General features: G+C 46.4%; 26 protein-coding genes across 26 annotated transcripts in view; 11 read left to right on the forward strand and 15 right to left on the reverse strand.

Moving 5' to 3' along the window:
• Window positions 1–9,740: 9,740 nt before the first annotated feature.
• MYCTH_2052762 (uncharacterized protein) lies at window positions 9,741–9,932 on the forward strand (the record flags this gene model as incomplete). The annotated part of the gene is made up of 1 exon (XM_003660752.1): window positions 9,741–9,932. A coding segment is annotated over one exon (192 nt), but the record flags the coding sequence as incomplete, so codon positions are not given.
• Window positions 9,933–14,219: 4,287 nt separating this feature from the next.
• On the forward strand, window positions 14,220–14,429 carry MYCTH_2053143 (uncharacterized protein; the record flags this gene model as incomplete). The annotated part of the gene is made up of 1 exon (XM_003660753.1): window positions 14,220–14,429. A coding segment is annotated over one exon (210 nt), but the record flags the coding sequence as incomplete, so codon positions are not given.
• Window positions 14,430–35,037: 20,608 nt separating this feature from the next.
• MYCTH_97470 (uncharacterized protein) lies at window positions 35,038–37,603 on the reverse strand (the record flags this gene model as incomplete). The annotated part of the gene is made up of 2 exons (XM_003660754.1): window positions 35,038–37,395; window positions 37,490–37,603. The coding sequence occupies 2 exons, from the start codon at window positions 37,601–37,603 to the stop codon at window positions 35,038–35,040; spliced, it is 2,472 nt and encodes an 823-aa protein (XP_003660802.1).
• A 757-nt stretch (window positions 37,604–38,360) lies between these two features.
• Window positions 38,361–40,176, forward strand: MYCTH_2299520 (uncharacterized protein). The gene is made up of 2 exons (XM_003660755.1): window positions 38,361–39,286; window positions 39,498–40,176. Exons 1-2 carry the CDS (start codon window positions 38,508–38,510, stop codon window positions 39,835–39,837), a joined length of 1,119 nt encoding a protein of 372 aa, XP_003660803.1. The 5' UTR covers window positions 38,361–38,507; the 3' UTR covers window positions 39,838–40,176.
• Window positions 40,177–40,935: 759 nt separating this feature from the next.
• On the reverse strand, window positions 40,936–41,498 carry MYCTH_2124505 (uncharacterized protein; the record flags this gene model as incomplete). The annotated part of the gene is made up of 2 exons (XM_003660756.1): window positions 40,936–41,044; window positions 41,107–41,498. 2 exons carry the CDS (start codon window positions 41,496–41,498, stop codon window positions 40,936–40,938), a joined length of 501 nt encoding a protein of 166 aa, XP_003660804.1.
• A 1,125-nt stretch (window positions 41,499–42,623) lies between these two features.
• Window positions 42,624–45,429, reverse strand: MYCTH_2299521 (uncharacterized protein). The gene is made up of 6 exons (XM_003660757.1): window positions 44,772–45,429; window positions 44,520–44,710; window positions 44,301–44,461; window positions 44,137–44,248; window positions 43,102–44,084; window positions 42,624–43,045 (listed from the first exon to the last, which is right to left on the reverse strand). The coding sequence occupies exons 1-6, from the start codon at window positions 45,200–45,202 to the stop codon at window positions 42,965–42,967; spliced, it is 1,959 nt and encodes a 652-aa protein (XP_003660805.1). The 5' UTR covers window positions 45,203–45,429; the 3' UTR covers window positions 42,624–42,964.
• A 724-nt stretch (window positions 45,430–46,153) lies between these two features.
• Window positions 46,154–47,340, forward strand: MYCTH_112889 (uncharacterized protein; the record flags this gene model as incomplete). The annotated part of the gene is made up of 2 exons (XM_003660758.1): window positions 46,154–46,815; window positions 46,919–47,340. The coding sequence occupies 2 exons, from the start codon at window positions 46,154–46,156 to the stop codon at window positions 47,103–47,105; spliced, it is 849 nt and encodes a 282-aa protein (XP_003660806.1). The 3' UTR covers window positions 47,106–47,340.
• Window positions 47,341–47,478: 138 nt separating this feature from the next.
• MYCTH_73461 (uncharacterized protein) lies at window positions 47,479–51,445 on the reverse strand. The gene is made up of 3 exons (XM_003660759.1): window positions 51,256–51,445; window positions 47,937–50,925; window positions 47,479–47,875 (listed from the first exon to the last, which is right to left on the reverse strand). The coding sequence occupies exons 1-3, from the start codon at window positions 51,426–51,428 to the stop codon at window positions 47,852–47,854; spliced, it is 3,186 nt and encodes a 1,061-aa protein (XP_003660807.1). The 5' UTR covers window positions 51,429–51,445; the 3' UTR covers window positions 47,479–47,851.
• A 2,598-nt stretch (window positions 51,446–54,043) lies between these two features.
• MYCTH_2314296 (uncharacterized protein) lies at window positions 54,044–54,833 on the reverse strand. The gene is made up of 2 exons (XM_003660760.1): window positions 54,701–54,833; window positions 54,044–54,589 (listed from the first exon to the last, which is right to left on the reverse strand). Exons 1-2 carry the CDS (start codon window positions 54,794–54,796, stop codon window positions 54,365–54,367), a joined length of 321 nt encoding a protein of 106 aa, XP_003660808.1. The 5' UTR covers window positions 54,797–54,833; the 3' UTR covers window positions 54,044–54,364.
• Window positions 54,834–55,185: 352 nt separating this feature from the next.
• On the reverse strand, window positions 55,186–56,485 carry MYCTH_2299528 (uncharacterized protein). Its single transcript, XM_003660761.1, has one exon. The coding sequence runs from the start codon at window positions 55,549–55,551 to the stop codon at window positions 55,285–55,287; it is 267 nt and encodes an 88-aa protein (XP_003660809.1). The 5' UTR covers window positions 55,552–56,485; the 3' UTR covers window positions 55,186–55,284.
• A 1,012-nt stretch (window positions 56,486–57,497) lies between these two features.
• MYCTH_2299531 (uncharacterized protein) lies at window positions 57,498–60,074 on the reverse strand. The gene is made up of 6 exons (XM_003660762.1): window positions 59,836–60,074; window positions 59,762–59,781; window positions 59,598–59,698; window positions 59,305–59,529; window positions 58,642–59,247; window positions 57,498–58,586 (listed from the first exon to the last, which is right to left on the reverse strand). Exons 1-6 carry the CDS (start codon window positions 59,906–59,908, stop codon window positions 57,749–57,751), a joined length of 1,863 nt encoding a protein of 620 aa, XP_003660810.1. The 5' UTR covers window positions 59,909–60,074; the 3' UTR covers window positions 57,498–57,748.
• Window positions 60,075–61,184: 1,110 nt separating this feature from the next.
• Window positions 61,185–65,049, forward strand: MYCTH_2299532 (uncharacterized protein). Its single transcript, XM_003660763.1, has 4 exons — window positions 61,185–61,623; window positions 61,691–62,219; window positions 62,289–63,024; window positions 63,087–65,049. Exons 1-4 carry the CDS (start codon window positions 61,447–61,449, stop codon window positions 64,735–64,737), a joined length of 3,093 nt encoding a protein of 1,030 aa, XP_003660811.1. The 5' UTR covers window positions 61,185–61,446; the 3' UTR covers window positions 64,738–65,049.
• Window positions 65,050–65,265: 216 nt separating this feature from the next.
• MYCTH_2049292 (uncharacterized protein) lies at window positions 65,266–68,096 on the reverse strand (the record flags this gene model as incomplete). Its single annotated transcript, XM_003660764.1, has 3 exons — window positions 65,266–65,648; window positions 65,814–67,738; window positions 67,924–68,096. The coding sequence occupies 3 exons, from the start codon at window positions 68,094–68,096 to the stop codon at window positions 65,266–65,268; spliced, it is 2,481 nt and encodes an 826-aa protein (XP_003660812.1).
• Window positions 68,097–69,024: 928 nt separating this feature from the next.
• Window positions 69,025–71,221, forward strand: MYCTH_2299535 (uncharacterized protein). The gene is made up of 8 exons (XM_003660765.1): window positions 69,025–69,143; window positions 69,347–69,421; window positions 69,499–69,726; window positions 69,810–69,837; window positions 69,894–70,132; window positions 70,261–70,571; window positions 70,659–70,870; window positions 70,989–71,221. The coding sequence occupies exons 2-8, from the start codon at window positions 69,364–69,366 to the stop codon at window positions 71,188–71,190; spliced, it is 1,278 nt and encodes a 425-aa protein (XP_003660813.1). The 5' UTR covers window positions 69,025–69,143; window positions 69,347–69,363; the 3' UTR covers window positions 71,191–71,221.
• A 544-nt stretch (window positions 71,222–71,765) lies between these two features.
• Window positions 71,766–73,644, reverse strand: MYCTH_89426 (uncharacterized protein; the record flags this gene model as incomplete). Its single annotated transcript, XM_003660766.1, has 5 exons — window positions 71,766–71,992; window positions 72,153–72,399; window positions 72,554–72,876; window positions 72,996–73,339; window positions 73,415–73,644. 5 exons carry the CDS (start codon window positions 73,642–73,644, stop codon window positions 71,766–71,768), a joined length of 1,371 nt encoding a protein of 456 aa, XP_003660814.1.
• Window positions 73,645–106,157: 32,513 nt separating this feature from the next.
• MYCTH_2299541 (uncharacterized protein) lies at window positions 106,158–106,910 on the forward strand. The gene has a single exon (XM_003660767.1). It carries the CDS (start codon window positions 106,240–106,242, stop codon window positions 106,900–106,902), a length of 663 nt encoding a protein of 220 aa, XP_003660815.1. The 5' UTR covers window positions 106,158–106,239; the 3' UTR covers window positions 106,903–106,910.
• A 1,622-nt stretch (window positions 106,911–108,532) lies between these two features.
• On the reverse strand, window positions 108,533–112,446 carry MYCTH_2299543 (uncharacterized protein). The gene is made up of 2 exons (XM_003660768.1): window positions 112,376–112,446; window positions 108,533–112,206 (listed from the first exon to the last, which is right to left on the reverse strand). The coding sequence occupies exon 2, from the start codon at window positions 112,177–112,179 to the stop codon at window positions 108,646–108,648; it is 3,534 nt and encodes a 1,177-aa protein (XP_003660816.1). The 5' UTR covers window positions 112,180–112,206; window positions 112,376–112,446; the 3' UTR covers window positions 108,533–108,645.
• Window positions 112,447–114,912: 2,466 nt separating this feature from the next.
• Window positions 114,913–116,515, forward strand: MYCTH_38472 (phosphomevalonate kinase-like protein; the record flags this gene model as incomplete). Its single annotated transcript, XM_003660769.1, has 2 exons — window positions 114,913–115,187; window positions 115,294–116,515. The coding sequence occupies 2 exons, from the start codon at window positions 114,913–114,915 to the stop codon at window positions 116,513–116,515; spliced, it is 1,497 nt and encodes a 498-aa protein (XP_003660817.1).
• Window positions 116,516–117,156: 641 nt separating this feature from the next.
• On the reverse strand, window positions 117,157–118,458 carry MYCTH_2299548 (uncharacterized protein). Its single transcript, XM_003660770.1, has 2 exons — window positions 117,667–118,458; window positions 117,157–117,579 (listed from the first exon to the last, which is right to left on the reverse strand). The coding sequence occupies exons 1-2, from the start codon at window positions 117,870–117,872 to the stop codon at window positions 117,210–117,212; spliced, it is 576 nt and encodes a 191-aa protein (XP_003660818.1). The 5' UTR covers window positions 117,873–118,458; the 3' UTR covers window positions 117,157–117,209.
• A 66-nt stretch (window positions 118,459–118,524) lies between these two features.
• Window positions 118,525–120,320, reverse strand: MYCTH_2299551 (uncharacterized protein). Its single transcript, XM_003660771.1, has 3 exons — window positions 119,774–120,320; window positions 118,828–119,712; window positions 118,525–118,775 (listed from the first exon to the last, which is right to left on the reverse strand). The coding sequence occupies exons 1-3, from the start codon at window positions 120,176–120,178 to the stop codon at window positions 118,662–118,664; spliced, it is 1,404 nt and encodes a 467-aa protein (XP_003660819.1). The 5' UTR covers window positions 120,179–120,320; the 3' UTR covers window positions 118,525–118,661.
• Window positions 120,321–120,677: 357 nt separating this feature from the next.
• Window positions 120,678–122,122, forward strand: MYCTH_2299552 (uncharacterized protein). The gene is made up of 2 exons (XM_003660772.1): window positions 120,678–121,426; window positions 121,478–122,122. Exons 1-2 carry the CDS (start codon window positions 120,759–120,761, stop codon window positions 121,809–121,811), a joined length of 1,002 nt encoding a protein of 333 aa, XP_003660820.1. The 5' UTR covers window positions 120,678–120,758; the 3' UTR covers window positions 121,812–122,122.
• Window positions 122,123–122,701: 579 nt separating this feature from the next.
• Window positions 122,702–124,755, reverse strand: MYCTH_2299553 (uncharacterized protein). The gene is made up of 2 exons (XM_003660773.1): window positions 124,444–124,755; window positions 122,702–124,384 (listed from the first exon to the last, which is right to left on the reverse strand). Exons 1-2 carry the CDS (start codon window positions 124,509–124,511, stop codon window positions 122,878–122,880), a joined length of 1,575 nt encoding a protein of 524 aa, XP_003660821.1. The 5' UTR covers window positions 124,512–124,755; the 3' UTR covers window positions 122,702–122,877.
• Window positions 124,756–124,888: 133 nt separating this feature from the next.
• On the reverse strand, window positions 124,889–126,462 carry MYCTH_2299554 (uncharacterized protein). The gene is made up of 2 exons (XM_003660774.1): window positions 126,301–126,462; window positions 124,889–126,239 (listed from the first exon to the last, which is right to left on the reverse strand). Exons 1-2 carry the CDS (start codon window positions 126,388–126,390, stop codon window positions 125,454–125,456), a joined length of 876 nt encoding a protein of 291 aa, XP_003660822.1. The 5' UTR covers window positions 126,391–126,462; the 3' UTR covers window positions 124,889–125,453.
• An 865-nt stretch (window positions 126,463–127,327) lies between these two features.
• MYCTH_2299555 (uncharacterized protein) lies at window positions 127,328–128,848 on the forward strand. Its single transcript, XM_003660775.1, has 2 exons — window positions 127,328–127,580; window positions 127,642–128,848. Exons 1-2 carry the CDS (start codon window positions 127,564–127,566, stop codon window positions 128,606–128,608), a joined length of 984 nt encoding a protein of 327 aa, XP_003660823.1. The 5' UTR covers window positions 127,328–127,563; the 3' UTR covers window positions 128,609–128,848.
• A 1-nt stretch (window position 128,849) lies between these two features.
• MYCTH_2299559 (uncharacterized protein) lies at window positions 128,850–132,051 on the reverse strand. The gene is made up of 3 exons (XM_003660776.1): window positions 131,441–132,051; window positions 129,958–131,347; window positions 128,850–129,675 (listed from the first exon to the last, which is right to left on the reverse strand). The coding sequence occupies exons 2-3, from the start codon at window positions 130,902–130,904 to the stop codon at window positions 129,219–129,221; spliced, it is 1,404 nt and encodes a 467-aa protein (XP_003660824.1). The 5' UTR covers window positions 130,905–131,347; window positions 131,441–132,051; the 3' UTR covers window positions 128,850–129,218.
• A 1,114-nt stretch (window positions 132,052–133,165) lies between these two features.
• Window positions 133,166–134,595, forward strand: part of MYCTH_2299561 (uncharacterized protein) — a 2,145-nt gene continuing 715 nt past the window's right edge. Inside the window, exons 1-3 of the mRNA XM_003660777.1 lie at window positions 133,166–133,559; window positions 133,640–133,895; window positions 134,015–134,595. The exon at window positions 134,015–134,595 is cut by the window's right edge and continues 715 nt beyond it. Of these exons, the coding sequence (XP_003660825.1) occupies window positions 133,333–133,559; window positions 133,640–133,895; window positions 134,015–134,595 (1,064 nt within the window). The 5' untranslated portion in view covers window positions 133,166–133,332. The remainder of the gene's footprint in view (window positions 133,560–133,639; window positions 133,896–134,014) is intronic.

Consider the following 134,595-nt stretch of genomic DNA (forward strand, 5'->3'; position numbering starts at 1 on the left):
ATGGGCGTTAATGGTTTCCGGGCCCCTCGAAGGGCCCTAACCCGTTTCCCAGGTCAGTGCTAACCTCTTCGGTTGTTCGGCTGATAGCGGCTTCATCGATCGTGCTCATTTCCGTAAGCCATTGGGTGCTTGCGGCTTCCCACCATTAGGTCCGTTCTACTTTCCGTCGTACGTGCTATAGCTTCATCTAAAGCTCTCGAATTCGTAATTTCTTTTCGTCTACGTGATAGAGGCAATCGTTGCTCCAGCACGAGTCCTATATATCCTATCCGGTTCCATAGTACCTAGGCTAGGCTCGTCTTGGAACTACCGTAACACTTTCTAAATTGCAGGCTTCGATCTTCTAGAGTAATTCGGCTACTCTATTTCCTACATCGTAGACCGATTCCATAGGGTACAAGCCTCTGTTCCTGTTTTCCTATCGGGTCGGCCAATGATTGTTTTCGTATTTGTCGCGGAAGTGATATCGGCATTCGTGTACTATACACTAGAACCAGGGCACTTACGCATATGCCTCGTATCGAGGGTATAGTCGCGTAGCGTCGCCTAGGAGGTATTAGAATTCTTTCCCGAATCCCTCCCATTGTATGTAGGCCGTAGGTACTCCAGTACTAATATAGGAGTGTTTCTTCTAGTAGCTTTCCCACGTACGTTCGTCTTTTCCGCGGTTCGCGCGCATAAACTGGTATTCCGGGTTCCATACGTCATAGCTAAGTTACTAATCGTCAAGGTACTCGATATAGCTATCAGGTCTATTATATATTACAGGCTATTCTCCTTTGATAGCTTCTACGATTTGTCGGAGTTCCCTCATTTCATCCCTCATTCTATCGCTCTGGTAGGCGAGTCGAATCAAGCGTCCATCCTATTCGCGTAGTTCCGTATTAAGTTAGAAAACTTTGTTACAGTACTATTCGATTCGTTCCTAGAGGAATAGAACATTAGGTCTAGGTCTTTCGATTCCTTAGGTGTCGGTTGTCTACAATCTATCCCGCCTCTACGTAACTATAAAACCCTACTACCTCAAGGCTAGGAGAATCGAAACTAGCGGTATATATTCTCCTACCATGTCCCATTCTACAAGACCTGTCTCTAGGTCTATAGTGACCAGTTCGGAGTACGGTGCTTGTTCGTCTTCACCGTTGCCGTCGTATCCGAGACTGTCCGTGTCACTGCCCTTGTCTTCGTAGCTCGTAGCCGCTACTTCGATGACATCCTTGGTGGTTTTGTCGATAGTTGTAATTTCCTTTCTAGGGGTTGGTTTCCATTCTTTCTTCGGGCTCTGGCATTCTCGCTTATAGTACCCTTTCTTTCTACAGTTATAGTAGGTAACATTAGACTTGTCTTTGGTCGTCTTCTTCTAGTCCTGCTTCTACGTTACGTCTATATCTATGGCTCCGGGGTATATCCCGTACAAAGTACTGACGTACGCCCGCTTTTTCTTGTCGTTAGCCTTAACTATGGTTCCGTTTATTCGACCTTGTTTCTACTGCTCTTGTATATAGAGTCGATCATCGATTCTAATGGCCTATACGATATATTCGTCTAGGGTTTCAGGCCGATTATACTTATATAGCTTGTCCTTAACCTTTTCCTTTAGGCCATTGTAAAACAATTGTATTAACGCCTCATTATTAAGCTAAGACTTGAGCATGTCCTATCTAAACTATACGGCATAGGAGGCTACTAACTTAGTCTGTCGGAGATTAGCAAGTCTTTCTTACGTATAAATCTTCTCGTCTTTGTCGCTAAAGACTTTCCGAAGCTCTTCTTCGAAACGGTCGTAAGATCGGAAGACTGCCTACGTAAACGCGTCTCGTTCGTCTTCGTCTTCCTTAATAAGATAGTCGTTCCATGTAGGCTTAAACTATCTAAGTACCTTGCCCTCTAGTCTTATAGCTACGTAGAGGACTTTGGCTTTATTATCCGGAAACTTGTTATCATTAAGCCAGAAGTAGGATCAGAGGTTTGTTAGGAATCCTACAAGATCCTCCTTGGTTCCTCCGTATTTGCCAGGTAGTTCGATCTTAATACGGCTTGCCTTGGCGGTCTCGAGTGCCTCGATTTTGGCATAGGCCTCGTTAACTAACTTCTGTAAGTACTTTTCACGATTCTCGAGTTCCTTGATTCGAGCTTAAGCAGCCTTGTCTCTCTGGTCTAACTCCTAGATCCGCTGCTAGAGTTGACCAAGCTAAGCGAGCAGCTATTCGGCCGTGACGTTGGTAGCCATGTCGATGTCGAGGTCGAAGTCTCCTCCGTTCTGAACCATGACAGAACAAAGGGAGTAGTAACAACGTGTGACGAACCTAACTCAGACTTCTTCTAAAAGGGTCCAGACGGAGGTGGGTGAACGTGACAAGTAGGCAGGTCGTCTAAGGGATTTGGTAAAGCCAAAGGGTTTATAACAACACTAGAGTTGTCTCTTATAGTAATCGGCAATGCTTAGTATGAGTACTGTGATTGTGATTGTTACCACTGGTGAACTCCTAGAGTCTACTATAACGAGTGACTATTTACATGTATATATACTCCTAGGATCACTAGCAGTCGTGGTGATCATTTATACTGGCTTACCTGGCTCATATTGTGAGCTAGTGATCCTCTGTTAGGATCGTTTCTTGCCAAGCGTGATCCCGTCCTGATTGGTCTATCATTCCTTCGGCTTGATTGGCCCGTTTATGCCAGTGGCTCAGGCGGCATCTGTATGTATATTTCCGTGACATACTAGGCAAGTCAAATCAAGTGTCTATCCTGTTCGCGTAGTTCCGTATTAAGCCGAAAAACTTCATTATAGTACTATTCGATTTGTTCCTAGAGAAATAGAACATTAGGTCCGGGTCTTTCGATTCTTTAGGTGTCGGTTGTCTATAATCTATCCTGCCTCTATATAACCGTAAAGCCCTACTGCCTTAAGGCTAGGAGAATCGAAACTAGTAGTATATATTTTCCTACTATATCCTATTTGGCAAGACCTGTCTCTAGGTCTATAGTGACTAGTTCGGAGTTTAGTACTTATTCGTCTTTACTATTATTATCATGTCTAGGACTATCTATATCATTGTCCTTATCTTTATAGCTTATAGCTGTTACTTCGATGATGTCTTTAGTAGTTTCGTCGATAGCTATAATTTCCTTTCTAGGGACTATCTTTTACTCTTTCTTTAGGCTTTGACATTCTTACTTATAGTACCCTTTCTTTCTATAGTTATAGTAGGTAACATTAGACTTGTCTTTGGTTGTCTTCTTCTAGTCTTGCTTCTACGCTATATCTATATCTATAGCTCTAGGATATGTCCTATACGAGGTACTAACATACGCTCGCTTTTTCTTGTTATTAGCCTTAACCGTGGTTCCGTTTATTCGACCTCGTTTCTGCTACTCTTGTATATAGAGTCGATTATTGATCCTAATAGCCTACACGATATATTTATCTAGAGTCTTAGGCCGATCGTACTTATATAGCTCGTCTTTGACCTTTTCCTTTAAGCCGTTATAGAATAGTTATATTAATGCCTTATCGTTAAGCTAAGACTTAAGTATATCCTATTTAAACTATATAGTATAGGAAGCTACTAACTTGGTCTATCAGAGATTAGCAAGTCTTTCTTATATATAAATCTTCTTGTCTTTATCACTAAAAACCTTTCGAAGCTCTTCTTCGAAATAGTTATAAGATCGGAAGACTACCTATATAAACGCGTCTCGGTTGTCTTCGTCTTCCTTAGTGAGGTAGTCGTTCTATATAGGCTTAAACCATCTAAGTACCTTGCCCTTTAGTCTCGTAGCTATATAGAGGACTTTAGCTTTATTATCTAGAAACTTGTCGTCATTAAGCCGGAAGTAGGATTAGAGATTTGTTAATAATCTTACAAGATCCTCCTTAGTTCCTCTATATTTGCTAGGTAGTTTGATCTTAATACGCTTCGCTTTGGCGGTCTTAAGCGTCTCGATTTTGGCGTAGGCCTTGTTAACTAACTTCTACAAGTACTTTTCGCGGTTCTCGAGTTCTTTAATTCGAGCTTAAGCAGCCTTGTCTCTCTAGTCCAACTCCTAGATCTGCTACTAGAGTTAACCAAGCTAAGTAAGTAGCTATTTGGCCGTAACATTAGTAGCCATGTTGATATCGAGGTCGAAGTTACCTCCATTCTAAACCATAATAGAACAAAGGGAGTAGTAATAACGTGTAACGAACCTAACTTAGACTTCTTCTAAAAGGGTTTAGACAAAGGTAGATTGAGTAGGACAAGTAGGCAGGTCGTCTAAGGGATTTGGTAAAGCTAAAGGGTTTATAACAACACTTAGAGTTATCTCTTATAGTAATTAGCAATACTTAGTATAAGTACTGTGATTATGATTATTACTACTAGTAAACTCCTAGAGTCTACTATAACGAGTGACTATTTACATGTATATATACTTCTGTCGATCGCTTATAGTCCCCTTCTATCCTGTCCTTAGATTGCCCTTAGTAGCTAGCTATCCTCTGCTATCTTTCCCTTTTGGCAATTGTTTGCCTATAGTAGCCCGCGCTCCCTAGCGATCCTATGTTAGCCTTGCTTCGTGCCCTTTCTTGATTGGTAGCTCATTTAGCCTGCTGCACCCTACCGGGTCGCGGTATATAGTTAGCTCGTGACAATATAGGAAAACTACTAGAAAACACTCCTACCTTAGTATTAGAGTACCTATAGTCTATATATAGTAAGAAGGATTTAGAAAGAATTCTAATACCTTCTAGGCAATACTATATAACTATACCTACAATATAAGATATATATATAAGTGCCCTAGTTCTAATATATATTATATAAATGCCAATACCACTTTTGTAATAAATTCGAAAACAACTACTAGCTAACCCGACAAGGAAATAAGGATAGAAGTCTTCGCCCTATAGAATAGGTCTATAATATAGAAAATAGAGCAGCCGAATTGCTTTAGAAGATTAAGGCCCGCGATCTAGAAGGCATCATAGTAGTACTAAAACGAGCCTAGCCTAGGCACCACGGAATAGGACGAGACATATAGGACTTGTACTAGAGTAACAACTACCTCTACTATATAGACGAAAAGAAATCGCAGATCTAGGAGCTTCAGATAAAGCTATAGCACGTACGATAGAAAGCAAAACAGACCTAATAGTAGAAAGCTACTAGCACTTAATGGCTTATAGAAATAAGCATAATTAACGAAGCTATTATCAGCCGAATAACCGAAGAGGTTAGCACTAACCTAGGAAACGGGTTAAGGCCCTCTAAGGGGCCTGAAAACTATTAATGCCTATATAGCAGTAAGTAGTAGCGTAATATAGGAGGAACTAGTATAAAAGACCACTATATCGAGACCTCCTAGCAGAAACATAGGAAATTACCGTAATCTTTAGGCAACGGTAGTAAGACAAGCGATTATAGATAACAGTACAATAGAAACAGCACGAAATGCTTGTATTAGTAGATAGTAGAGCAGAGATAAACCTGATTTTGCTAACACTTATAAATTAGCTACAGATACCCGAGAGAATGAAGCAGAAGTATAGTATAGTTAAAGGGCTATTTCCGATATAATAGATATATAGGGAAACCGAACTAATTAACATCACTATAGTAAGGAAAACTATAATAGTCGTATTTAGCATTATAGATATAAATAATAATAAAGATATAATATTAGGATTACTATAGTATAAAGATTATAACCCGGACATTAGCTAAAAGAATAGTAGCTACCTATAACCCCAAACGGAGTCGTATTTAACTAGTAAGATAGGGAGTATATAAAGATTACGAGCAGATAATACTTAAGGGAAGGCATATTCTATAGATCTACTACAAGAGACAGACAATGGCAGGCAGACTACTACAGACTCTAGAAGAAGCGGTATAACGATACCGACGTTATAATAAGAGGAATAAGCTAAACTACCGATAGCTATTCTCTCCGTTAACGAATATAGAGCACTATAACTAGAGTAATAGGTTAAGATAGGAGAAATCGCTAGCATTGCTATAGATAGAACCAAGTTTATATATTATTAGAAAGCCAAGAGACAAGACAAGACTAGGGAAGTATGTTACAGAAAAGCATATAGACGGCCTAGCAGGCTATAGCCAAGACGTAGGACATTCCGACAGCCAATAACTTGACGGATCAATTAGAAGATTATTACTACTAAGACTAAGTTCTTCACTAGTAATAATAACATATCACCGTCGACAACGCGGAATTACAAAGCAAAAGGAGAAATAGTACTAGTAATGACTATTAAAGAAACATAGATAATTATATATATATAGCTAGCTAGTTACTCGTTATAGTAGACTCTAGGAGTTCACTAGTAATAGCAACCTATAATTACAATACTTATACCAAGCATTACTAACTACTATAAGAGATAACTCTAGTATTATTATAAACCCTTTAGCTTTATTAAATCCCTTAGACGACCTATATACTTGTCCTGCTTAATTTACCTTTGTCTGAACCCTTTCAGAAGAAGTCTAAGCTAGGTTCGTTATACATTGCTATCACTCCCTTTGTTCTATTATAGTTCAGGACGAAGGTGATTTCAACCTCGACATCGATATAGCTACTAACGTCACGGCCAAATAGCTGCTCGCCTAGCTTAGTTAACTCTAGTAGCGGATCTAGGAGTTAGACTAGAGAGATAAGGTTACTTAAGCTCGGATCAAGGAACTCGAGAACGGTAAAAAGCATTTATAGAAGCTAGTTAATAAGGCCTACGCTAAAATCAAAGCACTCGAAGGCGCCAAAGCGAGCTATATTAAGATCGAACTACCTAGCAAATATAGAGGAACTAAGGAGGATCTTGTAGGATTCCTGACAAACCTCTGATCTTACTTCTAGCTTAATAACGACAAGTTTCTAGACGATAAAGCTAAAGTCCTCTATATAGCTATAAGACTAGAGGGTAAGGTACTTAAATGGTTCGAGCCTATATAGAATGACTATCTTATTAAGGAAGACAAAGACGACCGAGATACGTTTATATAGGTAGTCTTTTGATCTTATAACTATTTTAAAGAAGAGCTTTAGAAGGTTTTTAGCGATAAAGATAAGAAGATTTATATATAAGAAAGACTTGCTAGTCTTCGATAGACTAAGTTAATAGCCTCCTATATTATATAGTTTAGATAGGATATGCTTAAGTCTTAGCTTAACGATAAGGTATTAATATAACTATTTTATAATGGCTTAAAGAAGAAGGTTAAAGATAAGCTATATAAGTATAACTAGCCCAAGACCCTAGATAAATATATTATATAGGCTATTAGAATCGATAATTGACTCTATATATAAGAATAGTAAAAATGAGGTTAAATAAATAGAACTATAGTTAAGGCTAATAATAAGAAAAAACGAGTATATATTAGCACCTTATATAGAATATATCCTAGAGCTATAGATATAAATATAATATAGAAGCAAGACTAAAAGAAAATAACTAAAGACAAATCTAATATTACCTACTATAACTACAAAAAGAAAGAGCATTATAAGTAAAAATATCGAAGCCTAAAAAAAGAGTAGAAAATAATCCCTAGAAAGGAAATTATAGCTATCAACGAAAACACTAAGAATATTATCGAAGTAGTAGCTATAAGCTATAAAGATAAGGACAGCGATATAGATAGTCTTAGACACGATAGTAACGGTAAAGACAAACAAGCACCGTACTCCAAACTAGTCACGGTAGACCCAGAGACAGGTCTTGCCAAATAAGACATAGTAAGAGAGTATACACTACCAATTTCGATTCTCCTAGCCCTAAGGCAATAGGGTTTCACAGTTATATAGAGGCGGGATAGATCGTAGACGACCGATACCTAAGGAATCGAAAGACCCGGACCTAATGTTCTATTCCTCTAGGAACAAATCGAATGGTATCGTAACGAAGTTTTCTAGCTTAATACGGAACTACGTAAATGGGATAGACGCTTAATTTGACTTGCCTAGTAGAGCGATAAGATAAGGGATAAGATAAGGGAACTCTAATGTATCGTAGAAACTATTAAAGGGGAATAGCCTGTGATGTACGATAGGCCTGATAGCTATGCTAAGCATTTTGATGATTAGTAACTTAGCTATGATATATAGAACCCCGAGTACTAGTTTATATATATAAACCGTAGAAAAGATAAACATATATAGGAAAACTACTAGAAGAAATACTCCTACCTTAGCATTAGAGTACCTATAGTCTATGTATAGTAGGAAGGATTTAGAAAAGAATTCTAATACCTTCTAGGCAATGCTATACGACTATACTTGTAACACAAGGTATATATACAAGTGCTCTAGTTCTAGTGTATATTATACGAATGCTAATACTACTTTTATAACAAATTCGAAAATAATCACTGGCTAACCTAATAAGGAAATGAGAATAGAAGCCTTTACTCTATAGAATAGGTCTATAATATAGGAAATAGAGCAGCCGAATTGCTCTAGAAGATCGAAGCCCGTGATCTAGAAGGCATCACGGTAGTACTAAAACGAGCCTAGCCTAGGTACTATAGAATAAGATAAGACATATAGGACTCGTGCCGGAGTAACGACTACCTCTACCACGCGGATAAAAAGAAATCGCGGATCTAGGAGCTTCAGATAAAGCTATAGTACATACGACAAAAAGTAGAATAGACCTAATAGTAGGAAGCTATAAACACTTAATAGCTTATAGAAATGAGTACGATCGACAAAGCTACTATTAGCTAAACAACCGAAGAGGTTAATACTAACCTAGGAAACGGGTTAGGGCCCTTTAAGGGGTCTAAAAACCATTAATGCCTATATAGTAGCAAGTGATAGCGTAATATAGGAGGAACTAGCGTAAGAAACCATTATATCGAGACCTCCCGGCAGAAATATAGGAAATCGCTATAATCTTTAGACGACAGCGCTAAGACAAGCGACTATGGATAATAGCACAATAGAGATAGCACGAAATGCTCGTACTAGTAGATAGTAGAGTAGAGATAAACCTGATTTTACTAACGCTTATAAATTAGCTATAGATACCCTAGAGAATGAAGCAGAGGTATAGTATAGTTAAAGGGCCATTTCTAATGTAATAGGTATATAGGGAGACTAAACCGATCGACATTACTATAGCAGGGAGGACTATAGTAATTATATTTAACATTATAGATATAGGTAACGACAAAGATATAATATTAGGGTTACTATAGTATAAAGATCATGACCTAGACATTAGCTAGAAGAATAGTAGCTACCTATAACCCTAAACGGAGTTATATTTGACTAGTAAGATAAGGAGTATATAAAGATCGTAAGCAGATAATGCTTAAGGGAAGGCATATCCTATAGATCTACTATAAGAGACGGATAGTAGCAGGCAGATTATTATAGACTCTAGAAGAAGTAGTATAACGATACCGACATTACGATAGGAGGAACGAGCTAAACCGCTAATAGCTATTCTCTCTGTTAATAAATATAGAGCATTATAACTAGAGTAGTAGGTTAAGACAGGAGAAATCGCTAGCATCGCCATAGACGGAACCAAGTTTGTATATTATTAGAAAGCCGAGAGACGAGACAAGACTAGGGAAGTACCGAAGGAATATAAAGAATACCTAGCATTCAAACTAAAGTATCTAGAAGGACTACTAAAGTATAGCCTATAGGATTATAAGATTAAACTCAAGGAAGGAATATAACTAAAGTTCTTCAAGATTTATTATACGAGCTAGACATAGAACGAAGAACTTAAGCGATATTTAGAGGAGAACCTTCGAAGAGGATATATCTGCCTATTAATATTATTAGTAGGCTACCTAATCCTATTTATACCTAAGAAAGATAGAAAGCTACGGTTATATGTTAACTATTGGCAACTTAACGAACAGACTATAAAAAACCGATACCTGTTACCGCTAATCTCACGGCTCTAAGATCAGTTAACAGGAGCCTAATATTTTACATATTTTAACTTGCTATCGGCCTATAACCATATATAGATCAAAGAAGGCGACGAGTAGAAAACGGCCTTTAGGATACCCTATAGCTACTATAAGTACCTCGTTATACTATTTGGACTAACAAACGCATTAGTAATGTTCTAAGCCCTAATTAATCAAGCTATCCGACCCTTTCTTGACAAATTTACGGTATATTATCTCGATAATATACTTATCTTCTCTAAAACAATAAACAAACACTAGAAGTACGTAAAAGCAGTACTAGACACGTTATATACGTATAAGCTATTAGTTAACAAGGAAAAGAGCGAATTCCACGTTAGGAAAACGGTATTTTTAAGATACGAAATATCCCTAGGACAAATCCAGATAGAACCCTCAAAGGTTAAAGCTATCAAGGATTAGCCACGACTAGCGTCAGTTACAGAAGTACAAAGTTTCATCAGGTTTACGAACTTCTACCAGATGTTTATTAGGAACTTTAGAGCGATCGTACGACCTTTATACGAACTTACTAGGAAGAACGCTAAATTCTAATGGGAAGAGTAACACGAGCAAGCATTTATGTAGATCTACGACGCTATTACTAAAGATCTAGTACTGGTACTACTAGACCCTAAGAAGCTATTTAAGGTAGAAACAGACGCTTTAGACTATGCTATCGGAGGATAATTAGGATAACAAGATGAACAAGGGAAGCTATATCCTATAGCCTTTTTTTTAAAGAAGCTTAATAGACTATATCTTAATTATCTAATCTATAATAAAGAACTACTTACGATTATCGAAGCTTTTAAGGAATAGCGACTATACCTTAGTAGTACGATTAAACTAGTATAAGTATATATAGATTATAAGAATTTATAGTACTTTACAATGACAAAGGAGCTTAATAGACGACAAATACGATAGGCAGAATTCCTTATAGAATTTAATTTTAAGATCCGCTATAAAAAGGGCAAAGAGAACGTACGAGCAGACACCTTAAGCCGACAAACAGATTATACGGAAGGGTAAATAGAAATAACGCTACCATTATTCAAGGAACGAATAGACGGAACGCTATATTACGAAACGCAAATACCTATAGAAGATAATCTACTCGACTCGTTCCTAGAATATTACGCAATCTTTTAAGAAGAAAGGATTAACGAGGCATAGTATTAAGTAATACCTAGACCGGTAATACCTAATGGAGTAGAAGAAAAAGATGGGAAACTCTAGTACCAAGGCAAAGCATATATCTATGACGGGGATCAATAGCTACGAACGATTCGAGAACTCTACAAATCGAAACTCGGAGGATATAAAGGAGTTACGAAGACTGTTATATAAGTCAAAAAACATTACGACTTTCTATAGCTAACGATACGAGTTAAGGAAGTCGTACGGAGCTACGACATCTGCAATCGAAGCAAAACGGCACGATACAAGCCATATAGGCTACTTTAGCCACTGCTAATAGCTAATAAACTATAGAGTTTAGTTATAATAGACTTTATTACAAAACTGCTAGAATCTAAGGACACGGCTACAGGGGTAATCTACGATAGTATTCTTACTATAGTAGATTGCCTGACTAAATGGGTATACTTCTTTCCCTATAAGAAGTCCTAGATAGCTAAACAGCTAGCAGACGTGATCTATCGGCAAGTCGTATCAATATACGCTTGGCCATAGGAATAGATTACCGATAGAGACACTAAGTTCGTATCGAAGTTCTAGCAAGCGTTAATACAACGATTAGGCGTTAATAGTAAACTATTAACGGCATATTACCTACAGACTGACGGACAAATAGAGCAACTAAACTAAGTTGTCAAGCAATACCTCTGTTCTTACGTCAACTACTAGTAAGATAACTAGGTCATGCTGTTACTAATAGTATAACTCGCTTATAATATAATGCCAATAGAAATAACCAAAGTCATACTGTTCTTCGCGAACTATAGATATAAAGTAGACCTTAGGCAAGGACCAGAGGTTATAGTGCCGAGAGCAATAGTTAAAGTAGAACAAATGTACGCACTATACAAGAAGCTTAAAAACGAACTTGAGTTTATTAGAACTAGAATAAAGAACTACTACGATAAATATAGGCTCGAGGGACCTCGCCTAGAGAGGGGAGACAAAGTCTACCTAATTGTATAAAACTTATAAACCAAACGACCAAGTATAAAGCTAGACTTTAAGAAGGTCAGACCCTTTATTATTAAGGAACGAATTTCGATATCTAACTACTAACTATTATTACTATTATCTATATAATTATAGATAGATGTTTTTTATATTTTACTTCTCGAACTAGCACTAAAGAATGCTAAAATCGCTACAAATATCGAAGCAGAAGATAAAGAGGAAGAATAGGACATCAAAGAAATTCTAGATTTATATATTATTAATGGTAAACCATAGTATCTAGTTAAATAGCTTGATTTTAGACTAGAGGATAACTTATAGGAACTAGTTAAGAATTTAAACTGCCCTAAGAAACTAGAACAGTTCTACCGGCAGAACCCGGATTAACTAAAGGAAAACCTAGGATAGAACCAAAGACGGCGCCCTAGTTAATAGTATCGACGGTATCATTAATCTATAATAAGGGTATAGTAGGTACCTCTTATTGCTCTTATCGCTTAACCTCCTCTAACTTGTCTAAGGTCGATAGACTACACGCTACTATATCGGCACCTTTCTCTACTAAAAACTCTTTATACTAACGAAGACATTAGAGCTACGTAAGCTTTTTAGATAACTTGTGCTAGGCTTTTTCTAGATAGCGTTAGGATTTATCTAGCTTAAGTTCGGTACAACGTTTAGCATCCTTAATATAACGCTACTCCTAGAGAATATAATCTACTAGAACGAATATTAGGAATCACATTTAAAAAAAAAAAGGAAACGTGCTTATAGAAAGAAAGCAGTATGCTAGAGCTATTATAAGAACGACCTCGACAAACGTAGGCTTCGTAACACTTTATACACGCGATTATTTCACAGACAAGGCCTTACGACGCGCACCAAGAGCAAGGCATAACGACAAAACCATTCTTAGCAATGTTCTAAGCAAGGGAAGCACGGTAACGTGTAGAATATGACTTCCGTTTCTCTATCGGTATTTTGTCAATATAGCGACTATAACGCAGAAACAGAAAGAATATAGTACTTACAAGCGAAGGGTTATTAGTACTATTTGAAACGGCCTAAGAGGGCTTTCAGGTCGAAAGCCTTAAAGGAGGGGCATCGTGTTATGGATAAGCATATAGACGGCCCGGCAGGCTATAGCCAGGACGTAGGACATTCTAATAGCTAATCACTTGACGGATCAATTAGAAGATTATTACTACCAAGACTAAGGTCTTTACTAGTGATAATAACATATTACTATTAATAATATAGAATCACGGAGCGAAAGGAGAAATAGTACTAGTAATAACTATTAAAGAAGGACAGATAATTATATATATATAGCTAGCTAGTCACTCGTTATAGTAGACTCTAGGAGTTCACTAGTAATAGTAAGCTATAATCATAGTACTTATACCAAGCATCGCTAACTACTATAAGAGACAACTCTAGTGTTGTTGTAAACCCTTTGGCTTTACCGAATCCTTTAGACGACCTGTACGCTTGTCCTGCTTGATTTACCTTCGTCTGAACCCTTTTAGAAGAAGTCTGAGCTAGGTTTGTCACAAAGTACTAGAGGAATATGAAGGACACCTAGCATTCGAACTGAAGTATCTAGAAGGATTACTAGAATATAGTTTATAGGATTATAAGATCAAGCTTAAGGAAAGAGTATAACTAAAGTTCTTTAAGATTTACTATACGAGCTAGATATAGAATAAAGAACTTAAGCGATATTTAGAAGAGAATCTTCGAAGAGGATATATCTACCTATCGATATTACTAGTAGGCTACCTAATCCTATTTATACCTAAGAAAGATAGAAAGCTATAGTTATATGTCGACTATCGGTAACTTAACGAACAGACTGTGAAAAACCAATACCTATTACCGCTAATCTTACGGCTCCAAGATCAGTTAATAGGAGCCTAATATTTCACGTGTCTTAACTTACCATCGGCCTATAACTATATATAGATCAAAGAAGGTAACGAGTAGAAAACGGCCTTTAGAATACCCTATAGCCACTATAAGTACCTTGTTATACTATTTAGACTTACAAACGCGTTAGTAATGTTCTAAGCCCTAATCGATCAAGCTATCCGCCCCTTTCTCGACAAATTTGCGGTATATTATCTCGACAATATACTTATCTTCTCTAAAATGATAGACGAATACCAGAAGTATATAAGAGCAGTACTAGACGTGTTACATGTATATAAGCTATTAGTTAACAAGGAAAAGAGCGAATTCCACATTAGGAAGACGGTATTTTTAGGATATAAGATATCCCTAGGACAAATTCGGATAGAACCTTTAAAGGTTAAAGCTATTAAGAATTAGCTATAACTAATATTAGTTATAGAAGTACAAAGTTTCATTAGGTTTATAAACTTCTACTAGATGTTTATTAGGAACTTTTGTCACAGAAATATACATGTAGATGCCGCCTAAGCCACTGGCACAAATGGGCCAATCAAGTTAAAAGAACGAAAGGACCAATTATAGCATAGGAAGCATAGTAATCACTACGCTTACCAGTAATTAGGGTAATCACTACTATACAATCACTCACAATTACCATAATTAGGAATGATCATTAGGATTATATATATATATAAATAGTCACTTATTATAGTAGACTCTAGGAGTTTACCAATAGTAATAATTACAATCACAGTACTTATACCAAGCATTGCTAATTACTATAAGAGACAACTCTAGTGTTATTATAAACCCTTTAGCTTTACCGAATCCCTTAGACGACCTGCCCACTTGTCCCGCTCAATCTACCTTTATCTAAACCCTTTTAAAAGAAGTCTAAGTTAGGTTCGCTATACGTTGTTACCATTCCCTTTGTTCTATCATGGTTTAGAACGGAGGTAACTTCGACCTTGATATTAATATAGCTACTAACGTTACGGCCAAACAGCTGCTTACTTAGCTTAGTTAACTCTAGCAGCAGATCTAGGAGTTAGACTAGAGAGATAAGGCTGCTTAAGCTCGAATCAAGGAACTCGAGAACCGCGAAAAGTATTTGTAGAAGTTAGTTAACGAGGCCTACGCCAAAATCAAGGCGCTTGAGACTACTAAAGCGAGCTATATCAAGATCGAACTACCTAGCAAATATAGAGGAACTAAGGAGGATCTTATAGGATTCCTAACAAACCTCCGATCTTACTTCCGGCTTAACGATAACAAGTTTCCGGACAATAAAGCTAAAGTCCTCTATATAGCTATAAGACTAGAGGGTAAGGTACTTAGATAGTTCGAGCCTATGTAGAACGACTATCTTACTAAGGAAGATAAAGATGACTAAGACGCGTTTATATAGGTAGTCTTCTAATCTTATAATTGCTTCGAAGAAGAGCTTTAAAAGGTTTTTAACGATAAAGACGAGAAGATTTATACGTAAGAAAGACTTGCCAATCTCTAATAGACCAAGTTAGTAACCTCCTATGCTATATAGTTTAGATAGGACATGCTTAAGTCTTAGCTTAACGACAAGGCGTTAATATAACTATTCTATAATAGCTTAAAGGAAAAGGTTAAGGACAAGCTATATAAGTATAATTAGCCTAAGACTCTAGATAAATATATTATATAGGCTATTAGGATCGATAATTAACTCTATATACGAGAGTAATAGAAACAAGGTCAAATGAATAGAGCTATAGTTAAGGCTAACGACAAGAAAAAGCGAGCATATGTCAATACCTTATATAGGATATACCCTAGAGCTATAGATATAGATATAGTGTAAAAGCAGGACCGGAAGAAAATAACCAAAGATAAGTCTAATGTTACCTACTATAACTATAGAAAGAAAGGGCACTATAAGCGAGAATATCGAAGCCTAAAGAAAGAGTAGAAGATAGTCCCTAGAAAGGAAATTACGGCTATCAACGAAACTACTAAGGACGTTATCGAAGTAACGGCTACAAGCTATAAAGACAGGGGCAATAATACAGACAGTCTCGGACATAATAACAATGATAAAGACAAACAAGCACCGTACTCTAAACTAGTCACTATAAACCTAGAGACAGGTCTTGCCAAATAGGACATAGCAGGAGAATATACACCGCTAGTTTCGATTCTCCTAGCCTTAAAGTAGTAGGGTTTTACAGTTATATAGAGGTAGGATAGATCGTAGACAACTAATACCTAAGGAATCGAAAGACCTAGACCTAATGTTCTATTCCTCTAGGAACGAATCGAATAGTACTATAATGAAGTTTTTCGGCTTAATACGGAACTATACGAACGGGATAGACACTTGATTTGACTTGCCTAGTAGAGCGATAGAATAAGGGACGAAATAAGGGAACTCTAATGTATTATAGAAACCATTAAAGGAAAACAGCCTATAATATATGATAGGCCTAATAGCTACGCCGAGTATCTTGACGGCTAATAATTTAGTAACGATATATAGAACCTAGAATACTAGTTTATACGTATAAACTATAGAAAAGACGAGTATATATAGGAAAGCTACTAGAAGAAACACTCCTATATTAGCACTAGAGTACCTATAGTCTATATATAATGGGAAGGATTTGGGAAAGAATTCTAATACCTCCTAGGTAACGCTATACGACTATACCCTTAATACAAGGTATATACGCAAGTGCCCTAGTTCCAATATATAGCATACAAATACCGATACTACTTCTATGACAAATTCGAAAACAATCACTAGCCGACCCGACAAGGAAATGAGGACGGAAGCTTACACCCTATAGAATAGGTTTACAATGTAGGAAACAAAGCAGCCGAATTGCTCTAGAAGATCGAAGCCTATAATCTAGAAAGCATTACGATAGTTCCAAGACAAGCCTGGCCTAAGCACTATAGAACAGGACAAGACATATAGGACTCGTACTAGAGCAACGATTGCCTCTATTATACGGACGAAAAGAAATTACGAATTCGGGAGCTTTAGATAAAGCTATAGTACGTACAATAGAAAGTAGAACGGACCTAATGGTAGGAAGCTATAAGCACTTAATGGCTTACAGAAATGAGCACGATTGACGAAGCCGCTATTAGCCAAACAACTAAAGAGGTTAGCACTAACCTAGGAAACGGGTCAGGGCCCTTTAAGGGGCCCGGAAACTATTAACGCCTATGTAGCGGCAAGTAGTAGCGTAGTATAGGAGGAACTAGTGTAAGAGACTACTATATCAAGACCTCCTGGCAGAAATATAGGGAATCGCTGTAATCTTTAGACGACAGTAGCAAGACAAGCGATTATAGATAATAGTATAGTAGAAATAGTACGAAATACTCGTACTAGTAGATAGTAGAGCAGAAATAAACCTAATCTCGCTAACACTTGTAAATTAGCTACAAATACCCTAGAGAATAAAGTAAAAGCATAATATAGTCAAAGGGCCATTTCTAACGCAATAGGTATATAGGGAGACCGAACCGATTGATATTACTATAGCAAGGAAGACTATAGTAGTCATATTTAGTATTATAGATATAGGTAACGACAAAGATATAATATTAGGGTTACTATAGTATAAAGACTATAACCTAGACATTAGCTAGAAGAATAGTAGCTACCTATAACCCTAGATAGAGTTATATTTGACTAGCAAGATAGGGAGTACACAAGGATCGCAAACAGATAATGCTCAAGGAAAGGCATGTCCTACAGATCCACCGTAAGAGACAGACAGTGGCAGGCAGACCACTACAGACTCTAGAAGAGGCAGTATAACGACATCGATATCGCGATAGGAGGAACGAGCTAAACCGCCGATAGCTATTCTCTCCATTAACGAATGTAGAGCACTATAATTAGAGTAATAGGTTAAGATAGGAGAAATCGCTAGCATTGCTATAGACGGAACTAAGTTCGTATACTACTAGAAAACCGAGAGACGAGATAAGACTAGGGAAGTACCGAAGGAATACGAAGGATACCTAATATTCGAACCGAAATATCTAGAAGGACTACTAGAATACGGCCTATAGGATTACGAGATCAAGCTTAAGAAAGGAGCACGACTAAAGTTCTTTAAGATTTACTATATAAGCTAGATATAGAACAAAGAACTTAAGCGATATTTAGAGGAAAACCTTTGAAGAGGATATATCTACCTGTCGACATCGCTAGTAGGCTACCTAATCCTGTTTATACCTAAGAAAGATAGAAAGCTATAGTTATATATCGACTATTAGTAACTTAACAAATAGACTATAAAAAACTAATACCCGTTACTACTAATCTTATAGCTCTAAGATTAGTTAGCAGGAGCCTAATATTTTATACATCTTAACTTGCTATTAGCCTATAACTATATATAGATCAAAGAAGGCAATAAGTGGAAAACGGCCTTTAGGACACCTTATAGCCACTACAAGTACCTCGTCATGCCATTCGGACTTACAAACACGCTAGCAACGTTCTAAGCCCTAATTAATCAAGCTATCCGACCCTTTCTCGACAAATTTACAGTATATTATCTTGATGACATACTTATCTTCTCTAAGATAATAGACAAACACTAGAAGTATATAAAAGTAGTACTAGACGCGTTACACGCGTATAAGCTATTAGTTAACAAGGAAAAGAGCAAATTCTATATTAGGAAGATAGTCTTTTTAGGATACAAAATATCCCTAGGACAAATTTAGATAGAACCTTTAAAGATTAAAGCTATCAAGAATTAGCTATAACTAACGTTAGTCACGGAAGTACAAAGCTTTATCAGATTTACAAACTTCTACTAGATGTTTATTAGGAACTTTAGAGCAATCGTACAACCTTTATACGAACTTACTAAGAAGAATACTAAATTCTAATAGGAAGAGCAATACGAGTAAGCATTTACGTAAATCCGCGACGCCATTACTAAAGATCTAGTACTAGTACTACCAGACCCTAAGAAACCATTCGAGATGGAAACAGACGCTTTAGACTATGCCATCGGAGGACAATTAGGACAACGAGACGGACAAGGAAAGCTATATCCTATAGCCTTCTTTTTAAAGAGGCTCGATTGACTACGTCTTAATTATCTGATCTATAATAAAGAACTACTTACGATTATCGAAGCTTTTAAGGAATAGCGACTATACCTTAGCGGTATAATTAAACTAGTATAAGTATATATAGATTATAAGAATTTACAATACTTTATAATGACAAAGGAGCTTAATAGATAACAAATACAATAGGTAGAATTCCTTATAGAATTTAACTTTAAGATCTACTATAAGAAGGGTAAAGAGAACGTATAAGCAGACATCTTAAGCTAACAAACGGATCATATAGAAGGACAAACGGAAATAATATCACCGTTATTTAAGGAACAAACAGACGGAACGCTATATTACGAAACATAGATACCCGTAGAAGATAATCTACTTAACTCGTTCCTAGAATGCTATACAATCTTTTAAGAAGAAAGGATTAACGAGGCACAGTATCAAGCAATACCTAGACCACTAGTACCTGATAGAGTGGAAGAAAGAGATAGGAAACTCTAGTACCGAGGCAAAGCGTATATCTATAATAAAGATTAATAGCTACGGATGATTCGAGAACTCTATAAGTTAAAACTCAGAGGATATAAAGGAGTTACAAAGACTGTTACACAAGTCAAGAAACATTACGACTTTCTATAGTTAACGGTACAAGTTAAAGAAGTTATATAGAACTACGATATCTGTAATCGAAGTAAAACGGCACGATATAAGCCGTATAGGTTACTTTAGCCACTACTAATAGCTAACAAACTATAGAGCTCGGTTATAATAGACTTTATTACAAAGCTGCTAGAATCTAAGGATATAGCTATAAGAGTGACCTACGATAGTATTCTTACTATAGTAGATCGCCTAACTAAGTAGGCATACTTCTTTCCCTATAAGGAGTCTTAGATAGCGGAATAGTTAGTAGATATAATCTATTAGCAAGTTACATTAGTATATGCTTAGCCGCAAGAATAGATTACTAATAGAGACACGAAGTTCACGTCGAAGTTCTAGCAAGCGTTAATATAACAATTAGGCGTTAATAGCAAGCTATTAACAGCATATTACCCGTAGACTGACAGACAAACGGAGCGACTAAACCAAGTTATCAAGCAGTATCTCCATTCTTATGTTAACTACTAGCAAGACGACTAGATTATATTATTACTAACAATATAACTTGCTTATAATATAACGTTAATAGAAATGACCAAAGTCATACCGTTCTTTACAAACTACAGATATAAAGTAGACCTTAGGCAAGGACCAGAGGTTATAGTGCCAAGAGCAGTAGTCAAAGCAGAACAAATGTACGTACTATATGAGAAACTTAAAAAGGAACTCAAGTTTATCAGAACTAGAATAAAAAACTACTATGACAAATACAGGCTCGAGGGACCTTGCCTAGAGAGGGGAAACAAAGTCTACCTAATTATACGAAACCTATAGACCAAACGACTAAGTATAAAGCTAGACTTTAAGAAGGTTAGACCCTTTATTATTAAAGAACGAATTTCGACATCTAACTACTAACTATCGTTACTATCATCTATATGCCTACAGACGGATGTTTTTTATATTTCACTTCTCGAACTAGTACCAAAGAACGCCAAGGTTGCTATATATATCGAAGCAAAAGATAAAGAGGAAGAATAGGACGTCAAAGAAATTCTAGATTTATATATCATTAATAGGGAACTATAGTACCTAGTTAAATAGTTTAATTTCGGACTAGAAGACAACTTATAGGAACCTGTTAAGAATTTAAACTACCCTAAGAAACTAGAATAGTTCTATTAGTAAAACCTAGATCGGTGTGACAAACCTAACTTAGACTTCTTCTAAAAGGGTCTAGATAGAGGTAGATTAAGCGTGACGAGCAGGCAGGTCGTTTAAGGGATTCGGTAAAGCCAAAGGGTTCATAACAACACTAGAGTTATCTCTCATAGTAATTAGCAATACTTGGTATAAGTACTATGATTATAATTATTACCACTAGTAAACTCCTGGAGTCCACTATAACAAGTAACTAGCTAGCTATATATATACAATAGTCTGTCCCTCTTTAATAGTTATCACTAGTACCACTTCTCCTTTCACTTCGTGATTCTACGTTGTCGACAGTGACATGCTATTATCACCAGTGAAGACCTTAGTCTTGGCGGTGATAATCTTCTGATTGGTCTGTCGAGTGATTAGCTGTCGGAATATCCCGTGTCCTAGCTACAGCCTGCCGGGCCGCCTATATACTTATCTGTAACACGATGCCCCTCCTTTAAGGCTTTCGACCCGAAAGCCCTCTTAGGCCGTTTCAAATAACGCTAATAACCCTTTGCTTATAAGTATTACATTCTCCCTATTTCTACATCGTGGTTGCCATATTGACAAAATGCCGATAGAGAAACGGAAGTTACATTCTGTACGTTACTGTGCTTCCCTTGCTTAGAACATCGCTGAGAACGGTTTTGTTATTATGCCTTGCTCTTAGTGTACGTCGTAAGGCCTTGTCTGTAAAATGATCACGTATATAAAGCGTTATAAGGCCTATGTTCGTCGAGGTCGTTCTTACGATGGCTCTAGCATCTTGCTTTCTTCCTATAAGCTTGTCTCCTTTTTTTTTTTTTTTTTTTTTTACTATGATTCCTAATGTTCGTTCTAGTAGATCGTATTCTTTAAGAGCAATATCATATTAAAGATGCTAAACATTATACCGAACTTAAACTAGATAAATCCTAACGCTATCTAGAAGAGGCCTAGCGTAAGTTATCTAAAAAGCTTATACGGCTCTAGCATCTTCGTTAGCAGAAGGAGTTTTTAGTAAAGAAAGGTGCTGATATAGTAGCGTGTAGTCTGTCGACCTTAGACAAGTTAAAGGAGGTTAAGTAATAAGAGACGCCTACTATACCCTTGTCGCAGATTAATGATGCTATCAATGCTATTAACTAGGGCGCTATCTTTAGTTCTGTCCTAGGTTTCCCTTTAGTCGATCCGGGTTTTACCGGTAGAACTATTCTAGTTTCTTAGGGCAGTTCAAATTCTTAACTAGTTCCTATAAGTTATCTTCTAATCCGAAATCAAGCCATTTAACCAGATACTACAGTTCTCCGTTAATAATATATAAATCTAGAATTTCTTCGACGTCCTATTCTTCCTCTTCGTCCTCTACTTCAATATACATAGTAACCTTAACACTCTTTGGTACTAGTTCGAGAAGTAAAATATAAAAAACATCCGTCTATAGTCGTATAGATGATAGTAACGATAGTCGGTAGTTAGATGTCGAGATTCGTTCTTTGATAATAAAGGGTCTGACCTTCTTAAAGTCTAGCTTCGTGCTTAGTCATTTGATTTATAGGTTTCGTACAATTAGGTAGACTTTGTCTCCCCTCTCTAGGCAAGGTCCCTTAAGCCTATGTTTATCGTAGTAGTTCTTTATTCTAGTTTTGACAAACTCGAGTTCCTTTTTAAGCTTCTTATATAATATATACATCTGTTCTACTTTAACTACTGCTCTTAGCACTATAACCTCTAGTCCTTACCTAAAGTCTGCTTTATATCTGTAGTTTGTAAAGAACGGTATAACTTTAGTTATTTCTATCAGCATCGTATTATAGGCAAGTTATACTATTAGTAATAGCATGACCTAGTCGTCTTGCTAGTAATTAATATAAGAGCAGAGGTATTGCTTAATAACTTAGTTTAGTCGCTCTATTTGTCCGTCGGTCTATAGGTAATATGCCATTGATAGCTTGCTGTTAATGCCTAATTGTTGTATTAACGCTTGCTAGAACTTCGACGCGAACTTGGTGTCTCTATCAGTGATCCATTCTTACGGCCAAGCATACATTGATGTAACTTGCCGATAGATCACGTCTACCAACTATTCTGCTATCTAGGACTCCTTATAGGGAAAGAAGTATACCTACTTAGTCAGGCGATCTACTATAATAAGAATACTATCGTAGGTCACTCTTATAGCTATATCCTTAGATTCTGGCAGCTTCGTAATAAAGTCTATTATAACCAAGCTCTATAGTTTGTCAGCTATTAGCAGTAGCTAAAGTAGCCCGTACGGCTTATATCGTGCCATTTTGCTTCGATTATAGATGTCGTAGCTCTATACGACTTCCTTAACTCGTGCCGTTAACTATAGAAAGTCGTAGTGTTTCTTAACTTATATGACAGTCTTCGTAACTCCTTTATATCCTCCGAGTTTTGACTTATAGAGTTCTCAAATCATTCGTAGCTATTAATCCTAATTATAGATATATACTTTACCTTAGTACCAAAGTTTCCTATCTCTTTCTTCTACTCTGTTAAGTACTAGTAGTCCGGGTACTGCTTAATACTATGCCTTGTTAATCCTTTCTTCTCGAAAGATTACGTAGCATTCTAGGAACGAGTCAAGTAGATCGTCTTCTATAGGTATCTATATTTCGTAATGTAGCATTCTGTCTGTTCGTTCCTTAAACAATGGTAATGTTATTCCTATTTGTCCTTCCATATAATCCGTTCGTCAGCTTAAGATATCCGCTTATACGTTCTCTTTGCCCTTCTTATAGCGAATCTTAAAGTTAAATTCTACAAGGAATTCTACCTATCGTATTTATCATCTATTAAGCTCCTTCGTTATTATAAAGTATCGTAGGTTCTTATAATCTATATATATTTGTACTAGTTTAATTATATTACTAAGGTATAATTACCATTCCTTGAAAGCTTCGACAATTGCAAGTAGTTCCTTGTTATAGATCGGATAATTAAGACGTAGTCTATCGAGTTTCTTTGAAAAGAAGGCTATAGGATATAGCTTCCCTTGTCTGTCTCGTTATCCTAATTGTCCTCCGATGGTATAGTCTGAAGCGTCCGTTTCTACCTCGAATAGCTTCTTAGGGTCTGGTAGTACTAGTACCGGATCTTTAGTAATGGCATTCTAGATCTATATAAATGCTTACTCGTATTACTCTTCCCATTAGAATTTAGTATTCTTCTTAGTAAGCTCGTATAAAGGTCGTATAATCGCTCTAAAGTTCCTAATAAATATCTAGTAGAAGTTTGTAAATCCGATAAAGCTTTATACTTCCATAACTAACGTTAGTCATGGCTAATTCTTGATAGCTTTAATCTTTAAAGGTTCCATCTGGATTTGTCCTAGGGATATTTCGTATCCTAAAAATACCGTTTTCCTAACGTGGAATTCGCTCTTTCCCTTGTTAACTAATAGCTTATATACGTATAGCGCGTCTAGTACTACTTTTATGTACTTCTAGTATTTGTCTATTGTCTTAGAGAAGATAAGTATATCGTTAAGATAATATACTGTAAATTTATTAAGAAAGGGTCAGATAGCTTGATTAATCAGGGCTTAGAACGTTACTAACGCGTTTGTAAGTCCGAATGGCATAACAAGGTACTTATAGTAGCTATAAGGTATCCTAAAGGCCGTTTTCTACTTGTTACCTTCTTTAATCCGTATATAGTTATAGGCCGATAGTAAGTCAAGACGCGTAAAATATTAGGCTCCTACTAACTAATCTCGGAGCCGTAAGATTAGCAGTAACAGGTATTGGTTTTTTATAGTCTGTTCGTTAAGTTGCTAATAGTCGACGTATAACTATAGCTTTCTATCTTTCTTAGGCATAAACAGGATTAGGTAGCCTACTAGCGATATCAACAGGCAGATATATCCTCTTCGAAGGTTCTCCTCTAAATATCGCTTAAGTTCTTTGTTCTATATCTAGCTTATATAATAAATCTTGAAGAACTTTAATCGTGCTCTTTCCTTAAGCTTAATCTCGTAATCCCATAGGCCGTGTTCTAGTAGTCCTTCTAGATATTTCGGTTCGAATACTAGGTATCCTTTATATTCCTTCGGTACTTCCCTAGTCTTGTCTTGTTTCTCGGTTTTCTAATAGTATACGAACTTAGTTCTATCTATAATAATACTAGCGATTTCTCCTATCTCAACCTACTACTCCTATTATAGTACTCTGTATTCGTCAATAGAGAGAATAGCTATCGGCGATTTAGCTTGTTCCTCCTGTCGCGATATCGATGTCGTTATACCACCTCTTCTAGAGTCCGTAATGGTCTGCTTGCCACTATCTATCTCTTGTAATAGATCTATAGGACATGCCTTTCCTTAAGCATCGTCTATTTGCGATCCTTACGTACTCCCTATCTTACTAGTCAAATATAACTCCGTTTAGGGTTATAGGTAGCTACTATTCTTCTAGCTAATATCTAGGTTATAGTCTTTATACTATAGTAACCCTAATATTATATCTTTATCGTTACCTATATCTACGATGCTAAATATAACTACCATAGTCTTCCCTACTATAGTAATATCAATTAGTTCGGTCTCCCTATATACCTATTACATCAGAAATGGCCCTTTGACTATACCATGCTTCTGCTTTATTCTCTAAGGTATCTATAGCTAATTTACAAGCGTCGGCGAAATCAGGTTCATCTCTGCTCCACTATCTACTAGTACAAGCATTTCGTGCTATTTCTACTATGCTATTATCTATAATCGCTTGTCTTGCCGCCGTCGTCCAAAGATTACGGCGATTTCCTATGTTTCTGCTAGGAGGTCTCGATATAGTGGTCTCTTGTACCAGTCCCTCCTATACTATGCTACCACTCGCTGCTATACAGGCATTAATAGTTTCTAGGCCCCTCGAAGGGCCCTAACCCGTTTCCTAGGTTAGTGCTAACCTCTTTAGTTATTTGGCTAATAGCGGCTTTATTAATCGTACTCATTTCCGTAAGCTATTAAGTGCTTGTGGCTTCCTACTATTAGGTCTATTCCGCTTTCTGTCGTACGTGCTATAGCTTCGTCTAAAGCTCCCAAATTCGTAATTTCTTTTCTTCTACATGATAGAGGCAATCGTTACTCTAGCACGAGTTCTATATATCTCGTCTAGTTCCGTAGTGCCTAGGCTAGGCTCATCTTAAAACTATCGTAATGCTTTCTAGATCATAGGCTTCGATCTTTTAGAGCAATTCGGCTGCTCTATTTCCTACATCATAGACCTATTCTATAAGGCGTAAGCTTCTGTCCTTATTTCCTTATCGGGTTAGCTAATAATTGTTTTCGAATTTATCGTAGAAGTAGTATCGGCATTTGTATATTATACACTAGAACTAGGGCACTTGCGTATATGCCTCGTATCAAGGGTATAGTTACGTAGCGTTGCCTAGGAGGTATTAGAATTCTTTCCTAAATCCTTCCCATTATATATAGATTATAGGTACTCTAGTGCTAATATAAGAGTGTTTCTTCTAGTAGCTTTCCTATATATGCTCGTCTTTTCCGTGGTTCGCGTATATAAACTAGTATTCTAGATTCTATATATTGTTACTAAGTTACTAATCGTCAAGGTACTCGATATAGCTATCAGGCCTATTATATATTACAGGCTATTTTCCTTTAATAGTTTCTACGATATATTGGAGTTCCCTTATCTTATCCCTTATCTTATCGCTCTACTAGATAAGTCAAATCAAGCATCTATCCTATTCGTATAGTTCCGTATTAAGCCAAAAAACTTCGTTATAGTACCATTCGATTCATTCCTAGAAAAATAGAACATTAGGTCTAGGTCTTTTAATTCCTTAGGTATCAGTTATCTACGATCTATCCTACCTCTATATAACTATAAAGCCCTATTACCTCAAGGCTAGGAGAATTAAAACTAGCGGTGTATATTCTCCTGCTATATCCTATTCGGCAAGACCTATCTCTAGGTCTATAATGACTAGTTCGGAGTACGGTGCTTATTCGTCTTTACTATTGTAGTTATATCCGAGACTGTCTATATCACTACCCTTGTCTTCGTAGCTCGTAGCCGCTACTTCGATAACGTCCTTAGTAGTTTTGTCGATAGCCGTAATTTCCTTTCTAGAGGCTAGTTTCTATTCTTTCTTTAGGCTCTAGCATTCTTACTTGTAGTGCCCTTTCTTTCTATAGTTATAGTAGGTAACATTAGACTTGTCTTTAGTCGTCTTCTTCTAGTCTTACTTCTATACTATATCTATATCTATAGCTCTAGGGTACGTCCTATACAAGGTATTAACATATACTCGCTTTTTCTTATTATTAGCCTTAACTATAGTTCCGTTTATTTGACCTTATTTCTATTACTCTTATATATAAAGTCGATCATTAATCCTAATAGCCTATATAATATATTCGTCTAAAGTCTTAGGCTAATCATACTTATATAGCTTATCCTTAACCTTTTCCTTTAAGCTATTATAGAACAATTATATTAACGCCTTATCATTAAGCTAAGACTTAAGCATGTCCTATCTAAACTATATAGTATAAGAGGCTACTAACTTAGTCTATTAGAGATTAGTAAGTCTTTCTTATATATAAATCTTCTTATCTTTATCGCTAAAAACTTTCTAAAGCTCTTCTTCAAAATAGTTATAAGATTAGAAGACTACCTATATAAATATGTCTTAGTTATCTTTATCTTCCTTAGTAAGATAGTCATTCTATATAGGCTTAAACTATCTAAGTACCTTACCCTCTAGTCTTATAGCTATATAGAGGACTTTAGCTTTATCGTCCGGAAACTTATCATCATTAAGCTAGAAGTAAAATCAGAGGTTTGTCAAGAATCCTATAAGATCCTCCTTAGTTCCTCTATATTTGCCAGGTAGTTCGATCTTAATACGCTTCACTTTGGCACCCTCAAGTGCCTCGATTTTGGCATAGGCCTCGTTAACCAACTTCTACAAGTACTTTTCGCGGTTCTCGAGTTCCTTGATTCGAGCTTAAGTAGCCTTGTCTCTCTAATCTAACTCCTAGATCCGCTGCTAGAGTTAACCAAGCTAAGTAAGCAGCTATTCGGCTGTAACGTCGGTAGCCATGTCGATGTCGAGGTCAAAGTCACCTCCGTTCTAAACCATAACAGAACAAAGGGAGTGGTAACAACGTATAACAAACCTAACTCAGACTTCTTCTAAAAGGGTCTAGACGGAGGTAAATTAAGCGTGACGAGCAGGCGGGTCGTCTAAGGGATTTGGTAAAGCCAAAGGGTTTATAACAACACTAGAGTTATCTCTTATAGTAATTAGCAATGCTTGGTATAAGTATTATAATTGTAATTATTACCACTAGTGAACTCCTAGAGTCTACTATAACGAGTAACTAGCTAGCTATATATATATAATGGTCTGTCTCTCTTTAATAGTTATTACTAGTACTACTTCTCCTTTTACTTTGTGATTCTACGTTGTCGACGGTGACATGCTATTATCACTAGTGAAGACCTTAGTCTTAGTGGTGATAATCTTCTAATTGGTCTGTCGAGTGATTGGCTATTGGAATGTCCCGTGTCCTAGCTACAGCCTGCCGGGCCGCCCATATGCTTATTCGTGACAATCGGCTAAAGGCAAATCTAAGACAGAACCGAAAATAGCGCCCTAGTTAATAACGTTAACACTACCGTTAAGCTATATAATAGCCCCCGATTCCTATTGTTCTACCGCCTCTAATTCGTCTAGATTCGACAAACCCTATGTAACTATATCTACCCCCTTCTCCACCAGGAACTCTCATTATTCACGGACCTAAGTTAGACGGGCTAACGCCTCAGAAGCTTTACATTAATATTCTTATAGCAAAGCTTCAGCCTCTTTCTCTTTAGCCTTCAAACGACATTGCTCGCGTATAATACGATCTACTACGTTATAATTAGAGATATACTCTCGTAAGGAAACGGGAACTTACAAGAAGAAACTAAAACGCTAGAACTATTGTAAGCATAACCCTAACATATATAAGCCTTGTAGCGACGAGATTTTTCAATCATTTTATACACTTAGTTATACTCTACATAATAAGAATATACTATCATTATAAATCCGTGATTAGAAATAAACTAAGCTAAACGCTTATAACGAATAGATGCTAGAGATCTACACGTGTCAGACGGCATAACTAATAGTATAAAGGGCAATAAGAGGCTAAGGAGAAAAACACGTACAAGGAACACAAGGGATATTAGCGCTATTTAAGACGGCCTAAAGAGGGCTTTTAGGTCAAAAGCCTCAGAGGGAAGGCATCGTGTTATAGAAATATATATATAGATGCCGCCTAAGCCACTAGCACGAATAGGCTAATCAAGTCAAAGGAACGAAAGGACTAATTACAGCATAGGAAGCATAGTAATTACTACGCTTACCAGTGATCAGGGTAATTACTACTATACGATCACTCACAATCACCGTAATTAGGAATGATTACTAGGATTATATATATATATAGATAGTCACTCGTTATAGTAGACTCTGGGAGTTTACTAGTGGTAACAATCACAATCATAGTACTTATACCAAGCATTGCTAATTACTGTAAGAGATAACTCTAGTGTTGTTATGAACCCTTTGGCTTTACCGAATCCCTTAGACGACCTGCCTGCTTGTCCCGCTCAATCCACCTTCGTCTAAACCCTTTTAGAAGAAGTCTAAGTTGGGTTCGTCACAACTTTGGAGCAATTATATAACCTTTATATAAACTTACTAAGAAGAACGTTAAATTCTAATAGGAAGAGTAATATAAGCAAGTATTTATATAGATCTATAACGCTATTACTAAAGATCTAGTACTAGTGCTACTAGACCCTAAGAAGCCATTTAAGGTAGAAACGGACGCTTTAGACTATACCATTAGGGGATAGTTAGGATAACGAAACGAATAAGGGAAGCTATATCCTATAGCCTTCTTTTTAAAAAAGCTCGATAGACTACGTCTTAATTATCCAATCTATAATAAGGAACTACTTATAATTGTCGAAGCTTTTAAGGAATAGCGACTATACCTTAGTAGCACAATTAAACTAGTATAAGTATATATAGATTATAAGAATTTACAATACTTTATAACAACAAAGGAGCTTAATAAACGACAAATATAATAGGTAGAATTCCTTACGGAATTTAATTTTGAGATCTGCTATAAGAAGGGCAAAGAGAACGTATAAGCAGACGTCTTAAGCCAACAAATAGATTATACAGAAAGACAAACAGAAACAATACTACCATTATTTAAGGAACAAATAGACGGAACGCTATACTACGAAACGTAAACACCTATAGAAGATAATTTACTTAACTCGTTCCTGAAATATTACGTAATCTTTAAGAAAGGATCAACGAGATATAGTATCAAGTAGTACCTAAACTAGTAGTACCTAACGGAGTAAAAGAAAAAGATAGGAAACTCTAGTACCGAGGTAAAGCGTATATCTATAATAAAGATTAATAGCTATAAATGATTTAAGACCTCTATAAGTCGAAACTCGGAGGATATAAAGGAGTTACAAAGACCGTTATACAAGTCAAGAAACACTATAACTTTCTATAGTTAACGATACAAGTTAAGAAAGTCATATAGAACTACGATATCTATAATCGAAGCAAAACGGCACGATATAAGCTATATAGGCTACTCTAGCTACTACTAATAGCTAACAAACTATAGAGTTTAATTATAATAGACTTTATTACGAAACTGCTAGAATCTAAGGATACGGCTATAAGGGTAATCTATGATAATATTCTCACTATAGTAGACCACTTAACTAAATAGGTATACTTCTTTTCTTACAAGGAGTTCTAGATAGTAGAACAATTAGCAGATATAATCTATTAGCAAGTCATATTAGTACACGCTTAGCTATAGGAATAGATTACCAATAGAGATACTAAGTTTATATCAAAGTCCTAGCAAGCGTTAATATAACAATTAGGCGTTGATAGCAAGCTATTAATGGTATATTACCTATAGACTAACAGATAAATAGAGCGACTAAACCAAGTTATTAAGCAGTACCTCTGTTCTTACATTAACTATTAGCAAGATAACTAGGTTATACTATTGCTAACAATATAACTCGCTTATAATATAACGCTAACAGAAACGACTAAAGTTATACCATTCTTCGCAAACTACGGATATAAAGTAGACCTTAGGCAAGGACTAGAAGTTATAGTATTAAGAGCAGTAGTTAACGTAAAATAAATATATATACTATATAAGAAGCTTAAAGAGGAACTCGAGTTTGTTAAAACTAGAATAAAGAACTACTACGATAAATATAGGCTCAAGGGACCTTGCCTAGAGAGGGGAGACAAAGTCTATCTAATTATACAAAACCTACGAACCAAACGACCAAGTACGAAGCTAGACTTTAAGAAGGTTAGACCCTTTATTATCAAAGAACGAATCTCGATATCTAACTACCAACTATCGTTACTATCATCTATATAACTATAGACAGACGTTTTTTATATTTCACTTCTCGAACTAGCGCTAAAGAACGCTAAGGTTACTATATATATTAAAGTAAAGGATAAAGAGGAAGAATAAGACGTTAAAGAAATCCTAGATTTATATATTATTAATAGAGAACTATAGTACTTAGTTAAATAGCTTAATTTTAGACTAGAAGATAACTTATAAGAACTAGTTAAGAACCTAAGTTACCTTAAGAAACTAGAGTAGTTCTACTAGTAGAATCCTAACCGGCTATAAAAACCGGTTCTAAAGCCTATTCCCTAATAGAAAAAGAGGGAAACCTACTAAAATTAGGACTAGGATCTAAACCAATCGACTCCTAATCGAGTATATCAAAAGCACCTAATACCTAAGCTTAACCCGCGAGGGTCTACGTCTCTGACATCGGCAGAGGAGTATCTAGTTCTTCCTCTTCCTCTAGATAAGCTATACCATGATGAAAAACTTTAGTACTATAATCGCGTAGGGATTGCTATAAACGATATAATCGACTTAAATAGCTTAGCGTCTAAGTAAGAAGCGCCTTAGTCTTAGTAATCTCTTTCGAAACCTTTTTCTACTCTAACAAATTCAAAAGGACTAAGATAATTAGTAACCTAGGATTATAAAGGAAAATAATAAGGAACCTATAGGTATCTATAACATTTAGGCTACTATACTTCTTACCTATATAAATATAGTTTTAACATTTATTTAAACCTTCTATTATTATATAATGCTTTTATAGTTTTATATTCTAATAATACTTATAAGGTATAGTAACCTTGTAACCCTCTTACTTAATCTTAATTATAATAGTATATTATTCGCGCTTAAGATCGCGACAATTCCTAGGGATACGATTAGCTATAACAAAAAGAAGCTAATAAAAAAAAGACGTTACCTATAAGGAAAAAAAGGGGTATTAGTAGTATTTAAAACAAGTTATAAGAAGCTTTTAAGTCAAAAGCCCTAAAGAGGGGGCATTATATTATAAGCTAACTATATACCGCGACCTAATAGGGCGTAACAGACTAAACAAGCTACTAATCAAGAAGGGCATAGAGCGAGGCTAACACGGGATCGCTAAGGAGCACAGGCTACCACAGGCAAACAATTGCTAAAAGGGAAGGATAGTAGAGGATAGCTAGCTACCAAAGGCAATCCTAGGGCAGGCTAGAAGGGGACTATAAGCGACCGACAGAAGTATATATATATGTAAATAATCACTCGTTTTAGTGGACTCTAGGAGTTTACCAGTGATAGTAACCTACAATCACAGTACTTATAACAAGTATCGCTAACTACTGTAAGAGATAACTCTAGTGTTGTTATAAACCCTTTGGCTTTACCGAATCCCTTAGACAACCTGTACACTTGTCCCGCTTAGTTCACCTCCATCTGAACCCTTTTAGAAGAGGTCTGAGTTAGGTTCGTCCCAAAGGGGCTAAGGAGAAAAACACGTATAAGGAATATAAGGGATATTAGTGCTATTTAAGATGACCTAAAGAGGGCTTTTAGGTCGAAAGCCTCGAAAGGAGGGCATCATATTATAGAAATATATATATAGATGCTACCTAAGCTACTAGTATAAATAGGCTAATCAAATCAAAGGAACAAAAGGACCAATTATAACATAAGAAGCATAGTAATCACTATACTTACTAGTAATTAAGGTAATTACTACTATACGATCACTTACAATCACTATAATTAGGAATAATCACTAGGATTATATATATATATAGATAGTCACTTGTTACAGTAGACTCTAAGAGTTTACTAGTAATAGCAACCCTTATAATCATAGTACTTATACCAAGTATTGCTGATTACTGTAAGAGACAACTCTAGTGTTGTTATGAACCCTTTAGCTTCACCGAATCCCTTTGACGACCTGCCTACTTGTCCCGCTTAATCTACCTTTGTCTGAACCCTTTCAGAAGAAGTCTGAGTTAGGTTCGTTACAAGTAGTTCGCTACGATTAAACAGATCCACTAGGCGCAGATTAAAGCCGGCCGTATAGAGGGCTCTATAGCTGAAGAGAGCGGGTCAGAAAGTACGGAATCAGAGGCTTCCTATATTGTGGTAGGTTGAACAGACTATTATATAGAAGGTTGAAGAAGATGGGTGGGTGTGTAAGCCAAGAAATGCCAAGTGTACGAAAGGTGGGGTGTTCCGAATCCAGGGGGTCCGACTTATTATTAGTGGCGGGCCGTTTGTTGGGATCGGCTGAGGACTTGAAAAAGGAAGCGATTGTAGTGGACTGCGGTGGCAGATAGGGCGCAATGCCATTAATGTTCCATGAAAATATCCGTATTGTCTGCCGGGATCTCATGGAGATCGGCAAGGCGGATTTGGCTTCATCGGTCCGTTCCAGTTTCTGAACCTGAATGTCTGGAGGTTTTGATCCCTCGACTCTCCTGCGCTTCACAAGAGGTGGGCTAATGTCTCGATCCGCCATAGCACCTGATTTGATCTGACGCTTCTGCTAACATCGTTCAGCAGAGAATGGTTGCTGCAGTGACTCACTGAGTTCGCTCTGAAACTCATATCCCCTCAGGCGGTCATGTTGTGCAAAAGGAAGGAATGAGCGCAACAGATAGTTATTACCGTTCTCGGTGACGTCAGAGCCCCAAAATCGGGCCACCTCGCTCACCTCGCAGCTGGGGGTGCTGGGTTCGCTCCCTAATTAGAGGCACCAGGCTCGCATAAAGAATAGATGTAAAAAAAAGTAAACCTAGTCATTGCAAGGCACAAGAAGCCATAAGATGAGCTAAATAGTCCAGGTAGGGATTACCAAGTAGGTAACGGCAAATACGGGTGATGGTGATACCCCTGCAATGTCTTCACCGGTTGCTCCGGCTTTGTAGAGGGACAACGTGCAGAAGCTGTGGCAGATAGAGCCCCGTGACATCCAAAGCACTCTCCGGCTTTTTCCCTGGAGGTAAATATAATTAGCGAATGACTTTCGTGGCGAGAGAACATCGAATAGCGGCGTCTGAGCAGGAAAGAGTGACTCACTTGCTGGGCTCGAAGTACCTTCTGCCTAGAGTTTAATTACAGAAAAAAAAAAGGCCATCAGTTCAATCAGCTTGAAGTTGATCGATCAGTGACAATGAGGACCTTGACTCTGTTACGTGTCAATACGTAGCAAAATTTGCAAGAGTGAATGAACGGATTACCGTCTAATAAGAGCAGCAAGTTGGCGGACACCATCAGCCAGTCAACCGGCAAACGCCTGACTATGTATATTACTTGAACTCCGTGGCAGCGACCGAATCCCCATTTGTGACCTCAGTAGTCTCGCATGATCTAACTTGACCAGCTATCTCAAATGATTGGTAAAACTTTGGACCTACGTTCAGGGCAATCAACCAACAGCAAATGCCCCTATTCCCCTTTGTTACCAGGGTACTTAATTAAACGTCCTCGCGCAGTACCACCTCCCTAGACACCATCCTATTTCCCAAGCAATCGTTATCTCGAAGCAAGTTACAAAATACCGCCCATATTATCTGGAAGCCTTCATTGCTCCGGATACTCATTCTCCACTGAGCCCTATACACTTCTCTGTCCTGGACATAATTACATGTATGTATGTACAAAATTACAGTACATGTGGTCGAGCGACCTTTTTTTTTTGTTGTTGTTGTTTTAAAACACCTGTGCCACCCTCTCTCCCGTCGGGAACGCAACCTCGTACTGCAGCACCAGCTTGACGCTCTTGCCGGCGTTGAGCGACACGTCCCACTGGACCTCGCCGGCCTTCTTCAGGCTGGCCGTGGCCTTGCCCCAGTCCTGCTCCTCCTTGCCCTCCCGCCCGGGCACGCCGGTCGGCACCGGACCGGTCTTGCCGCCGCTCGCGGCGAGGCCCGCCGGCCGGAGCACCTCGACCCGGATCTTGTCGTCCTCCGAGACGGGCACCTGATCGAGCACGGTGACGTCGACGGGGCGACCCGCCGCGGCGCGCGTGTTGACGAGCGTCACGCTGCGCGTGTACACGTTGTTCTCGCCCTTGGAGAAAACGCCCGTCGTGCTGCGCGTCACGTCGGGCTTGGGGTACGCCACCCGGATGGCCGGGTCCACTCCCAGGGCCACAGTGAAGCTGTCCCCCGCGCTGCACCGCGGCAGCGTCGACCGCCCCAGGAACGTGCCGTCGAGCGTGAGGCCCATCGGGCCCCGGAGGAGAGTCAACTTGCTCGTGTTGCGCAGCCGTGCCCGTAGGTATGCCGCCGGTCTGTACTTGGCCACGACGGTACGCGAGAAGCTAACGTTGGCGAAAGAAACGCGGGCTATCCGCTGCTTGGACGGAGTGGGCGACGGCTTGAGGGTTTTGGCTTGCGGCAGCTCGTACGTGGCCGTCAGGCCGGTCTCTTCAAAGGAGGGGTCCTGGAAAGAGAGCTCGGGGGCTGGCTCTAGCATCGTCCCGGCGTCGTCGTTGTCGGCGCCGTCGGTGTCCTCGCTGTAGCCCTCGGGCTGGGTCGCTGCGGAGGTGGCGGCGCGGTCGGGGGACCGGCGGGCGGCGAATAGCACGGGGGCGCGGGAGACTGTCGCTGCCCCTGGAGCCGGAGCTGCTGGAGGAGCTGCTGGAGGAGCCTGTAGCCCAAAGAGGCTGCCACCCGGGAAATTGTTGGCGTTGGCCCCCACCTGGCCAAAGGCAGAAACGGTGTTGTTGGCTCCGGTATTGCTCGAATTGAAAGCAGACGCGCCGGGACCATCAGCCGACATACCGAAACGAACTGCGCGAGCCTTGTAGGCGTCGTAAGAAGGGTCCGGCGGGGGTGGCGGGGGCGGCGCGGACACGGATGAGCTGGCCCGGACTTCCTTCCTCAACTTTGACAGCGGGCCCTGGCCCACCCCAAACAGATCTGTTCGGGGTCTCTGAGAAACTGCGGCGTTCTGCCGAGAAGTCCAAATCTCTTTTTGGTTCCGCTCCTCCCGGCTGTACACAATGTCGAAGCCATCCGAGAGACCGATGCCCCTACCGACGAGCTTGAGGCGCCACGGAACGAGCGACGGCACGTCGTCCTGTAGTCCCGAGAAGTTGGCCTGCGAGGTGCTCAGGATCACCTTGCTGTTGGTCCACGTCTCAGATGTCATGTTGGTCAGACGGGCGTCGAAGCTGAGTGTGGCCGTGTTGGTCGTCGTCGAGAGCGCCAGGTCGTAGCTCGGGGACCAGAAGGCGGACGACGTGACGTAGGAAAGGGTCAGGTCGCACGTCACGGTGGCCTGGCCCTCCTTTGGACTCTTGTCCGAAGCAAGCTCAACGTCGGCGGCACTGGCTATGGAATTTCGGCGAGATGAGCTGGGCGTGAAGTTGGTACCGGCATCAAGGCTAATGCGGACCGTGTAACAGACGCGGGGCCAAAACTTCCGGCGCTCTCTGCGGATTCGGTCTTTTTCCCTCTCTCGTTCCTCGTCACGGCGTTTCTGCTGCGCCTTCCGCTTCTCTCTTGCCCTCTTGGCCTTGGCTTTCTCCTCCGCGGCCTTCTTCTCCTCCCTGGCCTGAAGTTTTTCGAGGCGTGCCTTCTCGCGCATCAGTTTTGAGACGCTCTTTGTCAGGTCGCGGTCAAGAACAGCGCCCTCCATGTGGTCCCGGAAGACCTTTTGGCGCTCCTTGCGGTAGGTCTCCACTCTGGCCTCAATGTCGATGTCGGCTTTTCGGTTCAGAGAATTGCAGTACGAGTCGAGAATTCGCAGGCGGCTCTCGGCACTGGCGATGATCTCCTTGGCACGCTTTTGCTCGTCCTGCAAGGCCACCAGCTTATCCTTCACTTCCTCAAGCGCCGCATTGACCTTGTCTTCGCTGTCGTCTTCCTCCTCCTCCTCCTCGGACTCATTCTTGTCGGGCTCAGAGTCGGAATCGGGATAAATCTCCTCGAAGATGTCTCGGTTGGGCAGCAGCTCAACCGTAATGTCAGTAATGGTAGCTAACCCAGTTCCCTCAACCTTGATTGAATTCTCATCGGCTGTTGGAGTTACTCCGACGACAGTGATTTCGTTGGCACCGGGCTGCGGATTGTTAGCAAGACTTTCGGGGGGCGAATAATTAATTGCAAGGCGGGAAGAGAAGGTGGGGGGCGCGGGGCATATAGGTAATATGTACCTTCAGAACCACGTCCTTAATCTCGCGGACGACCTGGGCTTGAGTTGGGAATAGGGTGACAGAACGAGTGAGAAGGTTCCGGACATGGAATTCCTGCTTATGAGGCCCGTCCATTGTCGCTGCAATTGTGATGCTGCTGGATGTAGTTGATGAAGAGGCGGTACGATGAGGACTCCGAGGGAGGGATGGGCATGGAGGGGATACCGAGCCAGAGAAGCTCAAGGGAACGAAGTCTGCGTTCTTAAATATCCTGATACCCGCCGGGATGGGGGTTAAGATTGAATGAGTTACCTCATGGAGGCCGTGTCAGGGTAGGTACATCAAAGCTGTTGCTCTACACAGTAGTTGATTGGAAGGCTACAAAAAAGCTGGTCACTACCGGCAAACTTGAGGTAGAAGCGACTCAAAATGCTGACAAAAGAGACAAGCGACATCTCTAAATTAACGGTACCCCACCCTGGGGTATCCTAGGTAGGCAACCAGAGCGGGGCGGGGACTTTTGCTCAGTTGTGCAAACACTAGTCCACGGAGAGGGTGTTCCCGTCTGCCTACGGAGTACACAAATGAACTTTGGAAAGGGATCCTGCGCCAGACGAAGAGGAAATATTGGCCCTGGAGTTTGTCGGAGCCTAGGCAAGTCTCCAATGTGATGCGGATTCCTTTTTCGTCGTCCGCCTAGCACCTTTTAATCGTCAACACGCTTTATGCCTATCATATTCTGGACTCCGTTTTTACAATGAGTTGCCTGATGGGTCTCAACTGCCTTGCGGCGCAGCCAACCGAGCCGACCGAGAAAAAGCGGGGATGCATGTTAGCTTGGCTCCCGCAGCGACCCGTCCCCCAGGCTGCCCTACAGATCCGCTCCTGCCATATGCCTTCCCGCAGACCCTCTTCGGCGGCAACCTCATCAAGGGCCTCAGAGTTCAAGCTTATCAGTAATATAGCTTTTTTGTATTGTTTGATACCAGGAAACACACGATTTTGGCCTTGACCTTTTTTTTTCCTCTCCACCACTGCCATGGACATCCAGCAGCCTCACTCGCAGCCGCCTCTTGGCCGCTACGAGCCTAATCACGCATCGGAACACTCACACAACGGCGACCATACCCTCAACTCCTCGACTCTCCCATATCGGCCCCGTCCCGATGCTCCAGAGACCACTTATCCCAATCAACAGCCATACCCCGGCAGTGAGCCCTCCAAACCCACCTCATACATGGGGCCGCCACCACATCCCTCTGCCCCTGCTCAAGGCCCCCTGAACACGTCCTCGTCGACGTCATACAACTTGAACGACACTACCAGTTCTGCTCAGCACTTAGCCCATGTATCCCCGCAACCCATTCCAGGCCCCGGTCTGGATTCCAAGTCTGAACCCCCCAGTGTCCCAGGCCCCCACGCTGCTGCGTCAACCACCTCCTACCCGCCTCCCAACCACTACGGCCACGCAACCGCAACCCCCCCGGCAGCGCCAGCAGACGCTGTTCCCAATGCGATCAACGGCGGCACCAACGCCGCCACCGACATCCGCGCCGGCCGCGCGTCCGCCGAGTCCGCCCTGCGCGAGCTGCTCGCCGCCCGGCGGCAGCGGATCATGGTTCACCGCGTCGACGGCGCGGGCGCCAACGGCCACGTCGCCGGCGGGAAGTCGGATCTCGCGGCCGAGGTGGAGTGGAAGGTGCGGTCGCAGACGGGGCTGGTGCTGCTTGGGTTGAGGGGCTTGCAGGAGCGGGTCGGGACGGTCCTGGCCAGGGCGGAAGGGGAGCGGTGGAGGAGGTGGGGGGTTGGAGGAGTTATGTGAGTAGCCTTTCCTTTACCCTTGTTCCCTTTCTTTCCCTCATTTTTAGAACCAAGGGTTCGTCTCGAGGAGAGGGGGTGATGAAGTGGGAGTTGATGGGCCGGATGGGGAAGTGCCCTGTACACCGTGCAGAAAAAGAAGATTCTGTAGGGAGGGATTCCGTATGGTGTCGGCCTGGCTGACTGATTCTAACCTCCCTTGTTTCTTCAGAGCCTCTGTCATCCCCCTCGTTAAACGCCTGTTCCGTCGCCGCCGGGGTGAAGACGACGACTCGTCCAACACGACCGAGTACGCTTTCAAAAAGAGCAGGAACCTTGTATCGCGCATCCTGGCGACCACGAATCGACCGGGGCTGGGAACCGTAGCCTTCTTTGTTTTCGCCGTACTGTATATCTTTCAAAACGAGGTCACGCTGCGCGTGGCGCGGACCGTATCGAAGCGGTTGAAGCGGCTCGCGGCCAAGGTTGAAGATGGCCGCGAGGAGCTTACTGAGCACGACGTCAAGGTGTTGCAGGGGTGGAGATGGCGAGTGCTGGCTTGGAGTGAGTGACAGCACTTGCGTTCAACACCATTCAATGATACGACGTAATGAGTGACAAGAGCGGGATGGCCTGGCGTTAAGGATGGATGGAGTGTTACCATGTGTGATTGGCATTTTGGATGATGCAGTTTGATGAAGATCGATGAGTGACGACAGATGTGACTTATTACACTGAAGCCATGGTTCTAGTTCGAAACAATTCTTAGGCTGCCTTAGGGAGGTAGGCCGCACTTCTCTGGGATGAATGCCACTTCTAGTTCCTAATTATTGTTAGCCATATTTGTTTTCATATACATAGGAAACACATGAATTACCGTAGACTACTCTTTAGAATGTCAAACATCTCCGATCATTATGTGAACTGATCAGAAATAATAATACGTCTGTACTTGTCGCCTTTACATCTATCTGGCATGACTCCTATGAAAGTGTTCCCTTCATAGTACCACTCGACTCAGAACTGGGGAGGTCGAGAGAAGCGAAGGCGAGTGCCCAGCACGTCGCCAATGACGGAAGCCAACCAAGGACTTGCTTTCAAGTTTCGAACAATCTCGAGAAGCAGCAAGGGAGTTGGGACAAAATTTTGCTACTTGGCCTCGCTCCTTCCGTTCCCAATTCCTCAGGCCTTGCTTGGCCCCGAGGGCAAGGATGAGATGATTAAAGCCATATAAATCTGGCATTGACTGACACAGAAGTTGGATGAGAGCAATTTTCCCATACAGGACTAACTATAGGACCGGCATTGTCATCTATACGGATGTACATCATGCCCTGCATGGGCGGCTCCAACTCACCGCTCGAAATGAACAGTGTCCTCCTCTGCCATCCTCTTCATGAATCGTGGCCCCCCACTGCGGTGGTTCTTCGCATGCCGTCTTCTTGTATGGTACGAGGTGACAGGCAGCTGCGATGGCAGCGCTGCAGCTTCCAGCCACAGGCATATAAGGGCTCGGGCGCCGAGCGCCAGATGCGAGCAGAAAGACGATCATGGCGACGCCAAACAATGACTGAGACCAGACCGGCCGGCGACCATCCGCAAGTTGTGTAGTCCAGGACGGTCACTCCTCCGTCTCTGTCCGCCCCTGCGCCCGCACCGCTGTCCGCGACTCAGTCCCGGTACACTTCGACAAAGATGACGAAGATGCTCTGCGAGATGAGCCAGTGGAGCACACCTGATATGGCGAGCAGCGGGAGCGAATAATTACCGAAATGGAAGCTGAATAATATGGACTGCTAGTCTAGGTGCTCTCAAAGGGGCTGCACGGAAGTCCAACTCACAAGAGGTGGAGAGGGAGCGATGACATCGATAGCAGGATCCAGAGCAGCGCGTTCCCTGACGAGATAGTGCGGAAAACGTTGCACACGCTCTGCACACCCACTTCGACCCATCTCGACTCGCGATGGGCCTCGTCGATGTGCTCTCGCGTTGGGGCAGAGAATATCTGCATGTAATAGTTGCTGCCGGCGAGCAGGATGGTGCCGAAGAAGTTGATGAGCACATGGATGCCCGTATTCATGCTCTTTGCTCTCGAACACGACGTCACGCCCGAGAGCATCCCGACGCCATTCTGGATGTTGCTCCCCGGCCGGGTCACGGCCCAGACGGTGAAGATCAGATTGGCAAGGAAGGACGCCAGGGAGCCGATGCAGAACAAGAGGGCCGATGCCATCGCGCTCGCCTGGCAATCATGGTACTGCGGCTACATGCCCCGTCTGTCTCAGAAACACCTTGTCGACAACCTAAAGTGACCATCACCTCGTGATGATCTTACTGGGATCGTATAGAGGACTACAGATCGTGTCACGGTTCGGATTCTTTTGCGATCTCATCATTAGAAGGGTAGCGTAGGAGAAAGGGCTCAATATTGGGGAACTTCGTTATAGGTTTGGAGGACCTGTGCCGCTTATGTGCATCATACTCCCTGATCCGCACCATTCCAGTAATATCTCAGCTACGTCTAAGTCCGCGCTGATCGCACGGTCGGTCGTGTTGAGCTGCCTAAATACAATTTGTACAGCCACTTTACAGTAGAGAAGCTGATTCTCGCCGATCGTTTCCGGAAGCATCCGCATCTGAGTTGCGACGCCAAAGCTAATTACTTCGTGCACGCCAAATGTAGGTCACGTTCCAGTACTGGTCTATGTCAACCCCTTTCAATAATTAGGCCTTTTTTGATCCTTGACACCTCGGGATAAGGCATGATTGAAGCGAAGCCTGAATGACTGAGTCTCTGAAATGTGAATACATTGAAGAGCAAAGGAAGGAGCTTCGCTTCTATATAAACGGCTAATCCTCCAGATTTATCTGTGCACCCATTGGATGCCACACTCTTGGCCTCCCGCGGTGCTTTTTCCCTCTCTATCACAATCGAGGGTGCCTCCTGTGGGCCTCGATGAGAGGTGCGCGAAGCGTATACCACAGTCAGGGTATTTTATATTAGTCAGTCAGCTTAATTATCCCACAACTTTGAACAGAATGCTATTCATCATTACCAGTCCGCGTCCATCCAACGAGAGCAACCCGCATCATCTATTTCAAAGAGGTTGCTATCATTTGCCCCAGAAATTGAACATCCTTTCCTTGCCGGCTTCTTCGTGTCTTCGTCAACCCATATTAAGGAAGGAGTTCGGGTAGATCGGCGGAATGTTAGCATCGAATTATCCTGAGAACAAAACAAAAGTCTGTGTTCCTTTGCCTGATGGTGGACACTGAGGCAAAAGCATCAGCCACGTCACCATGGTTGAGATGTGCTAGTGCCGAACTACGACCTGCGAGCTGGTATCTGGATCCAAGAGATCGTGAGCCGCTACCAAAGTGAGACGTTGAGAAAATGTACCGTTCAGTTATTTCACCCACGCAAGCAATCTTTGTGGGACGGCTAAGCGACCAAACATCCGTTTGCCTACCTTGTGTTTCATGAAAACTAACTGCTTGCCCAATTCTGTTTAATAATTAAAAAAGACAGGGCTGGCCTCTTCGTACGTTTCAGTACCGGTAGGACATTAAGCCACACAACGGCCAAACCGTCTACGCTGTGCTCCCCATAAGACACTGAAACGACCGGAATGTCACGGACAACTAGAGGTCTATGATTGATACGCGCTTTCTAGCTAGCAAACGCAGGTCTACGGAGTTTCAGCTCTTCTCCTTGTCCTCCTTGAGTGAGACTATGCGGTTGAGCACAATCTTGTCGTCTGTGCTATCGGAATCCATGGCCTGCCGACAAGTTAACGCGAGCTCGGACTTTATCACCAGAGTGTCATAGAACTTACGAAGTACGCCACGCGCATGCCCTGGAACCGCACCGATTCCGGGCCGCCCTTGCCACGCTTGTCCTCCCCAGCAGCCTCCGGCCAGGGTGCCCGCGCCTTGACTTCATCAAAGCCAGATTCGATCACGGCGTTGGGGTACACGATCTCGCTCTCGGGGTTGAGATCGCTGAGGAAGCCGCCCTCGGCAGCGGATGGGTTATCCGACTTGAACAGCCGGTTGTAGACGCGCACCTCGCACTTGCGAGATCCCGAACCCTCACCGGCGGGAACCCACTGGATGAAGGTCTTGGGCTTCTTGACCTCGCGGTCAAAGACGGCACGAATCTCGGTCACCTTTCCGGTCGCCTCGTCTTTGGTGAAGCTGGTCGCCTTGATAGGGAAAGGCGCCTGCAGCAGGCCCACCGTCTTGCCCGGCGCGAGACGGAAGTAGTCCTTGCTGTCAACCTCGCGGAAGTCGGATCGGTCGATATAAACCGTCTTGGTGAACTTGACCTTGTGGTCACCCATGGCGGGATTCTTTGGCGAGAATGGCAACGTGACCTCGGTGCCATCGAACTCGTCGGCGTCTTCGATCACAACAGGTACCGGGTCGAGGACCAGCATCAGCCTCGGCACCGTCCGTTCGAGGTAGCGCCGGATGGTCTGCTCGAATCGCGACATTTGGATGATGCTGTTGGTCGTGGTAACGCCGAGCTCGTTGACGAACTCCAGAATGGCACCCGGGGGAACGCCCCTCCGGCGGACTGCAATAAGGGTGGAGAGGCGGGGGTCATCCCAGCCCCGTACAATCTTCTTGTCCACGAGCTCCTTCAGTTTGCGCTTGGACATGATCGCGCCCTGGATGCTGAGACGGCCATACTCTCTTTGCATGGGCTGGAACTCTACGAGCTGCTTGTTCAGCCATTCATACGAGGTTCTGCTTAGGAAGAATTCGACCGTGCAGAGCGAGTGGGTAATGCCCTCGAAGCTATCGCACAAGCAGTCTATCAGGGTTAGCAGTGCCGGGTGCCCAATGGGGAGCGTAAGGATGCTTACGCGTGAAGTCGTAGGTGGGATAGATCTTCCACTTCGTGCCGGTTCTGTGATGGGGCTTGTCTAACACACGATAAGCGGCAAGGTCCCACATCTGGGGGTTTCCGTCTGTGATCTGTACATTTATGTCAGTCGGGAACATGCAGGTAAAACAGCGGTTCACGTACGTCCTGCTTCATCCGCAAGAAAGCCTCCTTCGGCTTGTACTTGCCGTCGCGCATGTCGCGGAACTTTTGGAGGTTCTCTTCCGGCGACTGCTCGGCGTGCTTGCACCGATAGCGCGGGCTCGTCCCCTTTTCGCCACCGCGCTGAAGCTTGATCTCCTCATCTACGGCTGACCGTCAGTACCGAAGAGAACAAACTCTTCCCTGACACTGCAAACATACCCCCGCAATGGCAGACGTAGGCCTTGCCCATGTTGATGAGCTTCTCGGCGAGCTCGTAAAGCCTGTCAAAGTTGTCGCTCGAGTATGTGATCTTGTATGGTTCGAAGCCGAGCCAGCGGACCATCTCCTCGATCGCCGTGAAGTAGACTTCTTCCTCGGCCTCGGGATTGGTGTCGTCGAACCTCAAATAGCTGTGTTTGTGCCATCGAGGTCAGACCCAGCCTTCCTGCACCGTCTAGAACGGTTACATACCACTTGCCACCGTGATATCTTGCAAAGCCGAAGTTGACGGCAATGGCCTTGGCGTGGCCGATATGGAGAAACCCATTGGGTTCGGGAGGAAACCGCGTAAACACCTCTTTTTCGGGACGCTCGTTGTATACGTCGGCCAAGAAACCTTGCTTGAACATGGCATCGGGGTCGATAGGGCCATCCTCTGTCTTCTCCTTTGTCTTCTTCGGTGCGGCTCCGTCCTGGGCAACCTTGGCGGCGGCAGTAGTGTCCTTCGCGTCCTTGTTCTTCTCCTTCAGGGCTTTCTTTGCGCGCTTCGCCAGGCGCTTCTTCAGCTCTCCTTTGGAGACCCACTCGCCCGTCTCCTCGTCGAGCTGAAGCTTTGCACCGTTTTCAGTTGGCGCATCGCCGAGTTGCAGCTTGGCGGCAGCATCTGCAACGCCGTCCGCCATGGTTGGTCCTTGATCGGTTGCCCGATTTGGTTGCTGTCGTCGACGTTTGTGTTGCAGGAATGAGGTCGCAACGGGAGGAGGAGTTAAATGATCTCGATGCTGGTTAGACACCCGAACCTAGCAGACTCAAGCTCCAGTCGTCGCAAGATTCAGCAGCCTTGGGAGTTTGTTGCCAGAAACGTTCTGGTGAGTCAACCTCGGAGCTGTCCCTGTTGGTCTGGCAAAATTACCTGTCTGGAGGGGCACAAGGAGGGGCACAAAGACTCGGAGTTGACCCACGCGACAAGGGGACCTAGTGAGATAAGGATAAGATAAGATAGTGCCTTAGCTGGGCCGGTGTAGTGTAATTACCAGGCAAGCCCGGTGGGTCTAGCCCCATTGCTTCGTGTTGCAAAGCCAGGTCCAGACCCTCTCCGATCCGCTTTCGGGTTTGACAGAATGCACCGACCCACGATCTTTGCATGTGCTGCATTGATCATTGTGGCTCATGTCAGGAAAATGCCATCGGATGCCGATGCATGGGGCGACGATCGTGAAAAGCCGCAGTTGAGAGCTGCTGGGACATGATCGCACTGCGCAACCCTCCCCCCGCCTTTTCCTGTTCAAGGGTCACCAGCGTCCGGGTCCGTCCCTTCCCCCCCCCAAAAAGCGCTGCTGAACCGCAACCGTATCCTACCCTGCGGTCGTATTTCTCTGCATTTCCGCACCTCTCTCGCTTCTCGCCCACACAGCAAAGCTGCCAAAAGAGTCGGTTTCTTTATTTCCCAATTCCACCGTCAATCGGCTAACCCGCAGTAGGTACTCGTCTATACCCCCACCCATTCACCAGTCGCGATAGATTGATTGCCGAGGGACAAACCCTCTCGGGTCCGCGCTTAGCTCCCACAATCGCAACCAAACCAAGGTTGCTTTGTCCCTTCGTTTCCGATGTTCCTCCGCTCGCGCCCCAGAATGGGCCAGCTCCTGACAGCTTCCGATATCCCGTCCCTCTCCCTCCTCTACAAGCTCCGCAAGCTCTCGGCGCCCTCTCCCGGCGCCTCCCCGCTCCCCACGACGACCCGGCCGGGCCCGGGCGCCGACGTCCCCCCGCCGTCTAAGTCCCTCAACGACCGCGTGGGCCTGATCCGCGGGGACATCACGACGCTCAAGCTGGACGCGATCGTCAACGCGGCCAACCGCTCGCTCCTGGGCGGCGGCGGCGTCGACGGCGCCATCCACCGCGCCGCGGGACCGGAGCTCTACGACGAGTGCCGCGCCCTCGGCGGCTGCCCGACCGGCTCGGCCAAGATCACCAACGGCTACGGGCTCCCCGCGCGCAAGATCATCCACGCGGTCGGTCCCGTGTACGACCCGCTCGACCACGACAAGTCGGAGCGCCTGCTGACGGGGTGCTACACCCGCAGCCTGGAGCTGGCGGTCGAGCACGGCTGCCGGACCGTGGCCTTCAGCGCCATCAGCACCGGCGTGTATGGGTATCCGAGCCAGGACGCGGCGCCCGCGGCGTTGGGCGCCATCCGGAAGTTTCTGACGGGGCCGGATGGGGATAAGATCGACAAGGTGGTGATTGTGACGTTTGAGATGAAGGATGTGGAGGCTTACAACGAGTTTATCCCGTGCGTTCCTTGTCCCTTTTGCTTATTCTAATCCTCCGACAATCCCGCCGAGAAAAACCAAAAGGGGGGGTTGATCTTGCTGACCGACACGGGACGTGTGCAGGCTTTTCTTCCCGCCCGTAGCCGAAGATGAGACCACAACCGACAATGAGGAGGACGAAGCGAGAGAAACCGAAGCCAAACTTACCGCCGAGGCCGAGGCCGTCGCCAGCGAGCTTCCCAGCGCTCCGACCTCTGACCCTTCCGACACCGGACCTGCCGGCAAGAAGCAGAGACAAGGAGAGGACTGAACGATGGACAACATGAAAAGGGAAATAAAAAAATAAACAGTAGTGATTCGACTGGCGTTTGGGAGAAGACAGGCTGGGAAAGGGTTTGGGATAAGGGAAACGGACAATGATATCCTCCCCGCGATGTCTCTAGTGGACGAATAATATTGGTTCGATTCTGTTCTGAGGCGCGTGATATACATCTGTAGCATGGATCAAGCTTCCTTGCAATGCGAGCAGCCGGCGCAGTAACCATACTTTGAAGCTGCGACCAAGGCCCCTTGGATGCACCATCTTTGGCGTTCTCGGCACTAGCTAAAATAAAACCTAACCTTCACACAACACACTGAATGGGAGCTTGAGCATCACTACGTCAGCAGTACCGAAAAAAGTTAGAGGAGAGCAAATTTCACACTGCGACTGAATTACGGTTGACTGCTGGATGAGCCATGTGATCTATATTGTCCTCTATCCATGAGAGAACTCCCGCGCATCCGTGGTATCTTCCTCCTGCCCGGCCAATGGACAATCCAGTTCGAACCACCCCAGGGTCTCCAGTCCTGGGTGGGCGGGCCTCCCATTGCCAGTCATAGATACATAGCAGACGGCCAGAGGCATTACGATCATCCTGACGCGACATAAAAGACATACGTAAGAGACATGATTTCATTAAGCCCAGACCATGCAAACCCAACCCAGAAAGAAAGCAACTTTTGTATACCCGATCAGCACGCTAAACCCAGGAGAAAGACTAGAGAGCGAGACGCTCAGTCATCCTCGTCGCTGAAGACCTGGGGAAATAGTTAGCGAGTGCCATCCGACGGCGGTGAGAAAAACAAATGGTTGACGTACCTCCTCGCCGCGCTTACGGCGGGCCATACGCTCCTTCTTCTTCTTCCGCAGCTCAGAGCTGGTGAGCTTTGCCTTCTTCTTGGTGCCCTCAATCTTGTTGCCCATGGCGTCGAATTTTTCCTCCTCCTCGCCGTCATCAGTCTTCAGGCGGGGGCCGCTGCCCTGACCCTGAACCCAATTGTGGCCAGAAGGCGTCATCTTGCCGTCCATGACGGCCCACACTTCCTCAGTCAGGTCCTTGGTGAACTCAGAGCTGTGAGTGATGATGATAACACCACCCTCGAACTTCTTGAGCGCCTTGGAGAGAGCACCAAGAGAGTCGCGGTCGAGGTAGTTGGTGGGTTCATCGAGGACGATGAGGTGAGGGCGCTGCCACGAGCAAGCAGCCAGCACAACCTTGACACGCTGGCCACCAGAGAGACCACGCATGCGCGAGTGAGAGACCAGCTCGGCATCGAGGCCGAAGTTGGCGCAGTGAGCCTCAATCTCCTTGCGGACCAGGGGACGGAACTGGCCAGACGCCAGGGCCTCCTTCATATCAACCTCGGCAACCAGCTTCTGGTGAGAAGCGATCAGCTCGTTACGAGGCAGCCAAGCATTGTCCGCGGTCATCATAGGCACCCAGCGCTCGTTCTTCTGGCCGACGTTCTCGCCAAGGGCGAACGAGCACTCGTACTCGTAGCTGTTCTTGAACTTCCTGCGAGCGTGAATGCCAATGACGCGGCGCTGGGTACCGTCGATCTTGAAGACCTTGTTCATGGCCTGCTCGTCGGCCTCGGTGATAATCTTGTTGGCGCGATCCATAGTCTCGCGATCCTCGCCAGTCTGGAAACGCCACTGGATGTACTCAGACGGCGTCTTGTCCAGGTGGTTATCAATGTGGGCGAAAGCGTGCTGCTTGATGTAGGCGATACGGATGTTCTCGTGCTGGTAGATCTCACCGCTAGTGGGGATGAGCTCACCAGTGAGCACGTTGATGAGGGTCGACTTGCCGGCACCGTTGGGGCCAATGACGGCAATGCGCGAGCCGAGCGAGCACTGGAACGTGATGTCCTGGAGCTGGGGCTTGTCGGTACCGGGATACTGGAAGCTCATCTTGGTGGCACGGAGGATGGCCTTGGCCTTGGTCTTCACGCCTTCGAGGTAACCAGGCTCCGGGAAGGTGAACTCGAGATCGGAGGCGCCGAGCTCATAGTAGGACTTGGCCGACGGCACACGACGGACGAACTCCTTGAGGTTGCCCTTGTAGCGTTTGAGCTTGAAGCGCTCATAGTGGATGATGTGCTGGCAGACGTTGTCGAGGAAGCCGCTGTCGTGGGAGACGATGATGGAAGTGCAGGGGGAGTTGATGAGGTAGTCCTCGAGCCACTTGACGTTCTTCACGTCGAGATGGTTGGTGGGCTCGTCCAGGAGCAGAATATCGGGAGACTGGAAGACGGCACGGCACAGGGCCAGCTTCATCTTCCAACCACCAGAGAGGGAGGTAATCTGGCCCTTGATCATCTGGTCAGTGAAGCCGAACTCGCCGAGGCGCTTGATGACGTCCTCCTCCGAGGTCTCGACACCGGCCTCCTTCAGCTTCTTCAGGGTCCAGTCAATGGTGGTCATCTCAGTGTCGGCAGCGTCCAGGTCGTGCTCGACGAAGACAGTCTTGACCTCGCTCTGCTTGGGGAAGCCCTCAACCTGCTCGTTGTTGATGGCACGCATCAGGGTGGACTTGCCCGAACCATTGGGACCGCACAGACCGTAGCGCTGGCCACGCTTGAGGCGGAGGTTGGTTTGGTTGAGCAGGATCTTGGCGCCGTAGGCGAGAGAGAAGGTGCAGTTGCACAGATCCTCGCCCTCTTCCTCGTCGTCCTCAACCTCATCCGCGTCAGCAGCGCCAGGGAGGGCCCGCTTGCGGAGGGCACCGACGACACCGTCCGCCTCGGCCTCGCCGACGATGACAGTGAGGTAGGGTTTGACATTCTCTGCCCAAGTGGCGGCCTCCGAGACCTTCTCATCAACCAGCTGGCCGGCGATGGCAGAGGCGTACTCGAGAACCGGGGTGAACTTCTCGAAGGCAGCGGCGTGCTTGCTGCCAAGAACCTCCTTGAGGTGGCCCATGATAGTGGCGATATCGCCGTAGTTGCGGACCTCAGGGATCTTGCCATCGACGACATTGCCGACACGAATCAAGGTGTCGAGAGCCTGCTTGGTCTTCTCACGAGCCTCGGGGTCGGCAAGGTTCTCGTAGTTCTTCTGCAGGCCGGGCATCATCTTGGGCAAGAAGGGAGCGACGATGTTGGGGTCGTCGACGAGCTTGCACATGTTGTCGACAATGACGGCCGACTTACGCTTGATGGCGGTGTCACGCTCGGCGAGACCACGGTCAAGCAAAGGAACCATGAGGGCAAGAGTGGGCTCGTGAACCTCGGTGACGAAAGTGGTGGCACCGAGCAAGTGGACGGTCTCGGGCACGTTCTCGGGCTTGGCGATACACTTGATGAGCTCGGGAATGAAGCGCTCGATATCGCGGTTGACAATCAGCTGGCAGACCTTCTCCATGGTCTTGTAGGCGCGATCCTTGACCTCCTTCTTGGTGTCCCACATGGCCTCGGAGACAACAGGAATGAGCTCAGGAACAAGGTACGAGGTCTGGGTGGGGGCAGTCCGGACAATGGTGTCGATGAAATCGAGCACCGTCATCTTTTCGGGCCACTTCTGGGCGTTCCTCAAAGAGTTGACGAGGGTGGGAATGGTGGCCTTGACGGCGTTGGGATTCACGGCCTCGGCGATGGCCAAAGCAGCCGCAATGGCGGCGTTCTTGACCGCAGTGATCTTGTCACCAGCGCCAGCCAGGACGCTGGGGAGCAGGGCGACGAGGTAGGGCTCGACATTGGCGGAGACCTCGGAGTGCTGAGCGACGGCCTGGATGGCGAGGAGCGCCTTCTCACGGGCGCCGGCATCCTTCTTGTTGGCCAATTGCTTCTTGAGAGCCTCCACGGTCCTAAATTGGTATCACATGTTAGCTCCGATATTCCCCGTATTTTTTTGGTGCGACGCATAAAAATGGCCTAAAAATTTTTGCGGAGGGGGGAAAAACGGGGTATGGTCTGCAGACAAATGCCGTCGCTTGATTTGACGAGAAAGCGGCTCAGCCCAACCGCTAGAGAACGGTCATGGACGGCGCCTGCGAGACCGTGTGGAGGGTACTGACGGATAGGCCACACACAGAGAATGCGCCGGTTCGACTTTGATCAAAACAGCGCCTACAGATTGAAAGACCAGATGCAGAGGGGTAGAGCGGGGCTCGTTGATAAAGCAAGCGTTATCTTACCTGGTGGGGGTATCGAGGTCCTGGATGCGGCCGTTGATGAAAGAGGCGATGGCACTGGCGGATTCCTTGATAGCATCGGCCTCGTTCGAGATGGTGAGCTTCTGCATAAGCTCGTCGAGAACCTTAACGCTCTGGGCGTTTTCGGCGGCGACCTGAGAAGTGGCGGCAGGCATTATGAAGGTGTTGTTTGGTTTTTTTGGGTTTATCGAAATGTCGACGATTGGTTGAAAAAAAGGAAAGACCGAAAGTCTATCTGAGCGTCGCGAATCCGAGAAGGAATCTAATCCCGCCGTCTATCGTGCGCGCGTCTATCGGGTATCCTGATATTGCGAGCTGTCCCTCTGCGACAGCTGAGCCCGTAGAATTTCGATGGAGGGTCGAAAATTCTACTCTATCTTGGCTCTCTCAAGAAAGAGATCAAGAAGCAAAATGACTGAGTGGAGAGACAACAGTCAGAAAGGAAAGAAGATGGAGGGAGACCTGAGGGAACAGGAGAAAGAAGGACTTTTGGAGGGAGAGAGTGGCAGATATTTAAAGCAAAGGAGTTGCCCTGGTGCTGCACAGCCCAAAAAAAAAAAAGGTTGCTAGGTTCAATGGGCCCCACTCGGGCCAAAATGGAGGGGCAGGCGCCGCCCGAAAACTTTTTTCGCCTTTGCCCTCAAAATTTCGCATTGCGCCGTCTCACCGCCCTCCGGCAGCGCCGAATCGGGCAAGGCCAGTCTCTGATAAAAGCGCGATAAGCAGGGATCCTTGAGCCCCGCTGAGCCGGCGCCGCCGCACGCAGACCAATCAGGGCAAGCGCAATGCTCAGGCACGGGGGATGGCGACCCTGTCTGTTTTCGATGAAACTTGTTTGCCTGGATCGCTAGCATGCTGGCGTCTCCGGTCCACTTTCCATGGGAGAGCGGCTTGTGCGAGCAGTTTAGGTCGAAAATGGCCCCGTACTCCGTGCGGTCTTCCGTGCAGAGATCTGTGTTCTCCCTGGCGTTGCTTCCCGTGGCAAATGCTTCTCCAAACGTTCGCCGACTCTGGCATTCTAGCGATGGTGGCCGAGTTCCGAGGATACACTAGTCTGCGCTACTGTCCTTTTGACGTTGGGGGTCTAAAATATCGGGGAGTACGAGCGGCACTGCCCAGATGGTGATATCAGTGAGATCAAGCCCTTGCCACTTCGGGCTTTGCGGTCGACGAGAAGTGCATTTGCAAATATGTTGTATCATACGAGCATCTTTTGCTGTTACGGTGTCCCAGGTTGTTCCGTTCTGATACATGAATCATTTCTTATGCCTGATAAGCTCGGTGGGAAGGCATGCCGAAAGGTCAGGCGCGGCTGCGTGAGGTGAGACAAGAGCACCCTCAGCCCGCATATTGTTGGGAGCATCAGCTCCGCGACTCACTAACCGCCTGAGCCGCAGGCGAGGTGGTGCTTCGCCACCATGGACCGTAGACCGTAAACCAACGAGACGGACTACTACGTACGAAAGCAAAGAGCTATTTTACGGAGTAGTTACCGCTGTATTTCGTGTTTGGCAGTTAAGATAATTGAATCAATAACCGCGGCATCAGTCGCATGGTGTCCCCTTGTCGTCGTCGACACATGCTCGGTTTTCGGAATTGTTAGTGGCAGATTGAAATCTTGCCTCTGGACTTGACGGGACTTAATGTGTCTTACGTATGTACAGTACATACATACATACAGTACATGCACTAATTATCCGTTCCTAGGTATGTATGGGATATCAGGCAAACACATCGGTACTTTACAAACAGGACATGTGGACGGTGAGACGCTGGGCGGCGCATTGCTGAGCGTCCCTTCTCGCACGTGGTGCTCCCGTGTGCGAACACATGTATTCCGGTTGGTCTCTTCTATGGTTACAGTCGCACACCAACTTGGTCTGCAAGGCGGGGAGGAGACGGTACCCACCACATTGTACACCGGTCCTCTCGGTTTGTCCTGCACAGAGAGAAGCGCATTCTCACCGCAAGTCTGCAATTCGCAGTCCTCAACAGCTCAGACTAGGTTTGTACGAGTACTCGCGACTTCAACCCCTTGTTGACCCCGGCACAGTCTCCCGTCAGAATCCGGGGTGAAATCCTTGCTGTCCGATACGGTTTTTTGGCGGGGTAATCGTACTCCGTACGGATACACATTAGTTAGTTATGTACCAAGTCGTTATCGCCTTCGAGGTCCCACGATGGAATCCAGGACGGCTCCACCCCACGTTTTGCCAAGATCGAGAACAAAAGATGGCGGCGGCTGGTGGATCTCTCATCTCGCCACGCATGCACTGGACCCTGATCTCAGCCAAGAACGGGCTGGAGGTAACCCTTGACATTACCACCCGCGCGAATCTCGCCGTAACCGAAACACGGTGGACTAACTAACTAATTTCGTGTCCGGAAATCGAGTTACCTCGACAAAGCCATTATCGGGATTGAGAGTGATAAAAGAGCAATACTAAGCGGCAGGACTACATTTCGATGTCCTGCATTCTCTTGCTTTCCAGCGCAATTATTGTCTTGTCGATCTCCGCTAGGTTACGGTTCGGCATTGTGCCGCCATTTAAGAAGAATTGTGCGTGCTGGATACCCAAGTGATCCGGTTCATTCCGCCGGTAGCCGTAAAGATAGAGAGCCATGCATGTCTGAGTCTTAAGGGGGCAGCAACTTCTTCACCCAGTGAGGCCCTGCTCTTTGCCCTTTCTCGGCATCCGATCCTTGGGTTTTCTAAACCTGATTGCTCATTTTGAGTATCTAGGTCCGAGTCATAATACGGAAAAGTGTTATTCAGCTTGCTCCCGTGTGTTTGGTTAAGAGCACCATGAGCTGAAGAAGGCAGGTTACGGACAGGGTGCGTGCCCCTCTGCTAACATTTCTCTGGATATAGAGATATAGCGGTTCGCACATCCAAAACGCGCTCACGGAAACAACCCACCAGATTAGATAGGTAGGTAGTTTTAGACAGCAAGCATACCAAAAGCTTTTCGCACAGACACAAGCCACACCACATCGGGCCGGAGCACCGTCTTTCCGGGTTTCCACCCTGCCCTCCGCCACCCTTTTCACCTTCCGCGTCAACCGCATAGGAGCTACCTTGTACCAGCAACTATTCGTCCCTTCTCTTGGTTCCCGCGGCCCGGCTCGCCGCGCCCTCGTGCTTCATGCCCTCGCAGCCCGTCAGGCGGCCCGCGACCTCCTCGGCGCGCCCGTACCCGCTCTTGGCCGGGTCGCGGTGCTCGGCGGCCGCCTGCATCGACGCCCGCGCGTGCGCCTTGTCCTGCTCGCCCGAGGCCGACCAGGCGGAGGACCCCGTCACGGCACCGACGGCGCTCTGTTGCGTGTGGCTCCCCCATAATGCAGAAGGGAAACGTGTCAGCGGTGATGAAGGCTTGTGGTGATGTAGCAGGGAAGAAAAAGAGGAGGGAAGGGGAAAAGGTCTTGCCTCGGCGACGCCCTTGATGTACTCAGCGTGGCCTTCCCAGAGGCCGGGCTGCTGCTGGTTCTGGCCAGAGTTGCTGTTGTTGGATGGTGCGGACATGGTTGGCGGTTCTGATTGTGGTTTCCTTTCACTTTTTTTATTCGATGGATCGATCAAACTTTGATACTCGTTAATGGTCCAGGAGAATGAAGGGGAACGTGAATATCCTAGGTAACTCTGACGTTGGCCAAGTGACGTCACGGAAGAGGTTAGCGATTCAGGCAATCTTGTTCCCCAGTCTTCCTGGATGAGCAACCGCAGAGTCTCTTGGCATTATTCAGGCAAATACAGAGCCAAAATCGGCATCTGCCACCGAACAAGATCATCAATAGCCTAAGGCAAGAAACGGGAAACAGTAGCCATGCCTTTTCATTGACTTTGGTTGCTCCGCTCATCCACGAAGCTGCCCCATCACACACACGCACAAGTCAAAAGGGAAGATAATGGAAAAAAAAAAAAAAGAGGAAGAAGAGGCTATTACTAATTAGATGCTTAGGCTACCGGGAGCCAACTGAGACAGCTATGGCGCTTGGATCTCATGGTATCAGTCATGAACGGATGGGAATCAGGCCCCAAATCAAACCGATCCGCAATGCTTCACTACCGTTGCTCGTCGTGCGCATGGCAACCCCAAACCCCCTCAGCGCCGTCTCATCCTTCCTGAGAAGCGACCAAAAGCTCTCCTCCGGACGGCCGGCCAGGTAGGAAGTAGGGACGTGCTCGGGCCCCGGCGGCTCCGTTCGACCGTAGACGTCAAAGTAGGACGGGAGAATGGTCGACACGGCAGCAACGTTGTTGCGCATGAGAGAGAACATGGCGGACATGGGCTGGCCGGGCAGCAGGAGTAGTGATGTCGGGGTGTGGGCAAGGGATGGGGCTGGGCAGACTGGTGAAAGAGGGTGGTGTAGCAGGATGTGTGCGGAGGTCAACATCGAAGCGACACGGACTCGCCCTTGTTAGCTTGGGTCGAGAATGGTTATGGTTTTGTAGGGAATGAGAGGGGAGGGAAGGGGGGGCAGCCAACCAAGGAGTCCCTCATCGGCATTGATACGCCCCGCCAGCTCAGCGTATGGGATGCTTTCCCCTGGTCCGGTCGGAATGATGTTGAAAGCACCCCAATGAATGAAGAGACGGACGGCCGAGATGACAGACATGCTGGCAAACCAGCCCATGATTACGTCTGAGGGCGGGCGGAGGGCGGTGGCTAACTCTAGCGCGGCAGTGGCTGCCTTGATACGAGAGGTATCGTCAGTCGCAGATTTGTAGATGTTGCGGGTGATATGAACAGTAAGATCAAGGAGATGGTCCTGGTCATAGGTGGGAGGTGGAGAAGGGCGAGAATTTCCCATCCTGGAGTCGTTGCCTTTGCTGGACCCCTCGGATATGCCAGCTGCTGAGCCGTCCGATATCACGTTGCTTGGAGCGTGCCTGTGATCGACCATCTTCTCGTTGCCTTGATGGCACGCATCTCGATTGCCTGTCATTCTCTGTGTAGTTTCAGCCGTCTGAGGATCGATACTACGGAGCTCCGCGAGCCTCGTTCCCGACTCTTGCCTTCGTACTTCACTCGCCACCTGTGCTTCATTGACCGGGGGTGGATTCCCTTTCAACTGGACTGTGTCTTTCCTCAAAGCCTCTCCCTGCCCACTACTCATTACACTGTTATTTCGTTCGTCATCTCCCGAGCACTGTGAGATCCATTGGAATTTATGGGTTGGGGTCATGCCCGGCTTATCGGTCATGTCGTTGGTTTGGTAAATGTCGATGATTCCTTGGGCAGCCCTGGGTGTTTCTTTGACGCTCACAGTGGTAGTAATTAGAGGAGGTTACGCTGTTGCTATGATCCACGAAACCAGTTGTACCATGATTGCCAGAGGAACGCGCAGCCATTGACGGGCCAGTAATTAACTGCCATGTCAAGGGTGGGCAGAAATTGAAAAGGGAGGGCCGTGGGAGTAGGGATATGAGAAAATGAAGGGGCTACGTTCCTGAGACTGACGGGAGCTTTCCGGTCTTGTTCAACGAGCGAGCAGCCGCTATTCACCTGCAGAAGGAGTCGTATGACTCGACACTTCCCGGAACCGAGGTCATATATCAACAACATTCCCACCCGTTCGTTCCTCTACCCGAACCTGTCATGTTCTGTGCTGGCAAACGAGAATTCCAGGGTAACTTGGCAGTACCCACATCCCACTGTGGCTCCAGACAGTGGTGTTCGGCATAACCTGGCCTCGGTCCCCGTCTCCGGGACCGAAGCGGTTGGTCGGGAACGTGACGGCTGAATATTCCTCGAGAAGCAAACCCATCATCCAGACATCCTCCATACGCAGCATAGCGCCTCAAATTCTGCTTGTCATTTTGACCCCAGTTGCCGTTTCCACCGCAACCATACAGCGACCTTGTATGCGTCGCAAGCCAACTGCGGTCCTGGCGCTGCTGCTCATAAGGGCAAACGACGCCCTTCATGCTCGTTAAAATGATATTTCTCGACTGTCTCCTTCTAGACGACATCCGGAGAAGCTGGCAAGATCCGGTTGGTTGGGGTGGTCGACAATGTGCTTTGAAGAACCATACCGCTTATTCCGTTGAATCCGAACCGGGTTTGTTGGACATCCGAGGTGAAGTCCTGGCGAGAGGTGCCGTAAATGGCAACTCCGGATCTCAGCCAACTCAGTGAAACGCCGCTTGAAGGAGTGCGTGAACATTTGAAGGACCATCATAAGTTTTCAAGCAACTTGTTCGCTGCTAACCCGAATACCCGAACCCCTTCGAGGAATCAGGGTAGTAAGCCAACACTAACTTCGCGTAGCGAGTGGAGGAGTTCCCGCCTCTGCCAATCTTGCACACGAGTAGCTGTGTCTGTCCGGGACACGGGGACATGGGGTGAAGCTGTATTGCGTAATTGTTCAAATCAAAATCGATGGCCATGCATGCTACGTCATTTTGTACCGTCGAGGTGTCTAGGGCGAAGGCTGAGACGGCGATGTTCAACTGGGCAAAGGATTGCTCCAATCAAGCATGCGGCATCTGTTGCCATTGACCAGTGGTAGTCGCATCTCTGACAGCTCTTCTTGTCGTGAAATCCTTCCACACCTCACCAGATATGATTTCAAAGCTGTCCATCAGGGACAATGCTTGTTCCCATCTGTTGCCGAACAGCCTCAGGGTGAGCTTGATTCTCTCCAAACATCGCAAGCTGCGATCCAAGGTGTCACCGGTACCCCTATCAAGCCTCACCGGCCGCAGAGGAGGCGACACTTTGCCAGGGGCCGGAGGGGGAACCGGAATGGAAGACCCCGACAGAAGCAGATCGCCAATTTCCCGTAGCACGGCAACGAATTGCGAGCCCATGAAGAAAACCCTGAGGGCGTCGTGATACGTATAAAAAGCCGCCTTATCAGCCAGGTTGGCGATGTCGTACATCTTATCAACGTACGCGATGACGTGGTCGAAGATCAACAGCTTTCCATAAGCCGAGACCTGAGCACCCCTGGCGGTGGAAGCGATACAGTAGACGTAGCTGTAACGAAGCTCCAGATCAAGCATCTCACGGATCGGGGCCGACATATCGACTGGTAGCCTCTCGGACCACTCCCACATCTCGAAGCATTTTTGCCAAATGAACGAAGTGGCGTCTGGAAGGGATTCTGTCGGGTTGCCTTGGTATAGCGTCTGATACCAAGCTGATTGCAACTGGCGGAGCTTGAACAGTGGGATAGACGGGTCTGCTGGCGGTTTCGACATTGAGAGGCCCGAGAGCGTGCCGCTTGCCAGAGTCGACGAGGGCAGTGCCACGGAGACGGCATCGTCATAAAAGGAGAAGCCACGGGCGTGGACCATGCTGATCGCTCTAACATGGATGTTAGTTCAGGTGCCGGAACACAAGGATAACACGGAAAACCAACCTGTCCAGGGCGTAGACGCAATAAAAGATCCTCCGGCGCTCGTCCAAAGCGGCAGGGCTAATCTGTTGGGTATGCGGCGGATCCTGGTGCAAACCTTGGTCGACGACGGCACGGCAGGTAAAACCTATCGGATGCCAGCTGTCAAAGTGGGCAGGGTCAAGCATCGAATACTGTGTGAGGAGTAACAGAGACTGGACCTGGGTCCCGTAACCTGGCCGAAGGGCTCTGTCGGCGTGCGGCAATGCGCGCCCCACGAACTCGACCCCATTCAGGTAATGCTCATCCTCACGGCTCCGGCTTTGTGCAGCGGAGCTGATGGCAAGAACCATCCAGAACAACCAATATTCCGAACTCCTGATCTGTCGCGGGTGTTCCTGATAGAGATCGCTGACCAACGCATGAAGCATTGTTGCAGGAAATGCTGGGTATAGGGGTAGAATGCTGGTTTCGTAGAACTGAACAAGGGCCCTCGCGGTCGATTCCGCAGGGAGGCTCGTTGACTTGGGCTCCGGAACGGGCTCGTTTGTTGCAGCCGCAAGCACTAGACGTGCGAAGGTCATGTTCGATTCCGACGGCTCGAAATCGCGGGTGGTGGTATTAACGGCTCTGCAACAGGCATTAGATTTAGATACAGGACACAGTGTCTGCAAATGCTTCACCCACAAGTAGCCAAAGTCTGACACCAGGGCGTTGATGTCGGCATTTTCCTGGGTCCGGGCAGCCTTTCGGTGGATGGCAGCCCGGATAAAGGCAAGTGAATCTTTCCGGTTGGGGTCAGCAGCTGGAGGCTCATCAGGGCCATGCAGGGCTATCGAGGCGTTCGTGGAGCAAGCATAACTGAGCCTCCTTTCTAGCTTTTCTATCCTGAGCTCCAGTGCAGCGACGTAGCTGGACGGCGAGGCAGCAGTTAGCCAGCTGCCACTCCTGGTGAGATGCCGCGAGAGGAACCTGCCTACCTTCTCTCTTTTCCTCGAGCAAACTGGTCATTGGCAGCAGTACACTCCTTCTCACGGCCTGCCTTCTCGCAAGCAGTACATGCCGGTAGCTTGTTGTCACACTATCAGGCGGCGGGTTAGTCAGGGGTTCAAGCCGGCCAAAACAGAGTGGGTCAGCCGGTCACCTTGACTTTGGCAGAACGGCCTTGGGAAATTATTAGTTGGGCCCCGAGAAGCAGACTTGGGAGGGCCTACTTACACCTTGAACATGCAGATACTGGTCGAGACACCTTGAGGAGGGGAGTGTCTGCTAAGCTGGACCGGAACGTCATGGCGAAGGATGGCCCCGCTATTGCGCGGGGGTTGTTCTCCCGTCGCTCCCGCGACCTGGTCGAGATTTAAATAGACTTAGCTCAAACCTCCGCTTGAGGTGTTCGTTCCAATGCTTATCAGTCCTTGGTATAGTGAGTCTGAGCTGAGGTTGTGCTGCTGATGATACTGCTCAACAAGTGCCCAATGTCCGGTGAACGCCACAGACCCCGTCAGACATTCTCTATCCAACCTAAGACAGCTGCGATCAAGGCTAAGGCTGTAAAGAAGGTGCACTGCACCGTGAGGGGAGGACCTGAGCCGGGCGCAGTGGGTGGGGAACTCCAGGGTATAGTATGACTTGCTTTGAGGATACCTGTAGAGCTTCGCAAGCTCAACAGAGACGGTTGAGCTCCCGGGCAAGTCGCTTTCCGCAAAGTCGCTGTCCAAATCGAGAAGGGCGTGTACTACTGGCAAGGGAAAGGTGCTGCAAGCTAAGAAAGCGGTCACGCGTTCTGTGCTCCTTTTTTGAACTTCATTAAGATCGGCTATGGTGAGATAGGTACGGCGGAAAGTGCGATGCTTCTGGAAGGCTATCGGCAGTGGCTTCCGTGACCAAAGTCAAGGGAAGATCCGTCCGTGCGTCGTGTGACCTGATTCGCTGGAATGGTGTAGTGGGTGCATGTTTGGGAGATCAACCTCATGATTCCGGCCTTATAGATCAGGAACTAGGGGCGCTATAGGCGACTAAACTACTTGGCCTCGTCGCTTATCTTGGAACACCATCTGATCTCTCTTGAGGCTGTTATTTATTTTAGTGTACGCAGTAGACTAGACCCTGCACACACTCCTGAAATGTCTTCGGTGGGGCGAGGTTGGATCGAAGCCCCCGCTGCTGCAGCTCTGCTGGCCGGAAGTGGGGTTATTTATTGACTTGGGACGGAGCCCTGCACCCCACCGCTGCGATCCATGACCCCGCATCGATTGGGGAAACCGAGTCCATCTTCCCGTCCTGGGTTGAGATTGTACAGTACCGCCTCTCAACAAAGATCGCCAGCTATTGAGCGATGCAATTAGCGTATCGATGAAAACAAGGGCGGTAGGGGAAAAGAAAACAATCCGATAAAAGGAAACGGTCAATAAGAGCTTCGTTGATGTCCACGCAAACTGCCGAGAGCTTCAAACGGGCAGGGTTTGTTTCACGCAGGCCGCCAATTAGGAATAGCGTGCAAGGCTGTGAAAGTGAAGCGGCCCCAACTTCGAGCTGCCGGGTCCAGTTTCTTCCTTGTCCCGAATGCCTCGACGGAGAACCCTCACACGACCTGACTTTGGACAAGATGGGCGCGGAACGGTGAACCTCTCAGGCAGTCGGAAATGCAACAGAACCTAGAAAACTCTGGAATTTCGCAATTTCTGCCCAGCGTCGATACAACCGAAGCCCGACTGTTTCCCAGATTGTGACCAAACGGCGGCATCCTGAACCGAGACACCGCTCGAGCACCGCAGCCTTCGGTTACGACGCCTTGGCTCCCAAAGGGGGACGGGCCGAGCGGCAGTACTCATGGACCCTGCCGCCGTTTTCCACCAGTCGCTGGGCTCGGTGCTCCCGCCCCAGCACTTCTTCCCCGGAAGACCTCCGGTGCCCGGCCCTTACCCATGGGACAGCCCCGAACAGGACGGGCATGATGCGCCCCACCGGGTCGCGCATACACTAACGGCATGTTGCCGATGTCGCCAGGTAGGGACCACTGAGTCTCGCGCAAACCGCCCGGGTTCATGTCCTCTGACAGCCATGTTTCATTCAGAGAAAGACGAGGTGCGACCCAGCCCTGCCGCGCTGCCTGCCTTGCGAACGATCGGGCTCGACGTGCGAGTACTACGACAGCGCCAAAGGGAAGCGAATCAACCGCTCTTATGTCGTCAGTCTGCAGAAGAAGGTGCGCCAGCTAGAGGCCGAACTCGCGCAGTACACCGACCAGGAAAGCGACCACCCGCAAGACCATGAGGACATGGTTTGGCCCGGCGGCATTGTTCGCCTCGATGCACCGGACGAGATTCCCCGCTATCTCGGGCCGAGCAGCGGCACCGCCATGACCCGACTGCTGATGGAAGAGGCGAAGAGATATGCCGAGTCGCGGAGGATAGCCAATCTGATCCCCGAGGTGCTCGCGAGGCGGGCCGAACAGAGAGACCGCATGCAGAGCGTGGTGATGGGGAGCATAAGTGGGCCTTCGGGCAGGAAGAAGAGCTACCCGGCACACAGCATCATTCCTGCATCTGCACTCCCAAGCCGAGAGATCGTCGACGGTCTGGTCAGGACGTTCAACGACAGAAGTAGGCATCTCCCCGGCACCCTCGGTGCGATCGATCGGCGATTTCGAGATGCTAACTAACGACAATCAGTCCAAGTGTTCATACCCGTCCTCCATGAAAAGGTCTTTGAGGAGGACGTCAATGCTGTGTTTGCCGGCGATTCTGACCCGTACAAGCACTTTGTCGTGAACATGGTGGTGGCCATCAGCCTGCAAAGGGTTGGCAAGTACGCCGGCTTGCCCGACAGCTATTACCTGAACGCGATGCGCCGCTTCGAAGACGTCGTCCGTCCCCAAGACCTGAAGACTCTCCAGTGCCTCGTCCTGATTGGGCAGTATTCCCTCATGACCCCGACGAGGGCCGCCACTTACTATGTGACGGGACTGGCAACGAGAATCTGCCAGCAGATGGGCCTCGGGGACGAGAGTACCATAGCCGTGGGCGTCTCCGACCAACGGGAGCTCGACATGAGGAGGCGCGTGAGTTGGGCTGTGACCATGCAAGAATTCGGCCTGGCCAACACTATGGGCCGGCCAAACGGGTTTGCCAAGGCCGATGATTGTATGAATGTCAAGTTCTTCGAGACGATCGTGGACGAAGGCATCACTCCAGAAGGCATACGCTCCGACAAGATCTGTGAGAGGAAGACAGTTGCCATCCACTTCTGCAAGATGCGGCTTCTTCAGGCCGAAATTCGCCGGGTGCTTTACGAGAAGAAACGGCCCGAGCCTTCTCATGAATCACATCCTTGGTTCGTTCAGATGGAGCAGAGGCTCAAGGATTGGCTCGCAGACTGTCCCGCGAAGCCTCCATGGTGTAAACCTTGGTAGGTACATCATCGTCTAGCCGTCGAGTATCCGACTCTAACCAAATGTTTGGGTTTGGCAGGCTCGATGGGTGCTATCACAACTTGGTCATCTCGCTATACCGGCCCTCTCCGCAAATACCCAAGCCGACCGTTAACGCAGCCATGAAGTGCTTTGATGGCGCGCGCTCCATCATCGACATCACTTCTCGCCAGATCGAAGACGGCACCGTTGACATTACTTGGGAGTCCTTGTTGAGCGTCTACGCCTCGCTAAACGCGCTTCTCTGGTCTATTTCGTACCCAGATGTCCGCACCAAGCACTCCAAGGAGGAAGTGCAGGACCTTGCAGCCACTGCTCTCGAGGCAATCAAGATCTTCTCCGACCGCTGGCCGGGGTCTTCGTCCGCGCTACAGCTGTACACCGTGATTGCCAACGCTTGCCTGCAGAGCTACGATGTTGGCGAGGAAACTCCCTCTCCACCATCGGGCAGCCAGCTCGGGACCCCGGTGTCTCGCGCCGGCCCCTTATCCCCCGAGTCTGATACCTCTAGGAACACCCCGACACGCCAAACTGGTCCCCAATCGGCCGCCTCACTCTTCAACACCTCGTCTCCATTTGGATACGTCTTCGACGTTCCCAATGGCACCCTGGCGTCGCAATACGGTTTCGACAACGATTCGTCCCCGTTTCGGCGCCAGCCTTCCTTCCGCTCCAACTCTATCTTCATGAGCCCGTCAACGGACTCGAACGGCCGCCGGCTGTCCAGCCTCGCCCCCGACTCCAAGGAGAACCCCGCTCCAGCCCGCATGGGAGCTACTCCGCCGCCACCTCTAGACATACCCAAGCAAGAGCCCCAGCCAGCCGTCACCTCGTCACCGGTCGCCTCGCTGCCTACACCACCGGAATCCTTAGCCCCGGCATCTGCACATCCCGGCGTTCACCCCCCATCTACGAGACATGCGCCGACAGCATCGCAGGCGGCTCCTATGCAAACACCCAATGTCCATCCAACCAGCCTGGCTCCGGTTCCCGATAGTACACCTGCACCGATGATGCAAGGGAAGGATGGGCGTCCTGAACCTATTCCCGCCTCAAACTTCAGTCAGCAACAGCAGCAGCAGCAACAGCGGCAACAACAACCCAGCCATCATGCGCCAAAACCACCGCCATCCACCTTCGTCACCCCTCCACCACCACCCCAATCACATTCACGACATCAACCCCAACAGCGGCCGCCCCCGTCCCATGCACCGGCCGACTGGTATAACCCACTGCCCCAATTCGTACCGCCCCACGTCTACGCAAGCGGGATGAGCGGCGGCCCGGCCTTCTGGAACGCGACGCCAAATCCGTTCACTGGGGGGTTCCAGCCGAACGGCAACAGCCTGGGCCCTTACGGGGCGCGAACCGGGCACGCGGGCGGGTTGCCAACGCCATCGATGAACGCGAGCTGGAACATGGCCTTCGGCGCCGAGCAGCAGGAGTGTCAAGGAGGGTTCGGTCCCGCGGGCATCGGTCTCGGCCCCGGCGGACCGGGACTCGGCGGCGGCGAATATTACGACTCTTTCCTAATCGGTCGGCACGGCAGTCTGAGCCAAGAGCAGCAGCTGGAACTGATGGACATGCTGGAGACGGAGGGGAAGAGTGACATTGATAGTTTCTTGAATATGGGCATGGGCATGGGAGGGCCCGGCCAAGGGCAGGGAGGAAATGGAGTTCAATGGGGTTGATCTAGAGCTGAACTTGATTTCCCTGCGGCAAGACTGATCGAGTGGCGGGATGGAGGTATCGAGTATTTCACATATATCAGGGTTATACTTAATCATTCGTGGGGGGGGGAAGGCGCTTTTTGAGGCTGGGGAGGAAAGGTCGGCAAGAATGGGGTCGGTTCCTTGTTGTTTTTGGCTGGGCGATTCCCCTTTCCTCGATACCTGGTTTTCCATGTTGGGTTTGGTTCCGTAGCACATCGTTTCTGAAGATACAATGTCACAAATCCCTATCCCCCTCCCCATTTTCCCCGGCCCCAAGGTCGAAGTTGAGGCCCAAGTTTTTGTGGTTCATGGCAAGTCCAGGTCGGGCGCAGTGCCAGCATAGTCCTAGTCAGACCCCCGCTTTTGACGACGACGACATACATTACAGTCTACAATTAGACTATTTGTCAACTCTGCCAAACGTGTGTCAAGACAACACTTAGACAGTCTCGTCCCTTTTTTTTCTCTTTTTCCTCGTCTAACTTTGGCTGCATCACATAATGTCCCCTACGCAGCATCCGTTTCATTTCCACCTTCGTCATGCTCCACTGCCGCACCTCCTTTGAGGCCACCACCACCACCCACGGGACCCTCCGAGGCACTTCCGACAGGGCCGACGACGCCGACGACGGCCCTATTGGCGGGCTTCTTCCTCCGCTTGCGCACCCCTCCCTCGCCTGCGCCGAGCTCCGTGCTCCTACTAGGGGGAGGCGCCTGTGTGACCCAGCGGGTGATGGCGCTCGCGCGTTCCGACGAGATGGGGTAGTAGTCCCGCCCATCGTCGAATTGGGACGACGGCTGGGCACGGCGGCGGGTGCTGGTGCTGGTGCTGATGGTAGTGGTACCGACGCCGGCAGATACGGCCGCGGATGCTGGCGACGAGGCTGGAACTGGGGCCGAGGCCGCCGCGGACGGCTTTGCGGGGTCGGTAGCGGTAATGGCTTCGCTGCTGCCGTCGTTATCAGTCGCCGCGGGTGCGGTTGTGACGGTAGCGTCCATGGAACTCGCTTTTGAAGTGGCATGATAGCTGCCGAGTGCGCTGCCCGGTGCCTCACCGCGCAACTCGCTGCTCAGGAACTTCGCATCGAGCGCGGCGGCGGCATTATCCAGACGGTAATCGTGTTCGGCGCGCAACTGGCGGGCGCGAATGGCCAAGCGGAGCGTGGACTCGTCGGTCACGCGGTCGTCGCCAAGGGCATCCAAGACAGCTTGTTGGTGGATGCGGTCCCTGCGCTGCTTATCGCCACTACCAGGAGCAGCCGCTGAGGCATCCGGGGCCGTACTTCCACTGTCGTCTCCCGGGCTGGTCGGAGCCTTGGGTTGCCGGGTAGGTGGGACGGAGAGCGGCACTGGTGTGGCGCCATTTCCGGAACACTGAAAAAGCGGGAGGGGAGCCGGCGCACAGAGATCCTCCCAAGAACCGACCAGCTGGATCCAGTTGCCACCTGCTCGCAGCACCTCGATCCAGTCCGCACGCGCCGGACACCTGCTAGACTGGAACACGGGATAGCCGTCGGCGAGGCGGGTGAGGCGGGCAACCATGTTGGCGTGGCGCAGCAACTCTTTGGCCGACGTCTGGATCAGGGAGTGGCATAGCAGGAGGGCATGAAGGGCGTCGGTGAGGAGGGGATGGCACGTCAACGCTTCGGTCGTGGTTCGGACAGGCCCCGGGGAGGAGGGTGGTTCAGGAACCATTTCCGTGACCGGGTAAGGGGGGAGGCCGGCAGGAGGGAAGGACGTGAAGAGATCCGAGAGCGCGTAGACACGGTGAGGCGGGAACGTTGGCTCTCCTTCACCAGCCGACGGCGAACGCGGCCCGGACAGGTGGCTCTGGGACCGTGGTGGTTTGGCGCCATTCACGGCGCAGTTTACCTTGCGCGCGAAGTCGTCGGCGACCTCGATGGGCAGGTCTGGCGAATACTCGAAAAAGGACAGATAGGCGGTATAGTCGCGCAATGCCCGCTTTGCGTTCAATCTCACGAGCTTCCTCGCCTCGGCCATTCTCATCTGTGCCTTCTTCTCCGCTGCCGACGGCTCCTCCTTGGGTAGCCGCTCCGTAGCTCCGGTCTCGACGACGACGACGCCATCAGCATGTCCGGTGGCTGGAGCTGAGTCGGCCGGTAAGGCAACAGCAACGTATCGGCAAGCGATGGCCAGATAAACGCCGGCTCTCTGGAAGAGCAATTGCATCTCCAAACTGCTCGGCTGGTCCTCCGGCTTCAAAATGACATCCTCCTGCCTCCGACGGGTCCCATGCAGGAGGTTCTCCGGCTGCCGGGACTCCTGTGACGGCTTCGACGACGCATGGGCAGGGCGGTACAGGCGATGAAGCTTGAGGGCTTCGGTCAGATCGTCGACTGCGCCCTGGTAATCGCCCTTGAAAATGCGCACCATGGCCCTCGTCCTGAGAGGTGCTGGATTCGACGGCCTCGCGGCAATCATGTCGTTTATCGGACTCAGGCTCGTGCACTCGGCCAGCTGGCGGCTCGGGATCTTCTCGTGAAAGAAGTGGACGTACTTGGCATCGGCGTCGTGAGGGTTGCGTTGAAGTACGAGGGAGGCCACCTCCTCGAGGGAAGAGGCGCTTTGCATAGTCGCGACGCTGCTGGCAATCTCGTCCAACCAGTAAGCCTCCATCAGCTTTTGCGTTGCCTGCTCCCTCATCCGGTGTCTCCTCTCCGCGCTGAGCTTCGTCTGTGGCGGCGGGCGGGCGCCGTAGCCGAACCCCAGTATGTCTGCATGGTGGGAACCGCCGCCGGGAACGCCCCGTTGGCCGATCGAGGCCACGCCGCTGGCCGCGCGAACTGTGAGATTGGTCGCCTCGTCGACGAGCCGCCTGATCTTGACCAGGTCAAAGAAGACGGCCGGGTCGATGGGCCGCGGTCTCGGGGTGTTATAGTTCGCATTGGCAATGGTCTCGAGAATCTCCGGGGGCAGCTGAAGCCATGGGCCGTGGAACGAAGAGATGTAGCGCCAATGTCTGCGAGACCGGGGTGGGTTAGTCGTCGCTTCGCCAGTATTCAGAGTATTCAAGAGCTCAGCACAACATCTGGTGTTCGGTGGAAAGAATTGAGCTGGTACTGGACGGTGGGAGAGAGATTGGCGACATGGCGAACTGCGGAGGGGAGGGGAGGTTGACGAGGCAGGGGCGGGAAGGAAGCGCACTTATTCCTACAGATTACAAGCACCTGCTGCGATGGTGCTGGTTGCGGGGCAACCTTGAGCTTTGGGGGCTTTTTCGTGGCTGCCAGCGGTTGCGACGGCGACGGCGACGGCGAGCGGTCACTGGGATGCTCGCCGTGGTCGCCGACGAGCTCCGTCACCTGCTTGCTGGGCATCTCCGGTCGGTCGAAGCAGAGCTCGGCCGAGATAATGCGCGACTGCGGCTCAAGCGGGTCGCGGCGGCGCAGTGGGACGGGAGAAAGCAAAGGCAGCGGGTAATTAGTTAGCGGGCGGGCAGTGGGCTCTCCTCCAAATTTCTGGGACGCGGAGCGCGGGGATTTTGGGGAGAGTCGATGAGTCAGTTGACAATTGCATCCTCACCGAAACCGCCTTTGATCAATCGGCACCGCTCGGGATCGTTACCGGGAGATGAAAGTAGCCTCCCCCCGAGAGCAGGCGGCGAAGCAATCGCAAAAGCAGAACAACGGTTTCAATCAATTGCCTTCGTCTCCGACCCGGCGCGGCCAGGTACTACCACCCGCGCGGTGCACATCTGGATGGAAACATCACGTGCCAACCCGAGAACATAAAGTGAGGATCTGCCAGCATACGATCTAGCGATTCTAAAAGGGGATGCAAAAGCAAGCTCATAGATTGAGAGGCTCTTTCTGTGATGTTGACGACCTTTTGTTGGTCCGGGAGATCTCACGTTGTTAGGTAGAGAGGTAACTATAATAAGCAGAGATCCAATTGCGCCAACCTGCAGGGAGCGAGATGTAGCAGGAGCAACCCTAACCCCTCTGTTCTGCCGAAGGGAGCGCACTTGGCTTAGCTATGACGGCCCTCGCCTGAATCGAATGCGTACCGAATTACGCACCCAACGGAAAGTTGAGAATGGCTGACCGAGTACTGCGAACTTTTAAATTCGAAATGCACTACTACGCGTGAACAAAGAATGCACCATGCATGAACGTACGGAAATCTAGCGATATGCGAGATTCTGGATATTTTTATCCCTCCCTCTTTCGAGCCGGGAGACGTGATTGGGTGTACCGTAGCCGCCCGCTCCTGGGCGCTTGCAACAACCAATTGCTAGGCAGTCTTGTGGCCCTCCTGGACGGCATCAACGGGGCCTTTCCATGGATGTTCATCAACTGCTGCCGGCATACCCACCAACAGATGTTGTGCAACTGCTGCATGGTAGCGGTTGGCATCCTAGAATGGCGAGTTTTATCTTCGTTCCCTCCACCCCGCACGCAATGTTCATGATTCCATTTCCATCCTTCTTCAACTGGCCATCGTGCGCAATTGAAAGTTGAGAGTCGAAACTGTTCAGCTTCAGAAGCCGAACCGCGCGCAATTCATCATCGACCAAACGGCATTGCTGATGCTGACCGTGCTGAACATCTCATGTTCGCTGGGGTAGCCTTCGCCAAATTCAGCATGTCGTCAAGAAGGCAAGGATTAACACCAAGATGGCAGTGGCCATGGCTGGTTCTATGTAAGTCAGAGTTCCTGACCTGACATACCTTAGCAGGGGAGAAAAGCTCAGACCTTAGCATCTATTAACAATCAAAGGCCTCCTCGCCCATTTTAAGTTCCAGCTCGTCAGAGCACAATCAGCCGTCCAGACACTCTTCGTCCTCGACTCGGACACCATTGCCTCCTTTAACGTACCTCCCGAGTCGGACGACATCAACTTCTACGTATTGACCCCGGACTGGTACCAGTACACGGCCATTGGGTTCGGAGCTACCATGTCAGATTCGTTGATGCTGGTCATGTACCCGTCCGCGGACCGCAAAAGTGAGCCGAGCCCCCAACCCCCCCCCCTTTTTTTTTTTCCTAGGTTGCCTCTTCAACATTCTAACACCAGGGCACCATCACAGGTGTGACTGTGAGTCCGCGCAAGGCTAGGTAAGAAAATTCCGCCATTATGCGTCCGGACTCGCCCAACTCATCCCATAATCCAGGGGCAACACTGAGCCTGTCTACTCCCCTGACACGCAGCTCGTCATCCACGACACGAGCATCGACGAAGAGAACTCCAACATGGTGGTCAACGCCACCTGCCGCCGCTGCCTGCCCTATGCCACAGCCAATTCCGCTTCCGGAGTCGAACGGACGGCCAGCATGATGTTCGCCGTCGGGCCTGAGCTTGCCCTCAACACTGATGACCTCGACGCCCGGATACGGCGGCATGTCGCCTATGGTCCGTCCAGCCCCTCCAATCCCGTCATCTTCCTTCTTCTTTTTTTATTTGTTTCATTTGCACCCTCTTCCACAGATTGTGGCTAACGAGAGGGGGAGGGGGGAAACAAACCTTGATTAAATCAACAGGCAACTTTGAAATCGACCTCCGCAAGGCCACAGGCGAAGGGGGCATCGGCGAGGGCATCTCCGGTGGCAACTCGAGTGACGCGGTCCTGTCCGGCGAGCGCGGGCTGGTCCAGGACAGCAACAAGGCCGCAACGGCCCACGGCATCCTGTACGCCCTGGTGGCGCTCGCCGTCGCCCCGTTCGACTCGCTGGTCGCGGGAGCCCTCAGAACCAGGTGGGCCTGGGTCCACGGTCTCACGGCGACCGTGTATTTTGCGTTTGTCATCGGCGCCTTGGTGCCGGGCGTCATGGTTAGCCGAGAGCACGTCGCGGTATGTCGTCTCTCCTCGGGGATCCACGTTCTCTTCTTAGGTGGTGTTAAAGGGGTGAGCGGCTGACAAGGAGTTGCCCGCTCATAGACCCAGCGGTTCCGCACCGGCCACCAGGTCCTCGGGCTGCTCGCCGTTGTTGCGCTGACCATCATGTTCGTCTGGGGCATTGCCCTCTCGTGGATCAAGCATTCTGCCAACAAGCGCGGCCAGGAGCCGCCCGAGAACACACACCTGTTGGGCATGATCCATCGGTGGACGTGCAGAACGATATGGGTGCTCTTCTTGGTCAATGTTGGACTGTAAGTGTCAATGGCGCTCTCCTTTCCCCCATCCTCCCCTCCCCCCAACCCCCCGGCAGATCATGGTTCGATTGCCTAGCAGATATAAATGAGCCAGACTAACGTGGTACAATGCTAGGGGTCTGAAGCTGTCCGAGCACAAGACGGTGCTGATCTTTGGCTACATGGCGGTGGCTCTAGCTGTGTTGGTCGTCTTGATTCCCATCTATTTCTGTCTCTGGAAATGCTCGAAGAGGGGAAGAGAGAAAGAAGGTTCAATCGAGATGCCCACCATCTACGACCACAACTCCAACTATCTTGGAGTACATCACAGGAATTGATGGAATTTTAAGGGTTCTAGTCGTAGGCGCTGGGACTGACTGGTTGGACGATGACTTTCTTTTATTTTTCTTCTCTTTTTCCTAGACCTGCTCTTAGATGATTATTGGGTATAAGCATCATCAAAGGTATGCTCGGCTTTCGTTGTTTCTCTGCGCTGTGCTCACGACTGAGTAGCCGCGACAACTAAAATTGAAATCAGGCTGTGACAGTTGTATTCTTGGTTCATTCCGGAGTCGTCCTGTAAACAAATTAGACACTTCCTCTAATATTGAAGCCCTTTCCAGGTCGCCAAAATGACACTCTATGGCGACTGTCATGTAAAAAAGGCCAGGCTTCCTTTCCCTTTCTTTCCTTGTCTCGTTCCTATGCAAAACTCAACAACCCCAAACACTCTAAGCACATGAACTACATTACGTCTTGAAGGGTTATCGAGTAGAGTACATGGAGACATAAATGACTTGTGCCCTAGACACCTTCCAATCCACCGCAGAATATCCCGAATACCAACTCCATGCAGCGAGCCGAAAACGGAAAGAGAAAAAATAAGACGTGTATTATCGTCTGGTACACTCCTTCATTCGTTGTTTTCCAGCTCTTCCTGCCCAGACTTCGAGTCCATTACGGAGGCAAAGTAAGGGTGGTCGAGCAGGTTCCCCGCGGTGGCTCGCTCCTCCGGGATCCATTTGAGCATGCTGCTGATGAGGTCGAGGAACAGGGCCCGTTCCTCATCCTCCAGCGGATATGTTAAACTGCCTTCGAGGCTCAGGCCGGGACGAATGAGATCCTTGCGGATGAACTCTCCTGGAGGACAGACAGTTGCGGTTAGACTAGCCTTGCCCCGGGTATGCAGATAGGTGTGCAGGAGTACGGAGAGGTAGCGTAGAGAGGAAGAGGGAGAGAGATGCCACGTGGATAAGAGGGCAATCAGACGGGGTTAGAGAGCAATGAGGGTTACACGAACCACTGTCGTCGAAAAATGGCCCTCCCCAGAACTCTGCCACCGTTTTGCACGGTTTCCCCTGCGGGTTGATGATGGGATTCCGGGCCTCGATGTGGCGGTTCGCGCGCTCTCGCTCGATCAGTTCCTTCGGCGGCAGCCCAAAGTACGAGATGATCTGAGCGAGGTGGGCCTGCGCGCTGTAATTTCCGTCTTTATCGCACATGTAGTCTCTCTCAAACAGGTCGCTTCCCTGCATCATCTTCCATACCTTTTGATTCGGCCTGTTAGGAGATGTCACATTGAAAGAGAGAAAAGAGAATCAAAATACCAAAAAAAAAAAAGGAAATCAAAGAACATGAAAAGAATTAGAGAAGAGAAGAAGAGAGCACAGACGCAGGGATCGAGAGGTAAGCAAAACGTACCACCAAGCCGATGTTCCACATGTCGATGGGTGCTGACCAGCCTGCCCCCAGCAAGACTTCTGGGGCGCGGTATGTGTGCGGCTGGACGAGGGGGTGCAGGTAGGCTTTGCCTGGTTTCAATGGATATGTCCTATCGAAGTCCGAAAGCTGGCATGTGAACTTGAGGCTCCGAAAGGGCCCCAGATGGGGGTGGGAGACGTAGGTGGCCCGGCCGTCCGGGCTGACATGGCGCGGCTGAGGTCCCTGCTTCTGTTTTTCACGAACGAAGTCGTCCAGCACGGCGGGGTCCTCGACACTGAGCAGGATGTTTTCCTCCTTGATATCTGGGATTGAAGGGAGAAGCGGCTTGTGAGTAGTATGTCATACCACCAGCATCCAGGGTTACCTAAGGTCTGAGTGAAGAGAAAGAATGGAAAAGGAATGAAGGGAGATAAAGGCGCACCCGTGTGAATGACGCCGCAGGCTTCGTGAAGATAGTGTACGGCGCCGAGGAGCCGAGCGGCCAGCAGCTTTGTCAGTACCGGAGTGACTTCTCTTCCGAATTCGTGCTCTTGGAAGGTGTCGAGACTCTCTCGCATTGGAAGGTAGACGAGACACGGATGGGACCCATCCGGGCCTTCGAGATCGAAGCTGTCAATGGGGAGCCTGAGAAGACTGGCGAAGCCCGACTCTGGCGCTGCCGTAGCAATGTGGTCGCAGAGGGCCTTTTCTTCCTTGACAGTCTCGAGGTCACGGACCCCAATCTTGACGGTGACATAGCGGGGTTCCGTCGGCTCATTCTCGCGCCTAATTCATGAGACAGGACGAACGGTCTATCATCATCTCGAATATGATCGTGCGATTGGCAGGAGAAGCACATACCAGCTCAGATTTTCAGCAAGCCAGACGGTCGAATAAGCGCCATATCCGAGCTTCGAGACGATCCGATACTTGGAGTTGAGGATCTGGTCAGGGTGCGTTGGGTGGAAGAGCTCGCGACGGTAAGTGGGCAAGGTCGCCTCCTCGATCGGGCCGTCGACGAGGTAATAATTAAACGACCGTGGAGGATGACTCTGGTTGAGCTCGCGGCCCGTGTGGGCGGTCGACATCATCTTGCTTGCACGCACCAGGAGCACAGAGGGCAGCCGGATTCGTGCTTTTGAGAGGTTGCCGGTGAACGACCTTGTTATGCATCGGGTCGACCTCGCGAGACCAGGCCCAAACGAGAGCGTTGGCCTTAACAGTGGCATGGTCGTGGGTCGGCCGATGCGCCGCGAGGCCGCATAAATGCTGAAGTGGCTTGGAGAAGCTAAAATGTCGCCCGATTCCGGAGCTTATCGTCGCCTACATAGGTGATGTCTGTAACCAACGAAGCTGAAGCAGAAATAAAACGGATGGCGCAGCATGAATGTGAAGGCGTGGGTGAGCAGCGGAAACTCTTCCAGGGCCTGTTACACAAGGTACTAACCAGTACAGTACAGTACGATACAATTCCCAGCAATTTACGGCCAAGGTTCACGCAAAGCCCAGCCAAATTGGCCAAAGCTCTGCCAGTTTAGGAAAGAGTTTGCAGTAATTAGCAAATAATACCCACCTTGCATATTCACCTACTTACACGCTCTTTTGTGCTCACTGCCACTGCCCAAATCATGAGGGAAGAAGGAGTTTATTCCCCTCTCCCGAGCCTCCCGCAGCCTCGCCCAAGTCTGGTTGCTCCGGCAGGGCCAGACGCCGGCTGCAGGGTCAGGTTGAGCTCCTTCTTGATTACTTCCATCTCTGGGAAGCGGCTTTGCTTCCTTTGTTTCCGGTGTTAAGTGGATAAGCTTCGCGGCATGACTTGTACCACACTAGACCGTGCTTGGGTTGCCTGCGGCGCAGAGGCCATCGGGGCCGTCAAGGCCGTTGTTTTTCAGGTTGCGGTTCATGGGCGGACAGAGTTCCCCCTTCCGCCAACCTCTCTGCTTTTCTCCATGGGGCGATTAGGGAAAAGTCACAGCGGGCGAAATTGTAAGGGCGTTCAAAGGGGTAGGTGGTCAAGTCAAGCTACCGGCCAAGAAGACAGTCTATCTGATGGGCGGCTCTCTCATCTTGGGCGGTGCTCATCGCTCAGATTCTGCTCCGTCCTCGTCCACACACGGCATGAGGTTTCGACAAGGAAAGGTACATCTGGGTAAGCAGGTGGTACACACGTGCATTATATCGCGCACTACCTGCACTCGCACTCGGGCTCTGAATACGGCCCGCAAATGCGCAGGTAACCGGATCGGGGAGGCCCAGGACCGCTCCCTTGCTGAGGCGGCCACGCCGGTGTTCTACCCTCCAAAGAGAACTTCCCCGCGCTCAGAGTCTCGGAAAAAAGGAAGCCAAAAAATTGAAGACCTCGGTGACCAAGCGCACTGGGTAGATCCGAAGTTCGTCGAGGAATGGAGAAAGGAGCAGGAGGAAGGCGCGAAGAAGCAGGAGAAGGGAAGGAAACTGCCAGCGTTCAGGCTCCGGCGTCGATCAAGAAGACGTAAGGTGTGAGTCCAGGACACCATCGTCCTCGACTCTCCAAAATACGGAATCGGGGGAGGGGGAAAAGAGAGGGGGGAGAGAGAGAGAGATTGGGAGGCACAGGTGCCTCTTGTCAGGCGGTGCAGCATTGTGCTTTGATCACTGGATTTTAGACCAGATGAATTTGACGTGCTGGCACCCACAACTCACCTGGGCTATATATATTACTAACAAGCACCGTGACGATGCTGGGGTCCATCCGAATGCTCTTTTCCCGTTAACATTGCCGATACGGTGTAATCACGTATGTAAATAAGGTACTTTTTTTCTCTGTGCTCTAATTATGTAAGGCGTTCTTCGATTGCTTGTCAAAGAGTGCCGAACGCAGTAATGAGCTTCCAGGAGCGTTGAAAGCAGTCTATAGTAGATGGCTTATACGAAGGAAAAGAGTACCTTGTTAAAGCTATCTACAAAGGAGACAAAACGAGTGGTATTTATAGACAAAGGGACTAGCCAATACGTTAAACAGCCTTATATAGCTATGGCAAACGCATGGCTAATACGTTTAGAAGCTCTATAGCTTCCGACATACCCCCTAGTTAAACGTGGTAGTCGTTTAACTACGCTTTATGGTAATACTGTTCTTGGTATTATATCCTTTGTCGCTCTTACCTTGATAGCTCTTTTAGGGGCCTGCCTTCCGTATTCGGAAGTCTAAAAGAGTTAAGTATAGTAGAGCAATTTCTTTAAAGCTATAGATTAAATATAGCTATTGTAGTTATAATAGTAATAGTATTACTAGTTTTAATCGTAATAATAATAGAATGATGCCTCTTACGCTTAAATTAATAGATGACTCATTAGGTATGCCTATTATAAATATTATAACTACTAGTAGGTTGACTCTTACTCCTATAATGCCTTGAAAGTATAAGCGTGCTAAAGCTTCTAGTCTATAAGTGTTCCTATTATCTCTATTCGATTGATTTTATTACTAGTTTTGTAGTTTTCCAGCGCTTTACTAGTTACGTTAAGTTTATTTAGGCTAACTAAATATAGTAATATTATAGCTAGCAAGCTTTGTAAGGTACCCTATGAAATATATATATAGTTAGCTCTAGTAGGATGTTCTTTTGGCGAATGTCGTAATCATTCTAGCACTAGCTCTTACTACTACTATTATACCTATAGTTCCTATAAGTGTAAAGAGATATATATTAATCGCCTATATATTTAATAGCTCTTATAATACTTATACTAACTATAACGGTAGTCCTGCTTCTTACGTTAGGTTAGCAAAAGATTTAATAAAGGCTCTACTAGATAGAGCTAAGGCTTCTATAAGTCCCTAGATCCTAAACCTCTACCCCCGATATATAGGCAAATCGCTAATAGTTACGTATAAGATCTTAAAAAGTTATATATAGTTCTTTAGAACGACCTTAAGCATGCTAGTATAGACAATATAGAAGAGTATAAGCTTAATAAGGCTAAACTTATGTATTTTATAAAGATTGCCTACTCTATATACGATATCTTCTATTAGTTAGATAAAATCAAGGAAGCTTGTAATGCTTATATTAGTGTATCTAATGACGTGTTAGGCGTTATATTGTTACCTAGCTAAGATAAAGGCAAGGGCAAGGGTATTAATCCTAGCGACGGCTAATAGTAATAGATAAGGAGTATTAGGTAGTATTTTGTTTGGCAAATTTGACTTATTTTCTACCCCCTAGTTATATAAGCCTATAACTAATATCTTGAAGATTAAAGAGAGCCCTCTAGTGCTTAAAGGCTTATTAGCTAAGTCATTTAATAAGCCTATCTACTAATATCTAACTAATTAATAGATTGTCACGGATAAGCATATAGACAGCCCGGCAGGCTGCAGCTAGGACACAGGACATTCCGACAGCCAATCACTTGACAGACTAATCAGAAGATTATCACTGCCAAGACTAAGGTCTTCACTAGTAATAATAATATATCACCGTCGACAATACAGAATCATAGAGCAAAAGGAGAAATGGTACTAGTGATAACTATTAAAGAAGGACAGATAATCGTATATATATAGCTAGCTAGTTACTCGTTATAATAGACTCTAAGAGTTTACTAGTAATAGCAACCTAACCTATAATTACAAGTACTTATACTAAGTATTACTAACTATTATAGGAGATAACTCTAGTGTTATTATGAACCCTTTAGCTTTACCAAATCCCTTAGACAACCTATACGCTTGTCCCGCTTAATTTACCTCTATCTAAACCCTTTTAGAGAGAGTCTAAGTTAGGTTCGTTATACGTTGCTATTACTCCCTTTATTCTGTTATGGCTCAGAATAGAGGTGATTTTGACCTCGATATCGATATAGCTACTAACATTATAACTAAATAGCTACTTACCTAGCTCGGTTAACTCTAGTAGCAGATTTAGGAGTTAGACTAGAGAGATAAGGTTGCTTAAGCTCAGATCAAGGAACTCGAAAACGGTGAAAAGCACTTATAGAAGCTAGTTAACGAGGCCTACGCCAAAATCAAGACACTCGAGGGCGCCAAAGTAAGCCGTATCAAGATCGAACTACCTAGTAAATACGGAGGAACTAAGGAAGATCTTATAGGATTCCTAACAAACCTCTAATCCTACTTCCGGCTTAATGATAATAAGTTTCCGGATGATAAAGCTAAAGTCCTCTATATAGCTACGAGACTAGAGGGTAAGGTACTTAGATGGTTCGAGCCTATATAGAATGACTATCTTACTAAGAAAGACGAAGACGACTAGGATACGTTTATATAGGTAGTCTTCTAATCCTATGACCGGTTTAAAGAAAAGCTTTAGAAGGTTTTTAGTAATAAAGATAAGAAGATTTATATATAAGAAAGACTTGCTAATCTCTAATAGACTAAGTTAGTAGCCTCCTATACTATATAGTTTAGATAGGATATACTTAAGTCTTAGCTTAATAATAAGACGTTAATATAACTATTCTATAATAGCTTAAAGGAAAAGGTTAAAGATAAACTATATAAGTACGACTAGCCTAAGACTCTAGACAAATATATTATATAAGCTATTTAAATCGATAATTAACTTTATATATAAGAGTAATAGAAACAAGGTTAGATAAATAGAACTATAGTCAAGGCTAACAATAAGAAAAAACAGGTATATATTAGTACCTTATATAGGATATATCCTAGAGCTATAAATATAGATATAGCATAGAAGTAGGACAAGAAGAAAACAACTAAAGATAAGTCTAACGTTACCTATTATAACTATAGAAAGAAAGGACATTATAAACGAAAATATCAAAGCCTAAAGAAAGACTAGAAACCAGTCCCTAGAAAGGAAATTACGGCTATTAATAAAACCACTAAGGATATTATTAAAGTAGCGGCTACGAGCTACGAAAATAGGGATAGCAACACGGATAGTCTCGGATATGACAGTGACGGTAAAGACGAATAAGCACCATACTCCGAACTAGTCATAGTAGACCTAGAGACAGGTCTTGCCAAATAGGACACGGCGGGAGAGTATGTACCACCAATTTCGATTCTCCTAGCCCTAAGGTAGTAGGGTTTTATAGTTATATAGAGGTAGAATAGATTATAGATGACTAATACCTAAGGAATCGAAAGACCTAGACCTAATGTTCTATTCCTCTAAGAACGAATTAAATGGTATTGTAACAAAGTTTTCTAGCTTAATACGGAACTACGCGAATAGGATAGACACTTGATTTAACTTGCCTAGTAGAGCGATAAGATGAGGGACAAGATAAGGAAACTCCGATGTATCGTAGAAACTATCAAAGGGGAACAGCCCGTGATATATAATAGGCCCGATAGCTACGCTAAGCATTTTGGCGATTAGTAACTTAGCTATGACGTATAGAACCCTAAGTACTAATTTATATATATAAACCGTAGAAAAGATAAGTGTATATAGGAAAGCTATTAGAAGAAACACTCCTACCTTAGCATTAGAGTATCTATAGTCTATATATAGTAGGAAGGATTTGGAAAAGAATTCTAATACCTTTTAGGTAACGCTACGTGATTATACCCGCGACACGAGGCATATATATAAGTGCCCTAGTTCTAGTATATATTATATAAATGCCGATACTACTTTCGCGACAAATTCAAAAACAATCATTAGCCGACCTGATAAGGAAATGAGAACGGAAGCCTCTGCCCTATGGAATAGGTCTATGATGTAGGAAATAGAGCGGCCGAATTGCTCTGGAAGATCAAAGCCTGCAATCTAGAAGGCATTACGGTAGTTCTAAAACGAGCCTAGCCTAGGTACTGTAGAATAGGATAAGATATATAGGACTTGTGCTAGAGTAATAACTATCTTTACTATATAGACAAAAAGAAATCGTAGATCTAGGAGCTTTAGATGAAGCTATAGTATATATAACGGAAAGCAGAACAGACCTAATGGTAGGAAGCTATAAGCACTTAATGGCTTATAGAAATAGGCACGATCGACGAAGCTACCATCAGCCGAACAACCGAAGAGGTTAACACTGACCTGGGAAACGGGTTAGGGCCCTTCGAGGGGCCTGAAAACTATTAACGCCCGTATAGTAGCAAGTGGTAGCGTAGTATAGGAGGAACTAGCGTAAGAGACTACTATATTAAGACCTCCTGGTAGAAATATAGGAAATCGCTATAATCTTTAGACGACGGTGGTAAGACAAGCGATTATAGATAATAGCATAATAGAAATAGTACGAAATGCTTGTACTAGTGGATAGTAGAGTAGAGATAAACCTAATTTTGCTAACACTTGTAAATTAGCTACGGATACCTTAGAGAATGAAGCGGAAGTATAGTATAGTTAAAGGGCTATTTCTAATATAATAGATATATAAAGAGACTAAACTAATCGATATTATTATAGTAGGGAAAACTATAGTAGTTATATTTAGTATCGTAGATATAGGTAACGACAAAGATATAATATTAGGATTACTATAATATAAAGATTATAACCCGGACATTAGCTAGAAGAATGGTAGCTACCTATAACCCCGAACAGAGTCGTATTCGACTAGTAAGATAGGGAGTATATAAGGATCGCAAGCAGACGATGCTTAGGGAAAGGCATATCCTATAGATCTACCGCAAGAGACAGACAGTGGTAGGCAGACTACTATAGACTCTAGAAGAAGCAGTATAACGATACTAACATTACGATAGGAGGAACGAGCTAAACCGCCGATAGCTGTTCTCTCCGTTGACGAATGTAGAGCACTATAACTAGAGTAGTAGGTTAAGATAGGAGAAATCGCTAGCATCGCTATAGACGGAACCAAGTTCGTATACTATTAAAAAGCCGAGAGACAAGATAAGACTAGGGAAGTACCGAAGGAATACGAAGGATACCTAGCATTCGAACCGAAGTATCTAGAAGGATTACTAGAATACGGCCTATAGGATTACGAGATCAAGCTTAAGGAAGGAGTATAACTAAAGTTCTTTAAGATTTACTATACGAGCTAGATATAAAACGAAGAACTTAAGTAATACTTAGAGGAGAATCTTTAAAGAGGATATATCTACCTATTGATATCGCTAGTAGGCTACCTAATCCTATTTGTACCTAAGAAAGACGGAAAGCTATAGTTATATATCGATTATCGGCAACTTAACGAACAGACTATGAAAAACCGATACCTGTTACTGCTAATCTTACGGCTCTGAGATTAGTTAGCAAGAGCCTAATATTTTATACGTCTTAACTTACTATTAGCCTATAACTATATATAGATTAAAGAAGGCAATAAGTGGAAAACGGCCTTTAGGACACCCTATGGCCACTATAAGTACCTTGTCATGTTATTTAGACTTATAAACGCGCCGGCAACGTTCTAAGCCCTGATTGATCAAGCTATCTGATCCTTTCTCGACAAATTTGTAGTATATTATCTTGACGATATACTTATCTTCTCCAAAACAATAGACGAACACCGGAAGCATGTAAAAGTAGTACTAGACGCGTTACATATATATAAGCTATTAGTTAATAAGGAAAAGAGCGAATTCTATATTAGGAAAATGGTATTTTTAGGATACAAAATATCCCTAGGACAAATCCGGATAGAACCCTTAAAGGTTAAAGCTATCAAGGATTAGCTACGACCGACATTAGTTATAGAAGTACGAAGTTTCATCGGATTTACGAACTTCTACTAGATATTTATTAGGAACTTTAGAGCGATCGTACGACCTTTATACGAACTTACCAAGAAGAACGCTAAATTCCAATGGGAAGAGTAATACGAGCAAGTATTTATATAGATCTATGACGCTATTACTAAAGATCTAGTACTAGTATTACTAGACCCTAAGAAGCTATTTAAGGTGGAAACAGACGCTTTAGATTATACCATCGGAGGATAGTTAGGATAATAAGATAAATAAGGGAAGCTATATTCTATAGCCTTCTTTTTAAAGAAGCTCGATAGACTATATCTTAATTATCCGATCTATAATAAGGAATTACTTACAATTGTCAAAGCTTTTAAGGAATAGCAACTATACCTTAATAATATAATTAAACTAGTATAAGTATATATAGATTATAAGAATTTGCGATACTTTACAATAATAAAGGAGCTTAATAGACGATAAATACGATAGGTAGAATTCCTTATAGAATTTAATTTTGAGATCTACTATAAGAAGGGCAAAGAGAACGTATAAGTAGATGCCTTAAGCTAATAAACGGATCATATAGAAGGACGAATAGAAACAATGCCACTGTTATTCAAGGAACGAATAGACAGGACGCTATATTACAAAACGCAGACACCTATAGGAGACGATCTACTTGACTCGTTCCTAGAATGTTACGTAATCTTTTGAGAAGAAAGGATTAACGAGACATAGTATCAAGTAGCACCTGGACTAGTGGTACCTGATAGAGTGGAAGAAAGAGATATAAAACTCTAGTACCGAGGCAAAGCGTATATCCACGATAAAGATTAATAGCTACAAATGATTTAAGAACTCTATAAGTCAAAACTTGGAGGATATAAAGGAGTTACGAAGACTGTCGTACAAGTCAAAAAACACTACGACTTTCCATAGTTAACGATACGAGTCAAGGAAGTTGTATAGAACTGCGATATCTGTAATCGAAGCAAAACGGCACGACATAAGCCGTATAGGCTACTCTAGCCACTGCTAACAGCTAACAAACTATAGAGTTTAGTTACAATAGACTTTATTACAAAACTGCCAGAATCCGAGGATACGGCTATAGGGGTAATCTATAATAGTATTCTCACTATAGTAGACCGCTTAATTAAATAGGTATACTTCTTTCTCTATAAGGAGTCCTAGACAGTAGAATAGTTAGTAGACGTAATCTATTAGCAAGTCGCATTAGTGCACGCTTAGCTACAAGAATAGATTACTAACAGAGACACTAAGTTCGCATCGAAGTTCTGGCAAGCGTTAATACAACGATTAGACGTTAATAGTAAGCTATTAACGGCATATTACCTATAAACCGATAGACAAACGGAGCGACTAAACTAAGTTATTAAGTAGTACCTTTGTTCTTATATTAATTACTAGTAAGATAACTAGGTTATACTATTACTAATAGTATAACTTGCTTATAATATAACACTAATAGAAATAACTAAAGTTATACCGTTCTTTATAAACTATAGATATAAAGCAGACCTTAGGTAAGGGCTAGAGGTTATAGTGCCGAGAGCAGTAGTCAAAGTAAAACAAATATACGTATTATATAAGAAGCTTAAAAAGGAACTTAAGTTTATTAGAACTAGAATAAAGAATTATTACGACAAATATAGGCTTAAGGGACCTTGCCTAGAGAGGGAAGACAAAGTCTACCTAATCGTACGAAACCTATAAACCAAACGACTAAGCACGAAGCTAGACTTTAAGAAGGTTAGACCCTTCGTTATCAAGGAACGAATTTTGACATCTAACTACTGACTATCGTTACCGTTATCTATACAATTACGGATAGATGTTTTTTATATTTCACTTCTCGAACTAGTACCAAAGAACGCCAAAATCGCTATAAATATCGAAGCAGAGGACGAAGAGAAAGAATAGGACATCGAAGAAATTCTAGATTTACGTAGTATTAATAAGGAACTATAGTATCTAGTTAAATAGCTTAATTTTAGACTAGAGAATAATTTATAGAAACTAGTCAAGAATTTAAACTACCTTAAGAAACTAGAATAGTTCTATCGGCAGAACCTAGATTAACTAAAGGAAAACCTAGGACAGAACCAAAGACGGTACCCTAGTCAATAGTATTAACGGTATTATTAATCTATGACGAGGGTATAGTAGGCGCCTCTTACTGCTCTTACCGCTTAACCTCCTCTAACTTGTCTAAGGTCGATAGACTACATGCCACTATATTGGCACCTTTCTCTATCAAAAACTCCTTTTACTAATAAAGATACTAGAGCCGTATAAGCTTTTCGGATAACTTGTATTAGGCTTCTTCTAGACGGCGTTAAGATTTATCTAGCTTAAGTTCGGCACGACGTTTAGCATCCTTGATATAATGCTGCTCCTAGAGAATACGATCTATTAGAACGAACATTAAGAATTACATTCAAAAAAAAAAAAAAAGGAGACGTGCTTATAGGAAGAAAGTGGTATGCTAGAGCTATCGTAAGAACGACCTCAACGAATACAGGCTTTGTAACGCTTTATACACGCGATCATTTTACAAACAAGGCCTTATAACGCGTACTAAGAGCAAGGTATAACAACAAAACCGTTCTTAGCAATGTTCTAAGCAAGGGAAGCACGGTAATATATAGAATATAACTTCTATTTCTCTATTAGCATTTTATCAATATGGCAACCACAACGCAGAAACAGGAAGAATACAGTACTTACAAGCGAAGGGTTGTTAGCGCTATTTGAAACGGCCTAAGAGGGCTTTCGGGTCGAAAGCCTTGAAGGAGGGGCATTATGTCACAGATAAGCATATAGACGGCCCGGCAGGCTGTAGCTAGGACGTAGGACATTCCGACAGCCAATCACTTGATAGACCAATTAGAAGATTATTACTACTAAGACTAAGGTCTTCACTAGTAATAATAATATATTACCGTCGATAACGTGGAATCACAGAGCGAAAGGAGAAATGGTACTGGTGATAACTATTGAAGAAGGATAGATAATTGTGTATATATAGCTAGCTAGTCACTCGTTATAGTAGACTCTAGGAGTTTACTAGTGATAGCAACCTAACCTATAATTATAAGTACTTATACTAAGTATTACTGACTATTGTAGGAGACAACTCTAGTGTTGTTGTGAACCCTTTGGCTTTACCGAATCCCTTAGACGACCTGTACGCTTGTCCCGCTTAATTTACCTCTATCTGAACCCTTTTAGAAGAAGTCTGAGTTAGGTTCGTTATATAGATATATAGCTTTAAATGTTCCTTTTACTACTTCTTAGTATAACTATATATTATAAATATCTATATATTATAGGTAAGTGTTAATATGTTCGTTCTTAGCTATTATTAGTTAAATAGTTTACTAATCATTGTAGTAGATATTCTAGGGTTTCCCTAGCTTAAGATCGATATCTATAAATAGCCTTTTAAGTATTATAGCCTTTCTTACTATAAAGGAGAGCATTAGAAGTTCTACTTTAGTACTTGACGTTATAATAGTATCTTAGCGTAATGCCTTCTATATAATAGGACCTCTAAATAGGAAGAAGATATATCCCTATAACAAATACCGTATATCTAGATCATCTATATATAATACGTCTCTAGCGATTATAAGCGTTAGACTTTCCAGCGCTCGCTTACCTCTATATTAGATTAATAGGTAAAGAGCTCCTAAATAGATATCTTACTACTTGCTATACCTCTAATAAGTAGTCTAGTCCTAGGTTAGTTAAGTATCAAGAGAGTACTAAATAGGTATATACGACATCTAGATGTAGTATAACTATATAATATAAGATTGATCTAACAAGCTCCTAATACTCTTTAGTCTATATACTAGTAGCGCTCCCTTCAAACTTCTTAAATTCTTTATAGCTTAAGAGAGTTAGCTTATATACGTTAGGCACGTCTAGTTTATATCTTCTTATTACCTTTCTAATATATTAGTTATAGACTAACTATATCTTATATATAGGTCGGTCTCGAATCACCTTAATACCAAGGAACTAACCGACATTACCCTACTCGTAGACGTTATATTAAGCTTTAATTCCTTCTATTACCCGCTCGGCCGCTATAGCGTTACTTTCATAAAAGAAGACTAAGAAGTCATTAATATAGAAGATTAGGATGACTCGTTTATTATAGCTTAAGAAGAGGCACTTCTCTTCACCCGATGGTTCTATATCTAGATCTAATAGCGTTTTATAGAACTCTTTATACTATAAGAGTAACGAGTCTCTTAAGCCGTATAGAGCTCTTTATAACTTTATATATTTCCCTAGCTACTTAAATCCTTCTAGTAGTTTATAAATGATAGGATCGTCTTCTAGTCGTTCGGCATTAAGGAACATTCATGCTATATCGAATTACTTGACTTCTAAGTCGAAGTACGTAGCGATCGCTATTATTATATAGAATAACTATACCGTTAGAGTAGCTATATAAGTACTTTCTACTAAACTAATATCTTATAGATCTCCTTATATATAGATCCTTGCCTTATACTTCTCTAAGAAACCGTCCTTATTAAACTTATATATAAAGACCTATTTTAACAGGATAAGTCGCGCTTTTACCTACTTATATAGTACAATCTTCTATATTCCCTTATTCTCTAAGTTATATATCTCCTTGTAAGCCATATCTTTAAACTATTATTCCAATAGGTAATTATATAGGTCTTACTAATTAGTAAGAATATAGGCTAAATCATTAATATACTAATATAGCTTATTTAGGGCTGCTCTAAGGTATATAGCATCCTTTTATTATATAGTAGTAGTAAATATTATATATATTGTTCGAAAGCTCTAGTCTCTTAGGTAAGCTTCCTATTAATTAGGTAGGTAAGTCTTATGGAACTATCGCTAGAGTTCCTTTATTATATAGATAAAGGAATAATAATAATTGACCCTCTCTTTATTTTATAGCCATTCGCTTGACTAGATAGGGTCCCTAGGCTTGTAAGTTCTCTTCCTACCTCTGCCTCTCCTTATAGGAGGTTACTAAGTAGCTTCTCCTTTTCTTCTACCTTCTAGAGAATATATTAGCTAATCTAGACTTCGTTTAATACTCTACTCCTCTAGCCCAGCTAGGTATAATATATTAGTAGTACTATCCCTAGCTTCTAGCTCTTCTGTCTACTTATCGTATATATTAGATTCTTCTATAGAAGGTATTCCTCCGTTAGATTCGACGGCTCCCTTACTCTCCCTAGCGTCTAGTTAGCTAGCTAGTGACTAGGAAGGCCCTAATTTAAACCTTCTTACTTCCTAGTAGATATCCCCTTTACTAGCCGGTATAAGGTAAGTTATTAAGGGCTTAGGTATATATTTAGGGGTCAAGAGTCCTCTAAAGCTCTCTATCTATTTGGTAAGTTTATCTATTACTTATATCTCTGCTATAAGAGTTTCCAGAACTGATTACTTGTTTATAGGCTATATATTAGAGAGCTCCCTTACCTCTAAGTCTTAACCCTATTAGAGAGATTAGTCTATCGCTAGACTCTCTTACGATAGAGGTAGCTAAGCCACTATAATAGAGTCTTTTACTAGTTATTAGGTCTATTGTAACGCTTCCTAGAGAAAATCGGTATCCTAGGAATCTTTGCTAAGATCGAATTAATTGACTTCCTAGCTCGCTACTACTAGTAACGACTTTATTAGCTACTCTTTACCTAGATAGTAGAAAGTCTTCTTATCGAAGTAAACATTATAAGTTATAATGACCTTATTAAGCTTAGGTATCTAAACGCGATAGATATTAGATATACGATATCCTATAAGATACCTTATTAGCCTATATAGTAGTATCTTAAAGTCCTTTATACATTACTTAGCTTCTCTATCCTTATAGAAGATATATACCTAGTATCTATATATAAAGATACTACTCTAGTCTAGGTATAAGTTACTAGTTAATACAATTATCAAGCTAGGTTTATACTAGTAAAAATACTATTTAAACTAACTATAGAGTACTTTATTAGGAGTTTTAAACAAGTAAGTATAGCTTAGGCTTATTATATATAAGTATACTACTACTTATATACTTTCTAACTAGAGCTTTATAGGTAGATTTATACTATTAAGTATCTTAATTAAGCATAAGATTAGTTCTTGCCTTACTTACTCTACTAGTCTATTGTCAAGGCGGCCTGCCGTTAGGCTAGTTATCAAGAGAGGTAGCACTATCACAAAGGCCTTTCTAAGCAGGTTCGCACTGATCGCGGGGGCAGGGAGAGTCAATCATTCCAGGGTCGGCAGCTGCCTATTCGTATCCCACTCGAATCGTAGTTATATAGACTAATCCTTAGGGAGGAAAACCTCCCTTTCGGATCCGTAGGCTAATAGATACATCTTATACTACGGATCGGCTATCCCCTTTCCCCGGCCGTACCCCGATCGTGCCCGTCATAGCAGGGTCATACCTATTGGTACCTAGGTATAGGCCTTCCGGCTACTACGGCCTGGCTGTAGGCGCGGGTCGGCTTGCGTTTATAATAACTTACTCTCCCCCTTAGCAGGCCTATCTATAGGCCTATAGGCTCTGTCGGAATAGCTTTATCCCGGATGCCTAGTCTATAGTAGCGGATCGCTATTATTTCGGCGCTTTGTTATTACGGCTTTATTCGTGATTACACGTCAAACAGGTGGGTGCTAGGTGCCTTTGTTTTCGTATATATATCGTTATTATTATAGTTATCGTTCGAGTGTTTTCGTCTAAAGATTCGCTTCATTATAAATATATCTGGTAGTTACCATAATGTTAGGAAGGTCTCTACTATAGCGACAGAAATAATATTTGACTTTCTTAGAAAGCCGCCTTTCGCTCTCGATTTTCTTTTAATCTTTAACCTTATCTTCTTTATATCGTTTGCTCTTTAGCTGCCTATAATTCAATTTTCAAATTTTAAATCTTTATTTTCATATCTATAGTAATATTATAGAGATTTAGTAGCTTAGCGCGGCTGACTTGCTACTATATATATAATACTTATATGGCGCTATTAAAGATGTTAAGGCAAATGATAAGGTTCCCCTCGATATTTAGTATATATTTTCTATTACTAGCTTGTTTAAGTGTTTTTGGTATTGCTAGGGCTATTAGACAAGCTGCCTCCTAGTAAGTATACGTTTCGGGAGTGATTTCCTAGATATTAATAATTATTTAGGCTACTAATGCTATAACTAGTGATATAGTTAACCTTATGATTATTATTTAGTCTGCCTATAAGGTTGTTTTAGCCTTAAAGCTAGATATAGCTAACTTTAAGGACTTGCTTATATTTAGTAAGTGCTATTACTATTATATTACTATACTTATAAACGATATAGCTATTACTTTTAAGGTGGTTAAGAAATACTACTAGTCTAATATAGGCCTTATTAATAATAGTAGTAAGAAGATTACTTTTATAGGAACCTATTTATTTTCGCTTATAATTTAGTGTAGATATTAATATATTTATAAGAGTAATAGCTAGTATATAATAAGTTTATAACCGATTATAAGTATATAATTATAGCTACTAATCCATACTTAAGTTTAATACTAGTATAGTATATTTGGTTATATTTTGGTCTGCCTAGTTATTCACTAATATAGTATAGGTGCTATAGAATCTTATAATCTAGTAATATTTGCTACTACCTTGCCTAGAGCCTATTAACGAGGGTTATATTACTTAGTAGATAGCTAAATATAAGTTTATTACTAAACTAGGCACGCTTATAATAGGAGCCTTAGGTAGTAAGGGCAAGGTAGCCTAATTTTTAGGCAAATATATAGTAGACTTAGAGTTTATCTCTCATAATGGTTTTTAGCAGGGTTTTTAGGGTAGTAAAACTTTGTTTTATTTTCATTTTTTTTTAATTATATAGAGTAGATACCCTTTCAGCCCTAAATTAATATTATAGATTTGCTCTACTAGTTTATAGTACTATAATATAAATATTTTTTTTTACTAATTTTAGTATCTCTAGTAAGGCCTTCTTTACTATAGTTTTAGCATAATGTCGATTTAAAATATAGTCCTCTGTAATATAGCTTAGGGCCCCTCTTAGGGCGCCCTTCTCTAGGCGTTTTCTACGGTATTTCGATTGCGGTCTTAGGGCGTATTACTATAGTAATATACCGCCCTACCCGGCGTACTTTTTCTTAGGACATATATCCGGGCGTTTTCCGTAGGTACCCTCTTCTTAACCTCCTCTTATGCTTTTCCGTACCGTATTATAGGTACTCTATAGTTATAGCGTGCTTTCTAAACTTACGTACTTTACCCTACGTATTAGCGATATCTTCTTTGTCTACTTACTAGTTAAATTTAGAGGGCTATCCCTTCTACTTTACTAGGAACTAACGGGTTCTACTATCAGCCTACTTTACTAAAACCTCTTTAACCTCCTATTCCTTATCGTTCTCGAGTTCTAGTATTAGCATTTGTTTTACCTTGTTTCGACTATATAGGTATTATAGTTTAAGCAGGGAAATAGGGAAGACATTATATAGCTAGGTATATTATATAGATAATACCAGCCGATATACTAGCGAACTGACTAGGTCGAGTACCCGAAATAGGCTGACAAATTTAGGGGTTAATTTTTTTAGTATCTTTAACTTAAGGTTCTAGGTCAAAAGTAGGACAAAGTCGCCCTTCCTAAATACCCTTTCCTAATACTTTTAGTTATAATGAATTTTATAATTTTAGATAGCTTTCTTTTAATGCCTTTCTGGTTATTTTTATAGTACTTATAATTTTTTGATTTATTCTACTATATTAGGGTATAGTACTTATAATTTTTTGATTTGTTTCACTATATTAGGGTGGTACTTCCCTTTAGGCAAATCGTCCCTAATTTGTAATGAAATTATAGGGTTATAGCCTATTAATGCTTAAAAAGGGGGTAGTCTAATAGTTATATTAATAGCATTGTTATATATAAACTTTACTTCTAGGAGGATTCGTGCCTAAATTATAGGGTTTACTATAGCAAAATAGCAAAGGTATTATATAAGTGTTTGGTTGCTCTGCTTGGTTTAGCTATTAGTTTAGGGGTAAAATGCTATAGAGAGCCTCCTAGTGACTTAGTTTAGGTAGTAGAGATCTGCTTGAAATTAGGAAGTAAATATAGAGCTATAATCACTTATATAGCTTTCTAGTATGCTATATTTAAGTTTAATCTCCTTATAAATTAGCTTAGCGAGCCGCTAACTTGTAATATCTAAATTAATAGCGAAGAATCGGTTCATCTTAGTATAGTAGTCTATAACTATAAGTATAGCGTTCTTTTCCTCTACTCGGAAATTTACTATAAGAAAACCTATAATCATATCCATACTAATCTCTTACTAGGGTCGGTTAGGGATTAGTAGGGATTCTAAGCTACTATAACCTTAATACTATCTTAGCTTATTTGTTTAGTAAACGTAGTAGGTTTGGTACTAATATCTAATATCTCTTACTAGGCCTTACTAGTTAAACTTTCTTTAAATGAGTTTACTAGTTCTTTTAAGGCCAAAGTACCTAGCTCTAGTATTATTATAATATAACTAGAGGATTTCTTACCTTATAGTTTCTTTTATAGAAACGTAAAGTACTCTCTTATAGAGTAGCTTACCGTTATATCCTAAGGACCATAGTTTAGCTTTGCTAGTGCTTCGCTAGCCTTTTATTATACCTTTTTCTAGGCCTTTCCTTACTCTTTAAGTTAAGGGGTCTAATCTTTAAAGCTCTAAAATATATTCTCTAAATATTTGTAATGGTTAGATAGCGGAAGCTGATTCTAGTCTTACCGCCTCTTTAGCCTATCTTCGTAATATAATTAGCTTCCTTTTGAGGCATACTTGTTCTATATTGTATAATCCCTTTGGATTGACTTTTAACGACTAGACTCTAATTTGGCATTAAAAAGATTACAAAACTCTCTACGCTTCTTACGCCTTTTTATAGTTCACTATCTTTCTTTAGATTATAGGTAACTATTCTTGGTTCCTAAGAGAATTATCTTCTTTATAATCTAATTTTCTTAAAGGGCCATCTATAGGGTTTTACTTCTCTAGCTAGTACTTGATAGTAAAATCGAAGCCTAAGAGATATATATACTATCTAGCTTGGTAACCGTTAAGTTAGGTTTATTTTATAAATTCTCATAAATTATTATAATCTAAATAGATTATAATCTTATAGGGATTCTCTATTAAATAATGTTACTAGTGCTTAAAGCTTTCTACGATCGCTATTATTTCCTTGTCAGAGGTACTATAATAGTAGGCTAATCTAAAGAACTTAGCTAACTAGAATATAATAAGATGTTCTCGAGAGTCCTTTACTTACTATAATAAGATAGCCCCTATTATAAACGTAGAAGCGTCTGTTTCGATAGTTATTAGCTTTTTAGGATTAAAATGCCGGAGAACCGGCACTAATTAAAAATAGTTTTTAATTTCTTAAAATGCTTTTTGTTCTTTAAGGTTAAATTGGACTCCTCCTAGTTTCTTCCCCTTTTCTAGCCCCTTTAGTAGATTTGTTAGGGGGTAGGCGATCTATAAAAAATTATGAATAAATTTCCGATAAAAATTAACAAATCCGAGAAAATCTGAATATCGTGATAGGTCCGAGGTTCTAGCTATTTCTCTACTATTTCGATTTATACTAGGTCTATTATAATTCCTTGCTAATTTACTATGAATCTAAGGAAGTTAACCTAGTCTTTATGAAATAAATATTTACTAGGTTTATAATATAGCTATATATTCCATAGTTATTCGAGGACTTTCTAGATATATTTTATATATATTTTATAGTCAGGTGAAAAAATTAAGATATTATCTAAATAAACTATATAAAATTTATTAAGTAATCTACCTAATACTTAATAAATATAATTCCAAAAAGTAGCTAGCGCGTTTATTAGACTAAATAGTATAACTAAGTACTTAAATAATCTATAGCAAGTTCGAAAGGTAGTTTTCTACTTATCTCCTTCTTATACTCAAATCTAATAATAAGTATCTTTAATATTAAGCTTAGTAAAGAATTAAGTACTAGAAGTATAGTTAAGGATCTCTAAAATAAGGGGTAATAGATAGTAATTTTTCTAGGTAATTATATTAAGTCCTTAGTAATTAATATAAAGATAAAGGCTTCTATCCTTTTTAGGTATAAATAGAACTAAGCTAGCTATTGAACTCTTAGAAGGTCAAATCCTTCCCTTGGCAAGGTTTTTATCTAAGTATTCCTATAGTATACCAAGTTTATACTAGGATAGAGGGTAAATTAGTCTAACTAGAGGAGTCGTCCCTAGTTATAGATCGATTTTATAGTTAGTTACTTTAAACGAAGGAAGGATACTCGAATTTATTATATCTATTACGTTAGTAAAGTCTTATAGTTTAGGGGGAATTTCTTCTAGGTTTCTTAAGGGTTTTGGTTCTTCCTTGTTAGGGAATAGATCTATAGGGATATCCGAAATAATAGTTAATATAAAGACCCTAGCTCTCCTTTGGCAGTCCTTTTCTATTCTTTTAGGGTGCTAGAGTCAGGCTATCTCGGTTTCTAGTAGAAATTACTAGCAATTCTCTATTAGAAATAATAAGATAGTAAGATCGCTAAGTATAGGCATTCCTAATAAGACTAGTAAGGTTTCGGCCTTATAGCTAATAGTAACATAGGGGTAATTATATTAACGTATAGTTCTATATTTATCGGTTAATATAATTAGTACTTAATATGCCCTATAGAATGCTATAACCGTTTTATTAAATTATCGAATTGTAAGTAGAATATAAGTAAGTCGTTTTAGTTAGTATTTCTAAATAAGGTCGAAATCTATAATATTTACTTCTATATAAGAATCTAAATCTACTATCGTCGAAACACCTTTATATACGTTTATTATAATAGCTATATATATATACTCCCTTTTTAGGTTATCCCTTATAGCTATTCCTATAGTATTAAGGTCTATTATAAGTAACTCCTATTTCCCTAGCGAAAACGGCCTAAACCCTAATAACTAAGGTATCAGCCCTATCGATAAGAGGTAACCTATGCCGTTTCTAGGCATTCTCTAATAAAATGTCCCTCCTTTCTATATTAGAAATATAAGCTATTGCTTTATTATAACGAACCCGACTTAGACTTCTTCTAAAAGGGTTCAGACGAAGGTAAATTAAGCAGGACAAGCGTACAGGTTGTCTAAGGGATTCGGTAAAGCCAAAGGGTTCACAACAACACTAGAGTTATCTCTTACAGTAGTTAGCGATACTTGGTATAAGTACTGTAATTGTAGGTTACTATCACTAGTGAACTCCTAGAGTCTACTATAACGAGTGATTATTTATATATATATATACTTCTATTGGTCGCTTATAGTCCCTTTCTAGCTTGCCCTAGGATCGCCTTTAGTAGTTAGCTATCCTCTGCTATCTTTCCCTTTTGGCAATTGTTCGCCTGTAGTAGCCCGCGCTCCCTAGCGATCCTATGTTAGCCTTGCTCTGTGCCCTTCTTAATTGGTAGCTCGTTTAGCCTGCTACGCCCTACCAAGTTGTAATATATGGTTGGCTTGTAACACGATGCCCTCTCTTTAGAGCTTTCGACCTAAAAGCTTCTTATAACTTGTTTTAAATACTACTAATACCCCTTTTTCCCCTATAGGTAACGTCCTTTTTCTGCTAGCTTCCTTCTACTATGGCTAATCGTATTCCTAGGAACTATTACAATCTTAAGTATAAATGATATATTATTACGATTAAGATTAAGCAAGAGGGTTATAAGGTCGCTATACCTTGTAAGCGTTATTAGAATACAAAGCCACGAAAGTATTATATAATAATAGAGGGTTTAAACAAGTGTTAGAACTATGTTTATATAGGTAAGAAGTATAGTAGCCTAAACATTATAGATGCCTATAGGTTCCTTGTTATTTTTCTTTATAATCCTAGGTTACTAACTATCTTAGTCCTTTCAAATTTGTCGGAGTAGGAGAAGGTTTCAAAAGAGATCGTTAAGACCGAGGCGCTTCTTGCTTAGACACTAAGCCGTTTGAGTTGATTACGTCGTTTATAGTAATCCCTGCGTAATTGTGGTACCGAAGTTTTTTGCCATAGCGTAGCTCGTCTAGAGGAGGAAGAAGAACTAGATACTCCTCTACTAATATTAGAGACGTAGACCTTTGTAGGTTAGGCTTAGGTGTTAGGTGCTTTTGACGTGCTCGATTAGGAGTCGATTAGGTTAGATCCTAGTCCTAATTTTAATAGGTTCCCCTCTTTTTCTATTAGGGAATAGGCTTTAGAGCTAGTTTTTATAGCCGGTTAAGGTTCTATTAGTAGAACTACTCTAGTTTCTTAAGGTAACTTAGGTTCTTAACTAGTTCCTATAAGTTATCTTCTAGTCTAAAATTAAGCTATTTGACTAGGTATTGTAGTTCTCTATTAATAATACGTAAATCTAGGATTTCTTTGACATCCTATTCTTCCTTTTTGTTCTTTACTTTAATATATATAGCAACTTTAGCGTTCTTTAGTACTAGTTTAAGAAGTAAAATATAAAAAACATCTATCTATAGTCGTATAGATAATGGTAACGATAGTCGGTAGTTAGATATCGAGATTTGTTCTTTGATAACGAAGAGTCTAACCTTCTTAAAGTCTAGCTTCGTGCTTAGTCGTTTAGTTTGCAGGTTTCGTGTGATTAGATAGACTTTGTCTCCCCTCTCTAGGCGAGGTCTCTCGAGCCTATATTTGTTATAGTAGTTCTTTATTCTAGTTCTAATAAACTCGAGTTCCTTCTTAAGCTTCTTATATAGTATATACATTTGTTCTACTTTGACTGCTGCTCTTGGCACTATGACCTCTAGTCCTTACCTAAGGTCTGCTTTATATCTATAGTTCGCGAAGAACGGTGTGACTTTGGTCGTTTCTATCAGTGTTATATTGTAAGCGAGTTATACTATTGGTAATAGTATAACCTAGTCGTCTTGCTAGTAGTTAATATAAGAATAGAGGTACTGCTCGATAACTTAGTTTAGTTGCTCTGTTTGTCCGTCAGTCTATAGATAATATGCTATTAATAGCTTGCTATTAACGCTTAATCGTTATATTAACGCTTACTAAAACTTCGATATAAACTTAATATCTTTATTAGTAATCTATTCCTATAGCTAAGCGTATACTAATATAACTTGCTAATAGATTATGTCTACTAACTGTTCCGCTATCTAGGACTCCTTATAGGGAAAGAAGTATGCCTATTTAGTTAGGCAGTTTACTATAGTAAGAATACTATCGTAGATTACTCCTATAGCCATGTCCTTAGATTCTAGTAGTTTCGTAATAAAGTCTATTGTAACTAAACTCTATAGTTTATTAGCTATTAGCAGTGGCTAAAGTAGCCTATATGGCTTGTATCGTACCGTTTTGCTTCGATTATAGATATCGTAGTTCCGTATAACTTCCTTAACTTATACCATTAACTATAGAAAGTCGTAGTATTTCTTAACTTATACGATAGTCTTCGTAACTCCTTTATATCCTCCGAATTTCGATTCGTAGAGTTCTCGAATCATTTGTAGCTATTAATTTTTATCATAGATATACGCTTTACCTTAGTACTAGAGTCTCTTATCTTTTTCTTCTACTCTGTTAGGTACTACTAGTCTAGGTACTATTTAATACTATATCTTGTTAATCCTTTCTTCTCGAAAGATTATATAACATTCTAGGAACAAGTCAAGTAGATTATCTTCTATAGGTGTTTACGTTTCATAATATAGCGTTCCGTCTATTCGTTCCTTAAATAACAGTGGCATTATTTCTATTCGTCCTTCTATATGATCCGTTCGTCGGCTTAAGGCGTCCGCTTGTACGTTCTCTTTGCCCTTCTTGTAGCAGATCTTAAAATTGAATTCTGTAAGAAATTCTGCCTATTGTATTTGTCGTCTGTTAAGCTCCTTTGTCATTGTAAAGTATCGTAAATTCTTATAATCCGTATATACTTATATTGGTTCGATCGTATTACTAAGGTATAGTTACTATTCCTTAAAAGCTTTGACAATCGTAAGTGGTTCCTTGTCGTAAATCAAATAATTAAGACGTAGTCTATCAAGCTTCTTTAAAAAGAAGGCTATAGGATATAGCTTCCCTTGTTCGTTTCGTTATCCTAATTGTCCTCTAATAGTATAGTCTAAAGCGTCCATTTCTACCTTAAATAGCTTCTTAGGGTCTAGTAGCACTAGTACTAGATCTTTAGTAATAGCGTTATAGATCTATATAAATGCTTACTTATATTACTCTTCCCATTAGAATTTAGCATTCTTCTTAGTAAGTTTATATAAAGGTCGTATAATTACTCCGAAGTTCCTAATGAACATCCGGTAGAAGTTTGTAAATCCAATGAAACTTTATACTTCTATAACTAACGTTAGTCGTAGCCAATTCTTAATAGCTTTAACCTTTAAAGGTTCTATCCGAATTTGTCTTAGGGATATCTTGTATTCTAAAAATACCGTCTTCCTAACATGGAATTCGCTCTTTTCCTTGTTAACTAATAGCTTATACATATATAACGTATCTAGCACTGCTCTTACGTACTTCCGGTATTTGTCTATCGTTTTAGAGAAGATAAGTATGTTATTAAGATAATATACTGTAAATTTGTCGAAAAAGGGTTAGATAGCTTGATCGATTAGGGCTTAGAACGTTACTAGTACGTTTGTAAGTCTAAATAGCATGACAAGGTACTTATAGTGGCTATAGGGTGTCCTAAAGGCCGTTTTCCACTTATTACCTTCTTTGATCTGTATATAGTTATAGGCTAATAGCAAGTCAAGACGTGTAAAATATTAGGCTCTTGCTAACTGATCTTAGAGCTGTAAGATTAGCGGTAACAGGTATCGGTTTTTTATAGTCTATTCGTTAAGTTGCTAATAGTTAACGTATAACTATAGCTTTCTATCTTTCTTAGGTATAAATAAGATTAGGTAGCCTGCTAGCGATGTCGATAGGCAGATATATCCTCTTTGAAGATTCTCCTCTAAATATTACTTAAGTTCTTTATTCTATATCTAGCTTATATAGTAAATCTTAAAGAACTTTAGTTATACTCCTTCCTTAAGCTTGATCTCGTAATCCTATAGGCTGTATTCTAGTAATCCTTCTAGATGCTTCGGTTTAAATGCTAGGTATCCTTTGTATTCCTTTAGTACTTCCCTAGTCTTGTCTTATCTCTTAGCTTTCTAATAGTATACGAACTTGGTTCTATCTATAGCGATGCTAGCGATTTCTCCTATCTTAATCTACTACTCTAGTTATAGTGCTCTATATTCGTTAACGGAGAGAATAGCTATCGGCGGTTTAGCTCGTTTCTCCTATTATAACGTTAGTGTCGTTATACCGCTTCTTCTAGAGTCCGTAGTAATCTGCCTGCTATTGTCCGTCTCTTATAGTAGATCTATAGGATATGCCTTCCCTTAAGTATTATCTACTTGTAATCCTTATATACTCCCTATCTTACTAGTTAAATATGACTCTGTTCGGGGTTATAGGTAGCTACTATTTTTCTAGCTAATGTCTAGGTTATAATCTTTATACTATAGTAACTCTAATATTATATCTTTATTATTGCCTATATCTATAATACTAAATATAATTACTATAGTCTTCCCTACTATAGTAATATTAATTGGTTTAGTCTCCCTATATACCTATTATATTAGAAATGGCCCTTTGATTAAGCTATACTTCTGCTTTATTCTCTAAGGTATCTATAGCTAATTTACAAGTGTCGGCGAAATCAGGTTCATTTCTACTCTACTATCTACTAGTACAAGCATTTCGTGCTATTTTTATTGTGCTATTATCTATAATCGCTTATCTTGCCGCCGTCGCCTAAAGACTACGGCAATTTTCTATATTTCTGTCAGGAGGTCTTAATATAATGGTTTCTTGCACTAGTTCCTCCTATACTACGCTACTACTTACTGCTATACGGGCGTTAATAGTTTTTAGGCCCCTTAGAGGGCCCTGACCCGTTTCCTAGGTTAGTGCTAACCTCTTTAGTTATTTAGCTAATAGCAGCTTCGTCGATCGTGCTTATTTCTATAAGCCATTAAGTACTAGTAGCTTCCTACCGTTAGGTCCGTTTTGCTTTCTGTCGTATATACTATAGCTTTATCTAAAGCTCCTAGATCCGCGATTTCTTTTCGTCCGCGTAGTAGAGGTAGTCGTTACTCTAGTACAAGTCTTATATGTCTTGTCCTGTTCTATAGTGCCTAGGCTAGGCTCGTTTTGGTACTACTGTAATGCCTTTTAAATCGTAGGCTTCGATCTTCTAGAGTAATTCGGCTGCTCTGTTTCTTGTATTATAGACCTATTCTATAGGGTGGAGGCTTCTGTCCTTATTTCCTTATTAGGTTAGCTAGTAATTGTTTTCGAATTTATTACGAAAGTAGTATTAGCATTTGTATAATATATACTAGAACCAGGGCACTTATATATATGCCTTGTATTATAGGTATAATCGCGTAGTGTTGCCTAGAAGGTATTAGAATTCTTTTCCAAATCCTTCCCACTATACATAGACCATAGGTACTCTAATGCTAAGGTAGGAGTATTTCTTCTAGTAGTTTTCCTATATATGTTCGTCTTTCCTACAGTTCGCGTATATAAATTAGTACTCTAGGTTTTATATGTCGTAGCTAAGTTACTAATTATCAAAATACTTGGTATAGCTATTAGGCCTATTATATATCACAGGTTATTCCCTCTTAATGGTTTCTACGATACGTCAGAGTTCCCTTATCTTATCCCTTATCTTATCGTTCTACTAGGCAAGTCAAATCAAACGTCTATCCCGTTTATATAGTTCCATATTAAGCTAGAAAACTTTATTATAATACTATTCGATTCGTTCTTAGAGGAATAGAATATTAGGTCTAGATCTTTCGATTCCTTAGGTATTAGTTATCTACGATCTATCCTACCTCTAGGTAACTATAAAACCCTACTACCTCAAGGTTAGGAGAATCGAAAGTAGTAGTATATATTCTCCTGCCGTGTCCTATTCGGCAAGACCTATCTCTAGGTCTATAGTGACCAATTCAGAGTACAGTGCTTATTTGTCTTTATTATCGCTATCGTGTCTAAGACTATCCGTATCGCTATTCCTATTTTCGTAGCTTATAGCCGTTACTTCGATGACATCCTTAGCGGTTTTATTGATAGCTGTGATTTCCTTTCTAAGGACTAGTTTCTAGTCTTTCTTCGGGCTTCGATATTCTTATTTATAGTGTCCTTTCTTTCTATAATTATAGTAGGTAATATTAGACTTATCTTTGGTTATCTTCTTCTTGTCTTGCTTCTATACTATATCTATATCTATAGCTCTAGGATACGTTCTATATAAGGTGCTAACGTATATTCGTTTTTTCTTGTCATTAGCTTTAACCGTGTTTCTGTTTATCTGACCTCGTTTCTACTACTCTTATATATAGAGTTAATTATCGATCCTAATAGCCTATATAATATATTTATCTAGGGTCTTAGGCTAGTTATACTTATATAGCTTATCTTTAACTTTTTCCTTTAAGCCGTTATAAAATAGTTATATTAATGTCTTATTATTAAGCTAAGACTTGAGTATATCCTATCTAAACTATATAGTATAAGAGGTTATTAACTTAGTCTATTAGAGATTAGTAAGTCTTTCTTACGTATAAATCTTCTTATCTTTGTCATTAAAAACCTTCTAAAGCTTTTCTTTAAACCAGTCATAGGATTAAAAGACTACCTATATAAACATGTCTCGGTCGTCCTTATCTTCCTTAGTAAGATAGTCGTTCTATATAGGCTCGAACTATCTAAGTGCCTTACCTTCTAGTCTTATAGCTATATAGAGGACTTTGGCTTTATTATCCAGAAACTTGTTATCATTAAGCCAGAAGTAGGATCGGAGGTTCGTTAGGAATCCTATAAGATCTTCCTTAGTTCCTCTATATTTACTAGGTAGTTTAATCTTAATACGACTCGCTTTAGCGCCTTCGAGTGCCTTGATTTTAGCGTAGGCCTCGTTAACTAGCTTCTATAAGTGCTTTTTACTATTCTCAAGTTCCTTGATCCGAGTTTAAATAACCTTATCTCTCTAGTCTAACTCCTAGATCTATTACTAGAGTTGACTAAGCTAGGTAAGCAGCTATTCGGCCGTAACGTTAGTAGCTATATCGATATCAAGGTCGAAATTACCTTTATCCTAAACTATAATAGAACAAAGGGAGTAATAGTAACATATAACAAACCTAACTTAGACTTCTTCTAAAAGGGTTTAGATAAAGGTAAATTAAGCGGGACAAGCGTATAGGTCGTCTAAGGGATTTGGTAAAGTCAAAGGGTTTATAATAACACTAGAGTTATCTCTTATAATAGTTAGTAATACTTGGTATAAGTACTATAATTATAGGTTACTATTACTGGTAAACTCCTAGAGTCCACTATAACAAGTGATTATTTACATATATATATACTTCTATTAGTCGCTTATAGTCCCCTTCTAGCCTGCCCTAGGATTGCCTTTAGTAGCTAGCTATCCTCTGCTATCTTTCCCTTTTAGCAATTGTTCGCCTGTAGTAGCCCGCGCTCCCTAGTGATCCCGTGTCAGCCTCGCTCCGTGCCCTTCTTGATTGGTAGCTCGTTTAGCCTGCTACGCCCTACCGGGTCGCGGTATATGGTTGGCTCGTGACATTTATATCTTTAGAGTAAGGGCTAATATAAGGTTTAAGGCGCCTTATAAGGCTAGTTATAGCTTTATTATAGGTCTAGTTTAATAGTAGGACGATAATATACGAAAATGTAATATATTAGGTATATAATGTAGTTAATCTTAAATTAGTAGTAAAAAGAGGGTAGTATGACTATAATTCGGTCGTTAAAAGCTATACTAGATTTATAATACTAACTATACCATTCCTTCTTATATTTCTAGGTAATAGGTATAATAGTAATTGATATATTAAATAAGGAAAGGCAATAGCTTAGTATAAAAGCTTAAAGCTCGGCTTTTCTTATCTTAATAAGAAAATTAAGCTTTAAGGGATTCGAGGTAATAATAAAGATTCTATAAGGATTAACCATTTTGTTAATAGGCTAAATTTAAAGCCTTAGCTACTTAAGATACCTAGTTTATAAGGTTAATTATATAAGCGTTTATCTATTCTTTAAATGGAGTCTAGTTATTTTCTAGCTAATTATACTCCTTAGGTAATATATTCTAATAATAGCCATATTAGTAGTTCTAAGGTTACTTATCTATATAATTAAGCGTAAATAGGATATAATTCTACAATATTTTAAACCGCTTAGGGTCTCCCTAAAAAGTATATTATAAATCTTAAAGCTACTCTTATTACTACTAATAGGTTATTATATTAATAAATCAAATTAGATTAATAACCTTAATAGCCTTAGAATAATATCCTAAGTCATTGGAATTAGAGGATTTAATAGGTAATTAGGGTCATTTCAAGGCCTTTATATAGTCTAGTAGTCTTAGCTTCTCTAGTAGGAATTTTTCCTAGTCTTATAGCCATTATAGCCTTTCTAGCTCCTTAACCCGGCCTTCTAAATTCTAGACAAGCTCTTTATAGTCAGGGCCTTATACTAAGGGCTCCGAATTAGGGGGTATTAGGACATAAAGGGGGGGTTTAGAATGGTTTCGCGGCCGATACTAGGCTAAAAGGGTCTCGCTTTAGCTCGAGGGTTCTTCCTCTAGTCCTATAGGCGTTAAATGGCTAAATGACGGTACCATCTCGATTGACAAAGGGTAGGAAGGATCAGAAACTATCAAGGCAGCCTGCCGTTAGGCTAGTTATCAAGAGAGGTAGCACTATTACGAAGGCCTTTCTAAGCAGGTTCGCACTAATCGCGGGGGCAGGGAGAGTCAATTGTTCTAGGGTCGGTAGCTGCCTATTCGTATCCTACTCGAATTATAGTTATATAGACTGATCCTTAGGGAGGAAAACCTCCCTTTCGGATCCGTAGGCTAATAGATATATCTTATACTACGGATCGGCTATCCCCTTTCTCCGGCCGTGCCCTGATCGTGCCTGTCATAGCAGGGTTATACCTATTGGTGCCCGGGCGTGGGCCCTCTAGCTGCTGTGGCCTGGCTGTAGGCGCAGGTCGGCTTGTGTTCGTGACATCTATTAGGCTTATAGATATATAAAGGTAAGAGTTTAAGATTAATACCACTTTCTATAGCCTAAGTCTAGTAGTATATTAGTATATACTCTATTAAATTAATTGTTGTAATATTATTATCTTACTTAATCTTATAGATAGTAAGCCTATATTAATGTCTTACCTAGCTCTCGAAATTCTAGATGACTCCTATAATCTAGTCTAGTAACTTTATTATTAAGAGGAAAGGGAAGAGCTTCCTACTATACTTATTAATGATTATAAATAGCTATCGTGATCTATTAATCGCTTTAGGATAGTTAAATAGATCCTAGGCTACTTACTAGAACGGGTGTGCCGACTTCTACTTAGGCGGTATTTTCCTAGAGATGACCTTACTTATATAAGTACAAGTATAGCTTTTGTACTTAATATATATTATCCCCTTAATATAGACGTTTCTAGTGTTATTAATAAGCGCTTTTAATGCTTCTAGTCTAAGGTAGCTAGCTCTTAAGTGCTAAAGATCCTTAGTATCCTCTCTTATAGTAAGTAACACTCGCGTCTAAGACCTTTTACTATATATAGTAAATATATTCTATAAGAATATATAAACGTTTATAATATCTACTTTACTAATTAAGATATAGTCTAGGAAGCTCGAGTAATGGGAAAGTAGCTTATATTCGAGGAAGGTAAGATTATACTTATATTCTAACTTACGAAAGATAACGTTATTTTCTAATATTTTAAAACGTAATAAGTAATCTAAGCTATGGTACTAAATGCCTACCTTAAGTAATAGAGCTTCTAGGATGATATTAATATAGAATCCTTTGACAATAGCGATATCCTTAAGTATTAGGTTCTTAGTATATAGTCTATATAGTCTATCTAGAACGTTCTTAATTACCTAAGTGCCCTTCTTACTAATAGGAAAGGTTATTATATCTACTTTGACAAACTTAGGATCTTCTACCTTAATAAATGTCCTAGGTAAAAGGAACTTCTTATCGTTAACTAAGTAAGTTACTCTATATAAGTCTAGTAAAGTACTTTCCGAAAGAAGATAACGCTATAGAATGACTATACTAAATGCCTTATAGTAAGTTAAGAGCTCGCTAAGTAGTTAAAGGCTAATAATTAACGTATTAAGGGAACTAGAGTATCCTACCCCTAACTATCTAAAATAAGATAGCTCCCCCTACTTAGTAATAAGTTAGTTTTTTAGTCTAGCTTACTTTAACTTATTAAGCTCCTAGTAAATCCTCTTATATTCCTTATTAGGAAGGTATAAGCATTACTTATTACTATAGACGGCTTACTTAAGCGTATAATAGTCTATTAGATCCTATAGATATCTTAGATGCTTATAGGGATATCTTATATTATACCATTAAGCGTATAAGTCTCTACCTCTCTCCTTACCACTCTTTCAAGCTATAAGAAATATTAGTATATAAGTTATTAAAAAGATTCTATACTTCCAAGAGACTCTAGATTATATATTATTATTAATTAGAATCTTAGCCATTATAATAAAGGTACCAAGCTCTAGAAGTAGCTATTCTATACTATTAGCAAGCTCGATTTCTATCCTCTTATTTGCTACCTAGATTAGTAAGATATATACTATAATAATGTTAAGAAAGGTATAAAGTCCTTATATACCCTATACTTCTAGGATATTATATTAGATAGCTTATTAGAAGGCGATATTAAAGTTACAAATCTAGCACTATAGATTAACTCCTAAATGCTTAGTTACATTAAGACTAGTTATATATTATACTATAACTATTATATAAAGTATTACAATAGATAGTATAAGTATAAAGCAAAGTGCCTAGATAATCCCCCTAATAAGGTTAATATCCTTCTTCTTATACGCTTTTATAGCTTTATGGAGTTTAGAATCTATAATATATACTAACTAGCGTTATAACTATCCTATCTACTTACTAACGTCTATAGTATATGTAATATCTTTATAAAAGGAGTCTTATAATCGTACGAATTCGGCTACAATAGCTACATTAGAAGGCATCAAATCTATAAATATCGAGGGCAATAATCCTTCTAAGAGTTGCTCCTAGGAAGCTAGGATAAGGTTATCTCTAGCTTATTTACAGGTTAGGCACTATAGAACTTCTAGATCTAGCTTATAGTCGCTATCAGGGTTAACAAATCCCTATATACTAGCGAATTTAGCCTATAACTATAGTTCGATATACCACGAGTTCTAGGAACTAGGCCCTATAAGGTATATAGAAGTCTCGACTAAAATCTCGGATATAATAGACGCGTTGTCGAAAGCGTATTAAAGCAGGGTAAGAGAGTTCGTAATAGAAGAAGCTACTACTAATATTAAAGATACGTCGGCAGAGGAGTAGTCAAGGCGCCAGGCTTATAACTGCCGAACGTAGTGATGAGCTTCCGGGAGCGTTAAAAGCAGTCTGTAGTAGATGGCTTGTACGAAGGAAAAGAGTGCCTTGTTAAAGCTATCTATAAAGGAGATAAAACGAGTGGTATTTATAGACAAAGGGACTGGCTAATGCGTTGAACAGCCTTATACAGCTGTGGCAAACGTGTGGCTAATACGTTTGGAAGCTCTATAGCTTCTGACAAAGAGTGCCGGAATGAGACTGCGAGGAATGATTGAATAATCAATCAAATCGACTGCTCCGAAGCAGATTCTTATACTTGGCCGCCATTGACATCTGATTTAGGGACTCCTAGGACCCTGGACATTAGCTTCAAAGATGGCCTCCTCGAAGCCAATTATCTAAGGGTTCGTTGCAGGAAAAGAGAAGGAAAGGAAAGAGTAGTACTGAATGGGTGTCAGAAGCTGTGGAGCTTCTAAGAGTATTAGCCACATACATGCCACAGCTGTATGAGGCTGTTCAACGCATTGGCCAGTTCCTTTGTCTATAAATATCAGTCGTTTTGTCTCCTTTGTAGATAGTTCAACAAGGCACTCTTTTCCTTCGTACAGCCACCCACTGCAGACTGCTTTCAACGCTCCCGGAAGCTCATCACTGCGTTCGGCAATGGGGAAACAACAAATACGTTCATCAGGACCAACCGAAATGACTTCAATGTATTATTGATTATCCCGAAGCTGACAGTTTCTGAGCCGCCAGTTCGATGTTGAAACGGCACTTTTGACATATTTATATTCCTCCCCCTTCCCCCAGAAACCCCCCCCTTCCCCGGGGGGCCCCGCGCCCCCGCAAACCCCCCCCCCCAAAAAAAAAAAAAAAAAAAAAAAAAAAAGGAAGAAGAAGAAGAAAAGAAAGCAAGCTGCCTAGCTGTCTAGTACAGTACTTTCCGGTCCGAGTGCAACCCCCGGGGGGGTAGGTAGAAGCTCTCTTCTTGAGACCTGCTACGTTTGAGATTTTGTGCACGCGCCCTGCCGACCTCAGCTCCGCCTCCACCAAGTTGAAACATATCGCCGAGCCCCTAGCTCAGCGTGATGCTGCCAAATCATCGCACCTTCGTTTCGAATTGCCTCAAAGGTAACAATCCTCGGTACGGGAATCGCAAAATGCCCAGCAAGCACGTAATGGTCCTGACGGCCAAGGGAGTAAAGCTTCCTCCGTCCCCTCTCCCGCGCGCCATCCTCTCTCGATGGTGCTTCAGCGCGGGCTTAGGCGACTAATTATCGAACGGCGTGTCCCCGTCCGCTCACAGCACAGGACCGGTAGACAGCCTGATTGCTCTCAATGATCGCTTGGACCGCCCCGGCGAGAGCACCGTCTATAAAATATTATATCTTCGCGTGGCATGTTCCGCATCATTAATCCCGCCCTCAAGTGACTGACCATGGGACCTTGGTCGAGGCGAAGAAGTCGACGTAACACCGTTAGCAGACTGGTCCGTCATAGGGACAACTCTGTCCTGGCAGATCGCAAGGCAGTCTCGGAGAGCGGCGGCGATGACGACGGTGACCTTCCGGGACTCGGCAAGGGGAGAGGGAAAGGCAAAGGGGGTCCGCATCGGTCTCTCCCGAGCACATCGAGCTCCGATGCCTCGTCGCCTTCAACTGAGCCCTTTACCCAACCTCCAGCCTCGGAGACTACGACTTCGAGCGATACCACCACGACGGACTTCACTACTACCAGTGCCCTTTTTGAGCCGCCAGAGTCAACATCGCTGCCGTTGGTTTCCACTCAGCTTTCACAGCCGCTCCCTCCCATCGAAACCCAGAGTGCTATTGCTCCAACGCCGACGTCTTCCGTGCCGGAACTAAGCCCTGTCCTAAGCACTCTCCCGAGCGGGACAACCACGACTGCACCCTTTCCAACCATTCCAGCATCTCAAGGATCGATCGGCAGGAACGATCTGGATGCTCAGCAGATAGCCGGGATCGTCGTTGGCTCCTCGGGTAAGAGAATAATTAGAGGTTTTGAAAAAGGGAAAGGGGGGGCGCAGAGAGACCAGTCTCCACCTTCCCCGGCGGCGCAGTATCAAGGTGCCGCTGAGTAAAGGTAGGATGCAATGCTCACTCATTCGCTTTTTTTCCAGGACTCCTCCTTCTCCTCGCAATCACCTCCCTCTTGATCGTCCTGCGCCGCAGGAGGAGAGGCTCGGGCCCGAACCCAAGGAAGCGCGGTATCGCAGATCTGTTCAGGGGTTTGGTATCGAGATCAACGGTCAGGAACCGGACCTCCGGCCACTCCTCGCCCGAGACGGAAGAAAAGCGGCCCCTGGCGCCGGAACCTCGACGTTTACCCAGCACCGGCAGCACCCTCCCCTTCCACCTCTCCTCCCCCTCCTCCTCCTCCTCCTCCTCCTCCTCCGCCTCCCTCTCCCACTCCGACGTCGACGTCGACGCCGACGCCGACGCCGACGCCTTCTCCGTCCTCTCGCTCCCCACGACCTTCGCCGCGGACCGGCCCACAAGCCCCCGCATCAGCGCCGGCACCTACACCGGCACCTTCCTCTCGCCCACCCCGCTCCGTCACCCCACCTATCCCGCACCGGCCGCCACCCGACCGGATCCAAACGGGAAGAACCCCGGCCCGGGCCATGGTCCCCCTCAGCTGGGCGCGCCGCCCATCCCTCTGACCGCTCGCCTTTCGAGCGTGGGAGTAGGATAAGAGCCGGAGTGGAAGTAAGGGTTGGTTGGTTGGGTCTTCGGTGGAAAAGCGGATGGTGCGGCAGACGTTTTGTTCGGGTTTGCCCAAGGGTTTTTGCTTAATAAGAGGAGCTCCGTACTCCTAGGTACGCTATATAATACGTGGGTTGGGTCATCCAAAATCTGATACCCATGGGGGGGGGGGGGGGGGGAGTATTGATAGACAGGCAGTCGTGTCATTCCGAGTTGATAACGGGTGCATTATTGTATGTAGAATTGCGTATATATGCACGTGTGTTCAATTTACCAAACACATGCTCTCCTTCTTTACCTCCTCGTCAACAGAGTCCCGAGTTGGCCTCTAGAGGGCGTGTTGGAACCCCAGTTCCTCCTGGAAGCGACAACGCACCCTTGTGTTTTCTGTGATGCTTGATGGTTGTTGCTTGGTTTGGAAGCACCAGAAGACCAACCGCCCGAGATTCGGCATGTCACACGACCTTTTCACACACAGACTTTCGCCACACTGTACCATTACAATCGATTCACTCATGTATCATTTTCTATTTTGGTAGTACATAGCCAAAAGCATTCCTGCTCGCTATGCTGAGTGGAGATGTGTCGGGAGTGCTCTTAACCGCAAGGTGAGCGTTTATCCTCTCGAAATGCGTCCGATCCTGCTTCATCTGATCCTTGTTTCACAACCAGCACTGCAACCGAGTGCCCCAATTAAAACATACCCCAACCACCCAAACCGAGCCTCTCACACACGGACTCGGGGCCCCCGTAAACTCTATCCGATAAACGCCCCGCTGACCCACGTCACCATTTTTGATATGCCCATGATAGACGAACAAAAAAGGAAAAAAAAAAATTGCACGTCTCTAGTCCGTCCCCCACCCCCTTTGCTCCGTCCCTCCCAGTTCTAGTTTGTCTTCGGCGTAATGGTTGAAAAAACCCCCTCGAGTACACTCGTCCTAAGACAGCCCAACCGCCAATATCGTGTCGCAAAGGGGGTATCACTCCAAGAAGAACAACACCGGAGAGACCAGGACGTTAGGAAAACCCGACCCAGAGAAAGGGGGGGAAAAGCGAGGAAAAACAATTAAAAGAAATAAGAAAATCGGCAAATGAAGAACGGCGGTTGGAACAGCTTAGGCCACCACAGCAGTCTCTGCCGCATGTGGCCCGCCCAACAGCTCAAGAACCTTGTTGACCACCGCGCTGGGGTACCCGCGGGTAAGCATCTCGCTGACGACGCTATTCGCACCCTCGCGGTCCTGAACTGACAGGAATGCTCTCGTCATGGCTTCATACGTGCTAGGCTCGCGCTTCTCGCGTCCGACGGCAGAGTAAATCTCCTTGGCTTTGCTGATAACGTTCTCGGCAGCCCAGCCGTGGATGAGCGTGTTTGCGATGTAGGGCGTCAACTCAACCCCCTTGGCCCGCATTTCGGCGAGCAGGGGCTCCGTATCCCTGACCTGGTGATTGGCCACCATGGCCTCGAACAGAGCCTGGTAGAGGCAGGGGTGCGCCGGCACGGTGCTGTCCGTCATGACCGCGTCAAAGACGCGACGAGCACCCTCCATATCGTGGAGAATGCAGCCGCGAGCATGAATCAGCGAGGCGTAGTGGACGGCTTCGGGTTGTTGGCCCGAAGCGCGGATCATGTCCAGGACGTCCTCGGCAGCCTTCATGTCGACAGGCTCCAAGGTGGCATGGGCATCGACAAGGAGCTTGAAGGTGTGGGCAGTCGGAGCAATGCCCTTAGACTTCATGCGCTCATAGTACTCGAGAGCCTTGGTCTTGTCCCGCTTGGTGGTCAAGAAGAATTGCATCATGCTGTTGTACGGAGCCGGCCGTGCCTTGTAGTTTGGCATCGACTCCATCTCGTCAAACAGCTCCTCAGCGAACTTCTCATCGCTGACGCGGCAGAGGGCGTTAACGATCGTGCCGTACGTGACCGACGTGGGCTTGATCCCCAACGCCCGCATCTCGGCGAAGTAGAAAAGGGCATCATCAATCCGGCGGGCCTTGCCGAGCTTGCCGATGAGGGCGTTATACAGGAAGGACGTTGGCTCGACACCCTCGGTCTTGGCACGGATGAATATCTTGACCGCCTCGGAGGCCTCATCAACCATCTTGCCGGACTCCCGCAGCGTCGTGATGTACAGGCCGTAGGTGTTAGCAGAGGGCGTAGAACCCATGGCAAGCAGCTCTTGGTGGTACTCCTCGGCCATCGCCCTGCGACCGTGCGCGAGGCAGGCGCCAATCATGGCGTCCAGAATCGAAGACCATCCGTAACGAACCACGGGGTATTGGGGAAGCGGCGGGACGTCGTTGCGAGCCATAGCGAGGATCTCCTGGCAAAGGTCGAACTTATCCTCCTTGCTGGCGGCCGAGATGAGCTTGGCATACACGACGTAGCGGGGATGCCGACCGGCGCGACGCATGTTCCGGAAGCGAACCAGCGCCTCGGACAGCTTCGATTTGCGGCCAGAAGCACCGTCCAGCTCCTGCGTGATGATGAAGGAGCCTTTGACGTCGGTGTTGTGGGCATACGGATCGAATGTGTCCTCTTGATGGGCAACGGCAGGCGTCTGCGGGTACGGCGATGCGGGATAGGACTGAGGAACTTCGGGAGCCGCCACCGGAACGGTTCGAGGGTCGACAATGCCGCGGGCGTTCATAAACCGCGAAACGAACTCGACGCCTTCTTCAATCTCGTCGGCTGACTGCGGGTTCAGCTCCTTGATCCGTTGGAACATGTACTCGGCCTGAGTGAGGCCCTCGAGAACCTGGCCGGAGCCAATCATGGCGACCGCGTACATGGCAGTCGGCTCGATGAAGTCCACGGTCGGCTTAGCATCCGGGCTACAGAGCAGGTCCCAGTACCTAGTGGCAGTAGCAACGTCACCCTCACGAACGCTCATAGCGAGCATGGCGATCGCGGGAGGCGCAGCAGCATTTTGGGGCAGCAGATTGGCAAAAGCAGCCACGGCGGATTGCTTGTCACCGTGGTCAGCGGCGACCGTAGCAAGCTCGCCCATGGTCGGCAACCTGGCCTCGCTCTCAATCTGCTGAGCCCAATGAAGCGCCTCGCGGTATATTCCTCGGTCGATGAATCCTTTGACGAAGCCGCCGGCAATGATGGCATCCTTAACGTCCGAGGCCTTGGAGCTATACTCCTGTACAATCTTGTGATAGAACTTTACCGCGCCTTCGACCTTGTCCGAGACAATATAGGCCTTGATGACGGAAGCGTAGACCTGGGCATCAAGACGATCTTTCAAAGTCGGCTCCCCCTGGTCGTTCGCCATGGCCAGGTTGCGGTATTCGTTGTAACACTCGACGGCACTAACAAGATCCCCAGTGTTGGCAAACGCCGTAATCATGGCGGGAAACGTGGCAGCGAACGGGACGATTCCGCTCGACTCCATATGCTCGAAAAGTTGGAGCATGTCGGAGATTCGGCCGTTCTGGGCGCAAGCCGAAATCAGCTGGTGGTAGGTTTCGGGCGAATACATCGCCTTTTTAGCCGTCACCGACGTCCCGAACAACTTCATGGCCAGATCGAGGCGGTCGTCCTCAACCAGCATGGCATACTCAAGCTCATGGGACGCGAACATGAACTTGCCAGGCTCGTCCATGCCACCGAAACGCAGCCGCTTGGCCTCGAGGGACTGCTTGAGGGAAGTAATCTCCAGAGATCGAGATGCGAGGAGGCCGACGAGGATGTTGTACGTGTCGCTGTCGGGGGAGACCCTGCGGCGGAGCATGTCGGCGTAGACATCTAGCGCCTTGGTGACAACCTCCCACTTCTCGGACGGCAGGTGAATGGCGGCCATGAGCAGCGCATTGTAAGCAGATGCGATTGGGCGGACGCCGCCAACCAGCATCGCCTCGAACACGGCTGGGATCTCGGCATATCGTCCAGCCTCGGAGAGTTTGGCAAGATGGTCGGCGTAGGTCTGCGACTGCGGGTCGACTGGGGACGTCGGGGTACGGGGGGCGCTGGCGGGTGTTTCCGCGCCCCGCGAAACGGGAGAGACAGTCCTCGACCGGATCTCTTCGGCGAGCTGCTCTGCCAGAGCCGGAGACGTCGCACGGAGAGACTCGACCTTCTCTTCGAGTTCCTCTAGCTCTCTCCGCGCCTCAATTTCCCTCTCGATAGCTGCGTCGATGTGAGCCAGGGCTGCGCGAGCCTCTGGAGGGACGCCCGGTGCAGTGGACCCATTTTCGTTGCTGGTGGCTCCCTCTGGGCTGAGGGCGAGGGTCTTGGCGTCGGCGCCGACGAGGACGGAGGCCGGGCTGGGCTTCCACTCGATGGGCTTGGGAAATTGAAACTGGACCCACTCCTTCTCCCCCCCTTCACCGCCATCTTGCGACTTCTGGAGGTGCTCGAAATAGGCATCTAGTCCGCCATGGTTGCTGGCCTTTGTAGGAAGGTGCTCAAGGGAGCTCGCTGCCTGGGCGCTGGCAGTGTGAAAGGCGGACTGAAGCCCAAGGCCGGCAAGACGGCCGACACGCGTGGCATTGCGCCGCCGCGCAAACGACGGGCGGTTTTGTGAGTTTAGAACATGGGGGTGGGTGGCGGCGACGACCGACTGGGCGTAGCCATGGGTGAAAGACTTTGTAAATCCTTGTCGGATAAAGCTCTGAAAAACGGACGAGTAGACGGAGGGCATTTAGGAAACACCTGGCGGGGAAGGGTTCTGTCGAGGAGGAAAAAGTCAGCAGGTGCTCGCAATGCAATCGCAACGCAGTCCGCTGCAGTTTTTGCGCGTGTAGGCTTTCCGCCGTACACGTCGTTCTTGCAAGGCGCAAGAACGTGACTTGAACGCGGATTCTCTACACCGACAAAAACGAATGACACAGACTTACAAGGAGAGATTGAGCGATGCGCAATTGCAGGTTCATTTGACGACAGTGATGCCGTCAAATAAACGCGCTACCCGGGTGGTGGTTCAAAGAATAAAGAGCGGTTGTGAGGGTCAGGAAAGAAGGAATCTGGGGAGGGTGGCAGAGCGGGTGCCAAATAAAAGTACGGATGGATGGGTTACGCAGCTCGAGGCCCTTTCCCGGCGCGGAAGCTAAAGTGGATTGGCGGCCTGGATTTGCGAAACTTTTTCTGCCGTCCAAACGGCGGGTGGATTCGGAACCACCTTAGAGGATGCCTCGTCAGGGCAACACCGCCTCAAGCGTATTGATCGAATCGCCAGGAACCCGTGCTTGGTATGAGATTCCTTGCTTCCCCAATTTTAATTTTTTATTTCATTTCTAGCTTGCACACATATGAGCAAGCCTGACTTGTAGGGAGGGAGCAATTCAATCAGTTAGCTACCCAGTCTTATGACGACTTCCTCCAACAATTTACGCCTAGGACAAGCTCAGCTCTGCAGGCAGATTGTGCCGTTTGGACAGCCAAGATCAAGTCTCCCTCGTAGAGGACAGATGGTAGTAATTTGGCAGGGTTTAGACGAACATGATGACTGCGATTCATGCATCCCGCGTTGCAGGCGTCATCAACTTTGCTGCCTCAGCTGGCCTCCAACCTCTCCCAAGCAAGCGGAGGGATGACGAATGGAGCCGCCGGAACGGATGGCTCGGACGCGGGCTGAGGGCGGGGATTGATCCGGGCCATGTCAAGAAACGAAGAGAAACCGGACACATGGAGGAGCATGGAGGATTGTGTGGGGTCGGCACAGAGCTTCCCAAGTCCCGCATTAAAAACAGCGTCAGGGTCGCTGTTACCACCCCGGTTGGCACGGTGTTAGCGCTCTTAAGCCCTGGGAAGTCGCGTCCCAGTATTTCAGAGGCTAGGGTGTACTTTTTCCATGCGCCTGGTAGTCGCCTCGACTAACTGACCGCTCCCTCGGGCCTCGCACTTTACCAACTCCGAAAGGTTAGCCTGTGGAGCAAGCCAAGCCGCGACCAACTGGCTGGAGTGACGGGTCTCTAGTGCCTTTGGGGAAGTGAGAGAATTCTCGAACGCGAGAAAAGAGAAGGAAAGGGTGTCAGCGTCATCCGATTTGACTGGAATGTAGTGTACGGATTACACTACGGAGTATGGAGTACACTAAAGTGCGCGATTTCGACATGGGGCACACACATGCCGCGATTGAAAATAATGAATATCGCTCCAAACCAGCCAGCTCTCTCACGGTTGTCCAACATCAAACCAACATTTTTGATCGGGTACTACTCGCAGTGCAGAGTCAAGTACGTGAACTAACTAATTGGGATAGCTTCTTTTCTCTCGATCCGTGGAAAAGCTTGTCGCAGCAGATGACCGTCGGGCAAGCCTCAGATAGTTTTAAACTGACTAGGTGAGTGTGGAATCCGTACGTCCGTAATCCGTACCGATTACAAGTATGAAGACGTCGGTGCCGTGGGTACCGTGGGTGCCCGGTGGAGGTCACATGCACCCAAATCCACGAAAATTCGCCGCGAGCGAGTCGCGTCGACGCTTGCAGCCGGGCGTACCAGGCATTCACCGGCCCGGTGCCGCGGGCGATGGGTTCTCGGACCCGACCCCATCGCGCTAAGTCATCCCCAGCCGTTCGGTCTCCGTTGTCGATCACCGGGTCTGTCCGCTGGTCCAAGCGCTGTCTTGACCGAGTTGTTGAGGCTTCGCCTGTTAAAAACAACGGACCTTCAATTCGTCTGACGGAATCAATGAACAAAACCGTATACTGTACGAAGTACATATACTTCCGGGTTCTCGCCGAGTCGATGAGGTGCATAAAAAACAGAACAACAACCCACATGCTGCAGGGTTTTCTTTTCTGCCCAATGCCAAACCCTTTTCTACCCCGAGGATTGTGAATAAACACAGGGAAGAATGCGAATGAATGAGAGACGTGGGCGTTTTAGAAAGTGATGCAGAGTCGCCCAGGTGCCACTCCTCGGTCGAGGTTCTCGAGTTCCGCCGAGTACTCCACAATGCATGATATGCCAATGCAGAGAGCGTCAAGTCGCTCCGGCGAGCTGCGCCTTGTCCCATTACCATTTTATTGAGCAGGAATAACAGGAATGCAGATGTAGTTCATGTGCCTTGAAGTGTTTGTGATGAGATGAGCTCAGTCTACCATCGTCGTTTGTGCGCTTGTCAGGGAAGCCCCGCCTTTTGAAATCTCAAATGCTGCCCCGCAAACCATTAGTTTACCCCTCGTCCTGGGCCTCAGAAACAGCTTTCATGCCACACATACATTGGGGGTGTCAAAGAACAGAAAACCGGCGCCTTGCAGCTATGTCTCAGAGGCACTGATTGAGCCCGCTAGTTGTGAAGTGTGCCACTGATAAACAGCTACTCGTCACTGTTCTTGGTCACCTTTGAACGTGGGCCTTTTTGCACCTTCAAAAAAAAAGGGCACCACATTCGACAGAGTCGAGAAGAAAACAAGAGCAATACGGGGAAAATGGCCGGCAGCTCCGAAGACCGCACCGTTGTTGTATCGGCTCCCGGAAAGGTGCTCCTTGCCGGCGGCTACATCGTTCTCGACCGGAAACATACCGGCCTCGTCTTTGGCTTGAGTGCCCGCATCCATGTCCTCGCGCAGGAAATCCACACCAGCGCCGGAGTACATCTCAGCGAGATCGTTGTGCAAAGCCCGCAATTCCTGAACGCCACCTGGAGATACGGTTACCACCTGGTCAAAAACGGCGGCGGCATCAAGGTCACTCAACTGCAGTCGTATGTTCCTCTCACATCCGCCCACCCCCTTGGGCTAGCCCCGGATATTTTCCTTTATTTGTTTTGTCTCCCAAGCCGGACCTCTCCCATGACTGACACCTCGCAGAGGCACTCCAGTTGAGCCGAACCACTTCGTTGAGACGACGCTCAACTATGTGCTGACCTACATTTCCCGAGTGGACAAGAGCCGTGCATCGCACGGCTTCCAGCCCGCCTCCCTTCTCGTTCTCGCCGATAACGACTACTACTCCAAGCCCAAACCGCCCGGCTCCACCGATCGCCCATCTTCCAGCTCCTCCGCCGGCGAGCATCTTCCCTCCCGCTCATCCGAGGAAAAAGCCGGCCTCTCTGACCCGTCCACGTCCACCACAACGACCACCGCCACCACCACCGCCACCGCCAAACCCCCCCGTACCCGGCCCCGCCCCCGCTTCCGCCACTTCGGCACCACCCTCCGCGACGCCCACAAGACGGGTCTGGGCTCCTCCGCCGCCATCGTCACCGCCCTGACCGCCTCCCTGCTGGCGCACTATCTGCCCCGCACCCTCTTCGACCTGTCCACCGCGCAGGGCAAGCGCGTGCTGCACAACCTCGCCCAGGTCGCCCACTGCTCGGCGCAGGGCAAGATCGGCAGCGGCTTCGACGTCGCCAGCGCCGTCTACGGCTCGTGCCTCTACCGCCGCTTCAGTCCGGCCCTGCTGTCCGGGCTGCCGAACCCCGGGGAGGAAGGTTTCGCGGCCGCCCTGGCCGCGCTGGTGGACGACGAGGGCGCGGAGCCCGGGTGGGACTGCGAGGTCCGCAAGGAGGACGTCGGGCTGCCGGCCGGCGTGGCCATCCGCATGTGCGACGTGGACTGCGGGACGCAGACCGTCGGCATGGTCAAGAAGGTGCACGAGTGGCGGGATCGGGAGCCCGAGGCTGCGAGGGCCGTGTACGAGCGCCTGCAGGGCCGGGTGGACGAGCTGGCTACGGTGCTGAGTGCGGGGAGGGTGGGTGAGGTGGGCCGCGTGATGAGGTCCTTCAGGGAGACCATGAGGTCGATGGGGAAGGATTGCGGCGCCCCGATTGAGCCCGAGAGCCAGGAGGAGTTGCTGGATGCGCTCGAGAAAGTGGACGGCGTGTTGGGCACTGTGGTTCCCGGCGCGGGCGGGTACGATGCTGCGGCCGTGGTGATGAAGGACGATGCGGAGACGGAGAAGAGAGTACAGGGGTTCTTGAGGAAGTGGAGTACAGAGCATGAGATTCAGGTGCGCCTGATGAAGGTCCGGGGCGAGACCGAAGGTGCAAGGATGGAGGATGTGGGCGAGTTCAAGTCGTGGGTCAGTTAGTTCCGCAGGCGTTGAACCAAGAGAAAAAGATCCAAATAGTAGTCCATTCACAACACGGCTTAGATGTGTCATATCCATTCTACGGCATGACGGGTTGTAAAACAAACCCTCGAGGAACAGATCCGGGATCTCTTCAGATTCCGCATCCTAGAATTAGCCTAGTTGGTTCTTGTGCTTTTAAGCTGGACACTGTTCCTCTTCTTCTGGCTGGCGGCCCGTTTGACTAGTCAATCTTCTTTTTTGGATCCATTCTCCGACAAATTAAGCCCCTTGTTTTGTGTTATCCTTTCTTTTCATCGCAATTAAACAGTATCATGTAAGCAACCCAACGTGAGGAACAACCGCAAGAATTAGAAGCAGCCCAAATGCTTTGCTGAAACAATGACATCCGACATAACCAAATACTTCTTACAATATCGTCCGTGTCCCCCCCCCCCCCCAAACTTCCCCGTCATCCAACATCAGCATCTAAACTGTCTCTTTCCCGCCGATGCTGCAACCAGGGAAGACCGACAAGAGAAGCTTCATAAGTTGAAAACGCACCGCATGTCACAGCTCAGCACGTCAGGTCTTTCACATTTGAAGTGACGTAGCCATCAGGACAGGCGTCGTGACGAGAGCTCAACGTCGCAGCCGACATGGCGGGCATACCCAGGACAGACCCAGGCTTCGGCTCTGATCCGGAACTCAGAACTCAGAACCGCACCTCAGAGTGATTCTCAAAGAGCAACAGATCTGACAGATCGTTCATCGTGATCGATATCCTCATCGGTCCACCCGGCATGGGCACCGCACGGGCGGTACTGCTGCTCCGCCCTGAAGAAGGGCCGAGGCCACGCCGGCAGGTATCTTCGAAGTCACTGGAACCGCCCGGGATGGGGTTCGGTAAAGGAATGGACAGGTACGAAGTCCCTGTTGAAGGAGTGGGAAGAAAGCGGGGCCCAGGCGTGGGGCGCAACGAGGGCGAGCGGCGGTGACCGTGATGTGCGATCTTGTCGTTGTATGCGCCGGCATGAGCAATGCCAAGGCATGAGACGGCTGCCTTTTCTCGGAGCGCCGAGATTCTACCACGGTGTTAGCTAAACTCGGCCGGATTTTCAGTTCAAAGGTAAAGGGTCCCGAAGGGGACGGGGGAAGGGATGGAAACGAACTCCTCTTCAGATAGTCCCGGAAGCGTAACGGATTCCTTTCTGAAGTTGAAGGGCTGGGACTGTGATGAGATTAGAGCAAATCCTTCGGCAGTGTGGTGGTGAGCACGCACAATCTGCAGCTGTCGCTTCCTGCGGTGGAGGCCAACCGCCTTTTGCAACGACGAATAGATCCTCTTGATCTCGGAGTAGATTGGTACGGCTTCCATCTTGTTCGAAGTAGAAACGAGGCAAGAATCTATTCTGGACCGAGTTGCACTGAAACAAGTCGGCAGAAGACCGGAGAGAAATTCGGTATTACAGGATAATGGCGAACAATAAGGTCGAGTAGGTAGCACGCCACAAAAATGAGGACGAAAACGAACGACGGCCGAGCAAAGGAACGTCCGGGAAGTCTCGATAGGTTGAAAGAGCGGCGGCAGTTGGAAGACGAGACCAACAAACACTGGAATGAGAAGAACAAAACCAACTTGCTGGTTGTCGAAACGAGTGGAACAAACTACGATGCTGACAATAAGAGAAAAAAAATAACACAGAAACCAGAGAGCAATAACATGAATTAATTGAACCAGAGTTCCTGCTGGCATAACGTCTCCTTTTTGAATGGCAGGCCTGGCGGAGATGGCAGGGGTGAAGGAGAGGCTGGGGCTTCGTTGCCGCGGATGGCACAAGATGCCGAAAGACATTACTGCAACATTAGATGGCCGTTTTGATGTCGCTGAAACCAGTTCCCTTAGTGAGCGACAATGTCAGGTGAAATTGTCGACATGTGAGTGGACACTGGAAGTGATTCCGGCACGGCAACAGCCGCTCCCGCTCCTCCTTGACCGTAACCTTGGAGAATGTGTCCCAAATCGCCAAGTTTTCGGGTAAGACAAGTTTAACGACTCACGTGCATACGCGTCATTCACGATTATTAGTCTAAGATCTTGTCGCCTATTATCTCTTGCTGAAGGACTCCCTGCGTCAACGAGCAGGCTGCCGTGGGCTTACATGCACTATTTGGGGTAGTCCTTTAAATGATAGCTCTTCAACTTAACAAATTGGTCGAAACCATATCTGCTCAAGGTAACACCCTTTCCGGAATTTTTCCACCCCGTCCAGGCGAGGTCCTGCATGTCTGTCAGTGGGGTTGAACCGGATCATAACACGGAGCCAACTTACAGGGCTGGGGTAGTCGCAGCGGTTGACGAAAACGGTACCAGCCTCAACGCGTTCGCACAACTCGTAACCCTTCTCTGTGTTCTTGGTCCATATACTGGCTGTAAGGCCAAACTCGCTGTCATTCATGAGTTGTACGGCCTCGTCATCCCCCTTGACCTTCATAATCGGGATGACGGGCCCAAAGGTCTCGTCCTTCATAACCTTCATGCTGTGATCAACATTTGTGAGCACCGTTGGAACGACGAAGTTTCCCCTGTCCGGCAACTTGCTGAACGTCTCATTTTCCGGAGTGGCATTGACGGCGCCCTTGTCCAGCGCATCCTTGATGTGTGCCTCGATGGTCTCTTTGGATCTCCTCGAGATAACCGGGCCAACATGGGTGCCCTTATCTAGGGGATCCCCCAGCTTATACCCCTTGAGAACGTTCTGGACCGCCGCGACGAACTCATCATGGATCTTTTCGTCGACGTAAACGCGCTCTATGGAGCAGCAACTCTGACCCGAGTTGAAAACCGCCCCATCAACTATCTCTTCAGCCGCCCACGCAATGTCAACATCTCCGCAGACATATGCCGGGTCCTTCCCTCCAAGCTCCAATCCGACATTGACGATGCGGTCTGATGCTGCTTTTTGGACGGCCAAGCCACCAGCCACCGACCCGGTGAAGCAGACCAGAGCGATTTTGGGGTTCCTCACGATGGACTCGATGATCGTAGGCGAGCCGGAGTGGAAATAATGTATCACACCATTGGGGAGGCCAGCCTCAGTGAAGGCTTTTGCGACCTGTTCCGCGACGGTTGGCGTCTGCGGAGACGGCTTGAGGATAACCGTGTTGCCGCTGAGGAGAGCAGGAATCAGTCCGTTGACGAGGATCAGGTACGGATACTTGAGAACCATCTGTCAGCACTGGTTCTTGTCGCTCGCTTACCGACTCGGGAGCACCTACGTTCCATGCAAAGATGATGAGGACAGGCCCCACAGGCACTTTGCGAATGAACCTTCTGAAACCCTGCTCCGGTTCGCCTGGGGTGTCTTGTAGCACGTCGTCGCTAACTCTGAGGAGGAACTCGGCCCTCTTTATGGCTGTAGTGACTTCCTTGGCCGTGTAAGCGATGGGACGGCCCATCTGGACTGTAAGCTCGGTCGCGAGTTCATCCTTCCTCTCGTCGAGGATTTCCAACGCTTTCTTGATAATATCCTTCCTTTGCTGCAGTGAAGTCTTGCGCCACGACTCGAAAGCTTGCGTGGCAACTTCCGGGAGCTGCTCGAGCTCCTGCGAAGAAATGCCGTTGCGTGTGAGGATGGGCTCCTCCGTCGTCGGGGAGATGGTTGTAATCACTTCGGCCGACATGGTAATGAGCGCGGGTGCGTGATGAATGGTCGTTGGTGGTGTCCTTCACAGTTCAAGACGCTGCTGCGGAAGGTTCGGCGTCAATTCGAGAGAACAATACTTGGAATCGGACGATGATCAGGAGGAGCAACGCTCATTTGGTCCCTCCCTTACCTACCCCTCTGCTAGTGCCCCTCCTGTTGTTGCTCAGGGGACCTTGATAAGCTGATAAGATAAGGCGGCTCGACATCAGGGACGGACATGCCAGAACGGTACAATCAAGCTACATTGAGGCCAGTTCTAGATCACGGAATCCACACCTCCCAGGGTTATTGTCTACTTGATGAGTAGGAATCTTGCATTCTAAATTGCTAATTCAAGTGCAAATTTATGAGTCCCGGAGGAGATTTGTTATTACAACACAGATGTGAGCGTGATTTTCAAGTTGAATGCATGTGCAGGCAAAGTCTCGTAGAAGTAACTTCGAGCAGTGCATTGACCTCTCGCTTGACTTTCCCGTATTTTTTTTGGTAGAACCTCAGCAGCGCGGGCTCGTCGATCGGCTTCTGCAACCGATTTCGTTTTTCCCGACCTGCCCACCATGTCCTCCGAGGAGAAACGCAACGAATTTCTCGATACCGGCGACAGCGATGATGGTGCCGGCCATGACTACGACTCCCAGGATGATCTTCAAAAGGGTGGGCGTAGCGCAAAGCGGAGGAGGGTAAACGACGATGAAAGCGACGCGGAAGACTTCAGCGACCAAGAGGAAGAACAGAGGGAGAGCGGCGGCGCAACCGTGAGAGAAGGCACCACAGAGTCGGGAGGAGGGGCTGAAGAAAAGGAAGAGGCGCAAAAACGGTCCAAGGACAAAAAAACAAAGTCAACGGCCGAGCTCCCAGGGGTATCAAAGCCACTGACCAAAAAGAATCTTGTCGCGACTGAAGCTGCGATCAAGAAGTCCGGCGTGGTTTATCTGTCAAGGATCCCACCCTTCATGAAGCCCGCCAAACTTCGCTCTCTGCTCGAACCTTACGGAAAGATCAACCGAATCTTTCTCAGTCCAGAAGACCCCGCCGAGCACGCCCGTCGTGTGCGCAACGGGGGCAACAAAAAGCGGTTATATACCGAGGGTTGGGTTGAATTTGTGAGAAAGAAGGATGCGAAAAAGGCATGCGACTTGTTGAACGCCCAAATCATCGGCGGGAAGAAGTCAAGCTGGTACCACGACGATGTGTGGGCGCTCAAGTACCTGAAGGGGTTCAAGTGGTACGTCCAGTCCGCCCGGAGGATCGTTTTGAGCGTGCTAACAATCCGTAGGCATCACCTCACCGAACAGATTGCGGCTGAAAATGCTGAACGGGCCAGCAGAATGCGCGCTGAGATCGCCAAGACTACCCGCGAGAACAAGGAGTTCGTCCGCAACGTCGAGAAGGCAAAGGTTCTCAACGGCATTCAAGCCAAGGCGGCAGCGAAACGGAAGAAGTCCGAAAACGAAGGGGAAGATTCGAGCGGCGAAGATGTGGCCGACAAGTCAGACAGCGGGCCAACGCAGGAAAGGAGACGGACATTCAAACAGATACCCCTGGCAAAGAAAAGGAAGCAGGAGGAACCACCGGAGCAGGTTCGGAGAGTGCTTAGCAAGATCTTTTGATATCCAGTGTGGAGCGCCAGACAAGGACAAGAGTTGTTTACAATGTGGTTCACTCTTCCCCTTACTTGGCCTTGTGCGTAGTAGCCCTTGTCCGTATTCTTGGTTCTCGCGGGGAGCCGATCGTAGCTGGCTTCGTTCCTTTGAGATGTCTGACAGCCCGTTTAATCCAAGCACGGTCTTGATGGAAATGCGTAGTAGTACATCTACTCAATGTTAGTCCATCACAATCTTATCGGGCCAGACACTCATTACTCCGCCAGACTCCCTAGGGAGTTCTTCTGACGGAAGCACTCGGAATACGAACAATGTTCCTCAAGAGGAAAAGCAACCGCGTCTATCGAACGGTGATTGGAGCAAACCAACTTGTGACCCTTGAGCTGGCCATTCAAACCTGGCCTTTCTCACTTCATAGCACTCAGCCAGAGCTTGTGAAGTCACTCCTCGAATATCATGAGCCAGATAACAGGACAACGTGTAGACCTCTTAAACCGCCCTTGGCCAAGCCAGGTCCTGCCCGCCGACCGCGGGTGATTATTCGCCTAGCTATCATTCGGCCGACCGACCCAGCCGGGACGGATCTCTTCCGGGGCTCGCTCAGCAGCACCTCCCCGTGCGAAGTCCTCCAAAATAGGAGGATGCGGACACGCCCAATCCCGTCGGCCATTTCTTTCCCAACGCAAGCCACACTTCTACCGCATTCCAGGCACGTTTGCATCTAGCGAGCATCCACGGACTCAGCATCCCCAGCGCCGACGGTAATACTCTCCCCTTCGGCCTCGCCTTGTTGCGGGCACTTCCGTGAATAGGACATACTGCACCAACTAGATTCGGTGGTGAGGAAACACTTGGACTTGCTGCGACGCTTAGGCTCAGTCCCGGCTCTTGGCGAACTACTCGTGCCAGTCCGAGCTAGGTGAGGAAGGGAAAGAAAATGCCGTCCCAAGGCCCGTTGCTGTGGTTATGAGAGCAGTTACTCGAATTGGCAAATGCTATGCGAGACCCGTTCGACGAGTTGCTGGTATCAAATCCGAAAAACAATTTATTTCAGACACCCTCAGACAGTCGCTCAGGCGTGCCCCTCGTCATTGATCTCCAGCTCATCAAAGTCATCCAGCAGCTCGTCCATGCTGATCTTAGGCCCGTCGTCGTCATCATCCATCGTCATCTCAGTCTCGGCGATGCTCATAGCGTCAGCATCCTGCTTCTTCTTCTTCTTGGTATTCTTGTACAGCGCCAGCGCCTGACGCAGTTCCTCGTCCTCCTCGACGTCGCGCAGGAACTGCTCGTACTCAGCCTCAAGACGGGCCTGGTCGGCCGCCTTGGGCAGCAGATCGCCCTCGTCCTTGGCCATGCGCTTGAGCTTCCAGTTGCGGCGCCTGTTCTTGCGGCGGTTGGGGTAGTGCTTCTTGACGAGCACCACGTCCGGGATCGTCGACCCGTACGCGCGTGAGTTCTCAATGGCGTCAAGCGCCTCCGAGTTAAAGTTGGTTCCAGTGAGCATGTACCCCATGACCGAGTCACCTGGCTTAAGCAAGCTACCGAGGTGTGTCCGGGCAAAGTAGGTGTTGTCGTTGACGCCGAGGTCCGAGGCGCGGGCTACTGTAGCCTCACCCAGCACCCACTTGCCCTTGCGCTGGCCTGTCGGCTCAATGTCCATGACGATGAACTCAACCATTTCAGTGGCACCAGCGAGCGGCTGAAAAGGTGCGCGCCAGTAGGCATCGGAACTGAGTTCGGCGGTCTGAAGTGTGTTCGGGTCGAGAAGATTGACAGATGTGCCTATCCTGTAGCACAGCACAAGCGGGGCGATATTGCCGAGCGACTTCGCGAGTTTCAAAGGCAACGCCACGAGGTCGTCTCTGCAGACCGGGACGAGCTCGGCCGAGAAGTTGAACTTGTAGGATTTGTTGCCGGTATGAGTGTCGGCTGAGATGAGATGCCTCGATTCCTTAATGTGAACTGGAACCACCGATTTGAGGAAATGAACGAAGGCTTCCGCCTGGTTCCGTTGGGCGAAGTAGAAGTCGATACCGTCCTTCTCCTCTTTAATGTTTATTGTGTCCTTGTGCGCCTGGTGCTTGAGGATCAACTGTTCCAACAGGAGAAACGTCCTCTTGTGGGACACCTTCTGGCGGACCTGCACGGCGGCGCGCCACACGTTTGCCGTGTACGACTTTGCGCACTCGCGGCACTGTTGGTTTGCCACAATGTAGACCACCTCGAAGCTTTGCTGCATCATGACCCCATCGGCAACCGCATCTTGGACCGTAATCTTGACTTTGATGCGGCGCGAGTGAGGTTCTGTCCAGACGAAGCGGGCGTCGACAATGCGGACCTTGCCCAGGTTCCGTAACCGTTTAAGGCAAATTGATAGCAACTCTCTGGATTCTGGGGCGGCCGCTACCCAGCTGTTAGGGGGCATCAGCCATCGGTCGCAATCTCGGCAGACGTGTAGCGTGGCCTCGCGTTGTATGCCTTGTGAGATGTCGACGGTGGATTTGATGCAATCGTAGCACAGAGCACCTGCAGACGCTGTGCCGTCAATGGGAGCGCCGCAGTTACAGCAAAGGATTCTGTCATTATGTCAGGACCAAAACATATTCTGGGGAATATCTCGACAAAAGCAACTCACGTTGCGCCTGTTCGGGCAGTGCCCATTTGTTGCATGGACACCATGCCCATGTCGGTATCGATGTCCATGATGGTGCTTCTGTTCTCTGCCTGCTCTCCCTTGCTTATGGTGTTCGGTTCGAGGGTATAGAGAGTTCCAACGAAGAAGAAAAGGACGTCGAGCCGTTGAGCTGTTGATAATCTCGGAAGAAGCGGGAAGACGGGCAGCTTGATGGCAGAATGCAATGCTCGTCTGAGCCAGCGGGGCAACTTTCTGCCTCCCAGGAAATTTTAGTTGCTGGTTGCCCCGCGCTGCTTGATAAGCGGCTTTATCGGATGCCAGGGTCTCACTGTCGGGTCCCCTCAGAGCCGACCCACTAACCTACTAGTACTTCGTCGCGCCAAAGCCTGCTGATGTCGAGCGTTTGGCGTAACAGTGCGAAATACCGATACTCTGGTACGTTGTCCCAACATACGGATGCCTACCTCTCCGGATGCGGATGCTTTCGTTGTAGTCCGTAGTATTTATTAGGCGTGTCAGGAACACACACTACGGTGCAGGATATGCACAGTAATAACCCGGTCCTCGCAGGAACTCGGCGTGTCGAGAAGTTCACAAGTCCATCTCGTCTCGTTCACGGCAACTCTGCATGGTCATATATCCTCAGCAAAGCCGCTCGCCTCTCATGAACGGATTTCTCTGGCACGCACTGCTCCGTAGTGTTCGCCAACAGGCCAGGTAGATACAAACAACTTGCGTCGGGGATGTGTGTGGTGGGCTTCTGTTGAACATCGTCTCCGTCCGTTCAAGCCTTGTTGAAATGTCCAGGCCTTGATAGGTTGTTGGTTGGGATCAGCCGTTATGAGCTGCGTCCAACCATCGGGGTACTCTTCAACTCGAAGAAGTCAAATTCAGGATTCGGTGGGCGCCGAAATAATGGCAGGTGAGTGTGTTATGTCGGTAATTTCTGAGTAAGTCCGAATCAGAGCTCGCCATCTGAACAGGTTCGTGACGGCAATGCCATATCCTTTCTATTTCCCCCCGGTGCTCCTGAAGTTCACGCTGTACCCGCCTGTTTTCTCGTCCTTGACCATCTGGAAGTTGTCCGTACTCAACCCGAACGGCTTGAGTAACCCATTGCCCAGGTCTTTGAGCTTCGCCCACATTTCAGCCGTCTCCTTCTCCTGCGCCGCCTTGGCGAGGGGGGGCAGCGCTCGAAGCTGGGCATTGACAATCTTCCTATCGGTCGCCGTCAGGTTTGACATGCCAGCCAGACGTTTGTAGTCTTCGATAGCGCCTTCCAGGTTCGACCAGCCGCCCAACTCGCTCCTAGCGCGCGCCCGTCGCATCAAGGCCTTGGCGCGTATCCTCGCAATGTCGTCACGGCGTTTCCGGCGAGCAGCCTCCACCGAATCGTCGGCGGGGTCAGCGGAGAGTGCGGGGCCGGCTTTGGCGGCGCCGGCGCTGATGATCTCGGCTTCAGCGTCGGCCGGCTCGCCGCCCGTGGAGCTGCCTGCGGCGGTGATACTCTGCCCCTGCTTCTCCTGCTTCTCCTGCTCCTCTTTCTCCTTCTCTTGCCTCTCTAGCCGATCAAGTCCATCCAAAGCAGTGGTGGCGTTGCTGATGGCTTCCTTCCATTCTTCTAGCTTCAGGTGGCAGGCGGCAATGTTGGACCGGAGCACGGCCAACTCGTAGTCTAAGTAGTTGGGGCAGACGGCAACGGCCTCATCATACTTGTTGATCGCAGTCTCGTATTTGCCGGACGTGAAGAGAGCATTTGCTTCGGCTTTGTGCGAATTCGACTCGGCGATCAAGGACTGTGTAAAAACAGGCGTGTTAGTGTCAGTTTGCCCACAGAGTTGGCGCTCGGTTACTTGCTGCTTCCTCCTCGGGATCGAACCTCTCCGGCTCGAGGTTTTCATAGTCGACCGCCGACTCTGGTTCGACCTGTACCTTGTCTTTGCTCATTGTGCCGGCCTCTCTGTCCGGCGGGACCATTTGCAATCCGTGCTTTTCCAAGCAGGCTAACGCCGATGCGCAACACCGCAGCGGTTATTAGAGGCGGAGGGCGCAGTGGATCCAGTCAAGGGGATTCACAGTGACAGGGGTTAGACTTACCGGAAATACCTATCGTTCCTGAAATGGAGGGGCATGCAACCGTGAAATTCGCACTCCATACTCGAGCAGCGTACGAACCTACGCAGTATGTAATTCGTTGAAATCAGCATAGCTACTCACATAGTACCTACCCTACCTAGGTAGATCAAGTTCTCGGCGCTATGCACTTACATCTCAGTGGGCAAGGGAGGAAACAGACTCAAAATCAACAACCATGAGCAACTTTTCTTATATGGAACCCTTGTACGGAGTAGGTACCTTACCTACGAAACGTACCTGGACAGGCTTGAGACGCGAAAAGTCGGCGCCGAGGGATCATATTTTGAGAGAATGGGAGCATGATTGGTTCCTTCCCTATCTTTATTTATCTGCAAGTCTCAGGCGAGTCTCAGCTATCAATTCCCAATAGGTACTCCGTACAGAAGAAATCGACTTGATAATCGGTGCTGCCCCTCTCCCTGTCTTTTTCACCCTGAACAACTACTAATACATCCTTACATGTAATCCATACGGAATTCTCTACGGACGTATACGGGTCACTTCGAGAATGAAAGCAAACGACTAGGGAGAGCTCCGGGCTATCTTCGAGTTTCACTGCCTACTCACACTAACCCATACCGGCGAGACTAGCAAGTAAAGTTCGTGCTTGGCGCGAGTACAGCACACTTTTAGGGCTTGCATTCATGAGAAAACTAGCACCGTGATTGCTCCACTGTGCATGGGCTTCCATTGTTCCTTTCGCTGTTTTCCAGTACATACAATACCGTAGTGTACATACAGGTACAGATTAATTTAGTTCCCCTCTTCGACCGACCCCGCGATCTCTGTTGAATAACAATAAGGAGGCGGGGTGAGTCAACAATCGTGGATCTGAAAACAACAGAACATCGATCTGTAGCCTGCGCAAAAGCTGGCGCCGGAAAAAAATCTGGGGAAACCACACTTGATCCGGTTTTCTATCAGTACTCTGCGCAACAACTCAACTCCTCAAATTTCCTTGCGCCGATTTCCCACAGGCAGAAAATGGCTCCCAGAACCGAGTGAGTCCCATGTCCCTGAGCCAATGACCGACGTATGAGGCGGCTAACGACCGATTTCCAGTTTCCCGCCGGTCCGGGCCTGTCTCTTCGACATGGACGGCCTCCTCCTGGACACCGAAGATCTCTACACGCTCTGCATCAACCTGGTCCTGGAGAAGTACCAGCGCCCCAAACTGCCATGGAGCATCAAGGCCAAGCTCCAAGGCCGCCCGGGCCCCGCCGCCACCAAGCTCTTCCGCGAATGGGCCCAGCTGCCCATCAGCCAGGAGGAGTACCTCGAGGAGCTTCTCGCCCTGCAGATGAAGCACTTCCCTACGACCCAGCCCCTGCCGGGCGTGCCCGAGCTCCTCTCCAGCCTCGGCCGCACTCGCTACTGGGACCTCAAGAAGAATAAGGAGGCGACCACCTCCTCCTCCTCCTCCGCCGACGGCTCCGCCGCCACCGCCCCCAGCACCACGCCTCACCGGGTGCACATCGCCCTGGCGACGTCGTCGCACGAGTCCAACTTCCGCCTCAAGACGGACCACCTGCAGGAGCTCTTCTCCGTCTTCCCGACCGCCCGCCGCGTCCTCGGCGACGACCCGCGCATCCCGCCCGGCCGGGGAAAGCCCCTGCCGGACATCTTCCTGGTGGCCCTCCGGACCATCAACGAGTCCCTGCCGCCGGGGGAGCGGCCGATCAGGCCCGAGGAGTGCCTCGTCTTCGAGGACAGCGTGCCCGGGGTCGAGGCGGGCCGGCGCGCGGGCATGCGCGTCGTGTGGGTGCCGCACCCGAAGCTCAAGGAGGAGTACGCCGGGCGCGAGGCCGAGGTCCTGGCCGGCCGCACGGGCGAGGCGGGCGACGTGGACCCGCACCAGCTCGGCGAGATCGACGACGGCTGGGCCGAGTACCTGCCCTCGCTCGTCGGGTTCCCGTACGAGAAGTACGGCATCGTCGTGCCGCCCCCCGAGGTGGAGAAGGAGGAGTGCATGCTTGAGGGTGCTCAGGTGGCGGAGGGCGAGGTCATGCAGGTCGTGGGGACTGCGTGAGCGTAGAAGGCGACGAATTGGCCCGGAGGAGATTGCTGGGTGTGTTCTCAGGCACGATGAAGAGCGTAGAAGAATCTACGTTGCGGCCGTGACATGAAGTGGACCAACCAGACGGTGCTGACGATATGGACATTTTTTTTTTCCCTTCTACATTTACAAGCATAGAGCCAAGCAAGTGTAAGATATGCGCGACCTTGTAGAGAAGTATAGACGAAATATTATCATCTGTTCCACACACACGCGTACTGTACGGCACACGAGATAGAACAAGGGGATCAATCAAACGATGGCACACATACCCAGCCCGCCAGAGAAGCGTGAATCAAACATATTGGAGGAAGCATAAATTATAGACATGCCATAAGAGATATATGTACATACTCTACCGAGCACTGACCTAGCCTAATTCACGCTCTAGGGGTATATGCGACAACCCTTCCGCTATGAACCTCCGCCAAAGCCAAACGCCAAGCTGTTTAGATCGCTGGTAACAAAAAAAGGAAAGAAAGAAAAAAAACAGGCACGGTAGCTGGACGTAGTCCTCGATTTCAGGGCCCGAAATCCGTTCTTTCTCGAGAGGGCCTCATATTCGGTACCGGTGCACATACTATCACCGCCCGCCCAACCTTGACAATCCGACGCCGGAAGGCAGTGGCGGCGCCAGAAGCCCCATCCCGCGCGCCGCCGCCCCCGCCGGCCCCGCCGGCCCGGGGCCCGAAGAAGCCGGACCGCCGGCTTCCCAGCCCCAGGTGCTCCGCAGGCTCTGGATGACCCTCCCGAGCTTCCAGCCGGTCTCGTGCTGGATGCGCTCCAGCACGGCGACGACCTCGTCCCGCTCGCGGCGGTCGACCAGGGCGGCGCTGACGACGGCCAGGCTGCGGATGGCGACGGACACGACGCCGCGGTCGCGGGTGTGGGCGACGATGCCGCACACGTGGTGCGCGTGGTGCAGCTGCGACGCCCGGTTCTCGCGGCTGTCGCGCGGGTCGAGCGGGTTGACCTGCGCGAGCAGGCACATGGCCGTGTGGTAGAAGAGGCGGGCGAGCTTGGCCGAGGACTTGATCAGCCTGTTGTTTGTTATGTGCGCGTCAGTTACTGGTAAACGATGGTGATGGGTGTGCCGGGGGGTAAGAAGGGAAGAGAAGGGGAAAAAAGAAAAAAAGAAAAAAAGAAAAAAAGAAAAAAAGAAAAAAAGAAAAAAAGAAAAAAAGAAAAAAAGAAAAAAAAAAGAAAAAAAGAAAAAAAGAAAAAAAGGAAAAAAGAAAAAAAGAAAAAAAGAAAAAAAGAAAAAAAGAAAAAAAGAAAAAAAGAGGGGGAAACCAGATCAGTGGGTCGGTCGTTTGACGCACCATACATTGGGAAAGAGAGACTTGGGCGACGGTCCGGGCGAGTACCCGTACGGGCGCATGGAGCGGGGGCAGCCGAGGTTCCAGGCGTTGCACATGTTCTGCAGGCGCCTCCACTCGGCGAAGCGGTTCTGCAGGCGGACCTGCTCGTCGTGCGGCGAGGGCTCCTGGAACTGCGGCGTGTTGGCGCGGAAGTTTGAGACCTTGGCCATGATGTAAAAGATGCGTTGCACCCACAGCTCCTCCCGGCCGAGGTCGGCGCTGTCGGCGCTGTCGGCGCTGTCGTCGGCGGCAGGGTGGTGGCTCTCGGCCGGCGGTCGCGCGGGCCATGACACGTCGTCGCTCTCGGCCAGGCTGCGACCGCCGCTGCTCCGGCTGGCGCCCTCCAGAGTCGCAAAACTCAAGTCGAGCCCCCACTGGTCCGGGTCCCACGCGGTCGGCCAGCCAAAGGCGATGCAGCTGAGCACCTCCATGCCGACGTTGACCCAGAAACAGGCGGCGGCCAGGCCGGTCGAGGTGGCGTCCCAACCGCACGCGCGGATGAGGGCGCGGGTAGAGGCGATGCGACCCATGCGCTGGGTGGGCGAGTCGCTCATGAGGTGGTAGGCGTCCAGGGCGACGGCGGTGAGGGCGCAGTCGGCGGGGTCGCGATCGCGCTCTTGCTGGCTGCGCGACAGCTGAGTGGAGGCCATGTTGTAGTAGTAGTCGGCCTTGTCCCCGTCGTGCCGCCCTATTAGGGCCAGGTGTTTGGCACCACAGGCCAGCAAGGCGTTTAGCAGCATGGGTAGTCTGAGCGCCAGGTATGGCACGACGTTGGCGAAGTGCTTGTCCTTGTCCAGGGCGTCCATCCAGATGGCCACCTCGTCGATGAAGACCTGCATGAGATGGATCTCTTCGTCTGCGCTCAAGTAGTCCCGCTCGTCCGTCGTGTTCTCGCTTGACGGCGTCATGAGCCCGGTCTGGATGCCAGAGTGCCGGTCTTGTTCGCCTCGCCCACCGGCTCGAAAGCCATGCGGCGCGGATCCAATCGGTTGGGAGGGAATCTGGAGGGTGATGTTCAAGCCATGGGGATTCCCATGGTTGGGCGAATGGTCAAAGTCTGGCTGCCGGACTGGGGGGAGTTGATCCGGTTGCTCGTGTGGAGGAGGAGGAGGAGGAGGAGGAGGAGGCTGGCCGACGTGATTAGGATGGTACTGATCTTGAATACTCGAGCTAGCTGCGATGCTGTGGTTCCCGGGAGAAATCCCGCGTGTCGATTGGGAATCGGAGAGCTGGGCATGGCGGCTGGGTGCGTCTAGGTCAGACTCCGGGGGCGTTTCGGCGACCTTGGGATAAAGTTCAAGGCCCCCCTTATACTCTGAGGCAATGGAACGCGACTCGTCCAGGATTTGGACTAGCGAATCTCGGTGTCAGCACGTCCGTCCGGCACCGACCATGACAGGTGAAAAGAAAAGAAAGAGTAAAGAGAGAGTCGTAGGTGACCAACCTGACCATTCTGCCGTCTGGGGCAGGCATGGCGGATCCCACTTCCTCATCTCGATCCAGTTTAGTCGTATACCGCGTCTGCATTCGCGGCTGCTCTTGCGGCAATTGTAACAATCCGGAACGCCTTCGTCGCACTTGAGATGGCGTTCCCGGCAGGTCAAGCATCCCGTCCGCACCCGCTTCGACTTGGCCGCCGCGGGGATCGCCGAAGCGGCCACCTTCCCTCTGCCTCCTCCTCGGCCGACACTGCTGTCGTCGGCGGCCGCCCTCGTAGCTCCATGAACGGCTGGCGGGGGCGTAGTCTGGAAGTCTGGAACCAAGAACCGGCTCCTGTCAGCAAAGAAGCCTGCCGGCGTCTCGTGACTCCTGACTGGAAACAGTTGATGATGCTGGGCGCCGGTGGTGAGGTCACCGCTGGGTGTCGTGTATTCCTGGCTTCCATCTCTAACACGTACAAACGGCGGCTGTGTCTGGGCACGCAGACCGTTTGGCGGTTGACGGGAGCGCGGCCGAGGCCGGCGGGCAGAGTTCATGTTGCCGTGGTGCCCCCCTCTGACGCCCAGACGAGAGAGAGAGAGAGAGGGACCTGCCAACTCTCGACAACACCAAGAAACAGACCAAGAGACAACTTGGTCAAGCGCAGCCCAAAATCGAAGCCCGCAACGACGAACAATCGACAGGGGCGCGCAGGTTCAAGTCGGACGAAGCCGTCCCATGGGTCCGAGGCCCAAAATGGTACGGCTGCTTTCCATGGGTTCTAGCCAGCGCCCAATGTCTCTGTTCAGCGGTGTCTCGACCCCCCTAAAAGTGACACCGAATCCAGAGTCTAACAGGCGGCCCCCCCTTTTGGGGGATGGGGATTTGGGAAACGCTGTGCGAGCCGCGAGTGTTTCAGGCAATTGGTCGAAACAACGGCCGAACATTCCGCGATCAAGAACACCCCAGCTTCCCCACGTCGACACACACACAACACACACGCCTGGGCCCGGGTACTAGGTAGGGATGACGGCCTTGCGTGATCCAATCCGGGTTGCGACCCGGCGCGTCGAGATGCGGATGGCGAAACTCGTGGTTCGGGACGCGGTGGTACCAGTTCGCCCACGCGGAGCGGCAGGAGGTATCATCCATCCGTCCTGCGTGGTCTGGGCACGAGCGGGTCAGGAGGAGAATTGCAGCTTGATTCGCGGGATGAAGCAGCAGTGTCGCAGCGCTACAAGGGCCGTTGAAACGGAACGGGGTTGGTGCGCGCAGTGCTGCGTAAACATGTTACCAGTACGGAGAAGCATACGTCACATTCTCTATGTAGTCTAGTTATACGGTATCAAGCTTTGTTTGGATTTTGTTTTGTTTCGTTTCGTTTCTCTTTTCCTAATTATAGTCTCTACCTTCTCTGCTTCTGAGCCCCTCCGAGAAGAGTATGGAGAACTTCTGTTCGCCTCTGCTCCACCTTCCTCACGAATCACAATCCAAATGTCAATTGGCTTAGCGACAACCCCATACAATACGTTCATACAAGAAGAGCGTACTGTGTAAAGGGAGCGGTGTTGAAGGTACCTTGCTAATAACCCTACGAAACGGGGCCCCCAGGTGGCCCCTGCTATTCATATAACTACTGTTGCACTCCGGAGAATTCTGTGAGGCACCACAATAGGTACAGTACCTTACAGTACGGTACCTACTCGTTTCGGCATCTCTGTATTTTCTGGCCTCGCTTCTGCTTCCCAGGCATTGAAATTGTTTCACGTAACCTCTATCGATACGAAGCAATTGAATCACCAACGCCCACTGCTTCAACTGCCTCCGGGGCCAACATGTCCTGACCAGTCATTGTGTCCAAGAGAAGAGAAAAAGGAAATAAAAAATATATCAAAATAAAATCAACAACAACAAAAAATGGCGACCGATGGGCGGCCAGCGCAGCCCGAGTCGATTCTGCGCGGACACAAGGCGCAGGTGCATGTGGCCGCCTTCGTGCGCTCCAACGACCGCCTCGTAACAGGCGATGCAGATGGCTTCGTCGTCGCTTGGGATCTCACAATTATGCGGCCCCGCGCGGTATGGCAGGCCCACAGGAACGCCATATTAGGCATCGCCGGCTGGGGGGAAGACCGGCTGATCACGTAGGTCGATATCGGCGCCTGTAGGTCCCGCAAGCGAACGAGAGAGACCAGAGGCTGAGACTCATTCTTCCCACTGGTAGCCACGGGCGCGACAACAAACTCATAGTCTGGAAGTTTTCCGCAGAAGAAGAGAGCCGGCTGAGCACCAAGTTGCCCTTGGACACGACACCAGAGCCCCGACCCCAGCCATGGATCCTGCACATGCTCGAGGTGAACACCATGAATTTCTGCTCGTTTGCCCATTGCCCCGCCTCCCCGGGACCGGGTGCGAGTCCGAGTGGTTCATCATCATCAGAGATCTTCGTTGCAGTGCCGAACACGCTGGCGTCCGAGGCCGTGAGTTATCTTTACCCCAACCCAACCCAACACACACACACACACACACACACACACACACACACACACACATCCATCCTTGTTCCGAAGCTGCGGCTGACCCATGCCCGCGGTCCCAGATTGATATCTTTCACCTGCCCTCGCAAGTACGGCGGCACACGGTCAAGCTGGGCGACAAGAACGGCATGGTCATGGCCCTGGCGATATTCTACCGCGGGCACGACCTGACTCTTGTGGCCGGCTACGAAAACGGCAAGGCGATGGTGGCCCAGCTCACCCACCACGGCGACTGGTCCGTCAGGTACCAGGCGAGCTGCCATTCCCAGCCAGTCCTGTCCCTCGACGTGTCTCCCGGCAGGGACTTCTTCCTCACATCCAGCGCCGACGCCATCATCGCCAAGCACCCCCTCCCTTCATCACCCCAACCGGCCACCCAGCAGCTCTCCTCACCCCAGCCAGACCCCGCTCCCGGGACTCCGCCGCCGCCAACCAGCGACAACCGCCCCGATCCCGCCTCCGGGCCCTCCACTACCGCGCAAAGAGGGAACCCAAGCAAGTCGCTCCTCACGGCGGCCCTGTCCGGCGCGGGGCCGCCTTCCTCTTCCTCCTCCTCCTCCCACCAGCCGATACACACCACCACGGTCCACCGGCCCGGCGAGCTGCCGGCCCAGCAGCCGATCAAGACGGTCAACACGAGGCA

The sequence above is a fragment of the Thermothelomyces thermophilus genome, chromosome 1, assembly GCF_000226095.1.
Source record: "Thermothelomyces thermophilus ATCC 42464 chromosome 1, complete sequence".
NCBI classification, from domain to species: Eukaryota; Fungi; Ascomycota; class Sordariomycetes; order Sordariales; family Chaetomiaceae; genus Thermothelomyces; species Thermothelomyces thermophilus.

Coding starts and splice junctions, on each gene's coding strand:
- MYCTH_2299532 (XM_003660763.1), top strand. CDS start 61,447: ATGGACCCTGCCGCCGTTTTCCACCAGTCGCTGGGCTCGGTGCTCCCG. Junction 62,220..62,288: donor CAGGACGTTCAACGACAGAA/GTAGGCATCTCC, acceptor AACGACAATCAG/TCCAAGTGTTCATACCCGTC. Junction 63,025..63,086: donor CCTCCATGGTGTAAACCTTG/GTAGGTACATCA, acceptor TGGGTTTGGCAG/GCTCGATGGGTGCTATCACA.
- MYCTH_73461 (XM_003660759.1), bottom strand. CDS start 51,428: ATGCCTGCCGCCACTTCTCAGGTCGCCGCCGAAAACGCCCAGAGCGTT. Junction 50,926..51,255: donor GACCTCGATACCCCCACCAG/GTAAGATAACGC, acceptor ATACCAATTTAG/GACCGTGGAGGCTCTCAAGA. Junction 47,876..47,936: donor GCCGTAAGCGCGGCGAGGAG/GTACGTCAACCA, acceptor CTATTTCCCCAG/GTCTTCAGCGACGAGGATGA.
- MYCTH_2299548 (XM_003660770.1), bottom strand. CDS start 117,872: ATGGAAGCCGTACCAATCTACTCCGAGATCAAGAGGATCTATTCGTCG. Junction 117,580..117,666: donor CCGGGACTATCTGAAGAGGA/GTTCGTTTCCAT, acceptor ACACCGTGGTAG/AATCTCGGCGCTCCGAGAAA.
- MYCTH_2299552 (XM_003660772.1), top strand. CDS start 120,759: ATGTCCTCCGAGGAGAAACGCAACGAATTTCTCGATACCGGCGACAGC. Junction 121,427..121,477: donor TACCTGAAGGGGTTCAAGTG/GTACGTCCAGTC, acceptor AACAATCCGTAG/GCATCACCTCACCGAACAGA.
- MYCTH_2299528 (XM_003660761.1), bottom strand. CDS start 55,551: ATGTTCTCTCTCATGCGCAACAACGTTGCTGCCGTGTCGACCATTCTC.
- MYCTH_2299541 (XM_003660767.1), top strand. CDS start 106,240: ATGGGACCTTGGTCGAGGCGAAGAAGTCGACGTAACACCGTTAGCAGA.
- MYCTH_2299531 (XM_003660762.1), bottom strand. CDS start 59,908: ATGACGTTCCGGTCCAGCTTAGCAGACACTCCCCTCCTCAAGGTGTCT. Junction 59,782..59,835: donor AGTATCTGCATGTTCAAGGT/GTAAGTAGGCCC, acceptor TAATTTCCCAAG/GCCGTTCTGCCAAAGTCAAG. Junction 58,587..58,641: donor TGCGTCTACGCCCTGGACAG/GTTGGTTTTCCG, acceptor CATCCATGTTAG/AGCGATCAGCATGGTCCACG.
- MYCTH_2299521 (XM_003660757.1), bottom strand. CDS start 45,202: ATGGCGGACGGCGTTGCAGATGCTGCCGCCAAGCTGCAACTCGGCGAT. Junction 44,249..44,300: donor TCTTGCGGATGAAGCAGGAC/GTACGTGAACCG, acceptor ATAAATGTACAG/ATCACAGACGGAAACCCCCA. Junction 43,046..43,101: donor GCATGCGCGTGGCGTACTTC/GTAAGTTCTATG, acceptor ACTTGTCGGCAG/GCCATGGATTCCGATAGCAC.
- MYCTH_2299553 (XM_003660773.1), bottom strand. CDS start 124,511: ATGGACATCGATACCGACATGGGCATGGTGTCCATGCAACAAATGGGC. Junction 124,385..124,443: donor ACTGCCCGAACAGGCGCAAC/GTGAGTTGCTTT, acceptor ACATAATGACAG/AATCCTTTGCTGTAACTGCG.
- MYCTH_2314296 (XM_003660760.1), bottom strand. CDS start 54,796: ATGTCCGCACCATCCAACAACAGCAACTCTGGCCAGAACCAGCAGCAG. Junction 54,590..54,700: donor ACATCAAGGGCGTCGCCGAG/GCAAGACCTTTT, acceptor CACACGCAACAG/AGCGCCGTCGGTGCCGTGAC.
- MYCTH_2299535 (XM_003660765.1), top strand. CDS start 69,364: ATGTCGTCAAGAAGGCAAGGATTAACACCAAGATGGCAGTGGCCATGG. Junction 69,422..69,498: donor GTGGCCATGGCTGGTTCTAT/GTAAGTCAGAGT, acceptor TAACAATCAAAG/GCCTCCTCGCCCATTTTAAG. Junction 69,727..69,809: donor CCCGTCCGCGGACCGCAAAA/GTGAGCCGAGCC, acceptor GCACCATCACAG/GTGTGACTGTGAGTCCGCGC.
- MYCTH_2299551 (XM_003660771.1), bottom strand. CDS start 120,178: ATGTCGGCCGAAGTGATTACAACCATCTCCCCGACGACGGAGGAGCCC. Junction 119,713..119,773: donor TCATCATCTTTGCATGGAAC/GTAGGTGCTCCC, acceptor ATGGTTCTCAAG/TATCCGTACCTGATCCTCGT. Junction 118,776..118,827: donor GCTGCGACTACCCCAGCCCT/GTAAGTTGGCTC, acceptor ACAGACATGCAG/GACCTCGCCTGGACGGGGTG.
- MYCTH_2299543 (XM_003660768.1), bottom strand. CDS start 112,179: ATGCCCTCCGTCTACTCGTCCGTTTTTCAGAGCTTTATCCGACAAGGA.
- MYCTH_2299554 (XM_003660774.1), bottom strand. CDS start 126,390: ATGAGCAAAGACAAGGTACAGGTCGAACCAGAGTCGGCGGTCGACTAT. Junction 126,240..126,300: donor TCGATCCCGAGGAGGAAGCA/GCAAGTAACCGA, acceptor GTTTTTACACAG/TCCTTGATCGCCGAGTCGAA.
- MYCTH_2299520 (XM_003660755.1), top strand. CDS start 38,508: ATGGACATCCAGCAGCCTCACTCGCAGCCGCCTCTTGGCCGCTACGAG. Junction 39,287..39,497: donor TGGGGGGTTGGAGGAGTTAT/GTGAGTAGCCTT, acceptor TTGTTTCTTCAG/AGCCTCTGTCATCCCCCTCG.
- MYCTH_2299559 (XM_003660776.1), bottom strand. CDS start 130,904: ATGACGCCGTCAAGCGAGAACACGACGGACGAGCGGGACTACTTGAGC. Junction 129,676..129,957: donor TCTCTCTTTCCCAATGTATG/GTGCGTCAAACG, acceptor AACAAACAACAG/GCTGATCAAGTCCTCGGCCA.